The 144,179-nt window shown below is 44.5% G+C and overlaps 6 protein-coding genes across 22 annotated transcripts in view; 4 read left to right on the top strand and 2 right to left on the bottom strand.

The window, feature by feature from the left end:
* LOC110485331 (periplakin) overlaps positions 1–26,930 on the top strand; it is a 47,782-nt gene extending 20,852 nt beyond the window's left edge. For 2 of the 4 annotated variants that reach the window (XM_036939452.1, XM_036939453.1), the window contains 18 exons: positions 1–96; positions 1,204–1,245; positions 2,008–2,169; positions 3,848–3,955; positions 4,339–4,434; positions 5,149–5,271; positions 6,759–6,905; positions 9,091–9,242; positions 10,840–10,943; positions 13,314–13,471; positions 13,721–13,899; positions 14,271–14,409; positions 14,675–14,868; positions 21,160–21,310; positions 22,042–22,125; positions 22,257–22,373; positions 23,467–23,559; positions 23,713–26,930. The exon at positions 1–96 is cut by the window's left edge and continues 30 nt beyond it. In XM_036939452.1, coding sequence (XP_036795347.1) covers positions 1–96; positions 1,204–1,245; positions 2,008–2,169; positions 3,848–3,955; positions 4,339–4,434; positions 5,149–5,271; positions 6,759–6,905; positions 9,091–9,242; positions 10,840–10,943; positions 13,314–13,471; positions 13,721–13,899; positions 14,271–14,409; positions 14,675–14,868; positions 21,160–21,310; positions 22,042–22,125; positions 22,257–22,373; positions 23,467–23,559; positions 23,713–26,379 — 4,812 coding nt within the window. In that variant the 3' untranslated portion in view covers positions 26,380–26,930. Of the gene's footprint in view, positions 97–1,203; positions 1,246–2,007; positions 2,170–3,847; positions 3,956–4,338; positions 4,435–4,602; positions 4,805–4,851; positions 4,878–5,148; positions 5,272–6,758; positions 6,906–9,090; positions 9,243–10,839; positions 10,944–13,313; positions 13,472–13,720; positions 13,900–14,270; positions 14,410–14,674; positions 14,869–21,159; positions 21,311–22,041; positions 22,126–22,256; positions 22,374–23,466; positions 23,560–23,712 lie in introns of those variants that run through there. The other 2 variants (XM_036939456.1, XM_036939454.1) reach the window with 2 other exon arrangements.
* Positions 26,931–43,155: 16,225 nt separating this feature from the next.
* On the top strand, positions 43,156–76,599 carry LOC110517726 (putative oxidoreductase GLYR1). 7 transcript variants are annotated; one of them, XM_036939441.1, is made up of 16 exons: positions 43,156–43,288; positions 43,883–43,919; positions 44,051–44,130; positions 44,220–44,367; positions 46,972–47,082; positions 47,893–47,988; positions 55,819–55,872; positions 60,516–60,566; positions 68,375–68,448; positions 69,144–69,264; positions 69,485–69,595; positions 70,325–70,426; positions 70,846–71,008; positions 71,141–71,320; positions 73,552–73,676; positions 73,812–76,599. In XM_036939441.1, exons 1-16 carry the CDS (start codon positions 43,251–43,253, stop codon positions 73,884–73,886), a joined length of 1,566 nt encoding a protein of 521 aa, XP_036795336.1. In that variant the 5' UTR covers positions 43,156–43,250; the 3' UTR covers positions 73,887–76,599. The 7 variants fall into 7 exon arrangements, with proteins under 7 accessions (XP_036795336.1, XP_036795340.1, XP_036795338.1 ...); XM_036939442.1 differs by having other exon boundaries at positions 43,158–43,288; positions 69,144–69,243; XM_036939445.1 differs by lacking the exon at positions 47,893–47,988.
* A 308-nt stretch (positions 76,600–76,907) lies between these two features.
* On the top strand, positions 76,908–94,006 carry LOC110487128 (protein rogdi homolog). 6 transcript variants are annotated; one of them, XM_036939449.1, is made up of 12 exons: positions 76,908–77,114; positions 78,422–78,493; positions 82,013–82,095; positions 84,179–84,233; positions 84,561–84,641; positions 85,255–85,350; positions 89,460–89,558; positions 89,837–89,950; positions 90,101–90,150; positions 90,515–90,641; positions 91,211–91,245; positions 91,289–94,006. In XM_036939449.1, the coding sequence occupies exons 1-12, from the start codon at positions 77,040–77,042 to the stop codon at positions 91,293–91,295; spliced, it is 894 nt and encodes a 297-aa protein (XP_036795344.1). In that variant the 5' UTR covers positions 76,908–77,039; the 3' UTR covers positions 91,296–94,006. The 6 variants fall into 6 exon arrangements, 3 of the variants coding, with proteins under 3 accessions (XP_036795344.1, XP_036795343.1, XP_036795345.1); XR_005035257.1 differs by having other exon boundaries at positions 76,910–77,114; positions 91,211–91,373; positions 91,597–94,006; XR_005035256.1 differs by having other exon boundaries at positions 76,910–77,114; positions 91,211–91,983; positions 92,070–94,006.
* Positions 94,007–94,033: 27 nt separating this feature from the next.
* Positions 94,034–100,491, bottom strand: LOC118936514 (small integral membrane protein 22-like). The gene is made up of 5 exons (XM_036939451.1): positions 100,351–100,491; positions 99,835–100,091; positions 98,936–99,108; positions 98,802–98,869; positions 94,034–94,672 (listed from the first exon to the last, which is right to left on the bottom strand). Exons 3-5 carry the CDS (start codon positions 99,063–99,065, stop codon positions 94,625–94,627), a joined length of 246 nt encoding a protein of 81 aa, XP_036795346.1. The 5' UTR covers positions 99,066–99,108; positions 99,835–100,091; positions 100,351–100,491; the 3' UTR covers positions 94,034–94,624.
* Positions 100,417–129,698, top strand: LOC118936513 (conserved oligomeric Golgi complex subunit 1-like). Of its 2 annotated transcripts, XM_036939440.1 has the most exons (17): positions 100,417–100,756; positions 101,248–101,358; positions 101,678–101,811; positions 103,418–103,599; positions 107,065–107,241; positions 107,846–108,002; positions 111,758–111,968; positions 112,700–113,072; positions 116,208–116,692; positions 118,482–118,628; positions 118,806–118,967; positions 119,214–119,338; positions 120,629–120,737; positions 122,434–122,543; positions 125,636–125,717; positions 125,998–126,035; positions 128,965–129,698. In XM_036939440.1, the coding sequence occupies exons 1-16, from the start codon at positions 100,448–100,450 to the stop codon at positions 126,004–126,006; spliced, it is 2,883 nt and encodes a 960-aa protein (XP_036795335.1). In that variant the 5' UTR covers positions 100,417–100,447; the 3' UTR covers positions 126,007–126,035; positions 128,965–129,698. The 2 variants fall into 2 exon arrangements, with proteins under 2 accessions (XP_036795335.1, XP_036795334.1); XM_036939439.1 differs by lacking the exon at positions 125,998–126,035.
* Positions 129,699–141,775: 12,077 nt separating this feature from the next.
* Positions 141,776–144,179, bottom strand: part of LOC110516721 (regulator of G-protein signaling 9) — a 30,554-nt gene continuing 28,150 nt past the window's right edge. The window contains exons 15-16 of one of the 2 annotated variants that reach the window (XM_036939438.1): positions 143,916–143,998; positions 141,776–142,717 (exon numbers count right to left, since the gene is read on the bottom strand). In XM_036939438.1, the coding sequence (XP_036795333.1) occupies positions 142,558–142,717; positions 143,916–143,998 (243 nt within the window). In that variant the 3' untranslated portion in view covers positions 141,776–142,557. The remainder of the gene's footprint in view (positions 142,718–143,915; positions 143,999–144,179) is intronic. The other variant, XM_036939437.1, reaches the window with a different exon arrangement.

The raw sequence follows: 144,179 nt of genomic DNA, 5'->3' as shown, positions 1-144,179 counted from the left end.
GACCTGCCCACCATAGAGAACGAGGTGGAGGAACACAACATCTTTCACAGTGAGGTGGAGGCCCTGGCCCCTCACATCTCAGCCAGCGACGACAAGGTAGGACTAACAGCCAGCGTAGAAACTACCTGACACGTCGTGTTTTATACTCAGTCATTTACTAGTCTCCTATCCAGGAAGGTAACCGTGGCTTTATTTAAATAGCCCACATACCTGACGACAACAACAACAACAACAACAACCACTCTGAAAGTTCCAGTTATGAGAAAACAAACAGACATATATTGTACTGAATGATTGTCAACAATGACTCATTACTCAGAAAACAGACATATATTGTACTGAATGATTGTCAACAATGACTCATTACTCAGAAAACAGACATATATTGTACTGAATGATTGTCAACAATGACTCATTACTCACAAAACATCACATTCAAATGTAGTTATTTAGTTGAGTCTCTGCTCCAGAGGGACCTTCAATAACGTTGTTTATTAAATAAGCAGGCGTTTCAGACAGCGAAAACATGGTAGGACTAACAGCCACGCAGGTCAACTCCAAGCCCACTTCAGTTAGAAACTGTTGCATTTGAAAAAACGAAGACTGTTTTTACATTTTGAGGTTTTGCTAAAATACCCACGTGTACACAGAATTATTACAGTGTGTAAAGACAAGAATCTCCAATCGTAATTTCTGACTTCTCCACACCATCTCCTGTCGTTCAATGCCGCATAGACATGACGTATGTTAGTGAGGATTTGTTTCCCCGGACGAGCTCAATATAATTTCAAATGCCTGACAGGGAGGAGCTCACACAGAAAGGTCCATGCAGTAATATGCTCTTTACTTCTCTCTCCCTCTCTCCTCTCACTCTCTCTCCTTTCTGCTCTCTCCTCTCACGCTCTCTCCTTTCTGCTCTCTCTCACACACTCTCTCTGTCTCCTCTCATTCTCTCTCTCTCTCTCTCTCTCTCTCTCGCTCTCTCTCTCTCTGTCTCCTCTCGTTCTCTCTCTCTGTCTCCTCTCGTTCTCTCTCTTTGTCTCCTCTCGTTCTCTCTCTTTGTCTCCTCTCGTTCTCTCTGTCTCCTCTCGTTCTCTCTCTCTATCTTTGTCTCCTCTCTTTCTCTGTCTCCTCTCGTTCTCTCTCTCTTTCTCTCTCTCTCTCTTTCTCTCTCTCTCTCTTTCTCTCTCTTTCTCTCTCTAGGACTCTGCCAGTGCCCTCCAGCTGAAGTACAACAAGCTCCTGGTAAGATTGACTTTAATAATGACTTCATCTGAAGCATGGACTCAGGGAGAGCTTGAGGAGTGTGTATGCATGTACAGTAGCTCTATGTGAGTTCTACACCTGCAGTACCATGCTATGTGTACCTGTGTCTGTGTGTACAAAGTGTTTTATCCACGTACACCCTGGCTGTTCTTCCCTTCCTTTGTTCAGTGTGTACCTCAATAACATTCATCCCAGGATGGTGTGTGTGTGTGTGTGCGTGTGTGCGTGTGTGCGTGTGTGTGTGCGTGTGTGTGTGTGTGTGTGTGTGTGTGTGTGTGTGTGTGGTGTGTGTGTTTCATTCACCATCACACGTTCCCCTCTCCCAGAATATGTGTACCAGTGTGTAGGTCTATAGTAGCTATCTCTCCTCTCTCTCCCCAGGCCAGTTCCAGTCTATAGTAACTATCTCTCCCCAGGCCAGTTCCAGTCTATAGTAACTATCTCTCCCCAGACCAGTTCCAGTCTATAGTAACTATCTCTCCTCTCCCTCCCCAGGCCAGTTCCAGTCTATAGTAACTATCTCTCCTCTCCCTCCCCAGACCTGTTCCAGTCTATATTAACTATCTCTCCTCTCTCTCCCCAGACCTGTTCCAGTCTATAGTAGCTATCTCTCCTCTCTCTCCCCAGGCCAGTTCCAGTCTATAGTAACTATCTCTCCCCAGGCCAGTTCCAGTCTATAGTAACTATCTCTCCCCAGGCCAGTTCCAGTCTATAGTAACTATCTCTCCTCTCCCTCCCCAGGCCAGTTCCAGTGCTCGACAGCGCCACCTGTTGAGCCTGCGCGACTACATGCAGCGCTGCACTAATGAGCTGTACTGGATGGACCAGCAGGCAGGGGAGAGGATCAACTATGACTGGAGCGATACTAACCTGGACTACCCTGCACGTCACAGACAGTATGAGGTAGAGAGGGACACACACACACACACTCCTTCATCTGCACTGACAGAGTAATATATTCAGGGTGATATCTGACACCTGATCCTACATGTTATCTGACACCTGATCCTGCATGTTATCTGACACCTGATCCTACATGTTATCTGACACCTGATCCTACATGTTATCTGACACCTGATCCTACATGTTATCTGACACCTGATCCTGCATGTTATCTGACACCTGATCCTGTGTGTTATCTGACACCTGATCCTGCGTGTTATCTGACATCTGATCCTGCGTGTTATCTAACACCTGATCCTACATGTTATCTGACACCTGATCCTACATGTTATCTGACACCTGATCCTACATGTTACGTGACACCTGATCCTGCATGTTATCTGACACCTGATCCTACATGTTATCTGACACCTGATCCTGCATGTTATCTGACACCTGATCCTACATGTTATCTGACACCTGATCCTACATGTTACGTGACACCTGATCCTACATGTTACGTGACACCTGATCCTGCATGTTATCTGACACCTGATCCTACATGTTATCTGACACCTGATCTTACATGTTACGTGACACCTGATCCTGCATGTTATCTGACACCTGATCCTACGTGTTATCTGACACCTGATCCTACATGTTACGTGACACCTGATCCTGCATGTTATCTGACACCTGATCCTACATGTTATCTGACACCTGATCCTGCATGTTATCTGACACCTGATCCTGCATGTTATCTGACACCTGATCCTGCATGTTATCTGACACCTGATCCTACATGTTATCTGACACCTGATCCTACATGTTATCTGACACCAAATCCTTCATGTTATCTGACACCTGATCCTACATGTTATCTGACACCTGATCCTACATGTTACGTGACACCTGATCCTGCATGTTATCTGACACCTGATCCTGCATGTTATCTGACACCTGATCCTACATGTTATCTGACACCTGATCCTGCATGTTATCTGACACCTGATCCTACATGTTATCTGACACCTGATCCTACATGTTACGTGACACCTGATCCTGCATGTTATCTGACACCTGATCCTACATGTTATCTGACACCTGATCCTACATGTTACGTGACACCTGATCCTGCATGTTATCTGACACCTGATCCTACATGTTATCTGACACCTGATCCTACATGTTACGTGACACCTGATCCTGCATGTTATCTGACACCTGATCCTACATGTTATCTGACACCTGATCCTGCATGTTATCTGACACCTGATCCTGCATGTTATCTGACACCTGATCCTACATGTTATCTGACACCTGATCCTACATGTTATCTGACACCAGATCCTTCATATTATATGACACCTGATCCTGCATGTTATCTGACACCTGATCCTGCATGTTATCTGACACCTGATCCTGCATGTTATCTGACACCTGATCCTACATGTTATCTGACACCTGATCCTACATGTTATCTGACACCTGATCCTACATGTTACGTGACACCTGATCCTGCATGTTATCTGACACCTGATCCTACATGTTATCTGACACCTGATCCTGCATGTTATCTGACACCTGATCCTACATGTTACGTGACACCTGATCCTACATGTTACGTGACACCTGATCCTACATGTACGTGTGTTGGAACATAAAGAGAGACTTGTATCTCTTTTAAATCTCCCACCAGAACTTCATCAGTAAGTGTCTGGAGTCCAAGGAGGCCACTGTCACCAAGCTGAATGATGATGGAGATAAACTCATCGCTGCCAACCATCCTGGCAAGAATGTTATTGAGGTACACACATACACATACACACACACACACACACACATATATACACACACACACACACACACATCTCCACTGACCATCCTGGGATGAATGAGGTACACACACACACACACACACACATCTCTACTGACCATCCTGGGATGAATGTCATTGAGGTACACTTCATTTATCCTCTATCATTCTACTATTGGGGCGAATCCTAACTTCCACTTTAGTCAATGTTGACTTAAGTCATGCATTGATGTCAATGGGAGACTAAGGTCAAATCAGACTATTTTAGTGGAAGTTAGGATTCACCCCTACTGTGATTAAAATCCTCAAAAATGAATGTGAATGAAAAGCAGCAAACAGACAGTGATGTAACGGAACTCGACTCCACCTGTCAGGCTCATATGGAGGCTGTGCATGCAGACTGGAAGGAGTACCTGAACCTGCTCATCTGTGAGGAGAACCACCTGAAACACATGGACGAATACCACAAGGTGATTAGTATACTATAACCTGACCTGACCTTAACCCTGATACCACCTGAAACACATGGACGAATACCACAAGGTGATTAGTATACTATACCCTGACCTGACCTGACCTTAACCCTGATACCACCTGAAACACATGGACGAATACCACAAGGTGATTAGTATACTATACCCTGACCTTAACCCTGATACCACCTGAAACACATGGACGAATACCACAAGGTGATTAGTATACTATAACCTGACCTGACCTTAACCCTGATACCACCTGAAACACATGGACGAATACCACAAGGTGATTAGTATACTATACCCTGACCTGACCTGACCTTAACCCTGATACCACCTGAAACACATGGACGAATACCACAAGGTGATTAGTATACTATAACCTGACCTGACCTTAACCCTGATACCACCTGAAACACATGGACGAATACCACAAGGTGAGTCACAGCAACAAGTATTCAGAAAGCATCAGTTGAAGATATCCTGAATGTTTGAACAGGGTCATTAGATGTTGACAGGCTTGTGTACCAGCATGTGTTGTGCAAAGCAACAGCTTCTGAGTTACAGACTTGTCGTGGTACGTAAACAGAGTTGGTTCAGGCAGAGACCGACTGGCTGCCGGTCGAACTTCGTGTAAATAAACCGTAGCTGCTTTCGGTGATGTTGTTACCTCAGTGTTTTTCCTGCCGGTGTCTGTTTTCTCTCCAGTTCCACAAAGAGGCCCGGGACACCCAGGACCTTCTGAAGAGAATGGACAAAGAGGTGGACCAGAAGTACAAACCAGAGTTCAAGGACATGTACCAGATGGAGAGCCTCATCAGAGACCTGGACGTGAGTGGGCTTTACAACTACAGTGTTTTACTAGCAGTGGGCTTTACACTACCGTAGTTTACTGAGAGTGGGCTTTACACTACTGTAGTTTACTGAGAGTGGGCTTTACACTACCGTAGTTTACTGAGAGTGGGCTTTACACTACTGTAGTTTACTGAGAGTGGGCTTTACACTACCGTAGTTTACTGAGAGTGGGCTTTACACTACCGTAGTTTACTGAGAGTGGGCTTTACACTACCGTAGTTTACTGAGAGTGGTCTTTACACTACCGTAGTTTACTGAGAGTGGGCTTTACACTACCGTAGTTTACTGAGAGTGGGCTTTACACTACCGTAGTTTACTAGCAGTGGTCTTTACACTACCGTCGTTTACTGAGAGTGGGCTTTACACTACCGTAGTTTACTGAGAGTGGGCTTTACACTACCGTAGTTTACTGAGAGTGGTCTTTATACTACCGTCGTTTACTGAGAGTGGGCTTTACACTACCGTAGTTTACTGAGAGTGGGCTTTACACTACCGTAGTTTACTGAGAGTGGTCTTTACACTACCGTAGTTTACTGAGAGTGGGCTTTACACTACCGTAGTTTACTGAGAGTGGGCTTTACACTACCGTAGTTTACTAGCAGTGGTCTTTACACTACCGTCGTTTACTGAGAGTGGGCTTTACACTACCGTAGTTTACTGAGAGTGGGCTTTACACTACCGTAGTTTACTGAGAGTGGTCTTTATACTACCGTCGTTTACTGAGAGTGGGCTTTACACTACCATAGTTTACTGAGAGTGGGCTTTACACTACCGTAGTTTACTGAGAGTGGGCTTTACACTACCGTAGTTTACTAGCAGTGGGCTTTACACTACCGTAGTTTACTGAGAGTGGGCTTTACACTACCGTAGTTTACTGAGAGTGGGCTTTACACTACCGTAGTTTACTAGCAGTGGGCTTTACACTACCGTAGTTTACTAGCAGTGGGCTTTACACTACCGTAGTTTACTGAGAGTGGGCTTTACACTACCGTAGTTTACTGAGAGTGGGCTTTACACTACCATAGTTTACTGAGAGTGGGCTTTACACTACCGTAGTTTACTGAGAGTGGGCTTTACACTACCGTAGTTTACTGAGAGTGGGCTTTACACTACCGTAGTTTACTGAGAGTGGGCTTTACACTACCGTAGTTTACTGAGAGTGGGCTTTACACTACCGTAGTTTACTAGCAGTGGGCTTTACACTACCGTAGTTTACTAACAGTGGGTTCTACACTACCGTAGTTTACTACAGGTCTGGGGGACAGATCTGTGTCTGCTTCAGTCAAACAATGACAAGCTGTTGGATAAAGCAGAGACAATTCTTTGGTCTGTCAGTTGTCTGCTTATCAGGCTGGTTTCTAAACTCCTAACTCAATCAAGAACATTTACATTTTGCCAAATGATTTAGCCTTAGAACTATAAATCCAAAATGCTCTTTAAAAAAAATTGTGTGTGTGGTGCAGGACCAGGCGAAGGCCATGGACCACTTTGATGAGCGTGTGAAGGCTCTGGAGAAGCGCAGTCTACAGGTTCTCCCCCTCCAGTTCCGCAGGAACACCCCTCAGAAGCTGCTCCCCGTCGAGGCGCTGTGTGAGTTCGACACTGACGAGGTAAACCTTTACACCTGGACACCTCCACTACTTTACCTCACCCTGTGTGTGACACTGATGAGGTAAACCTTTACACCTGGACACCTCCACTACTTTACCTCACCCTGTGTGTGAGAGACACTGACGAGGTAAACCTGGATATGCCACCACCCTACTCTAGTTTCAGACTGATACCTTGTCCACCCTACTCTAGTTTCAGACTGATGCTCCTCCACACACACGCTTCTTCATGACAATCATTCTAGCTTTTCTCTCTTCTTTTGTCTCCTCCCCTTCTCTCCTCCTTTCCCCCTTCTCTCCTTCCTCACTATCTCTCCCTTCTACCCCTCTCTCTCCTTCTTCCCCTCTCTCTCCTACTACCCCTCTCTCTCCTTCCTCACGATCCCTCCCTTCTACCCCTCTCTCCTCCTTTCCCCCCTCTCTCCTTCCTCACTATCTCTCCCTTCTACCCCTCTCTCTCCTTCTTCCCCTCTCTCTCCTACTACCCCTCTCTCTCCTTCTACCCCCTCTCTCCTTCCTCACTATCTCTCCCTTCTACCCCTCTCTCTCCTTATTCCCCCTCTCTCCTTCTTCCCCGTCTCTCTTCATCTTTCCCCCCCCCTGTCTCTCTCTCCTTTTCTGTCTCCAGTGATTCTCTAATCTCTATGTGCGGTGTGTTTTTCTGTTATCATGACTAAGCACGATCTGACTGCACCACATCTTCTCCTCTCTCCCCTGGTTCCTCCTCCTCTCATCCTCCTTCACTCTCACTCCTTTCATTCTAGTCCCCTGAATGCTGTGTTGTGTTGTAATGTATTTAAATCCTTTAAGAGGCCTCTGCTCTCTGCATCTTATTTAAGCCTTCAGGGGATCAGCCACAGGCTGGGGGGGATTTAGGAGTGGATTTGGAGAGCTGGAGAGGAGGGGGTGTGTGTGGCGCAGTCGAGAGAGCTCTTAAGATTTAGGAACAGGATCAAACGGTGAGGGGAAACACAGTGTTGTGTTATGATGTTTCCCCCCATATGACTGGTGAAAACAGTGAACTCTAATTTACTAACTAGGGCCTAGTGGTTCCCTGGTCAGGTTATGTAGGTCATGTGGTCAGGTCATGTGGTCAGGTCATGTGGTCAGGTCATGTGGTCAGGTCATGTGGTCAGGTTGTGTGGTCAGGTTGTGTGGTCAGGTCATGTGGTCATGACATGTGGTTATGTGGTCAGGTCATGTGGTCAGGACGTGTGGTCAGGTTATGTGGTCAGGTTATGTAGGTCATGTGGTCAGGTTATGTAGGTCATGTGGTCAGGTCATGTGGTTAGGTCATGTGGTCAGGTTATGTGGTCAGGTCATGTGGTTATGTCATGTGGTCAGGTTATGTGGTCAGGTTATGTGGTTATGTGGTCAGGTTGTGTGGTCAGGTTGTGTGGTCAGGTCATGTGGTCAGGTTATGTGGTCAGGTTGTGTGGTCAGGTCATGTGGTCAGGTTATGTGGTCAGGTTGTGTGGTCAGGTCATGTGGTCAGGTTATGTGGTCAGGTTATGTGGTTATGTGGTCAGGTTGTGTGGTCAGGTCATGTGGTCAGGTCATGTGGTCAGGTTGTGTGGTCAGGTTATGTGGTCAGGTTGTGTGGTCAGGTTATGTGGTCAGGTTATGTGGTCAGGTTGTGTGGTCAGGTTATGTGGTCAGGTTATGTAGGTCATGTGGTCAGGTTGTGTAGGTCATGTGGTCAGGTTGTGTGGTCAGGTTGTGTGGTCAGGTCATGTGGTCAGGTCATGTGGTCAGGTCATGTGGTCAGGACATGTGGTCATGACATGTGGTCAGGACATGTGGTCAGGTCATGTGGTCAGGTCATGTGGTCAGGTCATGTGGTCAGGTTGTGTGGTCAGGTTGTGTGGTCAGGTTATGTAGGTCATGTGGTCAGGTCATGTGGTCAGGTCATGTGGTCAGGTCATGTGGTCATGACATGTGGTCAGGACATGTGGTCAGGTCATGTGGTCAGGTCACGTGGTCAGGTCATGTAGGTCATGTGGTCAGGTCATGTAGGTCATGTGGTCAGGTTATGTAGGTTATGTGGTCAGGTCATGTGGTCAGGTCATGTGGTCAGGTCATGTAGGTCATGTGGTCAGGTCATGTGGTCAGGAAGAGCTAAGGGCCTTATCCAAAGTGGTTCAGTGAGTGAAACTCTGTGTGATGTTGTGGTTGTCCATCCCAGGGTCAGATCCTGCGTGGAGAGAGGTACACCCTCCTGAGTAACAAGGGGCCCAAGTGGGAGGTGAAGGACGCGGCCGGGCATAAACTGACGGCTCCGGGGGCCTGCTTCATGGTCCCCCCCACAGACCCAGAGTCTGTCGCCGTCTCCAACAGGTAAGTGTGTTTGTTACGGGGGTAGGGTGGAGAGGTGTGTGTGTGTGTGTGTGTGTGTTTGTTACGGGGGTAGGGTGGAGAGGTGTGTGTGTGTGTTATGGGGTTAGGGTGGAGAGGTGTGTGTGTGTTATGGGGTGCATGTGTCTGTCTACTGTGTGCCTGTGATTGTGTAACGGTGTACTTGTACACTGTGTAACAGGGTCTGTTTCCCGAGACAATGTACTTGTACACTGTGTAACAGGGTCTGTTGTTTCCCGAGACGGTGTACTCGTACACTGTGTAACAGGGTCTGTTGTTTCCCGGGACGGTGTACACTGTGTAACAGGGTCTGTTGTTTCCCGGGACGGTGTACTTGTACACTGTGTAACAGGGTCTGTTGTTTCCCGAGACGGTGTACTTGTACACTGTGTAACAGGGTCTGTTGTTTCCTGAGACGGTGTACTTGTACACTGTGTAACAGGGTCTGTTGTTTCCCGGGACGGTGTACTTGTACACTGTGTAACAGGGTCTGTTGTTTCTTGAGACGGTATACTTGTACACTGTGTAACAGGGTCTGTTGTTTCCTGAGACGGTGTACTCGTACACTGTGTAACAGGGTCTGTTGTTTCCCGGGACGGTGTACACTGTAACAGGGTCTGTTGTTTCCCGGGACGGTGTACTTGTACACTGTGTAACAGGGTCTGTTGTTTCCCGAGACGGTGTACTTGTACACTGTGTAACAGGGTCTGTTGTTTCCTGAGACGGTGTACTTGTACACTGTGTAACAGGGTCTGTTGTTTCCCGGGACGGTGTACTTGTACACTGTGTAACAGGGTCTGTTGTTTCCCGAGACGGTGTACTTGTACACTGTGTAACAGGGTCTGTTGTTTCCTGAGACGGTGTACTTGTACACTGTGTAACAGGGTCTGTTGTTTCCCGGGACGGTGTACTTGTACACTGTGTAACAGGGTCTGTTGTTTCTTGAGACGGTATACTTGTACACTGTGTAACAGGGTCTGTTGTTTCCTGAGACGGTGTACTTGTACACTGTGTAACAGGGTCTGTTGTTTCTTGAGACGTTGTACTTGTACACTGTGTAACAGGGTCTGTTGTTTCTTGAGACGTTGTACTTGTACACTGTGTAACAGGGTCTGTTGTTTCTTGAGACGTTGTACTTGTACACTGTGTAACAGGGTCTGTTGTTTCCTGAGACGGTGTACTTGTACACTGTGTAACAGGGTCTGTTGTTTCCCGGGACGGTGTACTTGTACACTGTGTAACAGGGTCTGTTGTTTCTTGAGACGGTATACTTGTACACTGTGTAACAGGGTCTGTTGTTTCCCGGGACGGTGTACTTGTACACTGTGTAACAGGGTCTGTTGTTTCTTGAGACGGTATACTTGTACACTGTGTAACAGGGTCTGTTGTTTCCCGGGACGGTGTACTTGTACACTGTGTAACAGGGTCTGTTGTTTCCTGAGACGGTGTACTTGTACACTGTGTAACAGGGTCTGTTGTTTCTTGAGACGGTATACTTGTACACTGTGTAACAGGGTCTGTTGTTTCCCGAGACGGTGTACTTGTACATTGTGTAACGGGGTCTGTTGTGTGTTTCCAGTCTGGCCGGCCAGCAGAAGGGTATTAAGATGAAGGTTTCTGGCAGTAAGACCACCCTGGTCAAACGCCTGGAGGAACTGAAGAAAGACGGCTCCGCTGGCTCTGGTAGGTACTGTCATGTCATGGTATGTCATGTCATGTTATGTCCATGTCTCAATCTCTGAATGTTCGGCTATGGAAAGCCAACTGACATTTAACTTCTGAGGTGCTACCCTCTATAACAGGCGTCTCCAGACCTGTTGCTACCCTCTATAACAGGCGTCTCCAGACCTGTTGCTACCCTCTATAACAGGGGTCTCCAGACCTGTTGCTACCCTCTATAACAGGCGTCTCCAGACTTTTCTAGCATGAGCTCCTTTAAAAAAAATGAAACATGTCGCAAACAACTCTTTAAAAAAAAATATTTATAGCTTTTAAATAGGAACATTCTTCTCCTCTACCCGGCAACTCTTCCCCGGGTTCCTCGCTGTATAAAAGATATCAATATACCTGGTAAAATAATGGTTCATAAACGGTCATCAACACGACAGCCCCACAAAATTGTCCTTAGAATTTTCCAGATTTTTTTTCTTCTTCTCCTGGTTTTGACTCTGTTTTTAACTCTCAATAGTACAACTGTTCATAGAGAAACAGCAACTGAATGTTCTGAGTCCACGTCTGTGCTTAAATCGCATCAGAAGACCTTGTCCTTCAGACCTAAACATAACGCTTTTAGATTTTTGAGTTTCTGTCAGGACGACTGCAGCTCGCGTCATGGCAGAGTTTGTAAAACAATGACCATCCAATTGATGTAAATAATCATGATCGTTCTGTCAGGTAAGCCAACTTCACAGTTAACATTTAATTGACCAGGTTATTGGGGAAAGTCTTTCTGTCTCTGCCGCTCTGACATTTCAGAACCAGGGTCTGTAGTGAACGCCTCTTGCACTGAGATTCAGTGCCTTAGATCGCTGCGCCACTCAGGAGCCCAACTACATGGTGAGCTACTCATAGGTGGGCTGTGAGCTGCTGGTAGATGTCCATCCACCTATTGGAGAGCCCTGATCTATAAACACTGTGATTATTATCTCACCCTGTTGGTCATCTATGACCGTCTGAACATCTTGAAGAACCATCTGGCCTTAATGGCCGTATGCTCCTTATAATCACCACCCGGCACAACCAGAAAGAGGACTGGTCCACCCCTCAGAGCCTGGTTCCTCTCTACCCAGCACAACCAGAAAGAGGACTGGTCCACCCCTCAGAGCCTGGTTCCTCTCTACCCGGCACAACCAGAAAGAGGACTGGTCCACCCCTCAGAGCCTGGTTCCTCTCTACCCAGCACAACCAGAAAGAGGACTGGTCCACCCCTCAGAGCCTGGTTCCTCTCTACCCAGCACAACCAGAAAGAGGACTGGTCCACCCCTCAGAGCCTGGTTCCTCTCTACCCAGCACAACCAGAAAGAAGACTGGTCCACCCCTCAGAGCCTGGTTCCTCTCTACCCGGCACAACCTGAAAGAGGACTGGTCAACCCCTCAGAGCCTGGTTCCTCTCTACCCGGCACAACCAGAGAGGACTGGTCAACCCCTCAGAGCCTGGTTCCTCTCTACCCGGCACAACCAGAAAGAGGACTGGTCAATCCCTCAGAGCCTGGTTCCTCTCTACCCAGCACAACCAGAAAGAGGACTGGTCCACCCCTCAGAGCCTGGTTCCTCTCCAGGTTTCTTCCTAGGTTCCTACCCTTTCTAGGACGTTGTTCCTAGCCACGGTGCTTCTACAGCTACAGAGTTTCTGTATAAGGACTTTCTGACACCTGTTGTTGTAAAAAGCACTTTATAAATAAATGGGATTGGTTGGTTTCCATGTCATGTGACTACTGGAGTTAATCACTAGAGCTGCAGCTTGTAATGATTTGTAAGGCCAGTGTGATTGGTTGGTTTCCATGTCATGTGACTACTGGAGTTAATCACTAGAGCTGCAGCTTGTAATGATTTGTAGGCCCGTGTGATTGTCTGATTTGTGAATGTGATGTTATGTTATGAGTGTCTGATTCTATATTGTGTGTGTGTGTGTGTGTGTGTGTGTGTGTGTGTGTGTGTGTGTGTGTGTGTGTGTAGTCGTATCTGATTATGTGTATGTTATTTTGGTGTGTGTGTGATTTGATTGTGTATGGATGTTGTGATTGTTGAGTCTGGTTGTATATGATTTGTTGTGTGTGTTATTTTGGTGTGTGATTGATTGATTGTGTATGGATGTTGTGATTGTTGAGTCTGGTTGTATATGATTTGTTGTGTGTGTTATTTTGGTGTGTGATTGATTGATTGATTGTGTATGGATGTTGTGATTGTTGAGTCTGGTTGTATATGATTTGTTGTGTGTGTTATTTTGGTGTGTGATTGATTGATTGTGTATGGATGTTGTGATTGTTGAGTCTGGTTGTATATGATTTGTTGTGTGTGTTATTTTGGTGATTGATTGACTGATGAATATTATAGACAAGGAGGAGCAGCAGTGTCGCCAGCTGATGGCCGGTCTGGACAAGGTGACCAGTGATCTGGACAAACAGGAGAAGGCCATCTACTCTCGAGTACGCCCCCCTCTGGAGCAGACCAGGCCGCTGCAGGACAGCGCTGACCGTCTGCAGGACGTCAAGGTAGTTCCTCGTTTTTCTCCTTTCTCTGCACAGAGGGTGTAGAGCGGTAGAGATGCTTTTCCTCCTCCTACTCTTCTCCTGTCCTCCTATTTAGACTAGAATCCTTTCGATACAGTTTTCAAACCCATTTAATCCTACCAAAGAAAGTCTTGAGAGAGTTGTTTTATGCTTATCGAGGAAGTACTATTAGTTAGTTCCAGGAAGTGTACACTTTTTTTTTTTTATGCTTATCCCATATTCTTCCACCAGGACATTGCGGCCGTGGTTCGTAAGATCGAGCCGGAGAAGTCGTCCAAGGTGAGGGAGGCTGAGAAGTTCCTGACCTCTAACCCTAAATGTGCCAGCGCCCCTCAGCTGAACGGCAAGGTGAACGAGGCCAACAACAAATACGACAAGATCAACCTGCTGCTCAAGTGCTCCGAGGACAAGTGAGTAGCTTTTTGTACCTGTTAGTAGAGATGGTAGTAGTTACACAAAACTCAGGACCAGTGCGGCAGGGTAGCCTAGTGGTTAGCGTTGGACTAGTAACCGAAAGGTTGCAAGTTCAAACCCCTGAGCTGACAAGGTACAAATCTGTTGTTCTGCCCCTGAACAGGCAGTTAACCCACTGATCCTAGGCCGTCATTGAAAATAAGAATTTGTTCTTAACTGACTTGCCTAGTTAAATAAAGGTTATAAATAAAAAATGAGAGTTTTCCTGTTTTACTAGGATGACTAACCTGTATGACACTATTTAAACACATTTTAAATGTCATTTTAATCTAATGTAATTTAACCCATATCATGTGTTTGTTTACAGGCTTCAGAATTCCAACCGCCTGGAGAACTCACTTCAAAACGGGAAATCTTTATTGTCCAGCTACGAGAACAAGCTGGTCAGGGAGGAAGTCGCCCCAGCAGACATCTCATCTCTGGAGAAGACACAGCGTCAACTGGCTGTAAGATGCCTGCCCTCTGATCGCTCGTTTATTCTCATCAGGATTCATGTTTAGATCCAAATGGATCTTCTCCACAAAGGAAATGTTTTGTATCAGTACAGATACCAAAGACCGAAGCATATTTACTAATGACATACAGTATAAATGTATGATGAGCTGGAAGGTCTGAGCTACACACTCATATCTCAACTTTGTCCCGGTTGGGGCAGAACTCCCCCCCCCCCCCCCAAACACACAATTCAACCTCCACTTCCTCTCCCGACAGGATATTGCATCAGAGCTGAAGACCAAGAGGTCCGCGGTGACGGAGACGGAGGCTAACCTGCGTGCGGCCAAAGGCAGCTGTGACACCATGGCAACCAAGCTGCAGGAGCACTGCCCCGACATCGAGAGGCAGGAGGGCGAGGTCCGGAGGCTTAACAAACGCTACGACAACCTCAACAGGCAGATCGACGCCAGGTAAACGGGACTGACAGAACTGAGACTTCAAATGAATGATCAAATCAAATGTTATTGGTTGTTATTGGTTGTTATTGGTTGCTATTGGTTGTTATTGGTTGCTATTGGTTGTTATTGGTTGTTATTGGTTGCTATTGGTTGCTATTGGTTGTTATTGATTGCTATTGGTTGCTATTGGTTGTTATTGGTTGCTATTGGTTGTTATTGGTTGTTATTGGTTGTTATTGGTTGCTATTGGTTGCTATTGGTTGTTATTGGTTGCGGATGTTATCTTGGGTGTAGTGAAACGTCTGTGTTCGTCGCTCCAACAGTGCAGTGCTCCTACAGTGCAGCGCTCCAACAGTGCAGTTCTCCAACAGTGCAGCGTTCCTACAGTGCAGCGCTCCTACAGTGCAGTGCTCCTACAGTGCAGTTCTCCAACAGTGCAGCGCTCCAACAGTGCAGTTCTCCAACAGTGCAGTGTTCCTACAGTGCAGCGCTCCTACAGTGCAGCGCTCCTACAGTGCAGTGCTCCTACAGTGCAGCGCTCCAACAGTGCAGTTCTCCAACAGTGCAGTGTTCCTACAGTGCAGCGCTCCTACAGTGCAGTTGTAACAATACATGTAAATCTACAAAATACAAATTACAGGAATATAGAAATATTAGAACAAGACTGTCAGGCTCTGGAATAGAAACATCTGTGTATAGGACGGTGTGTATAGACAGTAGTTATAATAGGATGGTGTGTATAGACAGTAGTTATATAGGATGGTGTGTATAGACAGTAGTTATAAGAGGATGGTGTGTATAGACAGTAGTAATATAGGATGGTGTGTATAGACAGTAGTTATAATAGGATGGTGTGTATAGACAGTAGTTATATAGGATGGTGTGTATAGACAGTAGTTATAAGAGGACGGTGTGTATAGACAGTAGTTATATATAGGATGGTGTGTATAGACAGTAGTTATAATAGGATGGTGTGTATAGACAGTAGTTATATAGGATGGTGTGTATAGACTGTAGTTATAATAGGATGGTGTGTATAGACAGTAGTTATAATAGGATGGTGTGTATAGACAGTAGTTATATAGGATGGTGTGTATAGACAGTAGTTATAAGAGGACGGTGTGTATAGACAGTAGTTATATATAGGATGGTGTGTATAGACAGTAGTTATAATAGGATGGTGTGTATAGACAGTAGTTATATAGGATGGTGTGTATAGACAGTAGTTATAATAGGATGGTGTGTATAGACAGTAGTTAAATAGGATGGTGTGTATAGACAGTAGTTATAATAGGATGGTGTGTATAGACAGTAGTTATAAGAGGATGGTGTGTATAGACAGTAGTTATATAGGATGGTGTGTATAGACAGTAGTTATAAGAGGATGGTGTGTATAGACAGTAGTTATATATAGGATGGTGTGTATAGACAGTAGTTATAATAGGATGGTGTATATAGACAGTAGTTATAATAGGATGGTGTGTATAGACATTATAGACAGTAGTTATATAGGATGATGTGTATAGACAGTAGTTATAAGAGGATGGTGTGTATAGACATTATAGACAGTAGTTATATAGGATGATGTGTATAGACAGTAGTTATATAGGATGGTGGGTATAGACAGTAGTTATAATAGGATGGTGTGTATAGACATTAGTTATATAGGATGGTGTGTATAGACAGTAGTTATAAAGGATGGTGTGTATAGACAGTAGTTATATAGGATGGTGTGTATAGACAGTATGGACAGTGGTTATATAGGATGGTGTGTATAGACAGTAGTTATATATAGGATGGTGTGTAGATACAGTAGTTATATAGGATGGTGTGTATAGACAGTAGTTATATATGATGGTGTGTATAGACAGTAGTTATATAGGATGGTGTGTATAGGCAGTAGTTATATAGGATGGTGTGTATAGGCAGTAGTTATATAGGCTGGTGTGTATAGACAGTAGTTATATAGGCTGGTGTGTATAGACAGTAGTTATATAGGATGGTGTGTATAGACAGTAGTTATATAGGATGGTGTGTATAGACCGTAGTTATATAGGATGGTGTGTATAGACAGTAGTTATATAGGATGGTGTGTATAGACAGTAGTTATATAGGATGGTGTGTATAGACAGTAGTTATATAGGATGGTGTGTATAGACAGTAGTTATATAGGATGGTGTGTATAGACAGTATTTATATAGGATGGTGTGTATAGACAGTAGTTAAATAGGATGGTGTGTATAGACAGTAGTTATATAGGATGGTGTGTATAGACAGTAGTTATATAGGATGGTGTGTATAGACAGTAGTTATATAGGATGGTGTGTATAGACAGTAGTTATATAGGATGGTGTGTATAGACAGTAGTTATAAGAGGATGGTGTGTATAGACAGTAGTTATATATAGGATGGTGTGTATAGACAGTAGTTATAATAGGATGGTGTATATAGACATTAGTTATAATAGGATGGTGTGTATAGACAGTAGTTATAAGAGGATGGTGTGTATAGACATTATAGACAGTAGTTATATAGGATGATGTGTATAGACAGTAGTTATATAGGATGGTGTGTATAGACAGTAGTTATAATAGGATGGTGTGTATAGACAGTAGTTATATAGGATGGTGTGTATAGACAGTAGTTATAAAGGATGGTGTGTATAGACAGTAGTTATATAGGATGGTGTGTATAGACAGTAGTTATATAGGATGGTGTGTATAGACAGTAGTTATATAGGATGGTGTGTATAGACAGTAGTTATATAGGATGGTGTGTATAGACAGTAGTTATAAGAGGATGGTGTGTATAGACAGTAGTTATATATAGGATGGTGTGTAGATACAGTAGTTATATAGGATGGTGTATATAGACAGTAGTTATATATGATGGTGTGTATAGACAGTAGTTATAATAGGATGGTGTGTATAGACAGTAGTTATATAGGATGGTGTGTATAGGCAGTAGTTATATAGGCTGGTGTGTATAGGCAGTAGTTATATAGGCTGGTGTGTATAGACAGTAGTTATATAGGATGGTGTGTATAGACAGTAGTTATATAGGCTGGTGTGTATAGACAGTAGTTATATAGGATGGTGTGTATATACAGTAGTTATATAGGATGGTGTGTATAGACAGTAGTTATATAGGATTGTGTGTATAGACAGTAGTTATATAGGATGGTGTGTATAGACAGTAGTTATTTAGGATGGTGTGTATAGACAGTATTTATATAGGATGGTGTGTATAGACAGTAGTTATATAGGATGGTGTGTATAGACAGTAGTTATATAGGATGGTGTGTATAGACAGTAGTTATATAGGATGGTGTGTATAGACAGTAGTTATATAGGATGGTGTGTATAGACAGTAGTTATACAGGATGGTGTGTATAGACAGTAGTTATATAGGATGGTGTGTATATACAGTAGTTATATAGGATGGTGTGTATAGACAGTAGTCATATATAGGATGGTGTGTATATACAGTAGTTATATAGGATGGTGTGTATAGACAGTAGTTATATAGGATGGTGTGTATAGACAGTAGTTATATATAGGATGGTGTGTTTAGACAGTATAGACAGTAATTATATATAGGATGGTGCGTTTAGACAGTATAGACAGTAGTTATATATAGGATGGTGTGTTTAGACAGTATAGACAGTAGTTATATAGGATGGTGTGTATAGACAGTAGTTATATAGGATGGTGTGTATAGACAGTAGTTATGTAGGATGGTGTGTATAGACAGTAGTTATGTAGGATGGTGTGTATAGACAGTAGTTATATAGGATGGTGTGTATAGACAGTAGTTATATAGGATGGTGTGTTTAGACATTATAGACAGTATATGAATTAGAAACTTTGTGTAAGCAGTAGTTATATAGGATGGTGTGTATAGACAGTGGTTATAAAGGATGGTGTGTATAGACAGTAGTTATACAGGATGGTGTGTATAGACAGTAGTTATATATAGGATGGTGTGTATATACAGTAGTTATATAGGATGGTGTGTATAGACAGTAGTTATATAGGATGGTGTGTATAGACAGTAGTTATATATAGGATGGTGTGTATAGACAGTAGTTATATAGGATGGTGTGTATAGACAGTAGTTATATAGGATGGTGTGTATAGACAGTAGTTATATAGGATGGTGTGTATAGACAGTAGTTATATAGGATGGTGTGTATAGACAGTAGTTATATATAGGATGGTGTGTATATACAGTAGTTATATAGGATGGTGTGTATAGACAGTAGTTATATAGGATGGTGTGTATAGACAGTAGTTATATATAGGATGGTGTGTTTAGACAGTATAGACAGTAGTTATATATAGGATGGTGTGTTTAGACAGTATAGACAGTAGTTATATAGGATGGTGTGTATAGACAGTAGTTATATAGGATGGTGTGTATAGACAGTAGTTATGTAGGATGGTGTGTATAGACAGTAGTTATGTAGGATGGTGTGTATAGACAGTAGTTATATAGGATGGTGTGTATAGACAGTAGTTATATAGGATGGTGTGTATTGACAGTAGTTATATATAGGATGGTGTGTTTAGACATTATAGACAGTATATGAATTAGAAACTTTGTGTAAGCAGTAGTTATATAGGATGGTGTGTATAGACAGTGGTTATAAAGGATGGTGTGTATAGACAGTGGTTATACAGGATGGTGTGTATAGACAGTAGTTATATATAGGATGGTGTGTATAGACAGTAGTTATATATAGGATGGTGTGTTTAGACAGTATAGACAGTAGTTATATAGGATGGTGTGTATAGACAGTAGTTATATATAGGATGGTGTGTTTAGACAGTATAGACAGTAGTTATATAGGATGGTGTGTATAGACAGTAGTTATATAGGATGGTGTGTATAGACAGTAGTTATATAGGATGGTGTGTATAGACAGTAGTTATACAGGATGGTGTGTATAGACAGTAGTTATAAAGGATGGTGTGTATAGACAGTAGTTATATAGGATGGTGTGTATAGACCGTAGTTATATAGGATGGTGTGTATAGACAGTAGTTATAAAGGATGGTGTGTACAGCAGTAGTTATATAGGATGATGTGTATAGACAGTAGTTATATAGGATGGTGTGTACAGCAGTAGTTATATAGGATGGTGTGTATAGACAGTAGTTATATAGGATGGTGTGTATTGACAGTAGTTATATAGGATGGTGTGTATAGACAGTAGTTATATAGGATGGTGTGTATAGACAGCAGTTATATAGGATGGTGTGTATAGACAGTAGTTATATAGGATGGTGTGTATAGACAGTAGTTATATAGGATGGTGTGAATAGACAGTAGTTATATAGGATGGTGTGAATAGACAGTAGTTATATAGGATGGTGTGTATAGACAGTAGTTATATAGGATGGTGTGTATAGACAGTAGTTATATAGGATGGTGTGTATAGACAGTAGTTATATAGGATGGTGTGTATAGACAGTAGTTATATAGGATGGTGTGTATAGACAGTAGTTATATAGGATAGTGTGTATAGACAGTAGTTATATAGGATGGTGTGTATGGACAGTAGTTATATAGGATGGTGTGTATAGACAGTAGTTATAATAGGATGGTGTGTATAGACAGTAGTTATATAGGATGGTGTGTATAGACAGTAGTTATATATAGGATGGTGTAGTGTGGTGTGTTACGTTCACGTTGTGGTGTGGTGTGTTACGTTGTGGTGTGTTACGTTGTGGTGTGGTGTGTTACGTTGTGGTGTGGTGTGTTACGTTCACGTTGTGGTGTGTTACGTTCACGTTGTGGTGTGGTGTGTTACGTTGTGGTTTGTTACGTTGTGGTGTGGTGTGTTACGTTGTGGTGTGGTGTGTTACGTTCATTTTGTGGTGTGTTACGTTGTGGTGTGGTGTGTTACGTTCATGTTGTGTTGTGGTGTGATACGTTCATGTTGTGGTGTGGTGTGATACGTTCATGTTGTGTTGTGGTGTGATACGTTCATGTTGTGGTGTGGTGTGATACGTTCATGTTGTGTTGTGGTGTGTTACGTTCATGTTGTGTTGTGGTGTGTTACGTTCATGTTGTGTTGTGGTGTGATACGTTCATGTTGTGTTGTGGTGTGATACGTTCATGTTGTGGTGTGGTGTGATACGTTCATGTTGTGTTGTGGTGTGATACGTTCATGTTGTGTTGTGGTGTGTTACGTTCATGTTGTGTTGTGGTGTGTTACGTTCACCTTGTGTTGTGGTGTGTTGCGTTCACCTTGTGTTGTAGTGTGTTTCGTTCATGTTGTGTTGTGGTGTGTTACAGAACTCAGAGCCTGCAGAGGGCTAAGACGTCGTACAGTAACTACCGCAGTGACTACGACAACCTGAACAACTGGCTGTCCCGCGTGCCAAACTATGAGCCAACTGAGAAAGACAACCTCAGTCAGGTGGAAACCAAGCTGGAAAACCAGAAGGTAGGTGGTTGATTCCTGATTGTCCCACTATTGGTTAATGTTAGGATTGGGGGAGGGGAAGCTGATTTCTGATTGGTTAATGTTAGGATTGGGGGAGGGAAGCTGATTTCTGATTGGTTAATGTTAGGATTGGGGGGAGGGAAGCTGATTTCTGATTGTCCCACTAAGGGTTAATGTTAGGATTGGGGGAGGGGAAGCTGATTTTAGATCTGTACCTAGGGGAAACTTTACCCCGGCACGGTTGAGGATAGTCAGGTGTTCACAATTTTGCAACCCTGTCCTGAACTAAAACTAATGTTTCTATACCTCTAGTCAGTCCTCTACCTCTAATGGTCCTGTTATGTTTCTATAGTCAGTCCTCTACCTCTAATGATCCTGTTATGTTTCTATAGTCAGTCCTCTACCTCTAATGGTCCTGTTATGTTTCTATAGTCAGTCCTCTACCTCTAATGGTCCTGTTATGTTTCTATAGTCAGTCCTCTACCTCTAATGGTCCTGTTATGTTTCTATAGTCAGTCCTCTACCTCTAATGGTCCTGTTATGTTTCTATAGTCAGTCCTCTACCTCTAATGGTCCTGTTATGTTTCTATAGTCAGTCCTCTACCTCTAATGGTCCTGTTATGTTTCTATAGTCAGTCCTCTACCTCTAATGGTCCTGTTATGTTTCTATGCCTCTAGTCAAAGTCCTCTACCTCTAATGGTCTAAAATGTTGATTGCTGTGTTGTCACAGAACCTGCTCTCCGACATTAAAAAGAAGGAGTCTGAGTTGAACAACGTATCGAAAAATGCCCAACTTTACCAGCAAGCCGTCAAGGTAGGGGAATGAACACCGATCGACACATCCATTCTGATTACCTACGGCTAGGAGAAATTTGATGTAACACTTTCTCTCATTTTTCTTCCTCTTCAATGAATAATTGATTTGACTAATTTGTGTTTTTGCAGGACTATGAGAATGATACTGAGAAGTTCAAGTCTCTTCTGGACCTTGAAGACGGGCTGGTCCCGCAGACCTACAAGAGAAGCAGACTGGAGTCCCCTGCACTCAGGGTCAAGGAAGAGGTAAGGAAGACTGCAGCTGTGGCCCAAATGGAACCCATTTACCTATTTAGTGCACTACTTTTGGACTCTGGTCATAAGGCCCTGGTCAAAAGTTGTGTACTATGTAGGTAATAGGGTGCATGGGCCCTGGTCAAAAGTAGTGTACTATGTAGGTAATAGGGTACATGGGCCCTGGTCAAAAGTAGTGCACTATATAGGGAATAGGGTACATGGGCCCTGGTCAAAAGTAGTGCACTATATAGGGAATAGGGTGCATGGGCCCTGGTCAAAAGTAGTGCACTATATAGGGAATAGGGTGCATGGGTCCTGGTCAAAAGTAGTGCACTATGTAGGGAATAGGGTGCATGGGTCCTGGTCAAAAGTAGTGCACTATGTAGGGAATAGGGTACATGGGCCCTGGTCAAAAGTAGTGCACTATATAGGGAATAGGGTACATGGGCCCTGGTCAAAAGTAGTGCACTATATAGGGAATAGGGTGCATGGGCCCTGGTCAAAAGTAGTGCACTATATAGGGTACATGGGCCCTGGTCAAAAGTAGTGCACTATATAGGGTACATGGGCCCTGGTCAAAAGTAGTGCACTATATAGGGTACATGGGCCCTGGTCAAAAGTAGTGCACTATATAGGGTACATGGGCCCTGGTCAAAAGTAGTGCACTATATAGGGAATAGGGTACATGGGCCCTGGTCAAAAGTAGTGCACTATATAGGGAATAGGGTGCATGGGCAGTAGTCCACTGATATGGAATATTGTGTAATGTGAGAGTCGGCCCTTGACTGTAACCTCAATGCACAGTACACGTCGTAATGTGACACCTTTTGATACATTTTCAGGAAGTCTTTTGTACGACATCTTCTAATGAACATTCTGAAAATCAAATCTAATCACATGTTATGTCACATGTGCCAAATGCAACAGGTGTAGGTAGACCTTACAGTGAAATGCTTACTTTACAAGCCCTTAACCAACAATGCAGTTAAGAAAAATAAGTGTGAAGTAAAAAAATTAAGATATAATTAAAGAGCAGCAGTATAATAACAGTAGCAAATGATGCCTCTGGTTCCATACATTTTCATAATTTCCTTGTTGACAGGAATCTGCCATCGAAGCTAAATTCACCGAAGTGAATGCCGTGAACAAGCAAAGGATGGCGAATCTGCAGTTTGCACAAGGCCTTATGAATCAGGTGAGATACTCCTGAATGTTCAACAATCAATGTGGCACATCTTTATATAGATCCAAAAAAATTGAATTTAAATGTCACATCATTCTAAATAAACATCATTGCCATTAACTTCTAAAAAAACAATAACCTCAGCCTCCTCTCCCTCTCTCTCAGCAATCAGACGTGATCGTCAGCAACAATGTCCAACAAGTCAGATCTGCCGCTCCGGGAGAAGAAGCCTGGAGGATCGAGAGTCAACTGAAAGACGAGATTCAGAGGAGGGAGCAACTGGAGAAGGATCTAGAGAAAATCCAGACGGACATCTACATGTTGGAGGGCCAGAAGCCGGAGGACACCGTCGTCAAGAAGGAGATCATCAAGAAGGTTCCGGATCCGACTCTGGTCGACGAGGTCCACAATGTCCGTCAGAAACTGTCAGACGAAACCCGGGTCACCCGGGCCATGGACAACGAGCTGGAGGCGCTGAGGCTGAAGCTGCGTGGCATCGAAACAGAGATCAAAGAAGGAGCACAGCAGTACACCGTGAAGGAGGTGCTGCGTATCGAGAGGGACCGCGGCCAGGAGGAGGAGGTGAGGAGGCTCAGGGAGGAGCTGGAAGAACTGAGGAGGAGGAAGACCATCAAGGACAACGAGGTGATCCAGATCACCAAGCAGGTGACGCTCCTGGCACAGCAGAAGTCCAAGGAGCAGGAGGTGATCACAGAGGAGGAGGTGATTAAAGTGCAAAACGACCCGCAACTGGAGAACGAGTACCGCATCCTCTTGGACAGGAAGCAGAAGGAGCAGGAGGGCAGGAAGCAACTGGAGGACGAGCTGCGCTTCCTCCAGGACAAGCTCCGCAGGCTGGAGAAGGAGAAGTCCATGGCCGAGGAGAAGATCTCCATCAAGGAGGTGCTGAAGGTGGAGAAGGATATCGCCTTTGAGAGGGAGGTAGAGAATCTCAGGATGCAACATGAGGATGAGAAGGCCAAGCACCGGTCTTCCCAAAGGGAGCGCGCCGACCTCCAGAGGAAGATCTCCAGCCTAGAGGAGGAAAAGTCAAGGGTCATAGTTCAGGAGAAGGTGAGGGAGATCGTCAGGCCTGACCCCAAGGCTGAGGCTGAAGTGGCCAACCTACGCATGGAACTGGTGGAACACCAGAGGAGGTACAGAGACGCCGACCAGCAGCTGAAGTCCCACCAGGACGAGCTGAAAATGCTGAGAAACAGAGGTCCGCAGATCGAGATCAAGGAGATCATCAAGGAAGTCATCAAGTACAAGACGGACCCGCAGACCGAGAGGGAGCTGGAGAAACTCCGCAACGAGATTGTGGATAAGACGCACCAGACGGAGAAGTCAGAGATGGAGATCAGGCAGCTGAGGGACGAGATTCAGCGGTGGAAGGACACCAAGCCACAGGTGCAAATTAAAGAGGTGGTTAACGAGGTGCTGGAGTACAAAGAAAACCCCAAGACCAAGGAGGAGATTGAGATCCTGAAGAAGAAGCTGGCGGACGAGCAGAAGAAACGTCTGGACCTGGAGAGGGAGCGATCAGCTAATGAGGAGAAGATCCGGCTAAGGAAGATCGACCTGTCCCAGGTCAGGGAGAAGGTTGTCCAGCAGGAGGTGGTTAAGATGGAGGAGGACCCATTACTGAGGTCAGAGTGCAGCACCTTCACACAGAACATTAACAATGAACAGAGGCAGAGGGAGACCCTGAAAGAGGAGCTCTTCCAACTTCAGAAGCAGAAGGCCAACCTGGACGCACAGCTGGAGGAGCTGGAGCGAGAACGCCGAGCTCGGCGCGATGCAGAGCTGGAGATCCAGAGGCTGAGGGTCAGGCTGAACGAGATGGAGCTCAGGGACAAGGAGAACAGGGAGAGGGTCACAGTGAAACAGATGGTGGTTCTCCAGCAGGACCCCCAGCAAGAGAAAGAGCACTCCATCCTCAAGCTGCAGGTGGAGGAGGAGAGACACAAGCGCACCCTGCTGGAGAAGGAGCTGAACGTCCTGCTCCAGCAGCAGGTCACCCTGGAGAGGATGGTGGTGAAGGAGAAGGTGGTGCGCACCGAGACCATCCAGGTAGAGAAAGACCCGGAGGCTGAGCTGGAGATCGAGAAGATGACGAGGACGCTGGAACAGGAGAAGAGGAGGAGGCTCGAGCTGGACCAGGAGCTGGGCAGCCTCAAGTCCCGCCTGTCCGACATGGAGTTCACCAACACCAAGTCGTCCAAGGAGCTGGACTACATCCGCGACGAGAGCAGTCGCCTCCAGCAGGAGAACCAGAGGCTACAGAATGACATCCGCAGGCTGCAGTCCGAGATCCAGATCACCTCCACGGAGACCCGGAGCATCTCCAACTTGGCCCCCATGGAGAGCGGGAAGAACCTAGAGCTGAGGCTGGACTCACTGCAGAGGGAGCTGGCTGAACTGAGGGCCATCACCAGCCAGAAGGATGATGAGATCGAGAAGCTACAGAAGAGCCTGTCGGCCATCCAGATCAAGAGGGAGCAGAGGGAGAGCCACCTGAGGAGATCCATCGTGGTCATCGACCCCGACTCGGGTAAGGAGATGAGGCCAGAGGAGGCCTACAAACTGGGGCTGATCGACTGGAAGATGTTTGTGAACCTCCAGAGCCAGGAGTGCGACTGGGAGGAGATCAGTGTCAAGGGCCCCAAGGGGGAGTCCTCTGTTCTCCACGACAGGAAGTCTGGGAAGAAGTTCTCCATTGAAGACGCCCTGAGGGCTGGGAACATCACCAACCGCCAGCTGCAGCAGTACCATGACAAGGAGATCACCATCCAGGAGTTCGGAGTCATGGTGTCGGGGAAGACCAAGTGAAAAAGAAACATCTGAACAAAACTACTTTATTTTTTAACAGTCTATGTTTCTGACGACCATGAGTTTGACAATGGGTTTCTTGATTTTGGATTTCACTAGATTTGAATCTTCCAAAATGTTTCAATTCTGACGTACTTGATCTAACATTAAACAATATGTTAGTTTTATGTATACTTCCCCTCTCTCTCTCTCTACATTGCACTGTTATATTTATTTTCAAACACATAATACACTATAAATACACAAACTGGTGTTCTGGTTTTAAGTGAGGGTTGGTATGGCTGTGTTTTAAAGCCAGTCAAATGTTGTACAAGGGTTTTCTGTCTGTCCCTGGAATAAGCTTGTTAAACTACTTACACTGGGTACAGGGCTAGAGGTAGTACTTTAAATATATGTTTGTTTTGAACGTGGGGTTGAATTTACATACACAAGGATATGAACGGATATTGGTAATGTCGGTCTGTGGTGTGCTACTGTCAAACGGTCTCTCAGTTGTCCTGTTTTTACACGTCTTACATAAGAAATTAAAAAGTCAAACGATAAAGGGTAAACTTGTTGTGTGTTTCTTTAGAACATAGGCCAGTTCTAAACACTATAGATTTACAAAGATATATTGCTTATAGATAAGCAAGATAAATAATCCTTAGGCATTTGTTTCCGTACATGAAGCTCGTATTTATTGAAAGAAATATTACTGTACAGCTTCTCTTGAAAACCACCGTATTCCTGCTCATCTCAAGGACAGATCTGGTCATCGAGCCAATCAGTTACAAACAAATTGCTGAAGATAAGAGGATATGTTTGTAATGGTGAAAGAACAGTCCTCCCGCCAACAAAACCATCTTTAAACTTTATCACAGTAGGCTACAGTAGACTACAATAACATTAGGATACAGTAGGCTGCAATAACATTAGGATACAGTAGGCTACAATAACATTAGGATACAGTAGGCTACAATAACATTAGGATACAGTAGGCTGCAATAACATTAGGATACAGTAGGCTGCAATAACATTAGGATACAGTAGGCTACAATAACATTAGGCTACAATAACAGTAGGCTACAATAACATTAGGATACAGTAGGCTGCAATAACATTAGGCTACAATAACAGTAGGCTACAATAACATTAGGATACAGTAGGCTGCAATAACATTAGGATACAGTAGGCTACAATAACATTAGGCTACAATAACAGTAGGCTACAATAACATTAGGATACAGTAAGCTACAATAACATTAGGATACAGTAAGCTACAATAACATTAGGATACAGTAGGCTACAATAACATTAGGCTACAATAACAGTAGGCTACAGTAAGCTACAATAACATTAGGATACAGTAAGCTACAATAACATTAGGATACAGTAAGCTACAATAACATTAGGATACAGTCGGCTACAATAACATTAGGCTACATGAAGGTCATCGTTACCCATATAAAAACATACTATATTATACTATGGTCTAAATACTGCAGTGTTACTATATTTATATACTATAGTATTCACTGTAGTGTTTTTGCGGGCATTACTGTAGTATACTGTAGTATTCACTGTCGTGTTTTTGCGGGCATTACTGTAGTATACTGTAGTATTCACTGTCGTGTTTTTGCGGGCATTACTGTAGTCTTAACTCATGTGTTTTTGCAGACATGACTAGTATTTACTGTAGTGTTTTTGCAGACAGCACTGTAGTATATTGAAGTAACACCTGCCGACTAGGGCTGAAATGGTACAACTACCAGACTACACCAGTTACTGAGGAGAACACCTCAACCAGAACACAAGACTCTATACCAGTTACTGTTTAATGAGGAGAACACCTCAACTAGAACACAAGACTCTATACCAGTTACTGTTTAATGAGGGGAACACCTCAACCAGAACACAAGACTCTATACCAGTTACTGTTTAATGAGGAGAACACCTCAACCAGAACACAAGACTCTATACCAGTTACTGTTTAATGAGGAGAACACCTCAACCAGAACACAAGACTCTATACCAGTTACTGTTTAATGAGGAGAACACCTCAACTAGAACACAAGACTCTATACCAGTTACTGTTTAATGAGGAGAACACCTCAACCAGAACACAAGACTCTATACCAGTTACTGTTTAGTGAGGAGAACACCTCAACCAGAACACAAGACTCTATACCAGTTACTGTTTAATGAGGAGAACACCTCAACTAGAACACAATATACACCAGTTACTGTTTAATGAGGAGAACACCTCAACCAGAACACAAGACTCTATACCAGTTACTGTTTAATGAGGAGAACACCTCAACTAGAACACAATATACACCAGTTACTGTTTAATGAGGAGAACACCTCAACTAGAACACAAGACTCTACACCAGTTACTGTTTAATGAGGAGAACACCTCAACCAGAACACAAGACTCTATACCAGTTACTGTTTAATGAGGAGAACACCTCAACCAGAACACAAGACTCTATACCAGTTACTGTTTAATGAGGAGAACACCTCAACTAGAACACAAGACTCTATACCAGTTACTGTTTAATGAGGGGAACACCTCAACTAGAACACAAGACTCTACACCAGTTACTGTTTAATGAGGAGAACACCTCAACCAGAACACAAGACTCTATACCAGTTACTGTTTAATGAGGAGAACACCTCAACCAGAACACAAGACTCTACACCAGTTACTGTTTAATGAGGAGAACACCTCAACCAGAACACAAGACTCTATACCAGTTACTGTTTAATGAGGAGAACACCTCAACCAGAACACAAGACTCTATACCAGTTACTGTTTAATGAGGAGAACACCTCAACCAGAACACAAGACTCTATACCAGTTACTGTTTAATGAGGAGAACACCTCAACCAGAACACAAGACTCTATACCAGTTACTGTTTAATGAAGAGAACACCTCAACCAGAACACAAGACTCTATACCAGTTACTGTTTAATGAAGAGAACACCTCAACCAGAACACAAGACTCTACACCAGTTACTGTTTAATGAGGAGAACACCTCAACCAGAACACAAGACTCTATACCAGTTACTGTTTAATGAGGAGAACACCTCAACCAGAACACAAGACTCTATACCAGTTACTGTTTAATTAGGAGAACACCTCAACCAGAACACAAGACTCTATACCAGTTACTGTTTAATGAGGAGATCACCTCAACTAGAACACAAGACTCTATACCAGTTACTGTTTAATGAAGAGAACACCTCAACCAGAACACAAGACTCTATACCAGTTACTGTTTAATGAAGAGAACACCTCAACCAGAACACAAGACTCTACACCAGTTACTGTTTAATGAGGAGAACACCTCAACCAGAACACAAGACTCTACACCAGTTACTGTTTAATGAGGAGAACACCTCAACCAGAACACAAGACTCTACACCAGTTACTGTTTAATGAGGAGAACACCTCAACCAGAACACAAGACTCTACACCAGTTACTGTTTAATGAGAACACCTCAACCAGAACACAAGACTCTATACCAGTTACTGTTTAATGAGGAGAACACCTCAACCAGAACACAAGACTCTATACCAGTTACTGTTTAATGAGGAGAACACCTCAACCAGAACACAAGACTCTATACCAGTTACTGTTTAATGAAGAGAACACCTCAACCAGAACACAAGACTCTATACCAGTTACTGTTTAATGAAGAGAACACCTCAACCAGAACACAAGACTCTACACCAGTTACTGTTTAATGAGGAGAACACCTCAACCAGAACACAAGACTCTATACCAATTACTGTTTAATGAGGAGAACACCTCAACCAGAACACAAGACTCTATACCAGTTACTGTTTAATTAGGAGAACACCTCAACCAGAACACAAGACTCTATACCAGTTACTGTTTAATGAGGAGATCACCTCAACTAGAACACAAGACTCTATACCAGTTACTGTTTAATGAAGAGAACACCTCAACCAGAACACAAGACTCTATACCAGTTACTGTTTAATGAAGAGAACACCTCAACCAGAACACAAGACTCTACACCAGTTACTGTTTAATGAGGAGAACACCTCAACCAGAACACAAGACTCTACACCAGTTACTGTTTAATGAGGAGAACACCTCAACCAGAACACAAGACTCTACACCAGTTACTGTTTAATGAGGAGAACACCTCAACCAGAACACAAGACTCTACACCAGTTACTGTTTAATGAGAACACCTCAACCAGAACACAAGACTCTATACCAGTTACTGTTTAATGAGGAGAACACCTCAACCAGAACACAAGACTCTATACCAGTTACTGTTTAATGAGGAGATCACCTCAACTAGAACACAAGACTCTATACCAGTTACTGTTTAATGAGGAGAACACCTCAACTAGAACACAAGACTCTACACCAGTTACTGTTTAATGAGGAGAACACCTCAACTAGAACACAAGACTCTACACCAGTTACTGTTTAATGAGGAGAACACCTCAACTAGAACACAAGACTCTATACCAGTTACTGTTTAATGAAGAGAACACCTCAACCAGAACACAAGACTCTACACCAGTTACTGTTTAATGAGGAGAACACCTCAACCAGAACACAAGACTCTACACCAATTACTGTTTAATGAGGAGAACACCTCAACCAGAACATAAGACTCTATACCAGTTACTGTTTAATGAGGAGAACACCTCAACCAGAACACAAGACTCTATACCAGTTACTGTTTAATGAGGAGAACACCTCAACTAGAACACAAGACTCTATACCAGTTACTGTTTAATGAGGAGAACACCTCAACCAGAACACAAGACTCTATACCAGTTACTGTTTAATGAGGAGAACACCTCAACCAGAACACAAGACTCTATACCAGTTACTGTTTAATGAGGAGAACACCTCAACTAGAACACAAGACTCTATACCAGTTACTGTTTAATGAGGAGAACACCTCAACTAGAACACAAGACTCTATACCAGTTACTGTTTAATGAGGAGAACACCTCAACTAGAACACAAGACTCTATACCAGTTACTGTTTAATGAGGAGAACACCTCAACCAGAACATAAGACTCTACACCAGTTACTGTTTAATGAGGAGAACACCTCAACTAGAACACAAGACTCTATACCAGTTACTGTTTAATGAGGAGAACACCTCAACTAGAACACAAGACTCTATACCAGTTACTGTTTAATGAGAACACCTCAACCAGAACACAAGACTCTACACCAGTTACTGTTTAATGAGGAGAACACCTCAACCAGAACACAAGACTCTATACCAGTTACTGTTTAATGAGGAGAACACCTCAACTAGAACACAAGACTCTATACCAGTTACTGTTTAATGAGGAGAACACCTCAACCAGAACACAAGACTCTATACCAGTTACTGTTTAATGAGGAGAACACCTCAACTAGAACACAAGACTCTACACCAGTTACTGTTTAATGAGAACACCTCAACCAGAACACAAGACTCTACACCAGTTACTGTTTACTGAGGAGAACACCTCAACCAGAACACAAGACTCTACACCAGTTACTGTTTAATGAGGAGAACACCTCAACCAGAACACAAGACTCTACACCAGTTACTGTTTACTGAGGAGAACACCTCAACTAGAACACAAGACTCTACACCAGTTACTGTTTAATGAGGAGAACACCTCAACTAGAACACAAGACTCTATACCAGTTACTGTTTAATGAGGAGAACACCTCAACCAGAACACAAGACTCTACACCAGTTACTGTTTAATGAGGAGAACACCTCAACTAGAACACAAGACTCTACACCAGTTACTGTTTAATGAGGAGAACACCTCAACCAGAACACAAGACTCTATACCAGTTACTGTTTAATGAGGAGAACACCTCAACTAGAACACAAGACTCTATACCAGTTACTGTTTAATGAGGAGAACACCTCAACCAGAACACAAGACTCTACACCAGTTACTGTTTAATGAGGAGAACACCTCAACTAGAACACAAGACTCTACACCAGTTACTGTTTAATGAGGAGAACACCTCAACCAGAACACAAGACTCTATACCAGTTACTGTTTAATGAGGAGAACACCTCAACCAGAACACAAGACTCTATACCAGTTACTGTTTAATGAGGAGAACACCTAAACTAGAACACAAGACTCTACACCAGTTACTGTTTAATGAGGAGAACACCTCAACCAGAACACAAGACTCTATACCAGTTACTGTTTAATGAGGAGAACACCTCAACCAGAACACAAGACTCTATACCAGTTACTGTTTAATGAGGAGAACACCTCAACTAGAACACAAGACTCTATACCAGTTACTGTTTAATGGGGAGAACACCTCAACCAGAACACAAGACTCTACACCAGTTACTGTTTAATGAGGAGAACACCTCAACTAGAACACAAGACTCTATACCAGTTACTGTTTAATGAGGGGAACACCTCAACCAGAACACAAGACTCTATACCAGTTACTGTTTAATGAGGAGAACACCTCAACCAGAACACAAGACTCTATACCAGTTACTGTTTAATGAGGAGAACACCTCAACCAGAACACAAGACTCTACACCAGTTACTGTTTAATGAAGAGAACACCTCAACCAGAACACAAGACTCTATACCAGTTACTGTTTAATGAGGAGAACACCTCAACCAGAACACAAGACTCTATACCAGTTACTGTTTAATGAGGAGAACACCTCAACTAGAACACAATATACACCAGATACTGTTTAATGAGGAGAACACCTCAACTAGAACACAAGACTCTACACCAGTTACTGTTTAATGAGGAGAACACCTCAACCAGAATACAAGACTCTATACCAGTTACTGTTTAATGAGGAGAACACCTCAACTAGAACACAAGACTCTATACCAGTTACTGTTTAATGAGGAGAACACCTCAACCAGAACACAAGACTCTATACCAGTTACTGTTTAATGAGGAGAACACCTCAACTAGAACACAAGACTCTATACCAGTTACTGTTTAATGAGGAGAACACCTCAACTAGAACACAAGACTCTACACCAGTTACTGTTTAATGAGGAGAACACCTCAACTAGAACACAAGACTCTATACCAGTTACTGTTTAATGAGGAGAACACCTCAACCAGAACACAAGACTCTATACCAGTTACTGTTTAATGAGGGGAACACCTCAACCAGAACACAAGACTCTATACCAGTTACTGTTTAATGAGAACACCTCAACTAGAACACAAGACTCTATACCAGTTACTGTTTAATGAGAACACCTCAACCAGAACACAAGACTCTATACCAGTTACTGTTTAATGAGGGGAACACCTCAACCAGAACACAAGACTCTATACCAGTTACTGTTTAATGAGAACACCTCAACCAGAACACAAGACTCTATACCAGTTACTGTTTAATGAGGAGAACACCTCAACTAGAACACAAGACTCTACACCAATTACTGTTTAATGAGGAGAACACCTCAACTAGAACACAAGACTCTACACCAGTTACTGTTTAATGAGGGGAACACCTCAACTAGAACACAAGACTCTATACCAGTTACTGTTTAATGAGGAGAACACCTCAACTAGAACACAAGACTCTATACCAGTTACTGTTTAATGAGGAGAACACCTCAACCAGAACACAAGACTCTATACCAGTTACTGTTTAATGAGGAGAACACCTCAACTAGAACACAAGACTCTACACCAGTTACTGTTTAATGAGGGGAACACCTCAACCAGAACACAAGACTCTATACCAGTTACTGTTTAATGAGGAGAACACCTCAACCAGAACACAAGACTCTACACCAGTTACTGTTTAATGAGGGGAACACCTCAACCAGAACACAAGACTCTACACCAGTTACTGTTTAATGAGGAGAACACCTCAACTAGAACACAAGACTCTATACCAGTTACTGTTTAATGAGGGGAACACCTCAACCAGAACACAAGACTCTACACCAGTTACTGTTTAATGAGGAGAACACCTCAACCAGAACACAAGACTCTATACCAGTTACTGTTTAATGAGGGGAACACCTCAACTAGAACACAAGACTCTACACCAGTTACTGTTTAATGAGGAGAACACCTCAACCAGAACACAAGACTCTACACCAGTTACTGTTTAATGAGGAGAACACCTCAACTAGAACACAAGACTCTACACCAGTTACTGTTTAATGAGGAGAACACCTCAACTAGAACACAAGACTCTATACCAGTTACTGTTTAATGAGGAGAACACCTCAACTAGAACACAAGACTCTACACCAGTTACTGTTTAATGAGGGGAACACCTCAACTAGAACACAAGACTCTATACCAGTTACTGTTTAATGAGGAGAACACCTCAACCAGAACACAAGACTCTATACCAGTTACTGTTTAATGAGGAGAACACCTCAACTAGAACACAAGACTCTACACCAGTTACTGTTTAATGAGGAGAACACCTCAACCAGAACACAAGACTCTATACCAGTTACTGTTTAATGAGGAGAACACCTCAACCAGAACACAAGACTCTATACCAGTTACTGTTTAATGAGGAGAACACCTCAACTAGAACACAAGACTCTATACCAGTTACTGTTTAATGAGGAGAACACCTCAACCAGAACACAAGACTCTACACCAGTTACTGTTTAATGAGGGGAACACCTCAACTAGAACACAAGACTCTATACCAGTTACTGTTTAATGAGGAGAACACCTCAACCAGAACACAAGACTCTACACCAGTTACTGTTTAATGAGGAGAACACCTCAACCAGAACACAAGACTCTACACCAGTTACTGTTTAATGAGGAGAACACCTCAACCAGAACACAAGACTCTATACCAGTTACTGTTTAATGAGGGGAACACCTCAACCAGAACACAAGACTCTACACCAGTTACTGTTTAATGAGGAGAACACCTCAACTAGAACACAAGACTCTATACCAGTTACTGTTTAATGAGAACACCTCAACCAGAACACAAGACTCTATACCAGTTACTGTTTAATGAGGAGAACACCTCAACCAGAACACAAGACTCTACACCAGTTACTGTTTAATGAGGAGAACACCTCAACCAGAACACAAGACTCTATACCAGTTACTGTTTAATGAGAACACCTCAACCAGAACACAAGACTCTATACCAGTTACTGTTTAATGAGGAGAACACCTCAACCAGAACACAAGACTCTATACCAGTTACTGTTTAATGAGGGGAACACCTCAACCAGAACACAAGACTCTATACCAGATACTGTTTAATGAGGAGAACACCTCAACCAGAACACAAGACTCTACACCAGTTACTGTTTAATGAGGAGAACACCTCAACCAGAACACAAGACTCTATACCAGTTACTGTTTAATGAGGAGAACACCTCAACTAGAACACAAGACTCTATACCAGTTACTGTTTAATGAGGAGAACACCTCAACCAGAACACAAGACTCTATACCAGTTACTGTTTAATGAGGAGAACACCTCAACTAGAACACAAGACTCTACACCAGTTACTGTTTAATGAGGAGAACACCTCAACCAGAACACAAGACTCTATACCAGTTACTGTTTAATGAGGAGAACACCTCAACTAGAACACAAGACTCTATACCAGTTACTGTTTAATGAGGGGAACACCTCAACTAGAACACAAGACTCTACACCAGTTACTGTTTAATGAGGAGAACACCTCAACTAGAACACAAGACTCTATACCAGTTACTGTTTAATGAGGAGAACACCTCAACTAGAACACAAGACTCTACACCAGTTACTGTTTAATGAGGAGAACACCTCAACTAGAACATAAGACACAGGTTGGTGACAGGCCACCTATTGAGTTGGGTCAACAGTTCTGAGCAATGCAACGGCCCAGACAACACCAGAAATATTTTTTAAAAGTATTACAACTGTCACTTCTAAACGTTAGACCGGTTCTAGTCCCATTAAAGGGAAAAGGTACAGAATCAGATGTGAAAAACAAACCAAGTTGATTAAAGCTTCGAGGTGTTGCTTGTTTGACACAGATAATGGTTATTAACAAGAGGACTCTAAAATCACCTCTTAGATCTGTTACTTCCACTAGATCGCTTTCTGAAGACCCAAAGAGGACTCTAAAATCACCTCTTAGATCTGTTACTTCCACTAGATCGCTTCCTGAAGACCCAAAGAGGACTCTAAAATCACCTCTTAGATCTGTTACTTCCATTAGATCACTTTCTGAAATACAACAGCGCTTCACAGAGATTCAGCTGACCCAAGTTCACAAGAAGACCCAAAGAGGACTCTAAAATCACCTCTTAGATCTGTTACTTCCACTAGATCGCTTTCTGAAGACCCAAAGAGGACTCTAAAATCACCTCTTAGATCTGTTACTTCCACTAGATCGCTTTCTGAAATACAACAGCGCTTCACAGAGATTCAGCTGACCCAAGTTCACAAGAAGACCCAAAGAGGACTCTAAAATCACCTCTTAGATCTGTTACTTCCACTAGATCGCTTTCTGAAGACCCAAAGAGGACTCTAAAATCACCTCTTAGATCTGTTACTTCCATTAGATCGCTTTCTGAAATACAACAGCGCTTCACAGAGATTCAGCTGACCCAAGTTCACAAGAAGACCCAAAGAGGACTCTAAAAATCATCTCTTAGACCTGTTACTTACACTAGATCGCTTTCTGAAGACCCAAAGAGGACTCTAAAATCACCTCTTAGATCTGTTACTTCCACTAGATCGCTTTCTGAAATACAACAGCGCTTCACAGAGATTCTGCTGACCCAAGTTCACAAGAAGACCCAAAGAGGACTCTAAAATAACCTCTTAGATCTGTTACTTCCACTAGATCGCTTTCTGAAATACAACAGCGCTTCACAGAGATTCTGCTGACCCAAGTTCACAAGAAGACCAAAAAACTGTGACAGACAATACTGTACTTCTGATGGTAGGAAGGAAAGAACAGTGAACCCCTGCAGTTACATGCACACTAGTTATTTTAGAAATACACAATCATTTTACTTTAAAAGGGGGCACTGACAATAAACTGCCTGGATCTCAAACCAGCAAAAGCCTCTCCAAACAAACCAACTGAAAACAAACATGACATTATCACAGTGGCTTTACATAATGACCATCTTGAATATTGTCACACATGAATAGACTCACTAATGATCAAACTCAACACACACCATTCAGAACAACCGACCGGGACTCACTAATGATCAAACTCAACACACACCATTCAGAACAACCGACCCAGACCCACTAATGACCCACCTCAACACACACCATTCAGAACAACCGACCCAGACCCACTAATGACCCACCTCAACACACACCATTCAGAACAACCGACCCGTTGTAAGTGCTATAGCATTCTATTCTGCCCTACCAAGCAAAAAGGCAGTAACTGCTCGTTTGGGTTCGAAAAATGAGTTAATGTCATTTTTTGCTACATTAAATACATGCTTCATCATGTGGACAAGTATCCTTCCTCTATTGTATTGTGTTTTGTAGAAAATAAGGGGTCATGTTAACAGTAACAGCATAAAGGTACTGTGACACCTTCATTTAACCAGAGCCAATAAGGCTGTTCAAAAGGGGATAGGGTGCCATTTGGGATAACACCTCGGACACAGTGGACTGGACAGACCGTCCCGATGGGGCTTATGATAGGAAATACACACAAATATAATTAGAACAATTAATCCTGGGATTTTGATGAAATGACTAAATCCGGTCTAGACAGATAATGTAATCTTGTGTTATGTAAGAAACACAATTCACCAATTTGTTAAAAATGGGTGCCTCTCAAATGGCAACCCACCCCCCTACTTAACACACTACTTCAGACCAGCTCCTTATGGCCCCTTGTCTAAAGTAGTGCACTATATATATGGAATAGGGTGTCATTTGTGATGCAAACTCAGACCTAAGAGATGTCTTATCCAGAAATACCTTATGTCGTCTGATTTAAATTCAGAGTCTGTGTTTATTGCATTGTCAGGATAATGTTGTGAGGAAATGATTTCACCACTATGAGGATTTCTATTTTCAATCTGCTTTTATGAATTAAACCCCTTGAATGAGATATTCCTCTTGTTCCGGGCTTCTATTCCGGAACATGCCAAATGTTCCGTGGTCAGATGTCATTCGGGGGAATTAAAACCCTTGAATGAGATATTCCTCTTGTTCCGGGCTTCTATTCCGGAACATGCCAAATGTTCCGTGGTCAGATGTCATTCGGGGGAATTAAAACCCTTGAATGAGATATTCCTCTTGTTCCGGGCTTCTATTCCGGAACATGCCAAATGTTCCGTGGTCAGATGTCATTCGGGGGAATTAAAACCCTTGAATGAGATATTCCTCTTGTTCCGGGCTTCTATTCCGGAACATGCCAAATGTTCCGTGGTCAGATGTCATTCGGGGGAAACAAAGGAGTTTGGAAGGTGTCTGATTTTAATAAAACACTCATTAGGATAATGATGTAATGAGCATTGTTTTGGTTGAACTAGATTAGTAAAACGTGGGCTGTTTGTAACACAGGTGATTTACAGTCAAATGTGAACAACTGTGTCTGTCTTTATAACACCTTATTGTAGGCCCTATTGTGAGGTGAGGGTTTACGGTAAAGAGAGAAACTCACTGTATTGTAGGCCCTATTAGGAGGTGAGGGTTTACGGTGAAGAGAGAAACTCACTGTATTGTAGGCCCTATTGTGAGGTGAGGGTTTACAGTAAAAAGAGAAACTCACCTTATTGTAGGCCCTATTGTGAGGTGAGGGTTTACAGTAAAGAGAGAAACTCACTGTATTCTAGGCCCTATTGTGAGGTAAGGGTTTACGGTAAAGAGAGAAACTCACCTTATTGTATGCCCTATTGTGAGGTGAGGGTTTACAGTAAAGACAGAAACTCACTGTATTGTAGGCCCTATTGTGAGGTGAGGGTTTACAGTAAAGAGAGAAACTCACCTTATTGTAGGCCCTATTGTGAGGTGAGGGTTTACGGTAAAGAGAGAAACTCACTGTATTGTAGGCCCTATTGTGAGGTGAGGGTTTATGGTAAAGAGAGAAACTCACTGTATTGTAGGCCCTATTGTGAGGTGAGGGTTTACAGTAAAGAGAGAAACTCACCTTATTGTAGGCCCTATTGTGAGGTGAGGGTTTACAGTAAAGAGAGAAACTCACTGTATTCTAGGCCCTATTGTGAGGTGAGGGTTTACGGTAAAGAGAGAAACTCACCTTATTGTATGCCCTATTGTGAGGTGAGGGTTTACAGTAAAGAGAGAAACTCACTGTATTGTAGGCCCTATTGTGAGGTGAGGGTTTACAGTAAAGAGAGAAACTCACCTTATTGTAGGCCCTATTGTGAGGTGAGGGTTTACGGTAAAGAGAGAAACTCACCTTATTGTAGGCCCTATTGTGAGGTGAGGGTTTACGGTAAAGAGAGAAACTCACTGTATTCTAGGCCCTATTGTGAGGTGAGGGTTTACAGTAAAGAGAGAAACTCACCTTATTGTAGGCCCTATTGTGAGGTGAGGGTTTACAGTAAAGAGAGAAACTCACTGTATTCTAGGCCCTATTGTGAGGTGAGGGTTTACGGTAAAGAGAGAAACTCACTGTATTGTAGGCCCTATTGTGAGGTGAGGGTTTACAGTAAAGAGAGAAACTCACTGTATTCTAGGCCCTATTGTGAGGTGAGGGTTTACGGTAAAGAGAGAAACTCACCTTATTGTATGCCCTATTGTGAGGTGAGGGTTTACAGTAAAGAGAGAAACTCACTGTATTGTAGGCCCTATTGTGAGGTGAGGGTTTACAGTAAAGAGAGAAACTCACCTTATTGTAGGCCCTATTGTGAGGTGAGGGTTTACGGTAAAGAGAGAAACTCACTGTATTGTAGGCCCTATTGTGAGGTGAGGGTTTACAGTAAAGAGAGAAACTCACCTTATTGTAGGCCCTATTGTGAGGTGAGGGTTTACGGTAAAGAGAGAAACTCACTGTATTGTAGGCCCTATTGTGAGGTGAGGGTTTACAGTAAAGAGAGAAACTCACCTTATTGTAGGCCCTATTGTGAGGTGAGGGTTTACGGTAAAGAGAGAAACTCACTGTATTGTAGGCCCTATTGTGAGGTGAGGGTTTACGGTAAAGAGAGAAGCTCACTGTATGTTAGGCACTATTGTGAGGTGAGGGTTTACGGTAAAGAGAGAAACTCACCTTATTGTAGGCCCTATTGTGAGGTGAGGGTTTACGGTAAAGAGAGAAACTCACTGTATTCTAGGCCCTATTGTGAGGTGAGGGTTTACAGTAAAGAGAGAAACTCACCTTATTGTAGGCCCTATTGTGAGGTGAGGGTTTACAGTAAAGAGAGAAACTCACTGTATTCTAGGCCCTATTGTGAGGTGAGGGTTTACGGTAAAGAGAGAAACTCACTGTATTGTAGGCCCTATTGTGAGGTGAGGGTTTACAGTAAAGAGAGAAACTCACTGTATTGTAGGCCCTATTGTGAGGTGAGGGTTTACAGTAAAGAGAGAAACTCACCTTATTGTAGGCCCTATTGTGAGGTGAGGGTTTACGGTAAAGAGAGAAACTCACTGTATTCTAGGCCCTATTGTGAGGTGAGGGTTTACAGTAAAGAGAGAAACTCACCTTATTGTAGGCCCTATTGTGAGGTGAGGGTTTACAGTAAAGAGAGAAACTCACTGTATTCTAGGCCCTATTGTGAGGTGAGGGTTTACGGTAAAGAGAGAAGCTCACTGTATATTAGGCACTATTGTGAGGTGAGGGTTTACAGTAAAGAGAGAAACTCACCGTATTCTAGGCCCTATTGTGAGAGATCAAACAAATAAAAACATTTATTCGGTGGCCGTGGGTCAAAGGTTTAATAGGCACACTGTAAAAAAAGGTTAATTGGTGGCAACATGTTACACAGCAATCAGACACACCTATCCTTCATAAAGACTTCTAGAAACAGATGTATCGTTGTATAGGCCTACAGATAGAAGGGGTTGTCTGGGTCTGTGAATATGACCTTCATCTCACCTCCTATTTCTACTATTTATTGTCTTAAATGTTTTAATATAATCTTAACCACACTGCTCTACTAACCGTATGTCTAACCATGACCTTAAATGATGACCAAAAAGCACATTTTTGTTTTCATGAATTTGTATGATGTAGCCATACAACACTCCTTCCGTGGCCTCCAACTGCTTTTACTACATGCTAATAAAACTAAGTGAATGTTCTTCAACCGATTGCTGCCCGCACCCGCCCGCCCGCACGACTAGCATCACTACTCTGGACGGTTCTATGTGGACAATATGTGGACATCTACAAATACCTGGGTGTCTGGTTACACTGTAAACTCTCCTTCCAGACTCACATTAAGCATCTCCAATCCAAAATTAAATCTAGAGTCGGCTTCCTATTTCGCAAACAAAGCATCCTTCACTCATGCTGCCAAACATACCCTCATAAAACTGACCATCCTACCAATCCTCGACTTCGGCGATGTAATTTACAAAATAGCCTCCAACACTCTACTCAGCAAACTGGATGTAGTCTATCACAGTGTCATCCATTTGGTCACCAAAGCCCCATACACTACCCACCGCTGTGACCTGTATGCTCTCTAGTTGGCTGGCCCTCACTACATATTCGTCGCCAAACCCATAGGCTCCAGGTCATCTATAAGTCTTTGCTAGGTAAAGCCCCACCTTATCTCAGCTCACTGGTCACCATAACAACACCCACCCGTAGCACACGCTCCAGAAGGTATATTTCACTGGTCATCCCCAAAGCCAACACTTCCTTTGGCCGCCTTTCCTTCCAGTTCTCTGCTGCCAATGACTGGAACGAATTGCGAAAATCACTGAAGCTGGAGTCTTATATCTCCCTCTCTAACTTTAAGCATCAGCTGTCAGAGCAGCTTACCGATCACTGTACCCGTACACAGCCAATCTGTAAACAGCACACCCACACCTCATCCCCATATTGTTACTTACCCTCTTGCTCTTTTGCCCCCCAGTATCTCTACTTGCACATCATCATCTGCACATCTATCACTCCAGAGTTAGTGCTAAATTGTAATTATTTCGCCCCTTTGCCCTATTTATTGCCTCACCTCCCTACTCTTCTACATTTGCATACACTGTACATAGAATTTTCTGTTGTATTATTGACTGTATGTTTGTTTATGTGTAACTGTGTTGTTGTTTTTGTCACACTGCTTTGCTTTATCTTGGCCAGGTCGCAGTTGTAAATGAGAACTTGTTCTCAACCTGGTTAAATAAATGGGAAATAAAAAATAAAGATGATGTAGTTAATTTGGATTTTGTTTATGTGGTAACTACGGGATTTGGGCAGACAGTATGAAGATGGGCTAAAAGTGAAATCCCAGATCACGCGTTTAGGCGATGTCATGGCAACGTTGGCTAGCAAAGCTCATGCGTAGAAACACGTCATCGGGAATAGCGTTCGTCTTGCGCCGAACTGCGCATGTGCATGCAGTCAAAGGAACTCCTTCGATAAAAAGTCGTTTTTCAGAAAAATGAAAACGTGTCAGTTTGTCCCTTTCACGAGGTTGGAGTAATATCATGTTCAACTACTGAAGAAGTCGGCTCCAATCTAGGTTGTACCTTTAGATTTTGAGAACATTAACAACTAAGGACGAATTTTCCACTTCTCTCATTGACTTGTTATACCCCAAACCCACTCCTGGTATGTTTGTTCTTTTTCGTTCGCGTTCCCGGAAGTCTCGCGATGCTGTACCTCTGGACGTAGAAACTCTGTGGTTTGGGGTGACGCATGTGTTTTCTGGTGGGTGTGTTCTTTCGCGGTGTTCAGTGCGACGTTTCAGTAAAGTTCTAAGATGGCGACGGTGCATCTGAGAATCGGGGACCTAGTTTGGTGAGATATGCATTTCTAACTTACTTTAATCGTTTTATTCCATTCGAATTTCATCGTTTACATTGAATCCGTGTCGGGTCAACTCAAATCGCGCTTTTTAGTTACATTTGATCAGGTAGATGTGACAAAATATTCGTTTACTAACGGTAGTTGTCGATCGAACTCAAAACAAATACGTTACTGCCTGTTTAGCCCGAGTCAGCATAGCCATTAGCTAGCCAGTAAACTACTTAGCTTTGCCGCACCCAGAGAAGTGAAACCGGACGCAACTGTATGTAAATATTGCTCAATCCATATTCTAGCTATATTTATACACTGGTTAGTTTAGCTATCTCTACATGTTTACTGATGACATCTGAAAAGTGTGTACTGTGATGTTTGAGAGACAACATCATTCTTAAATTAGCCAGTTGAGCTAGCTAACTAGATATTAATCTGGGGACTGTGCCACCCGGGACATCTTGTTCGAAGCCAATGTTTACTGCGACGACGAATGCAAGGGGTCGTGGAATATTATTATATTCTGAAAATCTAAACGTTATCTTGATAATGCAACGTTTATTCATCAATCAAATGGCAATGTTTTTGTTTTAGGGGAAAGCTCGGGCGCTATCCTCCGTGGCCAGGCAAGGTAAGATCTGTCGAATTCAAGCTAGCGACATCTGAACATCATTGGTCGTTTTGACTAAAGAATGGTATTGTATGCTGAACTGACTAGCTACACGTAAGTGATATTGTGATTAACTTTCTTTGTCTTTCCAGGTCGTCAGTCCTCCAAAGGACCTGAAAAAGCCAAGAGGGAAAAAATGCCATTTTGTCAAATTCTTTGGAACTGAAGACCAGTAAGTAAACAAACCTACTACATCACTTATCGCTAATATCCATATCTAGCTTGCTTCCATCACTTATCCAGTTGTGTGTGTGTGTGCAGTGCCTGGATAAAGGTGGAGCAGCTGAAGCCATACCACCCCCACAAAGAGGAGATGATCAAGATCAACAAGGGCAAACGTTTCCAACAGGCCGTGGATGCAGTGGAAGACTTCCTGAAGAAGAAAGAGAAACAGGGGGGGAAAGAACAGGTGAGGTAGTTGTACCCCCCCCCCCCCCAGACAGGCAGAAAGGAGCCAGAAAAGTCATTTCTAGACCGTTTTCTTCCGTTTCATACCTAGTGAACATGACTGTTAGTCCAAAAGCCACGGGTAAAGAACAGGTGAGGAGGGTATAATGTTGTAGTCAACAGGTGATGTCACCTGGATAACCCAGACACACTTTAGTCATTTAGCAGACACTCTTATCCAGAGCAACTAGGGTTAAGTGCCTTGCTCAAGGGCACATTGACAGTTCTTTTTCACCTAGTAGGCTCTGGGATTCGAACCAGTGACCTTTTTGTTACTGGCCCAACGCTCTTAACCGCTAGGCTACCTGCCGCTTTCCGTAACCTCCCTCCCTCAGCGTGAAATGTCTCTAGGTGGTTACATGAGTTTTTGAGGCAGACCAGGGTTCTCGTCTCGGTGGAAGCTGGAGGAAGTGGTATGGGTTCTAGTCTCGGTGGAAGCTGGAGGAAGTGGTATGGGTTCACGTCTCGGTGGAAGCGGGAGGAAGTGGTATGGGTTCTAGTCTCGGTGGAAGCTGGAGGAAGTGGTATGGGTTCTAGTCTCGGTGGAAGCTGGAGGAAGTGGTATGGGTTCTAGTCTCGGTGTAAGCTGGAGGAAGTGGTATGGGTTCTAGTCTCGGTGGAAGCTGGAGGAAGTGGTATGGCTAAGCAAGCGATGTGATGTCTGTCACATTGCCACCAAACAGATGGGATTTGTCCAACCACCAAAAAATGTACCTCGGGTCAACACTCTTAACTGTTCATCTAAATGAGTTCAACAACAGTTGGACTATGTCACTGTAATACTGAAGTGGAGAAGTAGGGAGACCCACCTGCCTTGTCTATACATTCATAGATTAGTTAGACCAGGGCTTTCCAACCCTGTTCCTGGAGAGCTACCCTCCTGTAGGTTGTAACTCCAACCTTGTTCCTGGAGAGCCACCCTCCTGTAGGTTTACAATCCAACCCTGTTCCTGGAGAGCTACCCTCCTGTAGGTTGTAACTCCAACCTTGTTCCTGGAGAGCTACCCTCCTGTAGGTTTTAACTCAAACCTTGTTCCTGGAGAGCTACCCCCCTGTAGGCTTTCACTCCAATCCTAATCTAGCACATCTGATTCTAATAATTAGCTGGTTGATAAACTGAACCAGGTTTGTTACAACTGGGGTTGGAGTGAAAGGGTTAATGTATGGCTCTGTTATTCCCACATAGCTCTGAGGGGAAGGGGGTTAATGTATGGCTCTGTTATTCCCACAGAGCTCTGAGGGGAAAGGGGTTAATGTATGGCTCTGTTATTCCCACAGAGCTCTGAGGGGAAAGGGGTTAATGTATGGCTCTGTTATTCCCACAGAGCTCTGAGGGGAAAGGGGTTAATGTATGGCTCTGTTATTCCCACAGAGCTCTGAGGGGAAAGGGGTTAATGTATGGCTCTGTTATTCCCACAGAGCTCTGAGGGGAAAGGGGTTAATGTATGGCTCTGTTATTCCCACAGAGCTCTGAGGGGAAAGGGTTAATGTATGGCTCTGAGGGGAGAGGGTTAATGTATGGCTCTGTTATTCCCACAGAGCTCTGAGGGGAAAGGGTTCATGTATGGCTCTGTTATTCCCACAGAGCTCTGAGGGGAAAGGGTTAATGTATGGCTCTGAGGGGAGAAGGTTAATGTATGGCTCTGTTATTCCCACAGAGCTCTGAGGGGAGAGGGTTAATGTATGGCTCTGTTATTCCCACAGAGCTCTGAGGGGAAAGGGTTAATGAATGGCTCTGAGGGGAAAGGGTTAATGTATGGCTCTGAGGGGAAAGGGTTAATGTATGGCTCTGAGGGGAAAGGGTTAATGTATGGCTCTGAGGGGAGAGGGTTAATGTATGGCTCTGTTATTCCCACAGAGCTCTGAGGGGAAAGGGGTTAATGTATGGCTCTGTTATTCCCACAGAGCTCTGAGGGGAAAGGGTTAATGTATGGCTCTGAGGGGAGAGGGTTAATGTATGGCTCTGTTATTCCCACAGAGCTCTGAGGGGAAAGGGTTAATGTATGGCTCTGTTATTCCCACAGAGCTCTGAGGGGAAAGGGTTAATGTATGGCTCTGAGGGGAGAAGGTTAATGTATGGCTCTGTTATTCCCACAGAGCTCTGAGGGGAGAGGGTTAATGTATGGCTCTGTTATTCCCACAGAGCTCTGAGGGGAAAGGGTTAATGAATGGCTCTGAGGGGAAAGGGTTAATGTATGGCTCTGAGGGGAAAGGGTTAATGTATGGCTCTGAGGGGAAAGGGTTAATGTATGGCTCTGAGGGGAGAGGGTTAATGTATGGCTCTGTTATTCCCACAGAGCTCTGAGGGGAAAGGGTTAATGTATGGCTCTGAGGGGAAAGGGTTAATGTATGGCTCTGTTATTCCCACAGAGCTCTGAGGGGAAAGGGTTAATGTATGGCTCTGAGGGGAAATGGGGTTAATGTATGGCTCTGTTATTCCCACAGAGCTCTGAGGGGAAAGGGTTAATGTATGGCTCTGTTATTCCCACAGAGCTCTGAGGTGGAAAGGGTTAATGTATGGCTCTGAGGGGAAAGGGGTTAATGTATGGCTCTGTTATTCCCACAGAGCTCTGAGGGGAAAGGAGACTCTAAAGGAAAGAAGACACCAGCTAAACCTCTGAAGATCCTAGAGGAAGATGACGAAGACCTCAGTGCCCTGAAAGACCCCTCTGAGAAGGTTAGTAGTGGACACTCAGAAGTGCACCTAGTGTGGTGGACCCTCAGACATACAGAAGCTGATATAATTTAAAAAGGGCCAATTGTCCAACACCTGCTGTGGTATCAGGTTACAGCTAGGTGTTGGTCCCACTCCCCTTTCAGCATCCTCAGATTGGCATGAACTCACACAGAGACCACTGAAGATCTCACTGATATACATCCCTAGTAGGTTCTCCAGTCTATCTCTACAGGGTGACTGTGTACCCACAGCCAGGTAAATACATCAGACATCTCACTAGATATAGGCTCTCTGATCAGCCCTAGTGGGTTCTCCAGTCTGACTGTGAACCCACATTCTCTCTCATAGTGTATCTAGTCTTTAAAGTGACTCCAGGGGTCTCTACCTGACAGACCTGACACCCCACATTATCACAGTGTATCTACCTGACAGACCTGACACCCCACTCCACATTATCATAGTGTATCTAGTCTTTAAAGTGACTCCAGGGGTAATGGATCTCCCTGACAGACCTGACACTCCACATTATCATAGAGCAGTTCTAGTTTATCTAGAATCAACACAGTGACTGTAGTCAACGTCACACCTGTCTAGAGGTAAAGGTGATCTAGTCTACAGTGTGACTGAGTGAACTACCAGGGTAATGTCTCCCTGAAGACCAGCCTTACACTGCACATCTATCGTTGCTTCCATAGATGAACTACCAGGGAGTAGAGTCAATCTGATCCACCCCACTCCCCAGTATTAGGCATGTAGTGTCTGTCGTCTTTAAAGTGACTACCAGGGTAATGTGTGTCTCTCTCCCCGAAGGACCTAACTGACTCTGACCCAGAGCCGTCCAGTGTTGAGCGACTAGGGGGCCTGGGAACTACTGGACCCGTCTCAGGATTCAAATGGGAGAGCAGTGTAGGTGGAACCCGTCTCACAGCCCGCCTGCCTTAACTTCCCCCTTCTCTTCCACTCCCTTTGCCTTCGCACGCTACAGAACGCAGGGGTTACTGACCGACCACTGGACCTGGGGAGGTAGAGGATGCAGGGTTTTGTCCCAGCCCAGCACTAAGGTCTGATTAGCTTGGTTAGCTGAGATCTGTATGTGCTTTATCCTAATCCTAACTCAAGAGGAAATATTTTTAGTCCAGGACTAGACTTAGTCTGTGTTGGGGTAACCCCCCCCCCCCCAGTAAAGGGGTTTGACTTGATGTTTACCCGGATTTGCTTAAAAGCACATACAAATGGGACCTTTCTAATCCAGTTTTAGTGCTGAGCTGGAACAAAAGCCTGCACCCTCTGGTTACTCATCCAGGACCAGGGGTTGGTGACCACTGTGGTAGAGAGATGCTGAGTGGGAGTTCCTCTTCAACATGACTAGTCAGAAGGAAACAACGCGATGAGGCGTCATGCTTTGTAATCCCAGTCATTCTAACGTGGCAGAAGAAAAGCTAGAGTTTCATATTGGAGCTAAATACTTGATTTTTCAGATTTTTAAGTAAACATTTCTGCTTAAAAAAATATCAAGCATTTTAAAGAAAACGGGAACAAGTCATTTTTTTTTTTGTAGCTTTTGCTGTACAGAAACATTTGCTCCATCCAGAAACAAAAATTCCACATATGATTATAATAGATTCTTACACCATATTAGAGCAGGGAGTCAGTCAGTGACGAAGTTAACAGTATCAGATGGACTTCAGCAACGACTGACTATGAATCGTGACGCTAAACTTCTCTGATATTCTCGTCTGTAAGACCTGCGGTTCATCCTGCTGCTCGTGGCAACGTCACATCGCCGAGGCTCAGTGTAGTCTGGTCCCTGTCATGTTGAAACACGTTACCAGGCATCCAACAATATCTGATCCTCTGTGCAGCGTAGAACTGTGTAGAATGTATTCCTGGAGCAGTACCTCTATGGATGTCCCAAATGCCAGCCTAATTCCTGTATAGGGTATTACTATTGACCAGGGCCCATAGGACTCATGTTAAAAGAAGTGCACTATATAGCCTAGGGAATATGATGCAACCTCAATCAGGCCAGGGAGTCTCTTGAGAGAATACTACTAGTTTAGCAAATACTGCTACTACTACTACAACTACTACTACTAATGCTGCTACTACTACTACTACTACTGCTGCTACTACTACTAATACTGCTAATACTACTACTACTACTGCTGCTACTACTACTAATACTACTACTACTGCTGCTGCTACTACTATTGCTACTACAACTACTACTACTACAACTGCTACTACAACTACTGCTACTACTACTACAACTGCTACTACAACTACTGCTACTACAACTACTACAACTACTGCTACTACTACTGCTACTACAACTACTACTACTACAACTGCTACTACTACAACTGCTACTACAACTACTACTACTACAACTGCTACTACAACTACTGCTGCTACTACAACTACTACTACTACAACTACTACTACTACTATAGCTACTATTACTATAGCTACTGCTACTACTACTATAGCTACTACTACTACTACTGCTACTACTACTATTTCTATAGCTACTACTACTATAGCTACTACTACTACTACTGCTACTACTACTGCTACTACTACTGCTACTACAACTACTACTACTACAACTACTACTACTACTACTGCTACTACAACTACTACTACTACTGCTGCTACTGCTGCTACTACAACTACTACTACTACTGCTGCTACTGCTGCTACTACAACTACTACTACTACTACTACTGCTACTACAACTACTACTACTACTGCTGCTACTGCTGCTACTACAACTACTACAACTACTACTACTACTGCTGCTACTGCTGCTACTACAACTACTACTACTGCTACTACAACTACTACTACTACTACAACTACTACTACTACTACTGCTACTACAACTACTACTACTACTACTGCTACTACTACTATTACTATAGCTACTACTACTATAGCTACTATTACTACTACTACTACTATAGCTACTACTACTATTACTATAGCTACTGCTACTACTACTATAGCTACTACTACTACTACTACTATAGCTACTACTACTACTACTGCTACTACTACTATTACTATAGCTACTACTACTATAGCTACTATTACTACTACTACTACTACTACTACTACTACTATAGCTACTACTACTATTACTATAGCTACTGCTACTACTACTATAGCTACTACTACTACTACTACTACTACTATAGCTACTACTACTATAGCTACTTCTGCTACTACTATAGCTACTACTACTATAGCTACTACTACTATAGCTACTACTACTATAGCTACTACTACTACTACTACTACTATAGCTACTACTACTATAGCTACTTCTACTATAGCTACTACTACTATAGCTACTACTACTACTATAGCTACTACTACTACTACTATAGCTACTACTACTACTACTATAGCTACTACTACTACTACTATAGCTACTACTACTGCTACTACTACTAAAGCTACTACTACTACTACTGCTGCTACTACTACTGCTGCTGCTACTACTGCTGCTGCTACTACTACTATAGCTACTACTACTACTACTACTGCTGCTATTACTACTGCGGCTATTACTACTGCTGCTATTACTACTGCTGCTACTACTACTACTACTATAGCTACTACTGCTACTACTACTATAGCTACTACTACTACTACAGCTACTACTACTACTGCTGCTATTACTACTGCTGCTACTACATGGAGTAAAAATATAAACTCAACATGTAAAGTGTTGGTCCCATGTTTCATTAGCTGAAATAAAAGATCCCAGAAATGTTCCATATGCACAAAAAGCTTATTTCTCAGCGCTCGGCAGCCCCCCTCTGTGAGCTTGTGTGGCCTACCAGTTCGCAGCTGAGCCTTTGATGCTCCTAGACATTTCCACTTCACAATAACAGCATTTACAGTTGTCCAGGGCAACTCTAGCAGGTCAGAAATATGACAAATTGGCTTGTTGGAAAGGTGGCATCCTATGACGGTGCCACATTGAAAGTGACTGAGCTCTTCAGTAAGGCCATTCTACTGCCAATGTTATCCTATGGAGATTGCATGGCTGTGTGCTCTATTTTTAGACACCTGCTAGCCGACTCCACTCATTTGAAGGGGTGTCCACATACTTTTGTGTGTATTTATCAAGAAGCTGATTACACAGCATGATTATTACACAGGTGCACCTTGTGCTGGGGACAATAAAAGGCCACTCTAAAATGTGCAGTTTTGTCACATAACACAATGCCACAGATGTCTCCACGTTTTGAAGGAGCGTGCAAATGGCATGCTGACTGCAGGAATGTCCACCAGAGCTGTTGCCAGATAATTAAATGTTAATTTCTCGACCATAGAGAATTTGGCTGTACGTCCAACCCGCCTCACAACTGCAGACCCACGTGTATGGCGTCGTGTGGGCGAGTGGTTTGCTGATGTCAGCGTTGTGCACGGTGCCCCATGGTGGGATGGGCAGCCATAGGCTATGGACAACGGACGCAATTTTATCGATGGCAATTCGAATGCACAGACATACCGTGACGTTGTCCTGCCATTCATCTGCCGCCATCACCTCGTGTTTCAGGAAAATGTTGGTCAGACCAGATACTGACTGGTTTTCTGATCCACACCCCTGCTTTTTTTTAATTATTAAGGTATCTGTGACCAATAGATGTATATCTGTATTCCCAGTCATGTGGAATCCATAGATTAGGGCCTAATTAATTAATTTATTTAAATTGACTGATTTCCTTATGAACTATAACTCAGTAAAATCTTTGAAATTGTTGCATGTTAGAGAATACGGGTAGTGGTGGGAGGTTAGAGGATACGGGTAGTGGTGGGAGGTTAGAGGATACGGGTAGTGGTGGGAGGTTAGAGGATACGGGTAGTGGTGGGAGGTTAGAGGATACGGGTAGTGGTGGGAGGTTAGAGGATACGGGTAGTGGTGGGAGGTTAGAGAATACGGGTAGTGGTGGGAGGTTAGAGAATACGGGTAGTGGTGGGAGGTTAGAGAATACCGGTTACTGGTGGGAGGTTAGAGGATACCGGTTACTGGTGGGAGGTTAGAGGATACCGGTTACTGGTGGGAGGTTAGAGGATACCGGTTACTGGTGGGAGGTTAGAGGATACCGGTTACTGGTGGGAGGTTAGAGGATACCGGTTACTGGTGGGAGGTTAGAGGATACCGGTTATTGGTGGGAGGTTAGAGGATACCGGTTACTGGTGGGAGGTTAGAGGATACCGGTTACTGGTGGGAGGTTAGAGGATACCGGTTACTGGTGGGAGGTTAGAGGATACCGGTTACTGGTGGGAGGTTAGAGGATACCGGTTACTGGTGGGAGGTTAGAGGATACCGGTTACTGGTGGGAGGTTAGAGGATACCGGTTACTGGTGGGAGGTTAGAGGATACCGGTTACTGGTGGGAGGTTAGAGGATACCGGTTACTGGTGGGAGGTTAGAGGATACCGGTTACTGGTGGGAGGTTAGAGGATACCGGTTACTGGTGGGAGGTTAGAGGATACGGGTAGTGGTGGGAGGTTAGAGGATACGGGTAGTGGTGGGAGGTTAGAGGATACGGGGTAGTGGTGGGAGGTTAGAGGATACCGGTTACTGGTGGGAGGTTAGAGGATACCGGTTACTGGTGGGAGGTTAGAGGATACCGGTTACTGGTGGGAGGTTAGAGGATACCGGTTACTGGTGGGAGGTTAGAGGATACCGGTTACTGGTGGGAGGTTAGAGGATACCGGTTACTGGTGGGAGGTTAGAGGATACCGGTTACTGGTGGGAGGTTAGAGGATACCGGTTACTGGTGGGAGGTTAGAGGATACCGGTTACTGGTGGGAGGTTAGAGGATACCGGTTACTGGTGGGAGGTTAGAGGATACCGGTTACTGGTGGGAGGTTAGAGGATACCGGTTACTGGTGGGAGGTTAGAGGATACCGGTTACTGGTGGGAGGTTAGAGGATACCGGTTACTGGTGGGAGGTTAGAGGATACCGGTTACTGGTGGGAGGTTAGAGGATACCGGTTACTGGTGGGAGGTTAGAGGATACCGGTTACTGGTGGGAGGTTAGAGGATACCGGTTACTGGTGGGAGGTTAGAGGATACCGGTTACTGGTGGGAGGTTAGAGGATACCGGTTACTGGTGGGAGGTTAGAGAGTACGGGTAGTGGTGGGAGGTTAGAGAGTACGGGTAGTGGTGGGAGGTTAGAGGATACGGGTAGTGGTGGGAGGTTAGAGGATACGGGTAGTGGTGGGAGGTTAGAGGATACGGGTAGTGGTGGGAGGTTAGAGGATACGGGTAGTGGTGGGAGGTTAGAGGATACGGGTAGTGGTGGGAGGTTAGAGGATACGGGTAGTGGTGGGAGGTTAGAGGATACGGGTAGTGGTGGGAGGTTAGAGGATACTGGTTACTGGTGGGAGGTTAGAGGATACGGGTAGTGGTGGGAGGTTAGTTGAATACGGGTAGTGGGGGAGGTTAGAGGATACCGGGTAGTGGTGGGAGGTTAGAGGATACCGGGTAGTGGTGGGAGGTTAGAGGATACCGGGTAGTGGTGGGAGGTTAGAGGATACCGGGTAGTGGTGGGAGGTTAGAGGATACCGGGTAGTGGTGGGAGGTTAGAGGATACCGGGTAGTGGTGGGAGGTTAGAGGATACGGGTAGTGGTGGGAGGTTAGTTGAATAGGGGTAGTGGGGGAGGTTAGAGGATACCGGGTAGTGGTGGGAGGTTAGAGGATACGGGTAGTGGTGGGAGGTTAGTTGAATATGGGTTACTGGTGGGAGGTTAGAGGATACCGGTTACTGGTGGGAGGTTAGAGGATACCGGTAGTGGTGGGAGGTTAGTTGAATATGGGTTACTGGTGGGAGGTTAGAGGATACCGGTTACTGGTGGGAGGTTAGAGAGTACGGGTTACTGGTGGGAGGTTAGAGAGTACGGGTTACTGGTGGGAGGTTAGAGAGTACGGGTTACTGGTGGGAGGTTAGAGGATACCGGTTACTGGTGGGAGGTTAGAGGATACCGGTTACTGGTGGGAGGTTAGAGGATACCGGTTACTGGTGGGAGGTTAGAGGATACCGGTTACTGGTGGGAGGTTAGAGGATACCGGTTACTGGTGGGAGGTTAGAGGATACCGGTTACTGGTGGGAGGTTAGAGGATACCGGTTACTGGTGGGAGGTTAGAGGATACCGGTTACTGGTGGGAGGTTAGAGGATACCGGTTACTGGTGGGAGGTTAGAGGATACCGGTTACTGGTGGGAGGTTAGAGGATACCGGTTACTGGTGGGAGGTTAGAGGATACCGGTTACTGGTGGGAGGTTAGAGGATACCGGTTACTGGTGGGAGGTTAGAGGATACCGGTTACTGGTGGGAGGTTAGAGGATACCGGTTACTGGTGGGAGGTTAGAGGATACCGGTTACTGGTGGGAGGTTAGAGGATACCGGTTACTGGTGGGAGGTTAGAGGATACCGGTTACTGGTGGGAGGTTAGAGGATACCGGTTACTGGTGGGAGGTTAGAGGATACCGGTTACTGGTGGGAGGTTAGAGGATACCGGTTACTGGTGGGAGGTTAGAGGATACCGGTTACTGGTGGGAGGTTAGAGGATACCGGTTACTGGTGGGAGGTTAGAGGATACCGGTTACTGGTGGGAGGTTAGAGGATACCGGTTACTGGTGGGAGGTTAGAGGATACCGGTTACTGGTGGGAGGTTAGAGGATACCGGTTACTGGTGGGAGGTTAGAGGATACGGGTAGTGGTGGGAGGTTAGAGGATACGGGTAGTGGTGGGAGGTTAGAGGATACGGGTAGTGGTGTGAGGTTAGAGGATACGGGTAGTGGTGGGAGGTTAGAGGATACGGGTAGTGGTGGGAGGTTAGAGGATACGGGTAGTGGTGGGAGGTTAGAGGATACGGGTAGTGGTGGGAGGTTAGAGAGTACGGGTAGTGGTGGGAGGTTAGAGGATACGGGTTACTGGTGGGAGGTTAGAGAATACGGGTAGTGGTGGGAGGTTAGAGAATATGGGTTACTGGTGGGAGGTTAGAGCTGTCTTTTCCAACCCTGGTCCTCCAGTACCGCAACAGTACAGTTTAGTTGTATCCCTGGACAAACACACCTCATTCAACTTATTGAAGACTTGATGTTTAGTTGACCAGTTGAGTCAGGTGTGCATGTCCAGGGTTACAATAACAATGTGTTCTGTTGGGGTACTGGAGGACCAGGGTTGGGCTGTTGGTGGTACTGGAGGACCAGTGTTGGTGGTACTGGAGGACCAGGGTTGATGGTACTGGAGGACCAGGGTTGGTGGTACTGAGGGACCAGGGTTGGTGGTACTGGGGGACCAGGGTTGGTGGTACTGGGGGACCAGGGTTGGGGGTACTGGGGGACCAGGGTTGGGGGTACTGGGGGACCAGGGTTGGGGGTACTGGGGGACCAGAGGTTTAGAGAATACCGCTAGAGGTTTAGAGAATACCGCTAGAGGTTTAGAGAATACCGCTAGAGGTTTAGAGAATACCGCTAGAGGTTTAGAGAATACCGCTAGAGGTTTAGAGAATACCGCTAGAGGTTTAGAGAATACCGCTAGAGGTTTAGAGAATACCGCTAGAGGTTTAGAGAAATCCACTAGTAGTACTACCAGTTTAGAGAATACCACTAGTAGTACTACCAGTTTAGAGAATACTGAAGTCTCTTCCATTGTAGCCAGTACAGGATAATTCCCATTTCAACAGTTGAACTCTCTTCCATTGTAGCCAGTACGGGATGATCCCCATTTCCACCACTTTCTGCTCAGCCAGACTGAGAAGGTAAGAGGGAAAGTTTGCTGAATGTTTGTTCAACGTTTTTGCTTGGTTTTGGGGGGGGGGGGGGGGGGGCTGGTTGGTTTTGCAGCTGTTGCCCTGTAACTGCACACTGTTGGGGTTTTAAGGGCTCAGGGGGTGAGGTTCCCCTTAGGTACAGATCTAGAGTCAGCTTTCCCTCCGCCATGCTAATCTGACCCAAGATCAGCGTCTACGGGCAACTTCACCCTACTCTGTTAGGTGGGAGAATAACATAGGAGTGTGTATGAGCTTCACAGGAATAAAGTCTGCGTTCCAATTGTGTATCCTTCTCTTGAAGACTCTTACGCTCCCCATCATGGATTTCAGAATGGTGGAAACTGACTTCGTCCAGCCGGCGCTGGTCTGCTGCTTAGCCGGCGCTGGTCCGGTGCTTAGCCGGCGCTGGTCCGGTGCTTAGCCGGCGCTGGTCCGGTGCTTAGCCGGCGCTGGTCCGGTGCTTAGCCGGCGCTGGTCCTGTGCTTAGCCGGCGCTGGTCCGGTGCTTAGCCGGCGCTGGTCCTGGGCCGGTGCTTAGCCGGCGCTGGGCCGGTGCTTTTTAAACCCACCATGGGGAGTGTGCTTGTGCACCCTTCAGGAGAAGGGTATAGAATCAGGAAGCAGACAGTTTGGAGACCTTTTTTTGTTTTTTGTTGCTTGTTAACTGTTTTCTCAATTGATCATTAATTAACCCTTTCTTCCCCTACCTATTTCTGTGTGGTGTAGTTCAGTTTTATTAGGTAGTTTAATTCAATGTAAATGTTTATCTGTACACTACCGTGGCGATTCCTTTTACATTTCACTGGTACTTCTATGGGGCACCGTGTTTAATGAAAGAAATCAATTAGATGGTTTATTTAGTCTGGAAGCACGTGAAATGTATTGTTTGTAGAGCTCCCTTCCCTCCCTTCTCTCTATCCTGCTGCTCTTGCATGGATTTCCCTCTGAATCCTTCCTGCATCCCAGGTGGCACCCTATTCCCTATATAGTGCACTACTTTTGACCAGAATCGAAAACCCTATTCCCTGTATAGTTCACTACTTTTGACCAGAGTCCAAAACCCTATTCCCTATATCGTTCACTACTTTTGACCAGAGTCCAAAACCCTATTCCCTATATCGTTCACTACTTTTGACCAGAGTCCAAAACCCTATTCCCTATATAGTTCACTACTTCCTCAGGCAACACTATGCACTCTGAATCTCCCCCTCCTCAGGCAACACTATGCACTCTGAATCTCCCCCTCCTCAGGCAACACTATGCACTCTGAATCTCCCCCTCCTCAGGCAACACTATGCACTCTGAATCTCCCCCTCCTCAGGCAACACTATGGACTCTGAATCTCCCCCTCCTCAGGCAACACTATGCACTCTGAATCTCCCCCTCCTCAGGCAATACTACGCACTCTGAATCTTCCCCTCAGGCAATACTACGCACTCTGAATCTTCCCCTCAGGCAATACTACGCACTCTGAATCTCCCCCTCCTCAGGCAATACTACGCACTCTGAATCTTCCCCTCAGGCAATACTACGCACTCTGAATCTCCCCCTCCTCAGGCAACACTATGCACTCTGAATCTCCCCCTCCTCGGGCAATACTACGCACTCTGAATCTCCCCCTCCTCAGGCATCACTATGCACTCTGAATCTCCCCCTCCTCAGGCAACACTATGCACTCTGAATCTCCCCCTCCTCAGGCAACACTACGCACTCTGAATCTTCCCCTCCTCAGGCAACACTATGCACTCTGAATCTCCCCCTCAGGCAACACTACGCACTCTGAATCTCCCCCTCCTCAGGCATCACTATGCACTCTGAATCTCCCCCTCCTCAGGCAATACTACGTACTCTGAATCTCCCCCTCCTCAGGCAATACTACGCACTCTGAATCTCCCCCTCCTCAGGCAATACTACGCACTCTGAATCTTCCCCTCAGGCAATACTACGCACTCTGAATCTCCCCCTCCTCAGGCAACACTATGGACTCTGAATCTCCCCCTCCTCAGACAACACTATGGACTCTGAATCTCCCCCTCCTCAGGCAACACTATGCGCTCTGAATCTCCCCCTCCTCAGGCAACACTATGCACTCTGAGTTCCATAATTCCTTGCCTTCTTATTTTGGACACACGGCAGTGGCCACAGCCCTGAAAGTGTAACTGTTAAACTGTAGCACCGCGTGGTCAGTCTGATAACTCTAGTAGTTACAGTTGTAACGGGTGTTCCCTGCATGTTAGACAGTTATCTAATCACACACCAGAAACTACTAGTACAGCACAAACCTCCAACGTCTAGCCACACACCAGAAACTACTAGTACAGCACAAACCTCCGTCTAGTCACACACCAGAAACTACTAGTACAGCACAAACCTCTAACGTCTAGTCACACACCAGAAACTACACTAGTACAGCACAAACCTCTAACGTCTAGTCACACACCAGAAACTACACTAGTACAGCACAAACCTCTAACGTCTAGTCACACACCAGAAACTACTAGTACAGCACAAACCTCTAACGTCTAGTCACACACCAGAAACTACACTAGTACAGCACAAACCTCTAACGTCTAGTCACACACCAGAAACTACACTAGTACAGCACAAACCTCCGTCTAGTCACACACCAGAAACTACACTAGTACAGCACAAACCTCTAACGTCTAGTCACACACCAGAAACTACACTAGTACAGCACAAACCTCCGTCTAGTCACACACCAGAAACTACACTAGTACAGCACAAACCTCCAACGTCTAGTCACACACCAGAAACTACACTAGTACAGCACAAACCTCTAACGTCTAGTCACACACCAGAAACTACACTAGTACAGCACAAACCTCTGTCTAGTCACACACCAGAAACTACACTAGTACAGCACAAACCTCCGTCTAGCCACACACCAGAAACTACACTAGTACAGCACAAACCTCCGTCTAGCCACACACCAGAAACTACACTAGTACAGCACAAACCTCCGTCTAGCCACACACCAGAAACTACTAGTACAGCACAAACCTCCGTCTAGTCACACACCAGAAACTACTAGTACAGCACAAACCTCCGTCTAGCCACACACCAGAAACTACACTAGTACAGCACAAACCTCCGTCTAGTCACACACCAGAAACTACACTAGTACAGCACAAACCTCCGTCTAGTCACACACCAGAAACTACTAGTACAGCACAAACCTCCAACGTCTAGTCACACACCAGAAACTACTAGTACAGCACAAACCTCCGTCTAGTCACACACCAGAAACTACACTAGTACAGCACAAACCTCCGTCTAGTCACACACCAGAAACTACACTAGTACAGCACAAACCTCCGTCTAGTCACACACCAGAAACTACTAGTACAGCACAAACCTCCAACGTCTAGTCACACACCAGAAACTACTAGTACAGCACAAACCTCTAACGTCTAGTCACACACCAGAAACTACTAGTACAGCACAAACCTCTAACGTCTAGTCACACACCAGAAACTACACTAGTACAGCACAAACCTCCGTCTAGCCACACACCAGAAACTACACTAGTACAGCACAAACCTCCGTCTAGTCACACACCAGAAACTACACTAGTACAGCACAAACCTCCGTCTAGCCACACACCAGAAACTACACTAGTACAGCACAAACCTCCGTCTAGTCACACACCAGAAACTACACTAGTACAGCACAAACCTCCAACGTCTAGTCACACACCAGAAACTACTAGTACAGCACAAACCTCCGTCTAGTCACACACCAGAAACTACACTAGTACAGCACAAACCTCCGTCTAGTCAGGGGTGTCAAAACATACGGAACAAACTGAATATACTTTCCAATGACTGAAACCAAACAGAAACGTGATAATGGACCTACATTCATACAGTTTATTGACTGGGTCCTTGTTGCTAATAATCATTTGAAATAAAAGCTAGACTGTCAGGAAGCATCAAATTCCCCCAAAAATGATGGATAGAGGACTATTTTGACAGAGGATAATTTATACATTTTCATTGCGGCCCTCCGGAACTGGTGGGAGATTGAATGCGGCCCCTGGGAAAGTGGGTTTGACACCTCCGCTCTAGTCACACACACACACACAGACAGACTATGTGTATTGTCTGAGGGAGATTCAGAGTGAATATACACAAACTCAAGAAGATGCTCCATAACACAGCTTCAGTGGAAAGTTAGCAACTCTGTATGTGTATAAAACAATTTAAAAATACATATATTTTTAAAATATAAATCCCCCTCTCGTTTTCTACTTCCTCGTTGAATTGGATGAATCGACGCGAAAACTGAATTTGTGAAATCACACCGTCCTCGTCTGTGTTACCAAAGCAGGCCTAGCAGCCTGCTACAAACCCTAGCTAGCATTAGCTTAGCCGTTCAACGACCCCACCAGAACTAGGAATAAAAAGTGTCTCTGTTCAGTCAGTGAGTGAATGGCTACGTTTGGCCAAAGCCCCATCTGGGCCCTGGTCACCAGTAGTGCACTATAAAGGGAACACAGTGCTGTTTTGGGATGCAGCCGGTGTGGTGGTTTTAGGAGGATGTTAGCATTAGCACCACTGTTTGTGTGTAAACTAATGTCTGTCCGTTGAACCTTTTCTCTCCCCTCCTCAGCCTGCCTCGTCTATGGAGCCGATCAGTAAACGCCTGAAGATCGTTGAGGAGGTGAGCAAGCAGTCTGTCTCACACGGCTCCTGTAATTAGGGCACTGGGTTCTTTTCCACCCCCGATTTGAGGCACTGCTTTAACCCTCTGGTCATTCTGGTCAAAAGTAGTTCACTATATAGGGAATAGGGTGCCGTTTGGGACCGTCTATATAGGGAATAGGGTGCCATTTGTGGCCGTCTATATAGGGAATAGGGTGCCGTTTGGGACCGTCTATATAGGGAATAGGGTGCCGTTTGTGACCGTCTATATAGGGAATAGGGTGCCGTTTGTGACCGTCTATATAGGGAATAGGGTGCCATTTGGGACCGTCTATATAGGGAATAGGGTGCCATTTGGGACCGTCTATATAGGGAATAGGGTGCCATTTGTGACCGTCTATATAGGGAATAGGGTGCCGTTTGTGGCCGTCTATATAGGGAATAGGGTGCCATTTGTGACCGTCTATATAGGGAATAGGGTGCCGTTTGTGGCCGTCTATATAGGGAATAGGGTGCCATTTGGGACCGTCTATATAGGGAATAGGGTGCCGTTTGTGACCGTCTATATAGGGAATAGGGTTTCATTTGTGACGGTCTTAATGCTTGACCTCTCCACTCACTCACTCACCCTCAGTACCATTCTCTATTTGCTGTCTGAGTCTACTTTGGCTCGCCTTAGGAGGTACAGCTGGAGGTGTATGTTATGTAGAGGTACAGCTGGAGGTGTATGTTATGTAGAGGTACAGCTGGAGGTGTATGTTATGTAGGGGGGTACAGCTGGAGGTGTATGTTATGTAGGGGGGTACAGCTGGAGGTGTATGTTATGTAGGGGGGTACAGCTGGAGGTGTATGTTATGTAGGGGGGTACAGCTGGAGGTGTATGTTATGTAGGGGGGTACAGCTGGAGGTGTATGTTATGTAGAGGGGTACAGCTGGAGGTGTATGTTATGTAGGGGGGTACAGCTGGAGGTGTATGTTATGTAGGGGGGTACAGCTGGAGGTGTATGTTATGTAGGGGGGTACAGCTGGAGGTGTATGTTATGTAGGGGGGTACAGCTGGAGGTGTATGTTATGTAGGGGGGTACAGCTGGAGGTGTATGTTATGTAGGGGGGTACAGCTGGAGGTGTATGTTATGTAGAGGTACAGCTGGAGGTGTATGTTATGTAGAGGTACAGCTGGAGGTGTATGTTATGTAGGGGGGTACAGCTGGAGGTGTATGTTATGTAGGGGGGTACAGCTGGAGGTGTATGTTATGTAGGGGGGTACAGCTGGAGGTGTATGTTATGTAGGGGGGTACAGCTGGAGGTGTATGTTATGTAGAGGTACATCTGGAGGTGTATGTTATGTAGGGGTACAGCTGGAGGTGTATGTTATGTAGAGGGGTACAGCTGGAGGTGTATGTTATGTAGGGGGGTACAGCTGGAGGTGTATGTTATGTAGAGGGGTACAGCTGGAGGTGTATGTTATGTAGGGGTGGAGGTGTATGTTATGTAGGGGGGATACAGCTGGAGGTGTATGTTATGTAGAGGGGTACAGCTGGAGGTGTATGTTATGTAGAGGGGTACAGCTGGAGGTGTATGTTATGTAGGGGGGTACAGCTGGAGGTGTATGTTATGTAGGGGGGTACAGCTGGAGGTGTATGTTATGTAGAGGTACAGCTGGAGGTGTATGTTATGTAGAGGTACAGCTGGAGGTGTATGTTATGTAGAGGTACAGCTGGAGGTGTATGTTATGTAGGGAGGTACAGCTGGAGGTGTATGTTATGTAGAGGGGTACAGCTGGAGGTGTATGTTATGTAGAGGTACAGCTGGAGGTGTATGTTATGTAGAGGTACAGCTGGAGGTGTATGTTATGTAGAGGTACAGCTGGAGGTGTATGTTATGTAGAGGTACAGCTGGAGGTGTATGTTATGTAGAGGTACAGCTGGAGGTGTATGTTATGTAGGGGGGTACAGCTGGAGGTGTATGTTATGTAGAGGGGTACAGCTGGAGGTGTATGTTATGTAGAGGGGTACAGCTGGAGGTGTATGTTATGTAGAGGTACAGCTGGAGGTGTATGTTATGTAGAGGTACAGCTGGAGGTGTATGTTATGTAGGGGGGTACAGCTGGAGGTGTATGTTATGTAGAGGGGTACAGCTGGAGGTGTATGTTATGTAGGGGTACAGCTGGAGGTGTATGTTATGTAGGGGGGGTACAGCTGGAGGTGTATGTTATGTAGGGGGGGTACAGCTGGAGGTGTATGTTATGTAGGGGGGGTACAGCTGGAGGTGTATGTTATGTAGGGGGGGTACAGCTGGAGGTGTATGTTATGTAGGGGTGGAGGTGTATGTTATGTAGGGGTGGAGGTGTATGTTATGTAGAGGTACAGCTGGAGGTGTATGTTATGTAGGGGGGGTGCAGCTGGAGGTGTATGTTATGTAGAGGTGTATGTTATGTAGAGGTGTATGTTATGTAGGGGGGTACAGCTGGAGGTGTATGTTATGTAGGGGGGGTACAGCTGGAGGTATATGTTATGTAGAGGTGGAGGTGTATGTTATGTAGAGGTACAGCTGGAGGTGTATGTTATGTAGAGGTGTATGTTATGTAGAGGTACAGCTGGAGGTGTATGTTATGTAGGGGGGTACAGCTGGAGGTGTATGTTATGTAGGGGGGTACAGCTGGAGGTGTATGTTATGTAGGGGGGTACAGCTGGAGGTGTATGTTATGTAGGGGTACAGCTGGAGGTGTATGTTATGTAGGGGTACAGCTGGAGGTGTATGTTCTGTAGGGGTACAGCTGGAGGTCTATGTTATGTAGGGGTACAGCTGGAGGTGTATGTTGAGGTACAGCTGGAGGTGTATGTTATGTAAGGGGGTACAGCTGGAGGTGTATGTTATGTAGGGGGGTACAGCTGGAGGTGTATGTTATGTAGGGGGGTACAGCTGGAGGTGTATGTTATGTAGAGGTACAGCTGGAGGTGTATGTAATGTAGAGGTACAGCTGGAGGTGTATGTTATGTAGGGGGGGTACAGCTGGAGGTGTATGTTATGTAGGGGGGTACAGCTGGAGGTGTATGTAATGTAGAGGTACAGCTGGAGGTGTATGTTATGTAGGGGGGTACAGCTGGAGGTGTATGTTATGTAGGGGGGTACAGCTGGAGGTGTATGTTATGTAGGGGTACAGCTGGAGGTGTATGCTATGTAGGGGGGTACAGCTGGAGGTGTATGTTATGTAGGGAGGTACAGCTGGAGGTGTATGTTATGTAGAGGTACAGCTGGAGGTGTATGTTATGTAGGGGTGGAGGTTTATGTTACGTAGGGGTACTGCTGGAGGTGTATGTTATGTAGGGTTGGAGGTGTATGTTACGTAGGGGTACTGCTGGAGGTGTATGTTATGTAGGGTTGGAGGTGTATGTTACGTAGGGGTACAGCTGGAGGTGTATGTTATGTAGAGGTACAGCTGGAGGTGTATGTTATGTAGAGGTACAGCTGGAGGTGTATGTTATGTAGAGGTACAGCTGGAGGTGTATGTTATGTAGAGGTACAGCTGGAGGTGTATGTTATGTAGAGGTACAGCTGGAGGTGTATGTTATGTAGAGGTACAGCTGGAGGTGTATGTTATGTAGGGGGGTACAGCTGGAGGTGTATGTTATGTAGAGGTACAGCTGGAGGTGTATGTTATGTAGGGGTGGAGGTTTATGTTACGTAGGGGTACTGCTGGAGGTGTATGTTATGTAGGGTTGGAGGTGTATGTTACGTAGGGGTACAGCTGGAGGTGTATGTTATGTAGAGGTACAGCTGGAGGTGTATGTTATGTAGAGGTACAGCTGGAGGTGTATGTTATGTAGAGGTACAGCTGGAGGTGTATGTTATGTAGAGGTACAGCTGGAGGTGTATGTTATGTAGAGGTACAGCTGGAGGTGTATGTTATGTAGAGGTACAGCTGGAGGTGTATGTTATGTAGGGGGGTACAGCTGGAGGTGTATGTTATGTAGGGAGGTACAGCTGGAGGTGTATGTTATGTAGAGGTACAGCTGGAGGTGTATGTTATGTAGGGGTGGAGGTGTATGTTATGTAGGGGGGTACAGCTGGAGGTGTATGTTATGTAGGGGTACAGCTGGAGGTGTATGTTATGTAGAGGTACAGCTGGAGGTGTATGTTATGTAGGGGTACAGCTGGAGGTGTATGTTATGTAGAGGTACAGCTGGAGGTGTATGTTATGTAGAGGGGTACAGCTGGAGGTGTATGTTTTGTAGGGGTACAGCTGGAGGTGTATGTTATGTAGGGGGGTACAGCTGGAGGTGTATGTTATGTAGGGGGGTACAGCTGGAGGTGTATGTTATGTAGGGGTACAGCTGGAGGTGTATGTTATGTAGAGGTACAGCTGGAGGTGTATGTTATGTAGAGTTACAGCTGGAGGTGTATGTTATGTAGAGGTACAGCTGGAGGTGTATGTTATGTAGAGGTACAGCTGGAGGTGTATGTTATGTAGGGGTACAGCTGGAGGTGTATGTTATGTAGGGGTACAGCTGGAGGTGTATGTTATGTAGAGTTACAGCTGGAGGTGTATGTTATGTAGAGGTACAGCTGGAGGTGTATGTTATGTAGAGGTACAGCTGGAGGTGTATGTTATGTAGGGGTACAGCTGGAGGTGTATGTTATGTAGGGGGGTACAGCTGGAGGTGTATGTTATGTTTAGGGGTTACAGCTGGAGGTGTATGTTATGTAGGGGTACAGCTGGAGGTGTATGTTATGTAGGGGGGTACAGCTGGAGGTGTATGTTATGTAGGGGGGTACAGCTGGAGGTGTATGTTATGTAGGGGTACAGCTGGAGGTGTATGTTATGTAGGGGTACAGCTGGAGGTGTATGTTATGTAGGGGGGTACAGCTGGAGGTGTATGTTATGTAGAGGTACAGCTGGAGGTGTATGTTATGTAGGGGTACAGCTGGAGGTGTATGTTATGTAGGGGGGTACAGCTGGAGGTGTATGTTATGTAGGGGGGTACAGCTGGAGGTGTATGTTATGTAGGGGGGTACAGCTGGAGGTGTATGTTATGTAGAGGGGTACAGCTGGAGGTGTATGTTATGTAGGGGTACAGCTGGAGGTCTATGTTATGTAGGGGTACAGCTGGAGGTCTATGTTATGGAGGGGTACAGCTGGAGGTGTATGTTATGTAGGGGTACAGCTGGAGGTGAATGTTATGTAGAGGTACAGCTGGAGGTGTATGTTATGTAGAGGGGTACAGCTGGAGGTGTATGTTATGTAGGGTTGGAGGTGTATGTTACGTAGGGGTACAGCTGGAGGTGTATGTTACGTAGGGGTACATCTGGAGGTGTATGTTATGTAGGGTTGGAGGTGTATGTTATGTAGGGGGGTACAGCTGGAGGTGTATGTTACGTAGGGGTACAGCTGGAGGTGTATGTTACGTAGTGGTACAGCTGGAGGTGTATGTTATGTAGGGGTACAGCTGGAGGTGTATGTTATGTAGGGGTGGAGGTGTATGTTATGTAGAGGTACAGCTGGAGGTGTATGTTATGTAGGGGTACAGCTGGAGGTGTATGTTATGTAGGGTTGGAGGTGTATGTTATGTAGGGGGGGTACAGCTGGAGGTGTATGTTATGTAGGGAGGTACAGCTGGAGGTGTATGTTATGTAGGGGTACAGCTGGAGGTGTATGTTACGTAGGGGTACAGCTGGAGGTGTATGTTACGTAGGGGTACAGCTGGAGGTGTATGTTACGTAGGGGTACAGCTGGAGGTGTATGTTATGTAGGGTTGGAGGTGTATGTTATGTAAGGGGGGGTACAGCTGGAGGTGTATGTTATGTAGGGAGGTACAGCTGGAGGTGTATGTTATGTAGAGGTACAGCTGGAGGTGTATGTTATGTAGAGGTACAGCTGGAGGTGTATGTTATGTAGGGGGGTACAGCTGGAGGTGTATGTTATGTAGGGGTACAGCTGGAGGTGTATGTTATGTAGGGGTACAGCTGGAGGTGAATGTTATGTAGAGGTACAGCTGGAGGTGTATGTTATGTAGAGGGGTACAGCTGGAGGTGTATGTTATGTAGGGTTGGAGGTGTATGTTACGTAGGGGTACAGCTGGAGGTGTATGTTACGTAGGGGTACAGCTGGAGGTGTATGTTATGTAGGGTTGGAGGTGTATGTTACGTAGGGGTACAGCTGGAGGTGTATGTTATGTAGAGGTACAGCTGGAGGTGTATGTTATGTAGGGGTGGAGGTTTATGTTACGTAGGGGTACTGCTGGAGGTGTATGTTATGTAGGGTTGGAGGTGTATGTTACGTAGGGGTACAGCTGGAGGTGTATGTTATGTAGAGGTACAGCTGGAGGTGTATGTTATGTAGAGGTACAGCTGGAGGTGTATGTTATGTAGAGGTACAGCTGGAGGTGTATGTTATGTAGAGGTACAGCTGGAGGTGTATGTTATGTAGAGGTACAGCTGGAGGTGTATGTTATGTAGAGGTACAGCTGGAGGTGTATGTTATGTAGGGGGGTACAGCTGGAGGTGTATGTTATGTAGGGAGGTACAGCTGGAGGTGTATGTTATGTAGAGGTACAGCTGGAGGTGTATGTTATGTAGGGGTGGAGGTGTATGTTATGTAGGGGGGTACAGCTGGAGGTGTATGTTATGTAGGGGTACAGCTGGAGGTGTATGTTATGTAGAGGTACAGCTGGAGGTGTATGTTATGTAGGGGTACAGCTGGAGGTGTATGTTATGTAGAGGTACAGCTGGAGGTGTATGTTATGTAGAGGTACAGCTGGAGGTGTATGTTATGTAGAGGTACAGCTGGAGGTGTATGTTATGTAGAGGTACAGCTGGAGGTGTATGTTATGTAGGGGTACAGCTGGAGGTGTATGTTATGTAGAGGTACAGCTGGAGGTGTATGTTATGTAGAGGTACAGCTGGAGGTGTATGTTATGTAGAGTTACAGCTGGAGGTGTATGTTATGTAGAGGTACAGCTGGAGGTGTATGTTATGTAGAGGTACAGCTGGAGGTGTATGTTATGTAGGGGTACAGCTGGAGGTGTATGTTATGTAGGGGGGTACAGCTGGAGGTGTATGTTATGTAGGGGTACAGCTGGAGGTGTATGTTATGTAGGGGGGTACAGCTGGAGGTGTATGTTATGTAGGGGGGTACAGCTGGAGGTGTATGTTATGTAGGGGGGTACAGCTGGAGGTGTATGTTATGTAGGGGGGTACAGCTGGAGGTGTATGTTATGTAGGGGGGTACAGCTGGAGGTGTATGTTATGTAGGGGGGTACAGCTGGAGGTGTATGTTATGTAGAGGGGTACAGCTGGAGGTGTATGTTATGTAGGGGTACAGCTGGAGGTGTATGTTATGTAGAGGTACAGCTGGAGGTGTATGTTATGTAGAGGTACAGCTGGAGGTGTATGTTATGTAGAGGTACAGCTGGAGGTGTATGTTATGTAGGGGTACAGCTGGAGGTGTATGTTATGTAGGGGGGTACAGCTGGAGGTGTATGTTATGTAGGGGTGGAGGTCTATGTTATGTAGGGGTACAGCTGGCCACTGCAAGTGTTGGTTTTGCATGTGGGTTTCAGACGTGTGTATATTTATCACATGAATGTATGTCCTTGGTTTCAGTCTTCACTCCGAGGGAGACTATTTATACCACAGAGCCCCGTGGTGCTTCCTACATGGCACACATTTACTGAATGGCATTTATTTTCATACAAACAGCAAGTACTAGATCAGATATTAAGTAAGACCCAGTAGATACAGCATGTTTGTACTCGTCTGTGGTCGGGAACTCTCGATGCGCCTGTTAAAATGACGGTGGTGTTTGTTGTTTTTGTTTGGTCTGTACAGGACACGAGGTCAACGTCTATCCAAGCTGCAGACAGCACTGCCATCAATGGCAGTATTACTCCCACAGACAAACGGTAGGAGATACTGTAATAATATAAATATGTAGCAGTATTACTCCCACAGACAAACGGTAGGAGATACTGTAGTAATATATATATGTAGCAGTATTACTCCCACAGACAAACGGTAGGAGATACTGTAGTAATATATATATGTAGCAGTATTACTCCTACAGACAAACGGTAGGAGATACTGTAGTAATATATATATGTAGCAGTATTACTCCCACAGACCAACGGTAGGAGATAGTGTAGTAATATATATATGTAGCAGTATTACTCCCACAGACAAACGGTAGGAGATACTGTAATAATATATATATGTAGCAGTATTACTCCCACAGACAAACGGTAGGAGATACTGTAATAATATATATATGTAGCAGTATTACTCCCACAGACAAACGGTAGGAGATAGTGTAGTAATATATATATGTAGCAGTATTACTCCCACAGACCAACGGTAGGAGATAGTGTAGTAATATATATATGTAGCAGTATTACTCCCACAGACCAACGGTAGGAGATACTGTAATAATATATATATGTAGCAGTATTACTCCTACAGGCAAACAGTAGCCATATAGTGGACCAGGATCTGTATTTACACACTGTGCTGATATGTCCTCAGATTTCCCTTTTACATTACATGGACAGGGGGGACCTGATCCTAGATCAGCTCTATGTAAACTTGTGTCTTTCCTTTACAGGATAGGGTTCCTGGGGCTGGGGCTTATGGGTAGCGGAATCGTGTCCAACCTGTTAAAGATGGGTCACGTCGTCACGGTGTGGAATCGCACAGTAGAAAAGGTACCACAAGACAACCAACATGTGAGAAAATACGATACAGAATTTACTCCTGTGATTCCGTCAAAACTATTATTATTTAAACCAGTTATATGGTACAGTATTTTATGCAAAAAAAAATCATTTATTTATAATGTACAGTAACAACGTTTGGGTTTGGTGCTGATTTTGACCTACGTCCTGTTGTGACATCCCTTCCTGTGAGCTCACTTCCTGTCTTGTTCCTGTTGTCTTCCCGCTGCAGTGTGACCTGTTCATCCAGGAGGGGGCCAGGTTAGGGCGGACCCCAGCAGAGGTGGTCTCCATGTGTGACATCACCTTCTCCTGCGTCTCAGACCCCAAGGCTGCCAGGGATGTAAGTAACTAAGGAAACGGGGACATATCTCAGCAGACGATGTGTGTAGTCAGGCCAGATTTCCAGGCAGGTGAGAGAGTGAGATGTGTGTAGTCAGGCCAGATGTCCAGGCAGGTGAGAGAGTGAGATGTTTGTATGTGTGTAGTCAGGCCAGATTTCCAGGCAGGTGAAGGAGTGAGATGTTTGTAGTCAGGCCAGATGTCCAGGCAGGTGAGAGAGTGAGATGTGTGTAGTCAGGCCAGATGTCCAGGCAGGTGAGAGAGTGAGATGTGTGTAGTCAGGCCAGATGTCCAGGCAGGTGAGAGAGTGAGATGTTTGTATGTGTGTAGTCAGGCCAGATTTCCAGGCAGGTGAAGGAGTGAGATGTTTGTAGTCAGGCCAGATGTCCAGGCAGGTGAGAGAGTGAGATGTGTGTAGTCAGGCCAGATGTCCAGGCAGGTGAGAGAGTGAGATGTGTGTAGTCAGGCCAGATGTCCAGGCAGGTGAGAGAGTGAGATGTTCCAAACAGACTGGCTGCCATGTTGCTGGTGGTAGTGAGCTTGGTGTGATAAGTATTGTATTTAGTATTTAGTTCTGACTGCAGTGACTAATTTATCTCACAACGTATGACTGTTAATACCTCTCTCTCTCTCCCCCCTCTCCTCTCTCTCTCCCCCCCCCACTCTCCTCTCTCTCTCTCTCTCTCCCCCCACTCTCCTCTCTCTCTTCTCTCTCCTCTCTCTCTGCCAGTTGGTGCTGGGTCCCAGTGGAGTGCTCCAGGGCATCAGGCCAGGGAAATGTTACGTAGAGATGTCTACCGTGGATCCAGAGACCATCACAGAGCTCTCACAGGTATACACACACACAGAGCTCTCACAGGTATACACACACAGAGAGCTCTCACAGGTATACACACACAGAGAGCTCTCACAGGTATACACACACACAGAGCTCTCGCAGGTATACACACACACAGAGCTCTCGCAGGTATACACACACACAGAGCTCTCGCAGGTACACACACACACACACACACACACACACACACACAGAGAGCTCTCGCAGGTATACACACACACACAGAGCTCTCACAGGTATACACACACACAGCTTGTGATTCCAGGTGTATGCTACTCCCACTGTCGCTAGGTCATCATCACTCTCCCATTGGGTACTGTCATTACATCATCGATCGTCTTATCCTATGCTCTCTCATTGGCTCCTCTACTGCCACACCACTGTCTGATTGGCTCCTGTCTGACTGTCATTAGGTGATATCGTCGCGGGGCGGCCGCTTCCTGGAGGCTCCTGTGGCTGGGAGCCAGCAGGTATCTAACGAGGGCATGCTGGTCATCCTAGCGGCCGGAGACAGGACGGTCTATGAAGACTGCAGCTCCTGTTTCCAGGCCATGGGCAAGACCTCATTCTTCCTAGGTAGATGGTTTGAATTTTACGAGTGTCTTATCCCAGGGCTATCCAATTTCCTGTGTGTTATCAGGTGAAGCAGGCTAACGTGTGTGTTATCAGGTGAAGCAGGCTAACGTGTGTGTGTGTGTGTGTTATCAGGTGAGGTGGGTAACGCAGCGAGGATGATGCTGATCCTCAACATGGTACAGGGAAGCTTCATGGCAACCATCGCCGAGGGGCTGACCCTAGCCCAGGCCACAGGCCAATCACAGCATACCTTCCTGGACATCCTGTCTCAGGGTCAGATGGCCAGCACCTTCGTGGACCAAAAATGCCAGAGTGAGTCAGAAACGAAAGCGCTGCCGAGTCAGAGACCGAAAGCACCCTATTCCCTATATAGCGCACTGCTTTAGACCAGGGGCAAATTGGAAACTCGGAGCATAGTGAATTCAACACTTGCACAAGCAACGTGCTAGAGGCTTCACTACAGACCCTGGTTCAATCCCGGGCTGTATCACAACCGGCCGTGATCGGGAGTCCCATAGGGTGGCGCACAATTGGCCCAGCGTCGTTCGGGGAGGGTTTGGCCGGGTTAGGCCGTCCATTGAAATTAAGACTTTGTTCTTAACTGACTTGCCTAGTTAAAAACGTGTCCTGTTTGGGGCCAGTGGTACCCCTAAAACATTCACTCGTTTCGTAAAAGATGTCCCAGTGTATTGACTATTACAGAAGTTCCCCTGATCGTTACATGTTGTAATACCTTCCTGGTCTATGATTTTAAACTACTCAACATGGTTCATTTGTTTCATTACATCCCCCCTGGTAATGATGAGGTCTCCCCCCTCTCCCCTGGTAATGATGAGGTCTCCCCCCTCTCCCCTGGTAATGATGAGGTCTCCCCCCTCTCCCCTGGTAATGATGAGGTCTCCCCCCTCTCCCCTGGTAATGATGAGGTCTCCCCCCTCTCCCCTGGTAATGATGAGGTCTCCCCCCTCTCCCCTGGTAATGATGAGGTCTCCCCCCTCTCCCCTGGTAATGATGAGGTCTCCCCCCTCTCCCCTGGTAATGATGAGGTCTCCCCCCTCTCACCTGGTAATGATGAGGTCTCCCCCCTCCCCCCTGGTAATGATGAGGTCTCCCCCCTCTCCCCTGGTAATGATGAGGTCTCCCCCCTCTCCCCTGGTAATGATGAGGTCTCCCCCCTCTCCCCTGGTAATGATGAGGTCTCCCCCCTCTCCCCTGGTAATGATGAGGTCTCCCCCCTCTCCCCTGGTAATGATGAGGTCTCCCCCCTCCCCCCTGGTAATGATGAGGTCTCCCCCCTCTCCCCTGGTAATGATGAGGTCTCCCCCCTCCCCCCTGGTAATGATGAGGTCTCCCCCCTCCCCCTGGTAATGATGAGGTCTCCCCCCTCTCCCCTGGTAATGATGAGGTCTCCCCCCTCCCCCCTGGTAATGATGAGGTCTCCCCCCTCTCCCCTGGTAATGATGAGGTCTCTCCCCTGGTAATGATGAGGTCTCCCCCCTCTCCCCTGGTAATGATGAGGTCTCCCCCCTCCCCCCTGGTAATGATGAGGTCTCCCCCCCTCTCCCCTGGTAATGATGAGGTCTCCCCCCTCTCCCCTGGTAATGATGAGGTCTCCCCCCTCTCCCCTGGTAATGATGAGGTCTCCCCCCTCTCCCCTGGTAATGATGAGGTCCCCCCCCTCTCCCCTGGTAATGATGAGGTCTCCCCCCCCTCCCCTGGTAATGATGAGGTCTCCCCCCTCTCCCCTGGTAATGATGAGGTCTCCCCCCTCTCCCCTGGTAATGATGAGGCCTCCCCCCTCTCCCCTGGTAATGATGAGGTCTCCCCCCCATCCCCCCTGGTAATGATGAGGTCTCCCCCCTCTCCCCTGGTAATGATGAGGTCTCCCCCCTCCCCCCTGGTAATGATGAGGTCTCCCCCCTCCCCCCTGGTAATGATGAGGTCCCCCCCCTCTCCCCTGGTAATGATGAGGTCCCCCCCCCCCCCCCTCTCTCTCCAGATATCCTACATCGTTACATGTTGTAATACCTTCCTGGTCTATGATTTTAAACTACTCAACATGGTTCATTTGTTTCATTCCATCTCCCCTGGTAATGATGAGGTCTCCCCCCTCCCCCCTGGTAATGATGAGGTCTCCCCCTCTCTCTCTCCAGATATCCTACATCGTTACATGTTGTAATACCTTCCTGGTCTATGATTTTAAACTACTCAACATGGTTCATTTGTTTCATTACATCTCCCCTGGTAATGATGAGGTCTCCCCCCTCCCCCCTGGTAATGATGAGGTCTCCCCCCTCCCCCCTGGTAATGATGAGGTCTCCCCCCTCCCCCCTGGTAATGATGAGGTCTCCCCCCTCCCCCCTGGTAATGATGAGGTCTCCCCCCTCCCCCCTGGTAATGATGAGGTCTCCCCCCTCCCCCCTGGTAATGATGAGGTCCCCTCCCCCTCTCCCCTGGTAATGATGAGGTCTCCCCCCTCCCCCCTGGTAATGATGAGGTCCCTCCCCCTGGTAATGATGAGGTCTCCCCCCCTCTCTCTCCAGATATCCTACAGGGCAACTTCAAACCAGACTACTATTTGAAACACATTCAGAAGGATCTGAGGCTAGCCATCTCCATGGGTGACACAGCCAATCACCCGACTCCTATGGCTGCAGCAGCCAATGAGGTAAGACGTTGTTGGATTGACACAATACACACAAAATGGCCGTTTCCGTGAACAATAAAGTTGTATGTTTTGTTTCACTTTATGACAACGTTACTTCTTTATACATATTGACCATGTCTCTGTCTCTGTCTGTAGGTCTACAAGAGGGCTAAAGCGCTGGACCAGTCAGACAACGACATGTCAGCTGTCTACAGAGCCTACATTCACTAAACCTCCTGAAGAGCCTCTCCCCCCGACCCATCCCCTCCCCCCGACCCGTCCTCTCCCCCACCCCTCCCCCCGACCCGTCCTCTCCCCCACCCCTCCCCCCGACCCGTCCCCGACCCCCGACCCGTCCCCTCCCCCCGACCCGTCCTCTCCCCCCGACCCTCCCCCCGACCCGTCCTCCTCTCCTCTGGACCACACTTATCTTTTTATAAATTTTTATTCCCGTTTTAATTAATTATTTTTGCCTGGCACCAGAGATATTGGTGTACTTCCCAAATGCCATCCTATTTCCTACATAGCACACTACTTTTGACCAGGGTCCACGATTTCCTCCGTGAATGAAGCTGAATACCCAACTCTGCAGAATCAGGGCCCAAAGGGGCTCGGGTCAGAAGTAGTGCACTACACGGGGAAATAGTATGTCATCTGGGAGGCAGCTATTCCTTCCCGGTAACGTGATGGGAACCTCTAACTAGTCCACCTGGAACATTGCACTGACTGAGGGTTGTAATAATGCTAGAAGAATGGTCCACAGAAGGTAGCTTCCCCCCCCCCCCACATCTTTGCGTTTTGTTGTCGATGGTGTTGGTCACGTTTCTGATGGTGAAGCACTGCAGGGTGTTCGGGAACAGATTTTGGGATGCGGCTCCATTGCTGACCCACCGGTAAGATGTTCACTAGTGATTTGGAACGCGACACATTGCCTGTTTGCTGTCGGGTGGGTTTTGAAGCTGCACGGGCCACGGATTAATTTATCACATCTTTCTTTTTCATTTTATTTAATTCTGTGTGTGAAAATGTCGTCTTTAATTAGAATGTCCAGAATTTCATCTAAACGTATAAAGCTGTTGATATTATCTTTTAAAAAGAGGGTAGAGGCTTGATGAGCACCAAGAGGAATAATGCCACTGCATTGCCTTAATATTGGAACCATTCGAAATCTTCTGACATGTATTTATTTATTTTTAGACGCATCTAGAGCTCCTCTATTCTACTTCTCTTTTGGTGCAGTTTGGCCTGGAGTTGTTTCCGTAGTTGTCTGAATCGGAACAGTGTTTTTGTTGTTGTTGTGTTCTAGCCTGTTAGAGAACCTGGCCCCTTGAGGTTATATTAATTTAAGGTTATTCTGATGCCTTGTAATACAGTAATGACTTCATCCTTCTTCTAACCGGGATTCATCCCAAATGGCACCCTACTCCCTTTATAGTGAACTACTTTAGACCAGAACTCTGGTCTAAAGTAGTGCTCTAGATAGGGAATAGGGTTCCGTTTGGGATGAATCCCGGGACATTAAAGGTGATGGTGTTTAAACCCATGCAGTGGTCTTAACATTATTAACGACAGGCAAGTTGATCCCTTTTTATTGTTCATTTATGTTTAGGAACCACGTTGCTTAGCGACCTGTTTGTATTTTAACACGACTATAGATCGCTTGGCTTGATGACTTTGGGTGATTGCTCCACAACAGTTCCCCTTTGCAGTGGGGGGGGGGGGGGGGGGGGGGGGGGGGGTAGATTTAGCCTGGGTCCCAGTCTGTTTGTGCCCTTCATGCCAACTCCTTGTCACTCACTGTCGTATCAAACATGTTGGGCTTGACAAGTACAGCAAGGAAAGTTGGCTCAAGACCACAAACAGATCTGGGATCAGACTAAGGAGGAAAGATGTATTTATTACCAGCTCAATCACCATATAGGAAACCGTCTAACTACAGAATGTGAATTTCAGTTGAATCATAACCACTCCCAGGCCCAAACTATAACCTTTTACGTTCTCCTTTAAAGGAATACCTGACAGGGCCGTGAGAAGACTGCCGATTGTTACCTGAATGGCAGTGGGGGGGAATTTAGGCCACGTAAAACAAAATCATTTACTTTAAAGAGAATTAGTCACCATCGAAAGACCTCGTACCCTGCTTGAGGTGGGTTATTGTCCTGGCAAAATAAAATATTGCCCACTTTCAATAATGATTTTTTTTATCCCTTTTCTGTTTTAAGTTCATTTTGATTTGAAAAAAATGTGAAACTATTCGACTCATCGTAAACACAATTGAACATGTTTAACATTTTGATTTTGGTTAAATATCATTTACACTTCGCAACGTCTTGATCATCCCATTTTGTAGATTTTTCCTTTTTGCCAAACAAGATGTAAATTAAGTTTTTAGGTTTTAATTTGTTTAAAACACGGAAATAGTTTATAAAGATTTAAGAATTATGTTTTTAGTAGGAAACATTCTAACAAGTGACTTGTAAATAGCCCATCTTGGTTGAGTGGAGGCTTTATAACTAAAGGGTCATATAAACTACTTCTGGTTAGACTCCTCTACTGACTGTCAATCATCTGATGTGTCCCAAATGGCATCATATTCCCTATGTAGGGACCCTGGAATAAAGTAGTGCACTACCCTATGGTCCGCGGTCTAATGTAGTGCACTACCTTATGGACCCTGGTCTAAAGTAGTGCACTACATAGGGAATAGGGTACCATATGAAACACTGTCTTATTAATACTGTAGATTGTTCTGTTCAGTGTTTGCTGTTTTAAATTAATCTCTTGTAAACATTGTCTTTGTGTGGCTTATACAGGTGATGTTGAAATGACTGTTGGGCCCCTTTTTTTTGTGCAGGCAGGGACGGTGAAACTGTATGGATTTGGGATATTTATGTGAAACATCAAGGCTTTTTGTGCAGTTTATTAAATCCTCTCCTGATTTAAATTGTGTGTTTATCATGAAACTCGCACGCACACACACACACACAGTAGTGAACATATATTTTTTTCACAAGAGAACACAGATCTAATTCAGTTGATAAAGATTGCAATCGGTACTTGATTTAACAGTACTGTTGTGTTTTGAGGTCGAGCGAGGGAGAAAAGCTTAGGGGCCTGCTGCCTTTCACTGAGGTGTGTGTGTATATATAGTAAGAACTGCCTGCTCCAACCACTCTCTTTTCCGCTTTTCTTGGCCGCTGCGGAAAATGTTTTAATGTGACGCAAACCGGAAGTGCATTCCCAAAGAAGGGATTAGGGGGCGGGGCCAAGATTAATTGTTAATGTGTGACTAAACTATCTTGCTGAACGTAAACACAACCCGAGAAGAAGACGGGTTGAAGATCTTCTGGTTTACATACTTGGTGGACCAGTCTGCCTGCGGGAATGCTCAATCCTCAAAGATCTTTATCTGAACTGCCAAAGATGTCGGGTCCAAGTCAAGCCGAGAGGGCTGTTTTGGTAAGCAAAACTGGAAGGGTCGGGATCATGACAAGCTAGCTAGCAGCATAAATGGGTTAACCTTGGCTCGCTAGTTATTCACCGACGTCTAGCTAGCTATTTTTCTAGACAACTATTGATTGATATTATGAGTGTATATTTTCTCATGCGATCTTCTTGCGTGATTAAAAGGGACATTAAGGACACCTGCTCTGTCATTGACACAGACTGACCAGGTGAAAGCTATGATATGATCTCTTGTCACTTGTTAAATCCTCTTCAACCAGTGTAGACGAAGGGGAGGGACTGAGACCGGTTAATAAGGACTTTTTAGACTTGAGAGATGGATTGTCTATGTGTGCCATTCAGATGGTGAACGGGCAAGACATAATATTGAAGTGCCTTTTGAACGGAGTATGATAGTAGGTGCCTGGTGCACCGATTTGTATCAATAACTGCAGATCTGCTAGGTTTTTCCACGCTCAACAGTTTCCTGTGTATCAAGAATGGTCCACCACCCAAAGGACATCCAGCCAACTTGACACAACTGTGGGAGTCACTGGAGTCCACATGGGAGTCAGCATCCCTGTACGACTCAATATTAGGATGGCGTCCTTAATGTTTTGAACACTCAATGCCGTAGCGCCTGACAGTGCCAAGAATATAACTGCTCTGCTGCCTTGCGTTGGCAAGCTCTGTTCTGCTGGTTGTCAATGACAACGTGATGTACAGTATGATCCAAGTCCTCATAATAGTCACATTGAATGATTGTCACATTTACAGCCTTCGATGGGTGAGTTCATTGCTGTACACAGCTCGATCTATAGATCCATAGGTGTCAAGCGTCACATTCAGTCCTCAAGGGTGGGCTTCATCCAAGAACTCCCCAGTGAGAGAAGATATATGCAGGGCTTTCTATATAGCTAGCTAGTATGCAGGGCTTTCTCTATAGCTAGCTAGTATACAGAAGCAGGTATCTTAAAGGTACTGGTATGTATGTATGTAGATACACAGGCACAAGAGCAACATGTCTGTGTTGCTTCCTGTCAGATTACATTTCTCCTATAGCGTTAGAATGATTCACTCTAATTCTATGATTCCTGCATTCAGGGAAGTAGAACCACAGCATTCTCAGAACACCAGTGGAATTCTAATTGGAACCATGATAATGTGATCATTCTAGAACAGAATAAGCCTATCTATCTATCCTTATCTCTGCTGACCACCACAATAACTATCTTGTTTGTCTCCTCTCTCTCTCTCTTTCACCCCTCTCTTTCACCCCACCCCTCTCTTGTTCTCTCCCTCCCTCCCTTCCTTCCCCTCAGGAGGAGGAGTTTAACTGGTTGCTGAAAGAGGAGGTCCATGCTGTTTTGAAGCAGCTCCAGGATATACTGAAGGTAAATATTAGCTCTGGGGTGAAGTTTCTCTTTTTTACAGATCTAAGATCAGCTTCCTCTCTCCCTATCCTAACCTTACCATTAGTGGGGGAAAATCCAAACTGATCCAAGATCAGCGTCTACAGTCGTGGCCAAAAGTTTTGAGAATGACACAAATATTAATTTTCACAAAGTCTGCTGCCTCAGTTTGTATGATGGCAATTTGCATATACTCCAGAATGTTATGAAGAGTGATCAGATGAATTGCAATTCATTGCAAAGTCCCTCTTTGCCATGCAAATGAACTGAATCCCCCAAAAAACATTCCACTGCATTTCAGCCCTGCCACAAAAGGACCAGCTGACATCATGTCAGTGATTCTCTCGTTAACACAGGTGTGAGTGTTGACGAGGACAAGGCTGGAGATCACTCTGTCATGCAGATTGAGTTCGAATAACAGACTGGAAGCTTCAAAAGGAGGGTGGTGCTTGGAATCATTGTTTTTCCTCTGTCAACCATGACTACCTGCAAGGAAACACGTACCATCATCATTGCTTTGCACAAAATGGGCTTCACAGGCAAGGATATTGCTGCCAGTAAAATTGCACTTAAATCAACCATTTATCGGATCATCAAGAACTTCAAGGAGAGCGGTTCAATTGTTGTGAAGAAGGCTTCAGGGTGCCCAAGAAAGTCCAGCAAGCGCCAGGACCATCTCCTAAAGTCGATTCAGCAGCGAGATCGGGGCACCACCAGTACAGAGCTTGCTCAGGAATGGCAGCAGGCAGGTGTGAGTGCATCTGCACGCACAGTGAGGCGAAGACTTTTGGAGGATGGCCTGGTGTCAAGAAGGGCAGCAAAGAAGCCATTTCTCTCCAGGAAAAACATCAGGGACAGACTGATATTCTGCAAAAGGTACAGGGATTGGACTGCTGAGGACTGGGGTAAAGTCATTTTCTCTGATGAATCCCCTTTCCGATTGTTTGGGACATCTGGAAAAAAGCTTGTCTGGAGAAAACAAGGTGAGCGCTACCATCAGTCCTGTGTCATGCCAACAGTAAAGCATCCTGAGACCATTCATGTGTGGGGTTGCTTCTCAGCCAAGGGAGTGGGCTCACTCACAATTTTGCCTAAGAACACAGCCATGAATAAAGAATGGTACCAACACATCCTCCCGAGAGCAACTTCTCCCAACCAAACAGGAACAGTTTGGTGACGAACAGTGCCTTTTCCAGCATGAGGCCAAAAGAGATAACTAAGTGGCTCGGGGAACAAAACATCGATATTTTGGGTCCATGGCCAGGAAACTCCCCAGACCTTAATCCCATTGAGAACTTGTGGTCAATCCTCAAGAGGCGGGTGGACAAACAAAAACCCACAAATTCTGACAAACTCCAAGCATTGATTATGCAAGAATGGGCTGCCATCAGTCAGGATGTGGCCCAGAAGTTAATTGACAGCATGCCAGGGTGGTTTGCAGAGGTCAACACTGCAAATATTGACTCTCTGCATCAACTTCATGTAATTGTCAATAAAAGCCTTTGGCACTTATGAAATGCTTGTAATTATACTTCAGTATCCATAGTAACGTCTGACAAAAATATCTAAAGACACTGAAGCAGCAAACTTTGGAAATTAATATTTGTGTCATTCTCAAAACTTTTGGCCACAACTGTAGGATCAACCTCACCCAACAACTAAGTATTGGCTCCAGAGGTTCAAAGAGCTGGATCAATGATCACCACACAAGACTGTCACTGAGGTGTCTTAACACTGCTGAGTTGTCAATATTGGGTTGGACCTAGCTGTGGTACACTGACCCCATAGCCATCGAGGAGGATCCTGTAAGAGGAGATTATCATGACTAAGGATAAACCATGTAGAACAAGTGCATTCCAAGACATTTTAACTTTGGCTAGGTTGTGGTGTAACAAAATTCTTCAAATGTTGTTTGATTTCGGCGTACTGTTGTCAGAGTTGATTGCTATTTGTACTCGCGCTTCTCAAGACATTTTATTGAGTTATTGATGGAGATATTTACAGTGCTGTAACTAGATTGTGTACAGGTTTACTATACGGAACCAAAATATAAACACAACATACAGCAATTTCATTGATTTTACAGAGTTACAGTTCATACGATGAAATCAGTCAAATGAAATCAATTCATTAGGCCCTAATCTATGGCTTTCACATGACTGGGAATACAGGTATGCATATGTTGGTCACAGATACCTTGCAAAAAAAATTGGGTCTCACAATGGGCCTCAGGATCTCGTCACGGTATTTTTGTGCATAGTACCATAGATTAAAATGCAGTTGTGTTTGTTGTCTGTAGCTTATGCCTGCCCATACCATAACCCCACTGTCACCATGGGGCACTCTGTTCACAACGTTGATATCAGCAAATCGCTCGCCTACACAACGCCATACACGTGGTCTGCGGTTGTGAGGCCGGTTGGACGCACTGCCAAATGCTCTAAAACGAGGTTGGAGGTGGCTTATAGTAGAGAAATGAACATTCACTTTCCTGGCAACATCCGGTGGACATTCCTGCAGTCAGCATGCCAATTGCACACTCCCTCAACTGGAGACATCTGTGGCATTGTGTTGTGTGACAAAACTGCACATTTTAGAATGGCCTTTTATTGTCCCAAGCACAAGGTGCACCTGTGTAATGGTTATGCTGTTTAATCAGCTTCTTGATATGCCACACCTGGTCCTGTGGATGGATTATCTTGGCAAAAGAGAAATGCTCACTAACAGGGATGTAAACACATTTTAGAGAAATAATATTTTTGTGCGTGTAGAACATTTCTGGGATCTTTTATTTCAGCTCATGAAACATGGGACCAACACTTCACATGTTGAGTTTAGATTTTTGTTCAGTGTAGATTGTGTCCTATATAACTAGATTGTGTCCTGTATAACTAGATTGTGTCCTATATAACTAGATTGTGTCCTATATAACTAGATTGTGTCCTATATAACTAGATTGTGTCCTGTATAACTAGATTGTGTCCTGTATAACTAGATTGTGTCCTGTATAACTAGATTGTGTCCTATATAACTAGATTGTGTCCTGTATAACTAGATTGTGTCCTGTATAACTAGATTGTGTCCTGTATAACTAGATTGTGTCCTATATAACTAGATTGTGTCCTATATAACTAGATTGTGTCCTATATAACTAGATTGTGTCCTATATAACTAGATTGTGTCCTGTATAACTAGATTGTGTCCTGTATAACTAGATTGTGTCCTGTATAACTAGATTGTGTCCTGTATAACTAGATTGTGTCCTGTATAACTAGATTGTGTCCTGTATAACTAGATTGTGTCCTATATAACTAGATTGTGTCCTGTATAACTAGATTGTGTCCTGTATAACTAGATTGTGTTCTGTATAACTAGATTGTGTTCTGTATAACTAGATTGTGTTCTATATAACTAGATTGTGTTCTGTATAACTAGATTGTGTCCTGTATAACTAGATTGTGTCCTGTATAACTAGATTGTGTTCTATGTTTATGTCACCAGGAGGCATCCAGGAGATTCTCCATTCCTACCCCAGGACTGGAGAACCAATTGAAACAGGAGAACTTCATCCTGGGCAGCTCAACGTAAGTCTTGGAGGGATTCATTCGTTGATTTGATTGGTTAATTGATCAGTTGGGTGATTTGATTGGTTAATTGATCAGTTGGGTGATTTGATTGGTTAATTGATCAGTTGGGTGATTTGATTGGTTAATTGATCAGTTGGGTGATTTGATTGGTTAATTGATCAGTTGGGTGATTTGATTGGTTGAGTTAGTGACTTTTGATTATTTTATTAGCCATTTTAAAAACATTAAAATGTGTCTCCTTGATTCATAGCAATACAATAGACAATGTAACCCTCTTGTTCCTAGACCGTCAATGTAAATAAGAATTTGTTATTAACTGCCTTGCCGAGTTAAATAAAGGTCAAATAAATAAAAAATATTAAAATTCTCACACAACATGCATAACCAAATCAAGTTATTTTCTAATGGTCTGTTTTTGCGGGGTGATGTGATTCAATCTATAGAGCACGAAAATAGGCTTGTTATTGATGCCTTGTTGCACCTATTTAAAATTCAGAAGCCAGTCCCAACATGTCACCTGTGTGTGTGTGTGTGTGTGTGTGTGTGCGCGCTTCAGGTCCATGGCTGTACTTCCTGTATGTGTCTTGGTGGAGGGAAAACTCCCGTCTGTTAACATCTTGTTATAGTGGAGGGCTTGTTTATACATTACACAACCTTCTGTTTACAGACACCATCAACAACACCTTTCTAATCTGCCGGGACTTGAGTCTATGACAAGGTGACATTATGACATAGGACTCAGGTCAACAGTAGTGTAGTGTGTAGGGGACAGGGTTCTGTCTGGGACTTCCACAGTGTCGTTATGACATAGGACTCAGGTCAACAGTAGTGTGTAGGGGACAGGGTTCTGTCTGGGACTTCCACAGTGTCGTTATGACATAGGACTCAGGTCAACAGTAGTGTGTAGGGGACAGGGTTCTGTCTGGGACTTCCACAGTGTCGTTATGACATAGGACTCAGGTCAACAGTAGTGTGTAGGGGACAGGGTTCTGTCTGGGACTTCCACAGTGTCGTTATGACATAGGACTCAGGTCAACAGTAGTGTGTAGGGGACAGGGTTCTGTCTGGGACTTCCACAGTGTCGTTATGACATAGGACTCAGGTCAACAGTAGTGTGTAGGGGACAGGGTTCTGTCTGGGACTTCCACAGTGTCGTTATGACATAGGACTCAGGTCAACAGTAGTGTGTAGGGGACAGGGTTCTGTCTGGGACTTCCACAGTGTCGTTATGACATAGGACTCAGGTCAACAGTAGTGTGTAGGGGACAGGGTTCTGTCTGGGACTTCCACAGTGTCGTTATGACATAGGACTCAGGTCAACAGTAGTGTAGGGGACAGGGTTCTGTCTGGGACTTCCACAGTCTCGTTATGACATAGGACTCAGGTCAACAGTAGTGTAGTGTGTAGGGGACAGGGTTCTGTCTGGGACTTCCACAGTCTCGTTATGACATAGGACTCAGGTCAACAGTAGTGTAGTGTGTAGGGGACAGGGTTCTGTCTGGGACTTCCACAGTGTCGTTATGACATAGGACTCAGGTCAACAGTAGTGTAGTGTGTAGGGGACAGGGTTCTGTCTGGGACTTCCACAGTGTCGTTATGACATAGGACTCAGGTCAACAGTAGTGTAGTGTGTAGGGGATAGGGTTCTGTCTGGGACTTCCACAGTGTCGTTATGACATAGGACTCAGGTCAACAGTAGTGTGTAGGGGACAGGGTTCTGTCTGGGACTTCCACAGTGTTGTTATGACATAGGACTCAGGTCAACAGTAGTGTGTAGGGGACAGGGTTCTGTCTGGGACTTCCACAGTGTCGTTATGACATAGGACTCAGGTCAACAGTTGTGTAGTGTGTAGGGGACAGGGTTCTGTCTGGGACTTCCACAGTGTCGTTATGACATAGGACTCAGGTCAACAGTAGTGTAGTGTGTAGGGGACAGGGTTCTGTCTGGGACTTCCACAGTGTCGTTATGACATAGGACTCAGGTCAACAGTAGTGTAGTGTGTAGGGGACAGGGTTCTGTCTGGGACTTCCACAGTGTTGTTATGACAGTCTTGTGAGTCCTGCTGTCTTGTCTTCACAGCATGGACCAGGTGAAAGGAGTACTGACTCTACAGGGAGAAGCCCTGACTCAAGCTGTGAGTGTCTCTCCTTCCTCTGGTTCTAGACTGTTCTCTGTAAACATTCTCACCAGCAGTGTTTGACTGTGTTTTAGTAGAGAGAACATGTTACAATGTCAGGTTCTGTCTGTAATGTGTTTTAGTAGAGAACATGTTACAATGTCAGGTTCTGTCTGTAATGTGTTTTAGTAGAGAACATGTTACAATGTCAGGTTCTGTCTGTAATGTGTTTTAGTACAGAGAACATGTTACAATGTCAGGTTCTGTCTGTAATGTGTTTTAGTACAGAGAACATGTTACAATGTCAGGTTCTGTCTAATGTGTTTGATTGCTTTGTCTTCACAGGACATCAATCTGAAAACTGCTAAAAGCAACCAAGTGATGCATTTCACATTCAGGGATGATAAGCACTGGAAACTACAACAGGTACTGTGTGTGATTTCAAGTTGTAATGTCATGTGCACAAGTACAGTGAAATGCCTTTGTTGCAACCTCTAAACCAAGAATCATCAACTAGATTCAGTCACAACGTTTTCTTGAGACGATGGTCGGGAGTCAGAACAAAATAAAACCAATATTTATAATTGACCTCAAGAAGCCTAAACAGATATAATATTACACTAAAACCATAATCATTTCAAATCTTGATTACATTTGGGGACATGGCCCTGCGTAGGGTGCCGTCTTTCAGATGGGACGTTTAAAATGGGTGTCCTGACTCTCTGTGGTCATTCAAAATCCCGTAGCATTTCATGTCAGAGTAGGGGTGTACACACTGGTGTCATGGTGAAATACCCAACCTGGCCACATTCCTAAATTCCCATCTCTCCCTCAGCTCTACTAATACTGTCTCTGTCCCCATCTCTCCCTCAGATCTAATAATACTGACTCTGTCCCCGTCTCAGATCTAATAATACTGACTCTGTCCCCGTCTCAGATCTAATAATACTGACTCTGTCCCCGTCTCAGATCTAATAATACTGACTCTGTCCCCGTCTCAGATCTAATAATACTGACTCTGTACCCGCTTCTCCCTCAGATCCAGGATGCTAGGAACCATGTGAATCAGGCTCTGCAGCTGCTGAGTGGTAGAGATGAGAGCTACCACTTTAAGACTGGGGCTGAGGTCAACAAGGTAGGAACACACACACAGCTACCACTTTAAGACTGGGGCTGAGGGTAATGAGGTTAGTTTCCACCAGGGAAAACACTGATAATTACTGTCAGAAATAAACTGCTTTCTGTGTCATAGCGGAGCTAACAGGGAAGTGGTTTTCCTCTCTTTTCTATGTCTACACTACACATCATTAGACTACACTACACATCATTAGACTACACTACACATCATTAGACTACACTACACATCATTAGACTACACTACACATCATTAGACTACACTACACATCATTAGACTACACTACACATCATTAGACTACACTACACATCATTAGACTACACTACACATCATTAGTCTACACTACACATCATTAGTCTACACTACACATCATTAGACTACACTACACATCATTAGACTACACTACACATCATTAGACTACACTACACACCATTAGACTACACTACACTACACACCATTAGACTACACTACACATCATTAGACTACACTACACATCATTAGTCTACACTACACATCATTAGACTACACTACACATCATTAGACTACACTACACATCATTAGACTACACTACACATCATTAGACTACACTACACATCATTAGACTACACTACACATCATTAGACTACACTACACATCATTAGACTACACTACACATCATTAGACTACACTACACTACACACCATTAGACTACACTACACTACACACCATTAGACTATACTACACATCATTAGACTACACTAGACATCATTAGTCTACACTACACATCATTAGACTACACTACACATCATTAGACTACACTACACATCATTAGACTACACTACACATCATTAGACTACACTACACATCATTAGACTACACTACACATCATTAGACTACACTACACATCATTAGTCTACACTACACATCATTAGACTACACTACACATCATTAGACTACACTACACTACACATCATTAGACTACACTACACATCATTAGACTACACTACACTACACATCATTAGACTACACTACACATCATTAGACTACACTACACATCATTAGTCTACACTACACATCATTAGTCTACACTACACATCATTAGTCTACACTACACATCATTAGACTACACTACACATCATTAGACTACACTACACATCATTAGACTACACTACACTACACATCATTAGACTACACTACACTACACATCATTAGACTACACTACACATCATTAGACTACACTACACACCATTAGACTACACTACACACCATTAGACTACACTACACATCATTAGACTACACTACACATCATTAGACTACACTACACATCATTAGTCTACACTACACATCATTAGTCTACACTACACATCATTAGTCTACACTACACATCATTAGACTACACTACACATCATTAGACTACACTACACATCGTTAGACTACACTACACTACACATCATTAGACTACACTACACTACACACCATTAGACTACACTACACATCATTAGACTACACTACACATCATTAGACTACACTACAGATCATTAGTCTACACTACACATCATTAGTCTACACTACACATCATTAGACTACCCTACACATCATTAGACTACACTACACATCATTAGTCTACACTACACATCATTAGTCTACACATCATTAGTCAACACTACACATCATTAGTCTACACTACACATCATTAGACTACACTACACATCATTAGTCTACACTACACATCATTAGACTACACTACACATCATTAGACTACACTACACATCATTAGACTACACTACACATCATTAGTCTACACTACACACCATTAGACTACACTACACACCATTAGTCTACACTACACATCACTACACACCATTAGTCTACACTACACATCACTACACACCATTAGTCTACATTACACATCATTAGTCTACACTACACACCATTAGACTACACACCATTAGTCTACACTACACACCATTAGTCTACACTACACACCATTAGTCTACACTACACTACACACCATTAGTCTACACTACACACCATTAGTCTACACTACACACCATTAGTCTACACTACACACCATTAGACTACACTACACACCATTAGACTACACATCATTACACTACACACAATTAGTCTACACTACACACAATTAGTCTACACTACACACCATTAGTCTACACTACACACCATTAGACTACACTACACATCATTAGTCTACACATCATTAGACTACACTACACATCATTAGTCTACACATCATTAGTCTACACTACACATCACTAGACTACACTACACATCACTAGTCTACACTACACATCACTAGACTACACTACACATCACTACACATCATTAGTCTACACATCCTTAGACTACACTACACATCATTAGACTACACTACACACCATTAGACTACACTACACACCATTAGACTACACTACACATCATTAGACTACACTACACATCATTAGACTACACTACACATCATTAGACTACACTACACATCATTAGACTACACTACACATCATTAGTCTACACTACACATCATTAGACTACACTACACACCATTAGACTGCACTACACATCATTAGACTGCACTACACATCATTAGACTGCGCTACACATCATTAGACTGCACTACACATCATTAGACTACACACCATTAGACTACACTACACATCATTAGACTGCGCTACACATCATTAGACTGCACTACACATCATTAGACTGCACTACACACCATTAGACTACACACCATTAGTCTACACTACACATCATTAGTCTACACATCATTAGTCTACACTACACATCACTAGACTACACTACACATCACTAGACTACACTACACATCACTACACATCATTAGACTACACTACACACCATTAGACTGCACTACACATCATTAGACTGCACTACACATCATTAGACTGCGCTACACATCATTAGACTGCACTACACATCATTAGACTACACACCATTAGACTACACTACACATCATTAGACTGCGCTACACATCATTAGACTGCACTACACATCATTAGACTGCACTACACACCATTAGACTACACACCATTAGTCTACACTACACACCATTAGACTACACACCATTAGTCTACACTACACACCATTAGTCTACACTACACACCATTAGTCTACACTACACATCATTAGTCTACACTACACATCATTAGACTACACACCATTAGACTACACACCATTAGTCTACACTACACACCATTAGACTACACTACACACCATTAGTCTACACTACACACCATTAGACTACACACCATTAGACTACACTACACATCATTAGACTACACACCATTAGACTACACTACACACCATTAGTCTACACCACACATCATTAGACTGCACTACACATCATTAGACTGCACTACACACCATTAGACTACACACCATTAGACTACACACCATTAGTCTACACTACACACCATTAGTCTACACTACACATCATTAGACTACACTACACACCATTAGACTACACACCATTAGTCTACACTACACACCATTAGACTACACTACACACCATTAGACTACACACCAGTAGTCTACACTACACACCATTAGACTACACTACACACCATTAGTCTACACTACACACCATTAGACTGCACTACACACCATTAGTCTACACACCATTAGTCTACACTACACACCATTAGACTACACTACACACCATTAGACTACACACCATTAGTCTACACTACACACCATTAGACTGCACTACACACCATTAGTCTACACTACACACCATTAGACTATACTACACACCATTAGACTACACACCATTAGTCTACACTACACACCATTAGACTACACACCATTAGTCTACACTACACACCATTAGACTACACACCATTAGTCTACACTACACACCATTAGACTACACACCATTAGACTACACTACACATCATTAGACTACACTACACTACACTACACATCATTAGACTACACATCATTAGACTTCAACTTTGCTCCACCATGTACCCGTTCATTACCTAGAACAACATTTCCATCCCAGAGTGCATCTCTTCATTTCCTCTATATATCTCAGGTTGTGTTTGTTCCCAGTTGATTACTGTAGTTGATGATGTCTGATGATGTCGTTGTTGTAGCTGATGGACGCGGTGATGCTCCAGCTGACCAGGGCTCGTAACCGCCTCACCACTCCGGCAGCCATGACCCTGCCGGAGCTGGCCACCAGCGGCCTCATGGTGAGTCTGTCATAGGTTATAGGTCATAGCAGAGAAACTGGTCTCGCCGTCTACTGTATGCAATTTACATCACAATGACGCTCTCTCTCGCTCTCTCTCGCTCTCTCTCTCTCTCGCTCTCTCTCTCTCGCTCTCTCTCTCTCTCTCTCTCGCTCTCTCTCGCTCTCTCTCGCTCTCTCTCGCTCTCTCTCGCTCTCTCTCGCTCTCTCTCTCTCTCTCTCTCTCGCTCTCTCTCTCTCTCTCTCTCTCTCGCTCTCTCTCGCTCTCACTCTCTCCAGAAAATGTTCACTCCTCCAATGCCAGGCGATGTGATGGTGAACTTCTATATCAACCTGAGTAAGCTGTGTCTGACTGTCTACCAGCTGCACGCAATGCAGCCCAACACCACCAAGGTACACACTCACACTCTCATGCAGATAGTCTGCGGATCGAATCGAATCCCTGAGACAACTTTCGCAACAAGATCACAGCTGTTAGTTTCTGTAATCACATGTGGTATTTGTGAAGATGCATCAGTTTGTCTACCTGTGGTGTTTCAACAGAACTTCAAGCCATCTGGAAGCTCCGTGTTACACAACCCCGGAGCCATGTTGTAAGTTCTGCTTAATATAACGACTCACATCATGTCGGTCACTAACACCTCAGACGGGCTGTCTGTGGTCAGTACAGGACCTTTTCATGTCCGTTTCATATCTGGTTGATGTGAAGATATTCGTGTGTCTCTAACAATAGTAACTACCGTTTTTTAAAAATATATATATCTTTTTTTGTCACTAGTCAGCTGCATAGTAAATTATGCTTGTTGGGTCTAACCCTGGGTCCTCTCATTTCTGAACACTTTCACACACACACACTTCCCAACTTGTTTAAACACACACAGTGCCCTTTCCAATACATCCAACTGCTTTCTTGTTGTCGTTTTTATTGTTGACCTCTTTCCCCGCTGTCTCCCCCAGCGAGCTGAACAATGCTAAGTTTGAGGTGAGCCAGGTTCACAAGGTGGAGTGTGTTGTCCCCTGGCTCAACAACACCCTGATCTTCTTCACCATCTCACTGCAGCTCTGTCAGCAGCTCAAGGACAAGGTGGGTGACGTCTGTGGGCAGCAGGACACTTTTTTCCTCCCCCCAACACTCCCCATTGGTCCACAGAATACACTGAAGTGAATGAGTAGCTGGCGGTATTGGCGTAGATTCAGGCTGTGGGTCAGTTGGTATGAAGTAGATTGATTCACCAGGTTCAAGTGCGTCCGTAAACTAAAGAAATGTCAGACTCAGAAAAGGAGAAGACGGGGAGAGCTGTTTTGCTTCTGTGAAAAAAAAGTTCTAAATGGTATGAAAAGTTGCTCATTGGAAACAAGAGTCTAAATCGTGCTTCTACACCTGCATTGCTTGCTGTTTGGGGTTTTAGGCTGGGTTTCTGTACAGCACTTTGAGATATCAGCTGATGTAAGAAGGGCTATATAAATACATTTGATTTGAGTTGAAATCGACTGAGAAGCATAGAAGTTGTGGCGTATATCCCAGAAAACCATCAAACTGAAAGCTTATGTGCAACACAAAGCCAAGGCACTTATTTTGTGATCTATATTATAAAACCTGTATTATATTGGCTCACATTAACTGGATTTTCCTCTTCCTCCTCCTCCTTCTAGATTTCTGTCTTCTCTAGTTTCTGGAACTACCGACCGTTCTAACCTCCTGCAGCTAGCCGACCGTCAGAATGCCTAGGGGTTCTAACCTCCTGCAGCTAGCTGACCGTCAGAATGCCTAGGAGTTCTAAACATCCTGCAGCTAGCTGACCGTCAGAATGCCTAGGTGTTCTAACCTCCTGCAGCTAGCTGACCGTCAGAATGCCTAGGGGTTCTAACCTCCTGCAGCTAGCTGATCGTCAGAATGCCTAGGGGTTCTAACCTCCTGCAGCTAGCTGACCGTCAGAATGCCTAGGAGTTCTAACCTCCTGCTAGCTGACCGTCAGAATGCCTAGGCGTTAGCTGACCGTCAGAATGCCTAGGCGTTAGCTGACCGTCAGAATGCCTAGGTGTTCTAACCCCCTGCAGCTAGCTGACCGTCAGAATGCCTAGGTGTTCTAACCTCCTGCAGCTAGCTGACCGTCAGAATGCCTAGGTGTTCTAACCTCCTGCAGCTAGCTGACCGTCAGAATGCCTAGGTGTTCTAACCTCCTGCAGCTAGCTGACCGTCAGAATACCTAGGTGTTCTAACCTCCTGCAGCTAGCTGACCGTCAGAATACCTAGGTGTTCTAACCTCCTGCAGCTAGCTGACCGTCAGAATGCCTAGGTGTTCTAACCTCCTGCAGCTAGCTGACTGTCAGAATGCCTAGGTGTTCTAACCTCCTGCAGCTAGCTGACCGTCAGAATACCTAGGTGTTCTAACCTCCTGCAGCTAGCTGACCGTCAGAATGCCTAGGTGTTCTAACCTCCTGCAGCTAGCTGACCGTCAGAATGCCTAGGTGTACTAACCTCCTGCAGTTAGCTGACCGTCAGAATGCCTAGGGGTTCTGTCCAAATCCTTCACACCAACCAACCCAGATAAAAGGGATGTCTTGAAAATATTGTCTGAATTGAAGTGGGTTTTGTTTGTATAATTTACAGGAGAACAGCCGGATCAAAGTCCAAATACATTACCAGTGTTTAGTATTCCAGGGTTTTAGGGCCCATCCATGTGTTACAGCTGCTTTAATTCAGTCCCAAATCAAACCCTAACCCCTAGACTACACTCCCTACTTGTGAAGAAAGTATAGGGCTAAGCAATATGGTGGGGCTACTACCATGTTGCTATATCTATCCAATACATTGTGTTTCCCCTAGATGGGGGTCGTTAGCGCAATGACTAGAAGTCTATGGGAATGAATATAGGGGAAACACTGCATGACTAGAAGTCTATGGGAATGAATATAGGGGAAACACTGCATGACTAGAAGTCTATGGGAATGAATATAGGGGGAAATACTGCATGACTAGAAGTCTATGGGAATGAATATAGGGGGAAATACTGCATGACTAGAAGTCTATGGGAATGAATATAGGGGAAACACTGCATGACTAGAAGTCTATGGGAATGAATATAGGGGGAAACACTGCATGACTAGAAGTCTATGGGAATGAATATAGGGGAAACACTGCATGACTAGAAGTCTATGGGAATGAATATAGGGGAAACACTGCATGACTAGAAGTCTATGGGAATGAATATAGGGGGAAACACTGCATGACTAGAAGTCTATGGGAATGAATATAGGGGGAATACTGCATTCTGATCTAGACAAGTAGGGACTAGGGGTTGATTTAGGATTGGGTGCATGTATCTCTCTGTGCGTCATCTGTTGTATAGTACTAACTAACTAGGACCTCCCTGTTGTATAGTACTAACTAACTAGGACCTCCCTGTTGTATAGTACTAACTAACTAGGACCTCCCTGTTGTATAGTACTAACTAACTAGGACCTCCCTGTTGTATAGTACTAACTAACTAGGACCTCCCTGTTGTATAGTACTAACTAACTAGGACCTCCCTGTTGTATAGTACTAACTAACTAGGACCTCCCTGTTGTATAGTACTAACTAACTTGAACCTCCCTGTTGTATAGTACTAACTAACTTGGTTGGACTTGTATAGTACTAACTAACTTGGTTGGACCTCCCTGTTGTATAGTACTAACTTGGTTGGACTTGTATAGTACTAACTAGGACCTCGTTATGAATCAATGGATCAGCTTGTGTTGTTTTAGTCTGAAACACTTCTCTTGTTACTGAATACTAACGTTCCTCCTTTCCACACACCCTTTTCACACTATAATAGCGACCAAAAGATATTTTAAATTTTAATTTATGGTTTATTTGGGTAGGGACCGATACAAACGCATCGTCTTCTCCTACACGGTTCCAGCATCTACGGTTAATGAGTAACCAGGCCAGCTTGGTTTGCTCAGCAGTGTGAAAAAGGTATTGGAAACTAAATTTGTCAAGCAGATTGGTTTACCACAGTAGGACATACTGTTATTTTGTGTAGACTACACTACTCAGCAGTAGTATGAGACATGAAACACAGTGACTCTTCAGTGAAATTAACTTGTAAGGTTTCTGACTCTATATTCCTTGGAATGCCGCTTTTATGTCAAGTGTAAAGGAAAACGGACATTCCCAGCTTTTGAAAAGTAAACGTTCTCCTCAACAATAAGCTGTTATTCGTCATTGTATCAGTTCATTTTAATGTGTTGTTTTGCTAATGATTTTATTTATTCAATTGTTTAATTTTTGCACTTGTTACTTTGCCTTTTGTTGATTCCCTGTGAAGTGAAGATCCCATTCCAATGTCGAACAAAAATCATTATTACTGCAAGTGTTTTAAAAACTGTTTAGAGATGCGTACAATGTATATGTTGTGGACCATATGATCTATTATCTGTGCAATAAAGAGGTGTTATACTGGAGTGTTCGGTCAGTCAATCGGGGACAGATTCAATACAAAATATTATTTAATCATTTGAATGATACAATGTACCTGTTTCAACATTGAATTATGTTGTTAATATAATTAACTACATTAAAGTCATTGAATCAATACTACTACATTATCTATCGTTCCTCATTACATACACTTAAGAAGTTAAGTTTAAAGTACACAGCGTTGATTCCACTACATAAAGAGTTGGTGCCTAGTTTTTTTCATGAACCGTTAGTGAAAGCCCTTTAATCTTCTGGTTGTGACACTCGGTGACTGTTTTCACCTTGCCTCTCCTTTCTGGCGTCCTAGCAACAACCGCTAGCCGTGCAGGGAACAAGTAAACAAACTGATTCATATGACCTCCAATGACATTCCACCATTAGACGGCGGCTAAACCGGGTTACCTCAGGGAGTGCAACATTTTCCAACAGTCAAAAGTAAATAGATGGAACCAGAATGAAAACAAGTTATACAACTCTTGGTTTGGCACACAGATTAAAAGTGCAAATTTTAAAGTGCATCGAATAAAATGTATTATAAAAAGGACTAATCAATTTTCTAAGTGTCGTCATTGTGGAATCTTCTACTCTGTTCCGAGTTCCTTTCAGGTCTCCATTCCAAAGTTTTCATGACCCACTTTGTGTCTTCTCGGCTGTTGGGAAACACAGAGAGAGAGGAGGGGAAATCATGCATCTTTCAACACATCTTTATTCAGAGGACATGCAGTGAACGCTTGTCTGACACAGACTCCTTGATACAGCCATGCTAAATCTGGTCACACTAAAACAGACCCTCTATTGTAGGATGTGACTGACTCAAACGGATGGGTCTTCACCATGATACAAGACAGGATAGAGTCTGAATGACCATGATACAAGACAGGATAGAGTCTGAATGACCATGATACATGACAGTATAGAGTCTGAATGACCATGATACAAGACAGGATAGAGTCCGAATGACCATGATACATGACAGGATAGAGTCTGAATGACCATGACAGGATAGAGTCTGAATGACAGGATAGAGTCTGAATGACCATGATACATGACAGGATAGAGTCTGAATGACCATGATACATGACAGGATAGAGTCTGACTGACCATGATACAAGACAGGATAGAGTCTGAATGACCATGACAGGATAGAGTCTGAATGACCATGATACATGACAGGATAGTGTCTGAATGACCATGATACATGACAGGATAGAGTCTGAATGACCATGATACAAGACAGGATAGAGTCTGAATGACCATGATACATGACAGGATAGAGTCTGAATGACCATGACAGGATAGAGTCTGAATGACCATGATACATGACAGGATAGAGTCTGAATGACCATGATACAAGACAGGATAGAGTCTGAATGACCATGACAGGATAGAGTCTGAATGACCATGATACATGACAGGATAGAGTCTGAATGACCATGATACAAGACAGGATAGAGTCTGAATGACCATGACAGGATAGAGTCTGAATGACCATGATACAAGACAGGATAGAGTCTGAATGACCATGATACATGACAGGATAGTCTGAATGACCATGATACAAGACAGGATAGAGTCTGAATGACCATGACAGGATAGAGTCTGAATGACCATGATACAAGACAGGATAGAGTCTGAATGACCATGATACATGACAGGATAGTCTGAATGACCATGATACAAGACAGGATAGAGTCTGAATGACCATGACAGGATAGAGTCTGAATGACCATGATACATGACAGGATAGAGTCTGAATGACCATGACAGGATAGAGTCTGAATGACCATGACAGGATAGAGTCTGAATGACCATGACAGGATAGAGTCTGAATGACCATGATACATGACAGGATAGAGTCTGAATGACCATGACAGGATAAAGTCTGAATGACCATGATACAAGACAGGATAGAGTCTGAATGACCATGATACAAGACAGGATAGAGTAAATGACACGGCTTCATTTTGAAGTGATTTGAAATGTACAACAAATAAATACAACTCCCTCATTAACACTATGGGTGGCTGACATATCAGAAATGTGGTCCTGTATACCACAGCCTGAGTGCCAGTCTGTGTGCTATCATGCCAACTCACACCAAACATTGTTGACAAGAGCACCAGATCTGAGACCAGGGGCCTGTTGCACAAAACTAGGATAAGGGATTAAGCCAGGATATCTTGGTGATCCTGGCTCAATTGATCCGTAATCCGGTTGCACTAAAGATGGATAGGGGGCAGGAGGATATGTTATGGTATAAATTACCATGGAGATTTATTCTGTGGAGCTAGCCTGCTCCAGACCAGGCTAAATTCCAGGATCTATTTAATCTCATCCCTAATGTCAGTCAGCAGTCACCACAAATGGAAACCAATAGTTATTTCACTGCTCACTATACATTGTTATCACATATAACTAGACCCACTGTTATTATTTAAACGTTTGTGATCATTCATTTCAATGATTTTGGATAAAAAATGATTTTTAGATGTTGCTATCATTAGATAATTTACAGTTTCCCATAGACTATAAGGCTATATATAAAATGATAGAATATTAGGGCCACAGAGGGGAAAAAAACACAAGTCATAATATTGTAACCAGTTGTTTTAAAGGAGGACAGTTGTTAAAATGACAGGTGTGGGGCATTTCGTGAAATTGTACTTCAGTATGGTTTCATAAACAAAGACATGCTGATGTGCCAGAATATTAAGTATCACATTGTCATAAGTATCAAAACTGTAAGAACAATATGTAGCTTTTCTGCAGAAAGAACCAGCCTCATAAATTTATGACTTTATCCTTTTTCTTCAGTGTGGCCCTAGTACTCTGTCATATAAACAAATACACATTCCATATGAATATAAAAACACAATGTGTAACATTATGTTCCTTTATTGAATAAGGACAAAACAAAGCAGGTAAACCATCAGCTCCTTTCGAAACTGAAGTCACAGTGACTCTACAAGATGGAAAGCACAGAATCCAAGCATATTATACAAAATGATACATACACATTCAAAGGTCTGTATATAACACACCCTGCATGTCTGCACACTAAAATAAATGCAGGACAAATCCATACACATCAACTGAACAGACAAATGAATGGATGCAGTAGCCTCCCTGCAGCCTTGTATTACACACAGTATACCGCACAAACATCATAAGAGGCCAAATTCGTCAAAAAACGAACCCAAAAAAACCCAAATTCCTCTGCCACCGCAGGACATATTTAACCAAAATTGAAAGCACACATACTAACTAAAATAATTCAACACATATTGGTCCCTCAGCAGCCGACCACTGTCGTCATCAGGGAAGATTGCCGGATTGTCCCAGTCCATGGCTGGTGAAGGCCCCACAATATATGCTTGTGCTTTGTTAAATATTAGTCAGGGACCATACCATTCTGCAGAATGTTCTTGTATTTGATTTTGACCTGCTGCCATGTCCGTTTTGGCCCGTTCATGTTTAATACACACACACACACACACACACACACACACACACACACACACACACACACACACACACACACACACACACACACACACACACACACACACACACACACACACACACACACACACACACACACACACACACACACACACACACACACACACACACACACACACACACACACACACACACATTTAATGGAGTCACACTGCAAAAAAATTACTTGGTATTTTTGTCTTGTTTTCAGTAAAAATATCCAAAAAATGTATCATAGCTTTATACAGTGTGATGGAGTTACTTTACACAATTTCACTCATATCTGCAGTGCATTTCAATAAAAAAAATTAACCGTTTCATAATTACAGTACAACTGCATTTTTGGAGATGTGAATTAAATATTTGAATTGTAATTGTGATGTTTCAGCGGAGCGGTGAGTGTGTAATTGTGCACTACTTACGCATTCAGGCGGTCTGCAATACTTTGCCACGCTTTTTCTCTTTGCTTTATCACATTGGCGGTGTTGCCTTTCTTCTTAATTATATATTTTACCTCCTCGTATGCCTCCATGAGGATTTGTGCTTCCGACGGGGAAAAGTACGCGGCTCTAGTTGCCATGGTAAATCAGTTAATCTGTGATCTGTGGCGGGGTCTATTTGAGTGAGCCGTGAGCGCGCACCTATCCAGGATTGGTTTCACCTGGCTTAATGAATCCGTGTCTGCTCATCCTGGCTTGGTCTTTGTGCAACCAATTAAGCCTGGACGCACATGTTTTGACTTCATTGAGCTCAGCTGAGTCATTTATCCCGGATGTCTTAATTCTACTTTTGTGCAACAGGCCCCAGGCTATAGATGCCAACAGATCTGAGACTGGGCTATAGATACCAACAGATCTGAGACCAGGCTATAGGTACCAACAGATCTGGGACCAGGCTATAGATACCAACAGATCTGAGACCGGGCTATAGATACCAACAGATCTGGGACCAGGCTATAGATAAACAGATCTGAGACCTGGCTATAGATACCAACAGATCTGGGACCAGGCTATATATATATAAACAGATCTGGGACCAGGCTATATATCAACAGATCTGGGACCAGTCTATAGATACCAACAGATCTGGGACCGGGCTATAGATACCAACAGATCTGGGACCAGGCTATAGATACCAACAGATCTGGGACCAGGCTATAGATACCAACAGATCTGGGACCAGGCTATAGATACCAACAGATCTGGGACCAGGCTATAGACACCACACATTTCTCACAGAAACAGGCCATTAGATTTTATTGATTGATTGCTACATTACCTGTTCATCACAGCAGCAGCAGCAACAGCAGCGGATCAGAACCAGGACAACAAGCAGCAGAACCATGCCTGAAAGGATCAAGGTGGACAGTCAATTGTGTGTGTGTGTGTGTGTGTGCGCGTGTGTATTCCTACCGATGAAGATGAAGAAGACAGCGAAGGAGGCGATGTCCCAGTCAGACTGGAACAGCTGTTTAGACTGCAGTCTGGACACCACGTCTGTAAACTGATCCTTAAACTCTTCCTGTAGGCTCCTCTGGTCCATGGCTATAGCTGGGCTAGAATTCGTCTCAGTAAGGGTTCACACACTGGAGAAGAACAGTAGAGGGTTTATTATGATTATAAAATACAGGACACACTGGGAGAAGAGATTGGTTCTGATATAGACCACAAGGTTTCTCTGGTCCATAACTGTACCAGTCAGGGTTAATACAGGACACACTGGGAGAAGAGACGTGGTTCTGTTATAGACTACAAGGTTTCTCTGGTCCATAACTGTACCAGTCAGGGTTAATACAGGACACACTGGGAGAAGACACGTGTGGTAATTCTCTATAGACAAGTACAATGCACCTGGCTGGCTGACTATGTCGGTCTATAAAGTAGGCCTAAAATATACAAACTGATATGTTATTTCATTGTAAGGGAGATCATGCTGCATTTTGAATGTACCTCATAAACTGGATCAGAGTTCAGCGTACCTGCTCTGACCTAGACACAGTACTTTTCTCCTGATCACTTTCACATAGACTACCATGATGAGATATAGATCAACTAGCCAAATACAGACTCTATTTTACATCTAAAAATGACACTATTTGCGTTTAACTTCTTTAACACAAGACCAACATCATTATCGTTGTTTGACTGACTGTAACATCTTGATGAATTACAGCCTCAGACTTTCACTTTTAAAGAAAATTCCAAGATTACCTATATATCTGACTTTACTTGAACATAAACAATTACAATAAACTCATATTTTCGGTAGTAATCAAACACGTTTCTATATATTTTTCCGAAGTTCATTGTACCTGTAACTCGAACAAGCTCCAGTTTATTTTCTCTCTTCTTCCGGGTACCTGCCGGACTGACGCACCTGTCGCCGTGTGAGTCACTGTACACTGATTTGCATGGGGCAAGGGTAGGTCGTTTGAATCCTGCTTCATTTCCTCCGAGTAGATCTAAAGGTGTCTCGTGATCATGGACTTACCGAATGTGAGAGATATTGCCAGTCATTTCCACCATTGCTCTTGGCCATGTCTTTTCAAAGGAAACTTTTATGATGTGACTGGAGGAAATAAAGTCAGAACAATTCATATGTGTGACGCACGTATATAAAACTAGCATTTGTCATAGCTACATTTCTGTTTTCATTGCAGTAAATTAAAAATGTATTTTTTTTCTATCGTAAACCAGCTGATTTACATAATTCAAGGAATAGCAATATTGTGTCAGGTTGAGTTTCGGCCATATGATGTATTGTAGTAACATATTAGTTCCGTATGAGGCGCTGTTACTTTCCCGGCTCCTCATTTTCCGTTTTTCACCTCTGATGCATTGTTTACGTGGAAGTGAGTTTCGCTCCGTCTTCCGGGTTGTAGATCCTTCAGGTTGGCATTTCGCTTACAGCGAAGCTCAGCTGCGATGGCCGTGGTTCCTGCTCAATCTCTCCGGGTTTCGGATATCCGAGACCCGACGGTTCTGTTCGAGCGGTACAACACCGAGGAGATACGCGGCATCGAGCGGAATGTCCGCGGAGAGATCGAGCACAAGAAGGAGGAACTTCGTCAGATGGTGGGCGAGCGGTACCGCGATTTGATCGACGCCGCCGACACCATCGGAGAGATGCGTCAGTGTTCGGAGAGCGTGGTTACGTCCATCCAGGACATGCACCGCTATTGCCACAAGCTGAAACAGGGGAAAAGCGTTCCCCAAAGCAACAGCAAAGAAGAGGTATGTGGCTCCACTGTGAAGCTAACGAGCGGTGGTGATGGCTAACTAGTTCTGTTGATTTAGATAGCAAACTGTTCTGCAGAATACCATTCCCGGATCCCTTCTGGACAGGTTGTGATGTGTGATTAGACTCCGACAGGTTCCACCCGTTGTGAGATGATTGGTATATGTCAATGATGGGTATATCTGTGTGGGTTTCAATATCTACTACACCCTATATCTCTGTGTGATTGTCTCTCTGTCTGTCCCTTTATTTATGTATGTAATGTAGCCTGTCTTAGCTTTCCCATCAAGTCCCAGGAGAGGTTCTACACCTTGGCCTCTCAGATCAATCACTGTGTATCCCTGTGATTCTCTCTCTCTGTCTGTATGTGTTTATAAACTCTCTCTTTTCACACCAGGTCCAGAGGCAGTCCCAGGAGAGGTTCTACACCTTGGCCTCTCAGATCAATCACTGTGTATCCCTGTGATTCTCTCTCTTTTCACACCAGGTCCAGAGGCAGTCCCAGGAGAAGTTCTACACCATGGCCTCTCAGATCAAGCTGCTGCTGGAGATCCCAGAGAGGATCTGGAGTTCCATGGAGGCCTCTCAGTACCTGCAGGCAAAGACACTTATTACTAAGACAGTGGACTGTTAGCATTTCCCATAGGAAGACACGGCATACTTAGCCATCATTGCTAATACTAGCTGGGCATGGCCAATGATGTATGTAAATCCACATCATAGGCCACTGCTAATGCTAACGAGCTAACTCTTGGTTTAATGGACACTCCTGACCAGCCAACCGATATTTAATTTCAGAATTGGTTAAAATTAGGTTACGGTCAGTTTTAGAGTTTGGGTAGTCGGGCTGTCAATGGGATGCTGGTCAGAAAAGCCCTTATAGCCTCTCCCTGGTTTTACCACCCTCTTTGCTGCAGGCCACACAGCTCTACCTGCTCTGCTGCCACCTGCACAGACAGCTCCACCTGGAGGCTGGAGGACCACAGTACAGCCCTGTCCTCGCCCGCTTCCCCATCCTGGTCAGGCAGGTGGCTGCTGCTGGACACTTCAGGTGAATGTCACCGTGATGTCATTTTGGATGAGGGAGACGATTATCAAATCTGGATTTTCTGTGAAATTGAAGAGCCTACCTCAGCAGGGCTAGAAGCACCACATTCAATATAGGAGCACCACATTCAATATAGGAGCACCACATTCAATATAGGAGCACCACCTTCAATATAGGAGCACCACATTCAATATAGGAGCACCACATTCAATATAGGAGCACCACATTCAGTATAGGAGCACCACATTCAGTATAGGAGCACCACATTCAGTATAGGAGCACCACATTCAATATAGGAGCACCACATTCAATATAGGAGCACCACATTCAATATAGGAGCACCACCAGTATAGGAGCACCACATTCAATATAGGAGCACCACATTCAGTATAGGAGCATCACATTCAGTATAGGAGCACCACATTCAATATAGGAGCACCACATTCAGTATAGGAGCACCACATTCAATATAGGAGCACCACCAGCATAGGAGCACCACATTCAATATAGGAGCACCACCAGTATAGGAGCACCACATTCAATATAGGAGCACCACATTCAATACAGGAGCACCACATTCAATATAGGAGCACATCATTCAATATAGGAGCACCACATTCAATATAGGAGCATCACATTCAGTATAGGAGCACCACCAGCATAGGAGCACCACATTCAATATAGGAGCACCACATTCAATATAGGAGCACCACCAGTATAGGAGCACCACATTCAAAATAGGAGCACCACATTCAATATAGGAGCACCACATTCAGTATAGGAGCACCACATTCAATATAGGAGCACCACCAACATAGGAGCACCACATTCAATATAGGAGCATCACATTCAGTATAGGAGCACCACCAGCATAGGAACACCACATTCAATATAGGAGCACCACATTCAATATAGGAGCACCACCAGTATAGGAGCACCACATTCAAAATAGGAGCACCACATTCAATATAGGAGCACCACATTCAATATAGGAGCACCACATTCAATATAGGAGCACCACATTCAGTATAGGAGCACCACATTCAATATAGGAGCACCACCAGCATAGGAGCACCACCTTCAAAATAGGAGCACCACATTCAATATAGGAGCACCACATTCAGTATAGGAGCACCACATTCAATATAGGAGCACCACATTCAGTATAGGAGCACCACATTCAATATAGGAGCACCACCAGTATAGGAGCACCACATTCAAAATAGGAGCACCACATTCAATATAGGAGCATCACATTCAGTATAGGAGCACCACATTCAATATAGGAGCACCACCAGTATAGGAGCACCACATTCAAAATAGGAGCACCACATTCAATATAGGAGCATCACATTCAGTATAGGAGCACCACATTCAATATAGGAGCACCACATTCAATATAGGAGCACCACATTCAATATAGGAGCACCACATTCAATATAGGAGCACCACGTTCAATATAGGAGCAACACATTCAATATAGGAGCATCACATTCAGTATAGGAGCACCACATTCAATATAGGAGCACCACATTCAATATAGGAGCACCACCAGTATAGGAGCACCACATTCAATATTGGAGCACTCTCTCTTCTACCCCCCTCCCAGGTCCACCATTTTGCTGGACAGTAAGTCAGTCCTGCGTGGTCGGGCGGTGTCTGACCAAGCCATCGCTGAGGCCCTAGTGTCCACCATGCTCCTCGAGGACAGCTCTCCACGTCAGGCTCTGGCTGACTTCCTCCTGGCTAGGAAGGCGTCTATCCAACAGCTACTCAACCAGCCACAGCATGGTACTAGTATATACCACTGTACCACAATACAATACCACACATACTTCCTACACAATACAACCAGCCACAACATGGTACTAGTTTATACCACTGTACCACATACTTCCTACACAATACAACCAGCCACAACATGGTACTAGTATATACCACTGTACCACAATACAATACCACACATACTTCCTACACAATACAACCAGCCACAACATGGTACTAGTATATACCACTGTACCACAATACAACCAGCCACAACATGGTACTAGTATATACCACTGTACCACAATACAACCAGCCACAACATGGTACTAGTTTATACCACTGTACCACATACTTCCTACACAATACTACCAGCCACAACATGGTACTAGTATATACCACTGTACCACAATACAACCAGCCACAACATGGTACTAGTATATACCACTGTACCACAATACAACCAGCCACAACATGGTACTAGTATCACACTTCCTCTCCAAGTCAACATGTCCTGTTATCACACTTCCTCTCCAAGTCAACATGTCCTGTTATCACACTTCCTCTCCAAGTCAACATGTCCTGTTATCACACTTCCTCTCCAAGTCAACATGTCCTGTTATCACACTTCCTCTCCCCTGTTATCACACTTCCTCTCCAAGTCAACATGTCCTGTTATCACACTTCCTCTCCCCTGTTATCACACTTCCTCTCCAAGTCAACATGTCCTGTTATCACACTTCCTCTCCAAGTCAACATGTCCTGTTATCACACTTCCTCTCCCCTGTTATCACACTTCCTCTCCAAGTCAACATGTCCTGTTATCACACTTCCTCTCCAAGTCAACATGTCCTGTTATCACACTTCCTCTCCAAGTCAACATGTCCTGTTATCACACTTCCTCTCCAAGTCAACATGTCCTGTTATCACACTTCCTCTCCCCTGTTATCACACTTCCTCTCCAAGTCAACATGTCCTGTTATCACACTTCCTCTCCCCTGTTATCACACTTCCTCTCCAAGTCAACATGTCCTGTTATCACACTTCCTCTCCAAGTCAACATGTCCTGTTATCACACTTCCTCTCCCCTGTTATCACACTTCCTCTCCAAGTCAACATGTCCTGTTATCACACTTCCTCTCCAAGTCAACATGTCCTGTTATCACACTTCCTCTCCAAGTCAACATGTCCTGTTATCACACTTCCACTCCCCTGTTATCACACTTCCACTCCAAGTCAACATGTCCTGTTATCACACTTCCACTCCAAGTCAACATGTCCTGTTATCACACTTCCTCTCCAAGTCAACATGTCCTGTTATCACACTTCCACTCCAAGTCAACATGTCCTGTTATCACACTTCCTCTCCAAGTCAACATGTCCTGTTATCACACTTCCTCTCCCTTGTTATCACACTTCCTCTCCAAGTCAACATGTCCTGTTATCACACTTCCTCTCCAAGTCAACATGTCCTGTTATCACACTTCCACTCCAAGTCAACATGTCCTGTTATCACACTTCCTCTCCCCTGTTATCACACTTCCTCTCCAAGTCAACATGTCCTTTTATCACACTTCCTCTCCAAGTCAACATGTCCTGTTATCACACTTCCTCTCCCCTGTTATCACACTTCCTCTCCAAGTCAACATGTCCTGTTATCACACTTCCTCTCCAAGTCAACATGTCCTGTTATCACACTTCCTCTCCCCTGTTATCACACTTCCACTCCCCTGTTATCACACTTCCTCTCCAAGTCAACATGTCCTGTTATCACACTTCCTCTCCAAGTCAACATGTCCTGTTATCACACTTCCTCTCCCCTGTTATCACACTTCCTCTCCAAGTCAACATGTCCTGTTATCACACTTCCTCTCCAAGTCAACATGTCCTGTTATCACACTTCCTCTCCCCTGTTATCACACTTCCTCTCCAAGTCAACATGTCCTGTTATCACACTTCCTCTCCAAGTCAACATGTCCTGTTATCACACTTCCTCTCCAAGTCAACATGTCCTGTTATCACACTTCCTCTCCAAGTCAACATGTCCTGTTATCACACTTCCTCTCCCCTGTTATCACACTTCCTCTCCAAGTCAACATGTCCTGTTATCACACTTCCTCTCCCCTGTTATCACACTTCCTCTCCAAGTCAACATGTCCTGTTATCACACTTCCTCTCCAAGTCAACATGTCCTGTTATCACACTTCCTCTCCCCTGTTATCACACTTCCTCTCCAAGTCAACATGTCCTGTTATCACACTTCCTCTCCAAGTCAACATGTCCTGTTATCACACTTCCTCTCCAAGTCAACATGTCCTGTTATCACACTTCCACTCCCCTGTTATCACACTTCCACTCCAAGTCAACATGTCCTGTTATCACACTTCCACTCCAAGTCAACATGTCCTGTTATCACACTTCCTCTCCAAGTCAACATGTCCTGTTATCACACTTCCACTCCAAGTCAACATGTCCTGTTATCACACTTCCTCTCCAAGTCAACATGTCCTGTTATCACACTTCCTCTCCCTTGTTATCACACTTCCTCTCCAAGTCAACATGTCCTGTTATCACACTTCCTCTCCAAGTCAACATGTCCTGTTATCACACTTCCACTCCAAGTCAACATGTCCTGTTATCACACTTCCTCTCCCCTGTTATCACACTTCCTCTCCAAGTCAACATGTCCTGTTATCACACTTCCTCTCCAAGTCAACATGTCCTGTTATCACACTTCCTCTCCCCTGTTATCACACTTCCTCTCCAAGTCAACATGTCCTGTTATCACACTTCCTCTCCAAGTCAACATGTCCTGTTATCACACTTCCTCTCCCCTGTTATCACACTTCCACTCCCCTGTTATCACACTTCCTCTCCAAGTCAACATGTCCTGTTATCACACTTCCTCTCCAAGTCAACATGTCCTGTTATCACACTTCCTCTCCCCTGTTATCACACTTCCTCTCCAAGTCAACATGCCCTGTTATCACACTTCCTCTCCCCTGTTATCACACTTCCACCCCAAGTCAACATGTCCTGTTATCACACTTCCTCTCCAAGTCAACATGTCCTGTTATCACACTTCCTCTCCAAGTCAACATGTCCTGTTATCACACTTCCTCTCCAAGTCAACATGTCCTGTTATCACACTTCCTCTCCCCTGTTATCACACTTCCTCTCCAAGTCAACAGGCCCTGTTATCACACTTCCTCTCCAAGTCAACATGTCCTGTTGTCACACTTCCTCTCCCCTGTTGTCACACTTCCTCTCCCCTGTTATCACACTTCCTCTCCCCTGTTATCACACTTCCTCTCCCCTGTTATCACACTTCCTCTCCCCTGTTATCACACTTCCTCTCCCCTGTTATCACACTTCCATCATGCTTGGATTGTTTGGGAAAACCATTTCACCTCCTCATCTCTGTTCAGTGGACCGGTGTGGTGTTTTGATGTGTGGTTCAGGTTGACAGTCATGTCTGTGTGTGTGTCCCAGGTGCTGGTATTAAGGCCCAGGTGTGTAGCCTGGTAGAGCTGCTGGTGACCACTCTGTACCAGGCCTACGCTGTCTTCTACGTAGCCCCAGAAGGGAGTCCCCGGCTGGGGGACGGAGGGCTGAGCTCCGGCCTCCTCTTCACCACTCTGGAGAACGTCACCTCCACCACACCTACAGGTACATTACCTATGATACCTTGCAATAAATTTTATTTAATTTAATTAACCTTTATTTAACTAGGCATGTCAGTTAAGATAATTCTTATTTACAGTGACGGCCTAACCTACTTTCATCTCATTTTAGGCCCAAACTGATCTGGAGCCCCTAACTTTGATAAGACTATATAAGCGTTAGATTATATATATATATTAGATTGTATAAGCAACATGGTAACAGCTCTACCTTCACCTTTTGATTGGCCGGGTAGAATTTTCACCATGTTGCATACACCTGTCCAATCCTCTCTGAGGGATATTGACTTGGAGAATTTCAATACCAATTATAAACCGAGGAGTTTGGGTCTTGGATGCTGATGATCTGAAACAGTGTTTCAGCTGTGTGTGTATATCCAACGATATACCACGGGTATGTTGTAAAGACACAAAAATACTTGTTTACCGTTAGATGTTTGTTGGTAACCAGTTTATAACAGCATTAAGGCACCTTAGGGGGTTTGTGGTATATGGCCAATACACAACACCCCTGTGGGCCTTATTGTTGAATTATAGAACAGTAGACATCTCTGTGGTAATCTGTCCATCCGGTCTCACCTGTTGTCCAGGTAAAGGGAGGCGTGTCCTTCAGGAGGAGGTGAGTACAGGAAGCTGGTTCAAGTACCTCCCCTCTTCCATCGCTGAGTTCCAGCCCGCGCTCAGAACCCTGGCTCAGCCAATCCAGAGAGAGCAGCTCAGAGACACCCTACAGCAGTGGATCAACACGTAAGACCTCATCCAATCAATACCCTTTACTTTTGCATATAGAAACAGCTGCCATATTTCAGCCAATCAATGCCCTTTTAATTTCAACAACTGATATTCAATATCGATCATAGTCGGCTGTAGAACTATAAAAAGATGATTAAGGAGAGTCTGATCTGGGACCAGAAAATGACCAGCTTCTTCAGGAACTATATCTGCTCTGGGAACCAAATCAACCAAAATGGAACTCTCACATGCTGACTAGAAGGGGGGGGGCACACGCGTGTATGGGTCCCCCGCATGTTGATTTTTGTCCATCCACACCAGACGCGATCAGGGCCCACGGGTTGAAATATGTGACTTCCAGACAGTGGCGAGGGAGTTGAAAAAAACCTTCAACTTGGGGACACACTCTTGACTTGAATGATGTCATTCATGTTCCACTAATAAATCATTTAAACAAGCCTGAAGTCAAATGAACAATTCCCCTGTCATTGTAAACCTCGGTAACAGGTAGCCCTTTACACCCCTACTCGTATAGGGGGTTGAACATGGCAGATTTGAACACTGAAAAAACCCTCAATTGGAGCTCAGTGTCTGTACAGTAACATGCTATACATGACGTCAGAGCTCAGTGTCTGTTCAGTAACATGCTATACATGACGTCAGAGCTCAGTGTCTGTACAGTAACATGATGTCAGAGCTCAGTGTCTGTACAGTAACATGCTATACATGACGTCAGAGCTCAGTGTCTGTACAGTAACATGCTATACATGACATCAGAGCTCAGTGTCTGTACAGTAACATGCTATACATGACGTCAGAGCTCAGTGTCTGTACAGTAACATGCTATACATGATGTCAGAGCTCAGTGTCTGTACAGTAACATGACGTCAGAGCTCAGTGTCTGTACAGTAACATGCTATACATGATGTCAGAGCTCAGTGTCTGTTCAGTAACATGCTATACATGACGTCAGAGCTCAGTGTCTGTACAGTAACATGCTATACATGATGTCAGAGCTCAGTGTCTGTACAGTAACATGCTATACATGACGTCAGAGCTCAGTGTCTGTACAGTAACATGCTATACATGACATCAGAGCTCAGTGTCTGTTCAGTAACATGCATTACATGACATCAGAGCTCAGTGTCTGTACAGTAACATGCTATACATGACATCAGAGCTCAGTGTCTGTACAGTAACATGCTATACATGACATCAGAGCTCAGTGTCTGTTCAGTAACATGCATTACATGATGTCAGAGCTCAGTGTCTGTACAGTAACATGCTATACATGACATCAGAGCTCAGTGTCTGTACAGTAACATGCTATACATGACGTCAGAGCTCAGTGTCTGTACAGTAACATGCTATACATGATGTCAGAGCTCAGTGTCTGTACAGTAACATGACGTCAGAGCTCAGTGTCTGTACAGTAACATGCTATACATGATGTCAGAGCTCAGTGTCTGTACAGTAACATGCTATACATGACGTCAGAGCTCAGTGTCTGTACAGTAACATGACGTCAGAGCTCAGTGTCTGTACAGTAACATGCTATACATGATGTCAGAGCTCAGTGTCTGTTCAGTAACATGACGTCAGAGCTCAGTGTCTGTACAGTAACATGCTATACATGATGTCAGAGCTCAGTGTCTGTACAGTAACATGCTATACATGATGTCAGAGCTCAGTGTCTGTACAATAACATGACGTCAGAGCTCAGTGTCTGTACAGTAACATGCTATACATGACATCAGAGCTCAGTGTCTGTACAGTAACATGTTATACATGATGTCAGAGCTCAGTGTCTGTACAGTAACATGCTATACATGACGTCAGACCTCAAGCTCTGTGCTTCACAGCTCTGTATGGGTTTTGACTGACAGCCGTTATGAACTAGAGCCCTGTACGTGACCAGAAGTTGTCCCCATCCCTGCCCCTAATTGGGCAACTTTTGTAAATGTTTTGTTGACCGAGGGAAGGAAATGCTGTGAATGAAGAGGACTCAAATGTATTTAAAAGATGAGTAGTTGAGGACTATAATAAATACTGCTTTGATGTGATACAAGCCAAATACCTGTGAGTCCAAATGTGCACTTCACATTTCCACATCATCAAACTCATGTTGATGATCACTAGGTTTGATACCCTGGGTTGTCCTGAACACAATGAGACTGATACCCTGGGTTGTCCTGAACACAATGAGACTGATACCCTGGGTCGTCCTGAACACAATGAGACTGATACCCTGGGACGTCCTGAACACAATGAGACTGATACCCTGGGACGTCCTGAACACAATGAGACTGATACCCTGGGACGTCCTGAACACAATGAGACTGATACCTTGGGTCGTCCTGAACACAATGAGACTGATACCCTGGGTCGTCCCGAACACAATGAGACTGATACCCTGGGTTGTCCTGAACACAATGAGCCTCATACCCTGGGTTGTCCTGAACACAATGAGACTGATACCCTGGGTTGTCCTGAACACGTGTAGATGGAGGGAAAGCAGGTGAATTGGCATTCAGCCAGACTCTATAACTCGTCTTTTCATTCTCATCCCAGCTGGAAGGAAGACGTCTGTAACAGAGATGGCAGTCTGGTTAGGGTTGTTATCATGTTGTATTGTTTCTCCCAGCTGTAACAGAGTCAGCAGTCTGGTTAGGGTTGTTATCATGTTGTATTGTTTCTCCCAGCTGTAACAGAGTCGGCAGTCTGGTTAGGGTTGTTATCATGTTGTATTGTTTCTCCCAGCTGTAACAGAGTCAGCAGTCTGGTTAGGGTTGTTATCATGTTGTATTGTTTCTCCCAGCTGTAACAGAGTCAGCAGTCTGGTTAGGGTTGTTATCATGTTGTATTGTTTCTCCCAGCTGTAACAGAGTCGGCAGTCTGGTTAGGGTTGTTATCATGTTGTATTGTTTCTCCCAGCTGTAACAGAGTCAGCAGTCTGGTTAGGGTTGTTATCATGTTGTATTGTTGTATTGTTTCTCCCAGCTGTAACAGAGTCAGCAGTCTGGTTAGGGTTGTTATCATGTTGTATTGTTTCTCCCAGCTGTAACAGAGTCAGCAGTCTGGTTAGGGTTGTTATCATGTTGTATTGTTTCTCCCAGCTGTAACAGAGTCGGCAGTCTGGTTAGGGTTGTTATCATGTTGTATTGTTTCTCCCAGCTGTAACAGAGTCAGCAGTCTGGTTAGGGTTGTTATCATGTTGTATTGTTGTATTGTTTCTCCCAGCTGTAACAGAGTCAGCAGTCTGGTTAGGGTTGTTATCATGTTGTATTGTTTCTCCCAGCTGTAACAGAGTCAGCAGTCTGGTTAGGGTTGTTATCATGTTGTATTGTTGTATTGTTTCTCCCAGCTGTAACAGAGTCGGCAGTCTGGTTAGGGTTGTTATCATGTTGTATTGTTTCTCCCAGCTGTAACAGAGTCAGCAGTCTGGTTAGGGTTGTTATCATGTTGTATTGTTTCTCCCAGCTGTAACAGAGTCAGCAGTCTGGTTAGGGTTGTTATCATGTTGTATTGTTTCTCCCAGCTGTAACAGAGACAGCAGTCTGGTTAGGGTTGTTATCATGTTGTATTGTTTCTCCCAGCTGTAACAGAGATGGAAGTCTGGTTAGGGTTGTTATCATGTTGTATTGTTTCTCCCAGCTGTAACAGAGTCGGCAGTCTGGTTAGGGTTGTTATCATGTTGTATTGTTTCTCCCAGCTGTAACAGAGTCAGCAGTCTGGTTAGGGTTGTTATCATGTTGTTTTATTTCTCCCAGCTGTAAGGAGGACATCTGTAATGGTGTCAGCAGTCTGCTGGTCTATGTGAACAGTCTGAAGGGCCTAGCCTCCATCAGAGATGCTGTGTGGGACCTCCTCTCCACCGACTCCATCAGTCAACACTGGAGCTTCATCTGCCAGCGGCTGTTAGAGCGCCCCCTAGCGCTGTGGGAGGACTTCCTACAGCAGCTCTTCCTCCAACGCCTGCAGGTAACTAGCTACACTCAGGTCTGGTTTCCAGGACACAGATTAAAGCTAGTCTTAATCTAGGTTTAGATTAACGAGACCCAGGCCTCGTCCCCCCGGGCTTTGATTGTGGACACTTGGAAGGAAGTGTGTGGTGCACCACATTAGTCCTGGAGGAAGTAGCACCTTCTATGGAGAATCTCTGTTGACCAGGCTTTTCAGACTAGGACTAATCTGTGTCCATGTTATACAATAGAATGGAGCACTGACAGTTTTAGCTGTTGTTGTTAATATTATTCTCTAGTCGTGTGTATTCTATACACCCCTGCTCCTCTCATTACATTGAGCTGTTCCCATTCAGACAGTGGGGAACCTTTTAGAAACAGGACAACAGATTTAACCTGCCGATTTAATGGGCTAGTAGCGACAGCTGACTTCTGCCTTCTAGCTATCTAGTGAACTAGTTCTCCTCTCCAGAATAGTTCTAATCTGCTCACTGTCTCTCTCTCTCTCTCTCTCTCTCTCTCTCTCTCTCTCTCTCCCTCTCTCTCCTCTCTCTCCTCTCTCTCTCTCTCTCTCTCTCTCTCTCTCTCTCTCCTTTCCTGTCACTCTCTCATCTCCTTTTCTACCCCCCCTCTTCCATCTTCCTCCCTCCTTTCTATCTCTCCCCTTCTCCCCCTTCCCCTCTCTCTATCTTCTGCTCCCTTAATTCTCCCGTTCTCCATCTCCCCCTCTTCTTCCATTCTCTCCCCCAGGCGATCACCCAGGAGGGTACAGAGACTATCTCCACCAGCTGCAGACAGCTCCTCTCCTCTGCCCTTCGAGATCTAGAGGGCCAGCCCACCCCTCCGGGCCCCGGTCCACCAGGCTCCAGCCCTCCCCTCCCCAGCCGAGGTGCTCTCTACGAGGCAGACGTGGCCTCTTTCCTGTGGTCCGAGGCCCAGGGGGACCTACTGAGCGACGCGGCCTGGGTCAGTGTATCCCAACGGGGGCCACAGCATCGGAGCGGCCTGGCCATGAAGACTCAGGCCCTGACACCCTGTGTCCAGATCTTCTGTTCATCACTGGATGCTGCTCTCAGAGACAGACTGGATGACCTGCAGCACTACCTGCCCTCTGATAACACAGGTAGGTAGACAGATGCATTACCTGTCCTCTGATAACACAGGTAGGTAGACAGATGGATTACCTGTCCTCTGATAACACAGGTAGGTAGACAGATGGATTACCTGCCCTCTGATAACACAGGTAGGGAGACAGATGGATTACCTGTCTTCTGATAACACAGGTAGGGAGACAGATGGATTACCTGCAGCACTACCTGTCCTCTGATAACACAGGTAGGGAGACAGATGGATTACCTGCCCTCTGATAACACAGGTAGGGAGACAGATGGATTACCTGTCCTCTGATAACACATGTAGGGAGACAGATGGATTACCTGTCCTCTGATAACACAGGTAGGTAGACAGATGGATTACCTGTCCTCTGATAACACAGGTAGGGAAACAGATGGATTACCTGTCCTCTGATAACACAGGTAGGGAGACAGATGGATTGCCTGTCCTCTGATAACACAGGTAGGGAGGCAGATGGATTACCTGTCCTCTGATAACACAGGTAGGGAGACAGATGGATTACCTGTCCTCTGATAACACAGGTAGGTAGACAGATGGATTACCTGTCCTCTGATAACATAGGTAGGTAGACAGATGGATTACCTGTCCTCTGATAACACAGGTAGGGAGACAGATGGATTACCTGTCCTCTGATAACACAGGTAGGGAGACAGATGGATTACCTGTCCTCTGATAACACAGGTAGGTAGACAGATGGATTACCTGTCCTCTGATAACACAGGTAGGTAGACAGATGGATTACCTGTCCTCTGATAACACAGGTAGGGAGACAGATGGATTACCTGTCCTCTGATAACACAGGTAGGTAGACAGATGGATTACCTGTCCTCTGATAACACAGGTAGGGAGACAGATGGATTACCTGCCCTCTGATAACACAGGTAGGTGGACAGATGGATTATTGGACTTTATTTCTACAGGAGGTCCCATTAAGACATTGTCCCAGGGAGACCTGGCCTAATGATAATGTAATGTGAACTAAGGTGAAATACTTAACATGAAGTCATCAATATCGACAGCATCTCAAACTCTCTTCTCATTATAGTGGACTCCTTTTGACCAGAGGTTCTCCTCTGTCTCCTTCCTCCACTCTACCTCCTCCCCCTCTACTTCCTCCTCCATCTCCTCCACCCCCCCTATACCATCTTCTCCATCTCTACCTCCTCCTCCCCCTCTACTTCCTTCTCTACCTCCTCCTTCTCCACCTCAACCTCCCCCCCTCTACTACCTCCTCCACCTCAACCTCCCCCTCTACTTCCTCCTTCATCTCCTCCTCCACCCCCCTATACCATCTTCTCTACCCCTACCTCCTCCTCCCCCTCTACTTCCTTCTCTACCTCCTCCATCTCCACCTCAACCTCCCCCTCTACTTCCTCCTTCATCTCCTCCTCCACCCCCCCTATACCATCTTCTCTACCTCTACCTCCTCCTCCCCCTCTACTTCCTCCTCTACCTCCTCCATCTCCACCTCAACCTCCCCCTCTACTTCCTCCTATACCTCCTCCTCCACCTCTACTACTTCCTCCCCCTCTACTACCTCCATCTCCTCTTCCTCCTTCTCTCCCTCTACCTCCTATTCCTTCTCCCCCTCCCCGACCTCCTCCTTCTCTCCCTCTACCTCCTTTTCCTCCTCCTCTACCATCTCCTCCTCCACCTCCCCCTATACCACCACCTCCATCTCTTCCTCCACCTCCCTCTCTACCACCTCCTCTATCTCCTCCTCCACCTCCCACCTCTACTACTACCTCCCCCTCTACCACCTCCTCCACCTCCCCCTCTACCACCTCCTCCACCTCCCCCTCTACCACCTCCTCTATCTCCTCCTCCACCTCCCACCTCTACTACTACCTCCCCCTCTACCACCTCCTCCACCTCCCTCTCTACCACCTCCTCTATCTCCTCCTCAACCTCCCACCTCTACTACTACCTCCCCCTCTACTACCACCTCCACCTCCCCCTCTACCACCTCCTCCACCTCCCCCTCTACCACCTCCTCCATCTCCTCCTCCCCCTCTACCTCCCCCTCTACCATCTCCTCCACCTCAACCTCCCCCTCTACTTCCTCCTATACCTCCTCCTCCACCTCTACTACTTCCTCCCCCTCTACTACCTCCATCTCCTCTTCCTCCTTCTCTCCCTCTACCTCCTATTCCTTCTCCCCCTCCCCGACCTCCTCCTTCTCTCCCTCTACCTCCTTTTCCTCCTCCTCTACCATCTCCTCCTCCACCTCCCCCTATACCACCACCTCCATCTCTTCCTCCACCTCCCTCTCTACCACCTCCTCTATCTCCTCCTCCACCTCCCACCTCTACTACTACCTCCCCCTCTACCACCTCCTCCACCTCCCCCTCTACCACCTCCTCCACCTCCCCCTCTACCACCTCCTCTATCTCCTCCTCCACCTCCCACCTCTACTACTACCTCCCCCTCTACCACCTCCTCCACCTCCCTCTCTACCACCTCCTCTATCTCCTCCTCAACCTCCCACCTCTACTACTACCTCCCCCTCTACCACCACCTCCACCTCCCCCTCTACCACCTCCTCCACCTCCCCCTCTACCACCTCCTCCATCTCCTCCTCCCCCTCTACCTCCCCCTCTACCATCTCCTCCATCTCCTCCTCCCCCTCTACCACCTCCATCTCCTCCTCCGCCTCTACCACCTCCTCCATCTCCTCTTCCTCCTCCCCCTCTACCACCTCCTCCATCTCCACTTCCTCCCCCTCTACCACTTCCTCCATCTCCACTTCCTCCGCCTCTACCACCTCCTCCATCTCCTCCTCCACCCCCCCTCTACCACCTCCTCCATCTCCTCCTCCACCACTCCTCTATCTCCTCCTCCACCCCCCCCTCTACCACCTCCTCCTCTACCACCTCCTCCTCTACCAATTCCTCCACCTCTCTCTCTACCTCCTCTTCTACCATCTCCTCCATCTCCTCCTCCACCTCCTCTACCACCTCCTCCATCTCCTCTTCCTCACCCTCTACCTCCCCCTCTACCACCTCCTCCATCTCCTCTTCCTCCCCCTCTACCTCCCCCTCTACCACCTCCTCCATCTCCTCTTCCTCCCCCTCTACCTCCTCCATCTCCTCTACTTCTTCCTTCTCCTCCTCTTCATCCACAGATCCCCAGGTCCCCTCCGTCTCCTTCACTATAGGCCTTGGCTCTGGGTCCAGTTCTGGTTCCGGTACCGTCTCATCATTCGACCGGTTCACAGACGCCATGGCGGTTGAGGAAACCCTACGTGAACGCTGTCTGGCATGCGTACGTGACATCATCACCTGCGTGCGCTCTAAACTGGGGGCGGCCTCACCTGTTGGCTCCTCCCCCGGCCCAGCCCGTCTCAGCTCGGTGCTCTTCATGGCCCGCCTCTGTCAGTCCCTCAGCAAGCTCTGCCCCAACCTCAGGCAGTGCATCCTGGGTAAACAGGGCTGTGCTGCAGCTGACCCTGTTACCAAGGGAACACCCCGCCAAAGCAGGAAGTTGGGGAAGGCGGCTGCCAAGGCGACAGAGGTTAGCCCCGCCCAGGCCAAGTGGGCGTGTCTGAAAGAGGAGCTTCTGGTTGTCAGTATGGAAGCATATCGGATGTGGAGCTCCGCCCTCTCTAAGGTGAGGGGGTTACTTGGAGGGATAGTTCACCACTAAATCAAAGTGTGGCAGACATTTTCTGGGGCTGTTTAAACATCTCAGAGTTGGAGTGGGGCTCTAGGATCAGTTTAGCCTTTTAGATTCAAATGAAATACATGGACAGGGGGGGCCTGATCCTAGACCAGTTCTATGACTGAATACTGGTCCTATTAGATTACATGGACAGGGGGGGCCTGATCCTAGACCAGTTCTATGACTGAATACTGGTCCTATTAGATTACATGGACAGGGGGGGCCTGATCCTAGACCAGCTCTATGACTGAATACTGGTCCTATTAGATTACATGGACAGGGGGGGCCTGATCCTAGACCAGTTCTATGATTGAATACTGGTCCTATTAGATTACATGGACAGGGGGGACCTGATCCTAGACCAGTTCTATGACTCTGAATACTGGTCCTATTAGATTACATGGACAGGGGGGACCTGATCCTAGACCAGTTCTATGACTGAATACTGGTCCTATTAGATTACATGGACAGGGGGGACCTGATCCTAGACCAGCTCTATGACTGAATACTGGTCCTATTAGATTACATGGACAGGGGGGACCTGATCCTAGATCAGCTCTATGACTGAATACTGGTCCTATTAGATTACATGGACAGGGGGGACCTGATCCTAGACCAGCTCTATGACTCTGAATACTGGTCCTATTAGATTACATGGACAGGGGGGACCTGATCCTAGACCAGTTCTATGACTGAATACTGGTCCTATTAGATTACATGGACAGGGGGACCTGATCCTAGACCAGCTCTATGACTGAATACTGGTCCTATTAGATTACATGGACAGGAGGGGCCTGATCCTAGACCAGCTCTATGGCTCTGAATACTGGTCCTATTAGATTACATGGACAGGGGGGACCTGATCCTAGATCAGCTCTATGACTGAATACTGGTCCTATTAGATTACATGGACAGGGGGGGGCCTGATCCTAGACCAGCTCTATGACTCTGAATACTGGTCCTATTAGATTACATGGACAGGGGGGACCTGATCCTAGACCAGTTCTATGACTGAATACTGGTCCTATTAGATTACATGGACAGGAGGGGCCTGATCCTAGACCAGCTCTATGGCTCTGAATACTGGTCCTATTAGATTACATGGACAGGGGGACCTGATCCTAGACCAGTTCTATGACTGAATACTGGTCCTATTAGATTACATGGACAGGGGGACCTGATCCTAGACCAGCTCTATGACTGAATACTGGTCCTATTAGATTACATGGACAGGAGGGGCCTGATCCTAGACCAGCTCTATGGCTCTGAATACTGGTCCTATTAGATTACATGGACAGGGGGGGCCTGATCCTAGACCAGCTCTATGGCTCTGAATACTGGTCCTATTAGATTACATGGACAGGGGGGACCTGATCCTAGACCAGTTCTATGACTGAATACTGGTCCTATTAGATTACATGGACAGGGGGACCTGATCCTAGACCAGCTCTATGACTGAATACTGGTCCTATTAGATTACATGGACAGGAGGGGCCTGATCCTAGACCAGCTCTATGGCTCTGAATACTGGTCCTATTAGATTACATGGACAGGGGGGACCTGATCCTAGAGTTTTGTGGTCTAAGAATGTCAGGCAAACTTCCAACAATCAGTTTGAAATGAAATGACAACCCAGTCTATTTAGGCCGAGCCATCCTTCCTTTGTTGTCATGTCTTTTATCACCTTACCCCCTGGTCTCCCCCTCTCTCTCTTTCTACCCCCCCCCCCCCCCCCAAGGCGCTGGTGGGTCAGTTTGCGACCTCGCTGCACGCAGAGTCTGCCGGGGCTATCCTAGCAAACGCCACCAACTGGGAGGAGCTAGAGATCCAGGAAGAGGCGGAGTCAGGGAGCAGCGTCACCTCCAAGATCAGACTTCCTGTCCAGGTAAGAGTGATGCTATGACATCATCGCTCAGCTCAGCAGGACCTGACCAGTAGTGTCTCACAGACAGGAGAAAGGATTTTCAAATAGAAAATTAACACTGAGATGCTGCAATATTATCTCTCTGTCTCTGTCTCTCTTTCTCTCTTCTCTCCCCCCCCCCCCCCCCCCCCTCCATAGCCGTCGTGGTTTGTCCAGTCTCTGCTGTTCCACCTGTGTCTGGAGGTGAATGGTGTAGGGGGTCATGCTGTGCCCCGCCCCACCCTACAGGAGTTACTACAAGGCTGCATGGACCTGGTGCTGCACCAATACCAGAACCTCATACACACAGCGCAGGACAAGGTAACCCACACACACACACAGCGCAGGACAAGGTAACACACACACACAGCGCAGGACAAGGTAACACACACACAGCGCAGGACAAGGTAACACACAGGGCTGGCACTGTAATCATAGAGCACACCTGGACAACGAAATGAGTTATCATCCTAAAGAGATGAACATCCCCCCCACCCCCCTCCTATCTTCCCCCCCTCTCTTTCTCCCCCTCTCTCTCTCTCTCCCTCTCCCCCCCTCTCTCTCCAGGACTGTCTGTTCCCTATGACTCAGAACAGGTCTCTACAGCTGTTATTTGACCTGAGATATCTCACTGCTACCCTGGGTACCAAACTAGAGGATGGCAGGGGCTTCCGCTCTCAACAAGACCCCAGGTACACACACACACACACACACACCTGGTCTCTCTGTATGTTACAGGGTTCAGTAACATCCTGGTCTCTGTGTGTTACAGGGTTCAGTAACATCCTGGTCTCTGTGTGTTACAGGGTTCAGTAACATCCTGGTCTCTCTGTATGTTACAGGGTTCAGTAACATCCTGGTCTCTGTGTGTTACAGGGTTCAGTAACATCCTGGTCTCTGTGTGTTACAGGGTTCAGTAACATCCTGGTCTCTGTATGTTACAGGGTTCAGTAACATCCTGGTCTCTGTATGTTACAGGGTTCAGTAACATCCTGGTCTCTCTGTATGTTACAGGGTTCAGTAACATCCTGGTCTCTGTGTGTTACAGGGTTCAGTAACATCCTGGTCTCTGTGTGTTACAGGGTTCAGTAACATCCTGGTCTCTGTGTGTTACAGGATTCAGTAACATCCTGGTCTCTGTGTGTTACAGGGTTCAGTAACATCCTGGTCTCTGTATGTTACAGGGTTCAGTAACATCCTGGTCTCTGTATGTTACAGGGTTCAGTAACATCCTGGTCTCTGTGTGTTACAGGGTTCAGTAACATCCTGGTCTCTGTGTGTTACAGGGTTCAGTAACATCCTGGTCTCTGTATGTTACAGGGTTCAGTAACATCCTGGTCTCTGTGTGTTACAGGGTTCAGTAACATCCTGGTCTCTGTGTGTTACAGGGTTCAGTAACATCCTGGTCTCTGTGTGTTACAGGGTTCAGTAACATCCTGGTCTCCCTGTGTGTTACAGGGTTCAGTAACATCCTGGTCTCTCTGTGTGTTACAGGGTGCAGTAACATCCTGGTCTCTGTATGTTACAGGGTTCAGTAACATCCTGGTCTCTGTATGTTACAGGGTTCAGTAACAACCTGGTCTCTCTGTATGTTACAGGGTGCAGTAACATCCTGGTCTCTCTGTATGTTACAGGGTTCAGTAACATCCTGGTCTCTGTATGTTACAGGGTTCAGTAACATCCTGGTCTCTGTATGTTACAGGGTTCAGTAACATCCTGGTCTCTGTATGTTACAGGGTTCAGTAACATCCTGATCTCTCTGTATGTTACAGGGTTCAGTAACATCCCGGTCTCTCTGCATGTTACAGGGTTCAGTAACATCCTGGTCTCTGTGTGTTACAGGGTTCAGTAACATCCTGGTCTCTGTGTGTTACAGGGTTCAGTAACATCCTGGTCTCTCTGTATGTTACAGGGTTCAGTAACATCCTGGTCTCTCTGTGTGTTACAGGGTTCAGTAACATCCTGGTCTCTGTATGTTACAGGGTCCAGCAGGTGTGTGATTCGCTGGAGAGCTACATTGATCCCTTTGACCTGGATGTGTTCATGCCGCCATTCAACAGCAACCTCAACCGCCTATCACAGAGGAGTTCGGTACGAATAGCGATTGGACTAGCGACTAACGCGATTGGAGACTAAAATAAATCATGATAGTCAGTGTAGAGTAGGGTTATCCTGGGTTATCCCGGGTTATCCTGGGTTATCCCGGGTTATTCTGGGTTATCATGGGTTATCCCGTGTTATTCTGGGTTATCCTGGATTATCCTGGGTTATCCTGGGTTATCCTGGATTATTCTGGGTTATCCTGGGTTATTCTGGGTTATCCACTGTGTATTGATCGTTCAGTAACTTTGGTCACAATTTGTATTTCTCTCAGAGGTGCTGTTGGGGATTCAGATGTTGTATTGACGTTGTGTGTTTATATTGTACGATTGTGGTGTTTTGGTTGCGTTAAGGTTGTTGTGCTAACATTGTGATAATGTTGTAATAACATTTAAAAGGGAATTTCCAGGTCAACAAAACAAAAAAAGAAGAGAGAAATGGTTGATAGTAACGGAGAAAATGTCCAACTTCGGCCTCTTCTCTGAGAAGGCTGTTATATCATAATGACACAGCACCAAATGTTCTGTAAACACCGGCTGAGAGGCTCGTAAGGATTTCACAGCCGCTACAGATCACAGTGTTACAGGATACAATAACAATCCTCCAGTCTGACGGCAAGTCCCTATCATCAGATATGAGAACAATCCATAACATACAGCATGGAGTCTAGTGACCATCAACTCACATCCTGTACAACCACAACACTGGGAATCATGGAGTCTAGTGACCATCAACTCACATCCTGTACAACCACAACACAGGAAATCATGGAGTCTAGTGACCATCAACTCACATCCTGTACAACCACAACACAGGAAATCATGGAGTCTAGTGACCATCAACTCACATCCTGTACAACCACAACACAGGAAATCATGGAGTCTAGTGACCATCAACTCACATCCTGTACAACCACAACACAGGAAATCATGGAGTCTAGTGACCATCAACTCACATCCTGTACAACCACAACACCGGAAATCATGGAGTCTAGTGACCATCAACTCACATCCTCTACAACCACAACACCGGAAATCATGGAGTCTATAGTGACCATCAACTCACATCCTCTACAACCACAACACTGGAAATCATGGAGTCTAGTGACCATCAACTCACATCCTGTACAACCACAACACTGGAAATCATGGAGTCTATAGTGACCATCAACTCACATCCTGTACAACCACAACACAGGAAATCATGGAGTCTAGTGACCATCAACTCACATCCTCTACAACCACAACACGGGAAATCATGGAGTCTAGTGACCATCAACTCACATCCTGTACAACCACAACACGGGAAGTCATGGAGTCTATAGTGACCATCAACTCACATCCTCTACAACCACAACACAGGAAATCATGGAGTCTAGTGACCATCAACTCACATCCTGTACAACCACAACACCGGAAATCATGGAGTCTATAGTGACCATCAACTCACATCCTCTACAACCACAACACAGGAAATCATGGAGTCTAGTGACCATCAACTCACATCCTGTACAACCACAACACCGGAAGTCATGTGATTTACACACAGGGGAAATGTAGCAATATGCTAAAGCCCTGTGTTAATGACTTAATTCTCTTTAAATGTCCCCATTCCAAACACTGTTAATGACTTAATTCTCTTTAAATGTCCCTATTCCAAACTCTGTGTTAATGTTGTGTGGTTCCAGGTGTTGTTGGGGTTGTTGACGGGGACAGAGAAGCAGTTTGTTTCCCGTGGTAACAGCGCGGCCTCTCAGGAACCATACAACATCCTGCCGCTGGCCAGCACCCAGATCAGGTGACTACACACACCAGCACCCAGATCAGGTGACAACACACACCAGCACCCAGATCAGGTGACAACACACACCAGCACCCAGATCAGGTGACAACACACACCAGCACCCAGATCAGGTGACTACACACACCAGCACCCAGATCAGGTGACACCACATCAGGACACACACCAGCACCCAGATCAGGTGACTACACACACCAGCACCCAGATCAGGTGACACCACATCAGGACACACACCAGCACCCAGATCAGGTGACTACACACACCAGCACCCAGATCAGGTGACTACACACACCAGGACACACACCAGGACACATATTCATTAATAAAAAGTATCTCTGAATAGGAGTTCTGATATTGGATCACTGGACAGGTAGAACCTGATCCTAGACCAGCTCTATGACTGAATACTGGTCCTATTAGATTACATGGACAGGGGGACCTGATCCTAGACCAGCTCTATGACTGAATACTGGTCCTATTAGATTACATGGACAGGGGACCTGATCCTAGACCAGCTCTATGACTGAATACTGGTCCTATTAGATTACATGGACAGGGGGACCTGATCCTAGACCAACTCTATGACTGAATACTGGTCCTATTAGATTACATGGACAGGGGGGACCTGATCCCAGACCAGCTCTATGACTGAATACTGGTCCTATTAGATTACATGGACAGGGGGACCTGATCCTAGACCAGCTCTATGACTGAATACTGGTCATTTTAGATTACATGGACAGGGGGACCTGATCCTAGACCAGCACTATGACTGAATACTAGTCCTATTAGATTACATGGACAGGGGGACCTGATCCTAGACCAGCTCTATGACTGAATACTGGTCCTATTAGATTACATGGACAGGGGGGACCTGATCCTAGACCAGCTCTATGACTGAATACTGGTCCTATTAGATTACATGGACAGGAGGGACCTGATCCTAGACCAGTTCTATGACTGAATACTAGTCCTATTAGATTACATGGACAAGGGGACCTGATCCTAGACCAGCTCTATGACTGAATACTGGTCATTTTAGATTACATGGACAGGGGGACCTGATCCTAGACCAGCACTATGACTGAATACTAGTCCTATTAGATTACATGGACAGGGGGACCTGATCCTAGACCAGCTCTATGACTGAATACTGGTCCTATTAGATTACATGGACAGGGGGGACCTGATCCCAGACCAGCTCTATGACTGAATACTGGTCCTATTAGATTACATGGACAGGGGACCTGATCCCAGACCAGCTCTATGACTGAATACTGGTCCTATTAGATTACATGGACAGGGGGACCTGATCCTAGACCAGCTCTATGACTGAATACTGGTCCTATTAGATTACATGGACAGGGGGACCTGATCCTAGACCAGCACTATGACTGAATACTAGTCCTATTAGATTACATGGACAGGGGGACCTGATCCTAGACCAGCTCTATGACTGAATACTGGTCCTATTAGATTACATGGACAGGGGGGACCTGATCCCAGACCAGCTCTATGACTGAATACTGGTCCTATTAGATTACATGGACAGGGGACCTGATCCCAGACCAGCTCTATGACTGAATACTGGTCCTATTAGATTACATGGACAGGGGACCTGATCCTAGACCAGCACTTTTACCTTGAGATGCCTTATGAGTAGGCTTCAGGTCCATTAGTATTATAGCCCAGTACCCTGTCTATAGGCTACAGGTCCATTAGTATTATAGCCCAGTACCCTGTCTATAGGCTACAGGTCCATTAGTATTATAGCCCAGTACCCTGTCTATAGGCTACAGGTCCATTAGTATTATAGCCCAGTACCCTGTCTATAGGCTACAGGTCCATTAGTATTATAGCCCAGTACCCTGTCTATAGGCTACAGGTCCATTAGTATTATAGCCCAGTACCCTGTCTATAGGCTACAGGTCCATTAGTATTATAGCCCAGTACCCTGTCTATAGGCTACAGGTCCATTAGTATTATAGCCCAGTACCCTGTCTATAGGCTACAGGTCCATTAGTATTATAGCCCAGTACCCTGTCTATAGGCTACAGGTCCATTAGTATTATAGCCCAGTACCCTGTCTATAGGCTACAGGTCCATTAGTATTATAGCCCAGTACCCTGTCTATAGGCTACAGGTCCATTAGTATTATAGCCCAGTACCCTGTCTATAGGCTACAGGTCCATTAGTATTATAGCCCAGTACCCAGTCTATAGGCTACAGGTCCATTAGTATTATAGCCCAGTACCCTGTCTATAGGCTACAGGTCCATTAGTATTATAGCCCAGTACCCTGTCTATAGGCTACAGGTCCATTAGTATTATAGCCCAGTACCCTGTCTATAGGCTACAGGTCCATTAGTATTATAGCCCAGTACCCTGTCTATAGGCTACAGGTCCATTAGTATTATAGCCCAGTACCCAGTCTATAGGCTACAGGTCCATTAGTATTATAGCCCAGTACCCAGTCTATAGGCTACAGGTCCATTAGTATTATAGCCCAGTACCCTGTCTATAGGCTACAGGTCCATTAGTATTATAGCCCAGTACCCTGTCTATAGGCTACAGGTCCATTAGTATTATAGCCCAGTACCCTGTCTATAGGCTACAGGTCCAGTAGTATTATAGCCCAGTACCCTGTCTATAGGCTACAGGTCCAGACGTATTATAGCCCAGTACCCTGTCTATAGGCTACAGGTCCATTAGTATTATAGCCCAGTACCCAGTCTATAGGCTACAGGTCCATTAGTATTATAGCCCAGTACCCAGTCTATAGGCTACAGGTCCATTAGTATTATAGCCCAGTACCCTGTCTATAGGCTACAGGTCCATTAGTATTATAGCCCAGTACCCTGTCTATAGGCTACAGGTCCATTAGTATTATAGCCCAGTACCCTGTCTATAGGCTACAGGTCCAGTAGTATTATAGCCCAGTACCCTGTCTATAGGCTACAGGTCCATTAGTATTATAGCCCAGTACCCTGTCTATAGGCTACAGGTCCATTAGTATTATAGCCCAGTACCCTGTCTATAGGCTACAGGTCCAGTAGTATTTTAACCCAGTACCCTGTCTCTGTTCTCCAGGTTTGGGCTGTTACCTCTGAGCATGACCAACTCCCGTAAAACCAAGTCCTCCACACAGGGAACTGACATCACACGCCCACTGGTGAGTCACACGGACGGACGAGCGGGGGGGTGTTGGGGGAGGGGGAGGACGGGCGGGGGGGAAGTGTTGGGGGAGGGCGGACCGGCGGGGAGGACGGATGGGCGGGGGGGGGTGTTGGGGGAGGACGGGGTCTGAGGTTGAACGTATAGCTGAGGTTTTCATATAAACCTGCCTGTATGAATGTCAACCTCACCTCAAGTTTCAGTCTGTTTTTTAACCTTGGCCATGTCTGTTGATTTCCTACAATGTGTATCATTATGTTTTATGTCTGCATTTCCAGCTGTTTTGAGGGCAACAGACCCAGGACAGCAGCAACAGGTCATTGTGTGTGTGGGGTATCTTTAGTGTGTGGGTGGTATCTTTAGTGTGTGTGTGGGGTATCTTTAGTGTGTGGGGTATCTTTAGTGTGTGGGTGGTATCTTTAGTGTGTGTGTGGGGTATCTTTAGTGTGTGGGTGGTATCTTTAGTGTGTGTGTGGGGTATCTTTAGTGTGTGGGTGGTATCTTTAGTGTGTGTGTGGGGTATCTTTAGTGTGTGGGTGGTATCTTTAGTGTGTGTGTGTGTGTGTGGTGTCTTTAGTGTGTGTGTGTGTGTGTGGTGTCTTTAGTGTGTGTAGTGTCTTTAGTGTAAGTGTGTGTGGTGGTATCTTTAGTGTGTGGGTGGTATCTTTAGTGTGTAGTGTCTTTAGTTATCTATCTTTAATGTGTAATATTCTATGTGCCATGAAGTGTTTTTGCAGTGGGGAGGTTTGCAGTGGGGAGGTTTGCAGTGTGGAGGTTTGCAGTGGGGAGGTTTGCAGTGGGGAGGTTTGCAGTGGGGAGGTTTGCAGTGGGGAGGTTTGCAGTGGGGAGGTTTGCAGTGTGGAGGTTTGCAGTGGGGAGGTTTGCAGTGGGGAGGTTTGCAGTGGGGAGGTTTGCAGTGTGGAGGTTTGCAGTGTGGAGGTTTGCAGTGTGGAGGTTTGCAGTGGGGAGGTTTGCAGTGTGGAGGTTTGCAGTGTGGAGGTTTGCAGTGTGGAGGTTTGCAGTGTGGAGGTTTGCAGTGTGGAGGTTTGCAGTGTGGAGGTTTGCAGTGTGGAGGTTTGCAGTGTGGAGGTTTGCAGTGGGGAGGTTTGCAGTGGGGAGGTTTGCAGTGGGGAGGTTTGCAGTGGGGAGGTTTGCAGTGGGGAGGTTTGCAGTGGGGAGGTTTGCAGTGTGGAGGTTTGCAGTGTGGAGGTTTGCAGTGGGGAGGTTTGCAGTGTGGAGGTTTGCAGTGTGGAGGTTTGCAGTGGGGAGGTTTGCAGTGTGGAGGTTTGCAGTGGGGAGGTTTGCAGTGGGGAGGTTTGCAGTGTGGAGGTTTGCAGTGTGGAGGTTTGCAGTGGGGAGGTTTGCAGTGGGGAGGTTTGCAGTGGGGAGGTTTGCAGTGGGGAGGTTTGCAGTGGGGAGGTTTGCAGTGGGGAGGTTTGGTTGTTAACGTGGCTTCTGGTTTGGTTTGATGTTGCCTCAGATCGCTAACTAACAAGGACATGTGACCTGCTTCCTCACTGCCATCCCATTCCCTGTATAGTACACTGTTTTTGAGCCCTGTGGGTTTTTGCTGACGGCGAACCTGGTTTCACGCTGTCTGCCGGGATCTGCAGTCAATTCATGAATCGGCATTGTTCCTATTTTTTATCTTAAGAGGATTTTTCAATTCTCCTCAACTGATTTTTGTAGTGACGTGGATTTGACCTCCACCCTGCCTCACACCATTCCAAACCGTATCTGTGACCAGACAAACAGCGAGTGTTTTCACATCCATTTTCCATGGGGGTGCATCTCAATACTCTGACGTGGCTTCCTCTCATTGTCTCCTCGCCTTCATCTGCACTGATCTGAACGAACAAAACAAAGGAAGCCGACCCGCTTCCTTGCTTATTAGGGAGGAGACAAGGACATGAGGCCAGGGTCGAGTTCATGTCACGCACAGAATGGAAAACATTAGTTCAGGTAGTCTCTCTTTATTTCTCTCAGTTCAGGTAGTCTCTCCCTATTTCTCTCAGTTCAGGAAGTCTCTCTCTCTCAGTTCATGTAGTCTCTCAGTTCAGGAAGTCTCTCAGTTCAGGTAGTCTCTCCCTATTTCTCTCAGTTCAGGAAGTCTCTCTCTCTCAGTTCAGGTAGTCTCTCAGTTCAGGTAGTCTCTCCCTATTTCTCTCAGTTCAGGAAGTCTCTCTCTCAGTTCAGGTAATCTCTCAGGTCAGGTAGTCTCTCCCTATTTCTCTCAGGTCAGGAAGTCTCTCAGTTCAGGTAGTCTCTCCCTATTTCTCTCAGTTCAGGTAGTCTCTCTCTCTCAGGTCAGGTAGTCTCTTGCTATTTCTCCCAGTTCAGGAAGTCTCTCAGTTCAGGAAGTCTCTCAGTTCAGGAAGTCTCTCAGTTCAGGTAGTCTCTCAGTTCAGGTAGTCTCTCCCAATTTCTCTCAGTTCAGGAAGTCTCTCAGTTCAGGAAGTCTCTCAGTTCAGGTAGTCTCTCAGTTCAGGTAGTCTCTCCCTATTTCTCTCAGTTCAGGAAGTCTCTCAGTTCAGGTAGTCTCTCTCTATTTCTCTCAGTTCAGATAGGGAGAGACTATCTGAACTGAGAGAAATAGAGAGAGACTACCTGAACTGAGAGACTTCCTGACCTGAGAGAAATAGGGAGAGACTATTTCTCTCAGGTCAGGAAGTCTCTCAGTTCAGGTAGTCTCTCTCTCTCAGTTCAGGTAGTCTCTCCCTATTTCTCTCAGGTCAGGAAGTCTCTCAGTTCAGGTAGTCTCTCTCTCTCAGTTCAGGTAGTCTCTCCCTATTTCTCTCAGGTCAGGAAGTCTCTCAGTTCAGGTAGTCTCTATTTCTCTCAGTTCAGGTAGTCTCTCCCTATTTCTCTCAGGTCAGGAAGTCTCTCAGTTCAGGTAGTCTCTCTCTATTTCTCTCAGTTCAGGTAGTCTCTCTCTATTTCTCTCAGTTCAGGTAGTCTCTCTCTATTTCTCTCAGTTCAGGTAGTCTCTCTCTATTTCTCTCAGTTCAGGTAGTCTCTCTCTATTTCTCTCAGTTCAGGTAGTCTCTATTTCTCTCAGTTCAGGTAGTCTCTATTTATCACAGTTCAGGTAGTCTCTCAGTTCAGGTAGTCTCTCTCTATTTCATTTTCAAAACGTTATCTTCTGCATAGTGCCTAATGAACATCACCAAGTTCTGACTGTTAAGTAATTCACCCCATATCTGTTGTTTTAAATCCTCTCCTCCATGTCTCTCTCCCTCCTATAGGCCTCACCCACCTGTAAACCCGCCCATGACGACACCTTCCGCCCTGGCAACCTGTTCAGACAGCTAGCCAATCAGGAGGAGGAGCCCGTGGCGCCGCCGTCGCTATTCAAGCTGGGCTGGCTCTCTGGCATGTCCAAATAAGGGGCTAATGTCCCTAATGACACTCTCTATTCCCACTATGTAGTGCACTACTTTTGACAAGGACCTATGGGAACTATTCCCACTATATAGGGAATAGGGTGCCATTTAACACTGAACCCAAATAAGGAGTGTGACTGTTTTGTATTCGTTAAACACCTTGTACTGTACAGAGACTTTTAGAAGATATTAATCAATATTACAGTTTGAACAAGTCATTAATGAGATTGTGTTGATGTGTGATTCATTTCATTAACATAGTGGAGATAGATAATGAGATTGTGTTGATGTGTGATTCATTTCATTAACATAGTGGAGATGGATAATGAGATTGTGTTGATGATGTGTGATTCATTTCATTAACATAGTGGAGATAGATAATGAGATTGTGTTGATGTGTGATTCATTTCATTAATATAGTGGAGATAGATAATGAGATTGTGTTGATGATGTGTGATTCATTTCATTAACATAGTGGAGATAGATAATGAGATTGTGTTGATGATGTGTGATTCATTTCATTAATATAGTGGAGATAGATAATGAGATTGTGTTGATGTGTGATTCATTTCATTAATATAGTGGAGATAGATAATGAGATTGTGTTGATGATGTGTGATTCATTTCATTAACATAGTGGAGATAGATAATGAGATTGTGATGATGTGTGATTCATTTCATTAACATAGTGGAGATAGATAATGAGATTGTGTTGATGTGGGATTCATTTCATTAATATAGTGGAGATAGATAATGAGATTGTGTTGATGATGTGTGATTCATTTCATTAACATAGTGGAGATAGATAATGAGATTGTGATGATGTGGGATTAATTTCATTAATATAGTGGAGATAATGTTTTAGCATATACCTGACCACTGTCTGGGTCCTGCTGCTAAGACTGGAGACAGGTGAGGATAGCGAGCGAGCCAGCAGGCCAGCCAGCCAGCCAGCCAGACAGAGTGAGTGATGGAACCAGACAGACAGAGTGAGTGATGGAACCAGACAGACAGAGTGAGTGATGGAACCAGACAGACAGAGTGAGTGATGGAACCAGACAGACAGAGTGAGTGAGTGTTGGAACCAGACAAACAGAGTGAGTGAGTGTTGGAACCAGACAAACAGAGTGAGTGAGTGTTGGAACCAGACAGACAGAGTGAGTGAGTGAGTGTTGGAACCAGACAGACTGAGTGAGTGTTGGAACCAGACAGACAGAGTGAGTGAGTGTTGGAACCAGACAAACAGAGTGAGTGAGTGTTGGAACCAGACAGACAGAGCGAGTGAGTGTTGGAACCAGACAAACAGAGTGAGTGAGTGTTGGAACCAGACAGACAGAGTGAGTGAGTGAGTGTTGGAACCAGACAGACAGAGTGAGTGAGTGAGTGTTGGAACCAGACAGACAGAGTGAGTGAGTGTTGGAACCAGACAAACAGAGTGAGTGAGTGTTGGAACCAGACAGTCTGTCTGGTTCCAACACTCACTCACTCTGTTTGTCTGGTTCCAACACTCACTCACTCTGTCTGTCTGGTTCCAACACTCACTCACTCACTCTGTCTGTCTGGTTCCAACACTCACTCACTCACTCTGTCTGTCTGGTGAGTGTTGGAACCAGACAGACAGACAAACAGAGTGAGTGAGTGTTGGAACCAGACAGACAGAGTGAGTGAGTGTTGGAACCAGACAGGCAGGCAGACAGACAGACAGACAGACAGAGTGAGTGTTGGAACCAGACAGGCAGGCAGACAGACAGACAGAGTGAGTGAGTGAGTGTTGGAACCAGACAGACAGACAAACAGAGTGAGTGAGTGTTGGAACCAGACAGACAGACAGACAGGCAGACAGACAGGCAGACAGACAGACAGGCAGACAGACAGGCAGACAGGCAGACAGACAGACAGACAGACAGACAGACAGAGAGACAGACAGACAGAGAAATGATGTAAAAGACATATGAACAATACACCACCTACAGAGGGACATGTGAGACTTACACACACAAATATAAAATACATTTTGCAGACTGGTAACGATAACTGTTATCTATCTAGTTGCAGACTGGTAACGATAACTGTTATCTCTCTAGTTGAAGACTGGTAATAATAACTGTTATCTATCTAGTTGCAGACTGGTAATGATAACTGTTATCTATCTAGTTGCAGACTGGTAACGATAACTGTTATCTATCTAGTTGAAGACTGGTAACGATAACTGTTATCTCTCTAGTTGCAGACTGGTAACGATAACTGTTATATATCTAGTTGCAGACTGGTAACGATAACTGTTATCTATCTAGTTGCAGACTGGTAATGATAACTGTTATCTCTCTAGTTGAAGACTGGTAACGATAACTGTTATCTATCTAGTTGCAGACTGGTAATGATAACTGTTATCTCTCTAGTTGAAGACTGGTAACGATAACTGTTATCTATCTAGTTGAAGACTGGTAATGATAACTGTTATCTCTCTAGTTGCAGACTGGTAACGATAACTGTTATCTATCTAGTTACAGACTGGTAACGATAACTGTTATCTATCTAGTTGCAGACTGGTAACGATAACTGTTATCTATCTAGTTGCAGACTGGTAACGATAACTGTTATCTATCTAGTTGCAGACTGGTAACGATAACTGTTATCTATCTAGTTACAGACTGGTAATGATAACTGTTATCTCTCTAGTTGAAGACTGGTAACGATAACTGTTATCTATCTAGTTGAAGACTGGTAATGATAACTGTTATCTCTCTAGTTGCAGACTGGTAACGATAACTGTTATCTATCTAGTTACAGACTGGTAACGATAACTGTTATCTATCTAGTTGCAGACTGGTAACGATAACTGTTATCTATCTAGTTGCAGACTGGTAACGATAACTGTTATCTATCTAGTTGCAGACTGGTAACGATAACTGTTATCTATCTAGTTGCAGACTGGTAACGATAACTGTTATCTATCTAGTTGCAGACTGGTAACGATAACTGTTATCTATCTAGTTACAGACTGGTAATGATAACTGTTATCTCTCTAGTTGAAGACTGGTAACGATAACTGTTATCTATCTAGTTGAAGACTGGTAATGATAACTGTTATCTCTCTAGTTGCAGACTGGTAACGATAACTGTTATCTATCTAGTTACAGACTGGTAACGATAACTGTTATCTATCTAGTTGCAGACTGGTAACGATAACTGTTATCTATCTAGTTGCAGACTGGTAACGATAACTGTTATCTATCTAGTTACAGACTGGTAATGATAACTGTTATCTCTCTAGTTGAAGACTGGTAACGATAACTGTTATCTATCTAGTTGCAGACTGGTAATGATAACTGTTATCTATCTAGTTACAGACTGGTAACGATAACTGTTATCTATCTAGTTGAAGACTGGTAATGATAACTGTTATCTCTCTAGTTGCAGACTGGTAACGATAACTGTTATATATCTAGTTGAAGACTGGTAACTATAACTGTTATCTATCTAGTTGAAGACTGGTAACGATAACTGTTATCTATCTAGTTGAAGACTGGTAACGATAACTGTTATATATCTAGTTGCAGACTGGTAACGATAACTGTTATCTATCTAGTTGAAGACTGGTAACGATAACTGTTATCTATCTAGTTGAAGACTGGTAACGATAACTGTTATCTATCTAGTTGCAGACTGGTAACGATAACTGTTATATATCTAGTTGAAGACTGGTAACTATAACTGTTATCTATCTAGTTGAAGACTGGTAACGATAACTGTTATATATCTAGTTGCAGACTGGTAACGATAACTGTTATCTATCTAGTTGAAGACTGGTAACTATAACTGTTATCTATCTAGTTGAAGACTGGTAACGATAACTGTTATATATCTAGTTGCAGACTGGTAACGATAACTGTTATCTATCTAGTTGCAGACTGGTAACGATAACTGTTATCTATCTAGTTGCAGACTGGTAACGATAACTGTTATCTATCTAGTTGCAGACTGGTAACGATAACTGTTATCTATCTAGTTGCAGACTGGTAACGATAACTGTTATCTATCTAGTTGAAGACTGGTAACGATAACTGTTATATATCTAGTTGCAGACTGGTAACGATAACTGTTATCTATCTAGTTGAAGACTGGTAACGATAACTGTTATCTATCTAGTTGCAGACTGGTAACGATAACTGTTATCTATCTAGTTGAAGACTGGTAACGATACCTGTTATCTATCTAGTTGCAGACTGGTAATGATAACTGTTATCTATCTAGTTGCAGACTGGTAACGATAACTGTTATCTATCTAGTTGCAGACTGGTAATAATAACTGTTATCTATCTAGTTGCAGACTGGTAATAATAACTGTTATATATCTAGTTGCAGACTGGTAATAATAACTGTTATCTATCTAGTTGAAGACTGGTAACGATAACTGTTATATATCTAGTTGCAGACTGGTAATAATAACTGTTATCTATCTAGTTGCAGACTGGTAACGATAACTGTTATATATCTAGTTGCAGACTGGTAACGATAACTGTTATCTATCTAGTTGCAGACTGGTAATGATAACTGTTATCTCTCTAGTTGAAGACTGGTAACGATAACTGTTATCTATCTAGTTGCAGACTGGTAATGATAACTGTTATCTCTCTAGTTGCAGACTGGTAACGATAACTGTTATCTATCTAGTTACAGACTGGTAACGATAACTGTTATCTATCTAGTTGCAGACTGGTAACGATAACTGTTATCTATCTAGTTGCAGACTGGTAACGATAACTGTTATCTATCTAGTTGCAGACTGGTAACGATAACTGTTATCTATCTAGTTACAGACTGGTAATGATAACTGTTATCTCTCTAGTTGAAGACTGGTAACGATAACTGTTATCTATCTAGTTGAAGACTGGTAATGATAACTGTTATCTCTCTAGTTGCAGACTGGTAACGATAACTGTTATCTATCTAGTTACAGACTGGTAACGATAACTGTTATCTATCTAGTTGCAGACTGGTAACGATAACTGTTATCTATCTAGTTGCAGACTGGTAACGATAACTGTTATCTATCTAGTTGCAGACTGGTAACGATAACTGTTATCTATCTAGTTGCAGACTGGTAACGATAACTGTTATCTATCTAGTTGCAGACTGGTAACGATAACTGTTATCTATCTAGTTACAGACTGGTAATGATAACTGTTATCTCTCTAGTTGAAGACTGGTAACGATAACTGTTATCTATCTAGTTGAAGACTGGTAACGATAACTGTTATCTCTCTAGTTGCAGACTGGTAACGATAACTGTTATCTATCTAGTTACAGACTGGTAACGATAACTGTTATCTATCTAGTTGCAGACTGGTAACGATAACTGTTATCTATCTAGTTGCAGACTGGTAACGATAACTGTTATCTATCTAGTTACAGACTGGTAATGATAACTGTTATCTCTCTAGTTGAAGACTGGTAACGATAACTGTTATCTATCTAGTTGCAGACTGGTAATGATAACTGTTATCTATCTAGTTACAGACTGGTAACGATAACTGTTATCTATCTAGTTGAAGACTGGTAATGATAACTGTTATCTCTCTAGTTGCAGACTGGTAACGATAACTGTTATATATCTAGTTGAAGACTGGTAACTATAACTGTTATCTATCTAGTTGAAGACTGGTAACGATAACTGTTATCTATCTAGTTGAAGACTGGTAACGATAACTGTTATATATCTAGTTGCAGACTGGTAACGATAACTGTTATCTATCTAGTTGAAGACTGGTAACGATAACTGTTATCTATCTAGTTGAAGACTGGTAACGATAACTGTTATCTATCTAGTTGCAGACTGGTAACGATAACTGTTATATATCTAGTTGAAGACTGGTAACTATAACTGTTATCTATCTAGTTGAAGACTGGTAACGATAACTGTTATATATCTAGTTGCAGACTGGTAACGATAACTGTTATCTATCTAGTTGAAGACTGGTAACTATAACTGTTATCTATCTAGTTGAAGACTGGTAACGATAACTGTTATATATCTAGTTGCAGACTGGTAACGATAACTGTTATCTATCTAGTTGCAGACTGGTAACGATAACTGTTATCTATCTAGTTGCAGACTGGTAACGATAACTGTTATCTATCTAGTTGCAGACTGGTAACGATAACTGTTATCTATCTAGTTGCAGACTGGTAACGATAACTGTTATCTATCTAGTTGAAGACTGGTAACGATAACTGTTATATATCTAGTTGCAGACTGGTAACGATAACTGTTATCTATCTAGTTGAAGACTGGTAACGATAACTGTTATCTATCTAGTTGCAGACTGGTAACGATAACTGTTATCTATCTAGTTGAAGACTGGTAACGATACCTGTTATCTATCTAGTTGCAGACTGGTAATGATAACTGTTATCTATCTAGTTGCAGACTGGTAACGATAACTGTTATCTATCTAGTTGCAGACTGGTAATAATAACTGTTATCTATCTAGTTGCAGACTGGTAATAATAACTGTTATATATCTAGTTGCAGACTGGTAATAATAACTGTTATCTATCTAGTTGAAGACTGGTAACGATAACTGTTATATATCTAGTTGCAGACTGGTAATAATAACTGTTATCTATCTAGTTGCAGACTGGTAACGATAACTGTTATCTATCTAGTTGCAGACTGGTAACGATAACTGTTATCTATCTAGTTGCAGACTGGTAACAATAACTGTTATCTATCTAGTTGCAGACTGGTAATGATAACTGTTATCTATCTAGTTGCAGACTGGTAACGATAACTGTTATCTATCTAGTTGCAGACTGGTAACAACTGTTATCTATCTAGTTGCAGACTGGTAACGATAACTGTTATCTATCTAGTTGCAGACTGGTAACGATAACTGTTATATATCTAGTTGCAGACTGGTAACGATAACTGTTATCTATCTAGTTACAGACTGGTAACGATAACTGTTATCTATCTAGTTGCAGACTGGTAACGATAACTGTTATCTATCTAGTTGCAGACTGGTAACGATAACTGTTATCTATCTAATGCAGACTGGTAACGATAACTGTTATATATCTAGTTGCAGACTGGTAATAATAACTGTTATCTATCTAGTTGCAGACTGGTAACGATAACTGTTATCTATCTAGTTGCAGACTGGTAACAACTGTTATCTATCTAGTTGCAGACTGGTAACGATAACTGTTATCTATCTAATGCAGACTGGTAACGATAACTGTTATATATCTAGTTGCAGACTGGTAATAATAACTGTTATATATCTAGTTGCAGACTGGTAATAATAACTGTTATCTATCTAGTTGCAGACTGGTAACGATAACTGTTATCTATCTAATGCAGACTGGTAACGATAACTGTTATATATCTAGTTGCAGACTGGTAATAATAACTGTTATCTATCTAGTTGCAGACTGGTAACGATAACTGTTATCTATCTAGTTGCAGACTGGTAACAACTGTTATCTATCTAGTTGCAGACTGGTAACGATAACTGTTATCTATCTAATGCAGACTGGTAACGATAACTGTTATATATCTAGTTGCAGACTGGTAATAATAACTGTTATCTATCTAGTTGCAGACTGGTAATAATAACTGTTATCTATCTAGTTGCAGACTGGTAACGATAACTGTTATCTATCTAGTTGCAGACTGGTAACGATAACTGTTATCTATCTAGTTGAAGACTGGTAACGATAACTGTTATCTCTCTAGTTGCAGACTGGTAACGATAACTGTTATATATCTAGTTGCAGACTGGTAACGATAACTGTTATCTATCTAGTTGCAGACTGGTAATGATAACTGTTATCTCTCTAGTTGAAGACTGGTAACGATAACTGTTATCTATCTAGTTGCAGACTGGTAATGATAACTGTTATCTCTCTAGTTGAAGACTGGTAACGATAACTGTTATCTATCTAGTTGAAGACTGGTAATGATAACTGTTATCTCTCTAGTTGCAGACTGGTAACGATAACTGTTATCTATCTAGTTACAGACTGGTAACGATAACTGTTATCTATCTAGTTGCAGACTGGTAACGATAACTGTTATCTATCTAGTTGCAGACTGGTAACGATAACTGTTATCTATCTAGTTGCAGACTGGTAACGATAACTGTTATCTATCTAGTTACAGACTGGTAATGATAACTGTTATCTCTCTAGTTGAAGACTGGTAACGATAACTGTTATCTATCTAGTTGAAGACTGGTAATGATAACTGTTATCTCTCTAGTTGCAGACTGGTAACGATAACTGTTATATATCTAGTTGAAGACTGGTAACTATAACTGTTATCTATCTAGTTGAAGACTGGTAACGATAACTGTTATCTATCTAGTTGAAGACTGGTAACGATAACTGTTATATATCTAGTTGCAGACTGGTAACGATAACTGTTATCTATCTAGTTGCAGACTGGTAACAACTGTTATCTATCTAGTTGCAGACTGGTAACGATAACTGTTATCTATCTAGTTGCAGACTGGTAATGATAACTGTTATCTATCTAGTTGCAGACTGGTAACGATAACTGTTATCTATCTAGTTGCAGACTGGTAACAACTGTTATCTATCTAGTTGCAGACTGGTAACGATAACTGTTATCTATCTAGTTGCAGACTGGTAACGATAACTGTTATATATCTAGTTGCAGACTGGTAACGATAACTGTTATCTATCTAGTTACAGACTGGTAACGATAACTGTTATCTATCTAGTTGCAGACTGGTAACGATAACTGTTATCTATCTAGTTGCAGACTGGTAACGATAACTGTTATCTATCTAATGCAGACTGGTAACGATAACTGTTATATATCTAGTTGCAGACTGGTAATAATAACTGTTATCTATCTAGTTGCAGACTGGTAACGATAACTGTTATCTATCTAGTTGCAGACTGGTAACAACTGTTATCTATCTAGTTGCAGACTGGTAACGATAACTGTTATCTATCTAATGCAGACTGGTAACGATAACTGTTATATATCTAGTTGCAGACTGGTAATAATAACTGTTATATATCTAGTTGCAGACTGGTAATAATAACTGTTATCTATCTAGTTGCAGACTGGTAACGATAACTGTTATCTATCTAATGCAGACTGGTAACGATAACTGTTATATATCTAGTTGCAGACTGGTAATAATAACTGTTATCTATCTAGTTGCAGACTGGTAACGATAACTGTTATCTATCTAGTTGCAGACTGGTAACAACTGTTATCTATCTAGTTGCAGACTGGTAACGATAACTGTTATCTATCTAATGCAGACTGGTAACGATAACTGTTATATATCTAGTTGCAGACTGGTAATAATAACTGTTATCTATCTAGTTGCAGACTGGTAATAATAACTGTTATCTATCTAGTTGCAGACTGGTAACGATAACTGTTATCTATCTAGTTGCAGACTGGTAACGATAACTGTTATCTATCTAGTTGAAGACTGGTAACGATAACTGTTATCTCTCTAGTTGCAGACTGGTAACGATAACTGTTATATATCTAGTTGCAGACTGGTAACGATAACTGTTATCTATCTAGTTGCAGACTGGTAATGATAACTGTTATCTCTCTAGTTGAAGACTGGTAACGATAACTGTTATCTATCTAGTTGCAGACTGGTAATGATAACTGTTATCTCTCTAGTTGAAGACTGGTAACGATAACTGTTATCTATCTAGTTGAAGACTGGTAATGATAACTGTTATCTCTCTAGTTGCAGACTGGTAACGATAACTGTTATCTATCTAGTTACAGACTGGTAACGATAACTGTTATCTATCTAGTTGCAGACTGGTAACGATAACTGTTATCTATCTAGTTGCAGACTGGTAACGATAACTGTTATCTATCTAGTTGCAGACTGGTAACGATAACTGTTATCTATCTAGTTACAGACTGGTAATGATAACTGTTATCTCTCTAGTTGAAGACTGGTAACGATAACTGTTATCTATCTAGTTGAAGACTGGTAATGATAACTGTTATCTCTCTAGTTGCAGACTGGTAACGATAACTGTTATATATCTAGTTGAAGACTGGTAACTATAACTGTTATCTATCTAGTTGAAGACTGGTAACGATAACTGTTATCTATCTAGTTGAAGACTGGTAACGATAACTGTTATATATCTAGTTGCAGACTGGTAACGATAACTGTTATCTATCTAGTTGAAGACTGGTAACGATAACTGTTATCTATCTAGTTGAAGACTGGTAACGATAACTGTTATCTATCTAGTTGCAGACTGGTAACGATAACTGTTATATATCTAGTTGAAGACTGGTAACGATAACTGTTATATATCTAGTTGCAGACTGGTAACGATAACTGTTATCTATCTAGTTGAAGACTGGTAACTATAACTGTTATCTATCTAGTTGAAGACTGGTAACGATAACTGTTATATATCTAGTTGCAGACTGGTAACGATAACTGTTATCTATCTAGTTGCAGACTGGTAACGATAACTGTTATCTATCTAGTTGCAGACTGGTAACGATAACTGTTATCTATCTAGTTGCAGACTGGTAACGATAACTGTTATCTATCTAGTTGCAGACTGGTAACGATAACTGTTATCTATCTAGTTGAAGACTGGTAACGATAACTGTTATATATCTAGTTGCAGACTGGTAACGATAACTGTTATCTATCTAGTTGCAGACTGGTAACAATAACTGTTATCTATCTAGTTGCAGACTGGTAATGATAACTGTTATCTATCTAGTTGCAGACTGGTAACGATAACTGTTATCTATCTAGTTGCAGACTGGTAACAACTGTTATCTATCTAGTTGCAGACTGGTAACGATAACTGTTATCTATCTAGTTGCAGACTGGTAACGATAACTGTTATATATCTAGTTGCAGACTGGTAACGATAACTGTTATCTATCTAGTTACAGACTGGTAACGATAACTGTTATCTATCTAGTTGCAGACTGGTAACGATAACTGTTATCTATCTAGTTGCAGACTGGTAACGATAACTGTTATCTATCTAATGCAGACTGGTAACGATAACTGTTATATATCTAGTTGCAGACTGGTAATAATAACTGTTATCTATCTAGTTGCAGACTGGTAACGATAACTGTTATCTATCTAGTTGCAGACTGGTAACAACTGTTATCTATCTAGTTGCAGACTGGTAACGATAACTGTTATCTATCTAATGCAGACTGGTAACGATAACTGTTATATATCTAGTTGCAGACTGGTAATAATAACTGTTATATATCTAGTTGCAGACTGGTAATAATAACTGTTATCTATCTAGTTGCAGACTGGTAACGATAACTGTTATCTATCTAATGCAGACTGGTAACGATAACTGTTATATATCTAGTTGCAGACTGGTAATAATAACTGTTATCTATCTAGTTGCAGACTGGTAACGATAACTGTTATCTATCTAGTTGCAGACTGGTAACAACTGTTATCTATCTAGTTGCAGACTGGTAACGATAACTGTTATCTATCTAATGCAGACTGGTAACGATAACTGTTATATATCTAGTTGCAGACTGGTAATAATAACTGTTATCTATCTAGTTGCAGACTGGTAATAATAACTGTTATCTATCTAGTTGCAGACTGGTAACGATAACTGTTATCTATCTAGTTGCAGACTGGTAACAACTGTTCTATCTAGTTACAGACTGGTAATGATAACTGTTATCTCTCTAGTTACAGACTGGTAATGATAACTGTTATCTCTCTAGTTACAGACTGGTAATGATAACTGTTATCTCTCTGGCTTTCCATTTCCTTCTAACAGTCATATTCCTCTTCACGTTCCATTTGTGGCTCTTCCAGATGTATATATTTCTCCACTGTATCAGTTGATGTAGTAATGTGTTGTGTAGTAGTGTGTTGTGTAGTAGTGTGTTGTGTATCAGTTGATGTAGTAATGTGTTGTGTAGTAGTGTGTTGTGTATCAGTTGATGTAGTAGTATGTTGTGTAGTAATGTGTTGTGTAGTAGTGTGTTGTGTATCAGTTGATGTAGTAATGTGTTGTGTAGTAGTGTGTTGTGTATCAGTTGATGTAGTAGTATGTTGTGTAGTAATGTGTTGTGTAGTAGTGTGTTGTGTATCAGTTGATGTAGTAGTGTGTTGTGTAGTAGTGTGTTGTGTATCAGTTGATGTAGTAGTGTGTTGTGTAGTAGTGTGTTGTGTAGTAGTGTGTTGTGTATCAGTTGATGTAGTAGTGTGTTGTGTAGTAGTGTGTTGTGTATCAGTTGATGTAGTAATGTGTTGTGTAGTAGTGTGTTGTGTAGTAGTGTGTTGTGTATCAGTTGATGTAGTAGTGTGTTGTGTAGCAGTGTGTTGTGTATCAGTTGATGTAGTAGTATGTTGTGTAGTAATGTGTTGTGTAGTAGTGTGTTGTGTATCAGTTGATGTAGTAGTATGTTGTGTAGTAATGTGTTGTGTAGTAGTGTGTTGTGTATCAGTTGATGTAGTAGTATGTTGTGTAGTAATGTGTTGTGTAGTAGTGTGTTGTGTATCAGTTGATGTAGTAGTATGTTGTGTATCAGTTGATGTAGTAGTATGTTGTGTATCAGTTGATGTAGTAGTATGTTGTGTATCAGTTGATGTAGTAGTGTGTTGTGTATCAGTGTTGTGTATCAGTTGATATAGTAGTGTGTTGTGTAGCAGTATGTTGTGTAGCAGAGGGCCCCTACAGACAGTCCCTGTTCTCTGTGTGTTGTGTAGCAGAGGGCTCCTACAGACAGTCCCTGTTCTCTGTGTGTTGTGTAGCAGAGGGCCCCTACAGACAGTCCCTGTTCTCTGTGTGTTGTGTAGCAGAGGGCCCCTACAGACAGTCCCTGTTCTCTGTGTGTTGTGTAGTAGTGTGTTGTGTAGCAGAGGGCCCCTACAGACAGTCCCTGTTCTCTGTGTGTTGTGTAGCAGAGGGCCCCTACAGACAGTCCCTGTTCTCTGTGTGTTGTGTAGCAGAGGGCCCCTACAGACAGTCCCTGTTCTCTGTGTGTTGTGTAGTAGTGTGTTGTGTAGCAGAGGGCCCCTACAGACAGTCCCTGTTCTCTGTGTGTTGTGTAGCAGAGGGCCCCTACAGACAGTCCCTGTTCTCTGTCCATCTGAACTAAAGTAGATTTTATCATCAGCAGATTCGTTCTCAGTTCAGTAAATGTCCTTAACGCAACACAGGTACTCAACAGACAATAGTTTATTTCCCTCAATCATCCAATCCGTACTGGCTTGACATCAGTTGTCGAGGACATAAATGATTCTATACAATACCAATATCTCCATTAAAACAATAGCTAATAAATCCAATATTTAGGACATAAAGTAGTCCTATGTAACACCATCTCCATGGAAACCAAATATATATTAGATGAACAACTGCATGTATATTAAACTCCATTTCCCATGATGCCCTGGGCCCTCTCTACTTCCTGTCCAGCTTGTTGGTGGCCACCATGGCTTTGACGTCAATGGGCCTGGCAGCAACAGCTGCTGCTGCCTTCTCCTCCTCCTCCTGCTGCCACTGCAGGATGGGGCTGACGCCTGGGTTACGATTCCTCACATTGGCCTCCAACTGGGCATCACTGGAGAGGAGGGAGAGGGAAGAGAGAGAGAAGGGGCGGTGAGAGACACAGGGGGAAGAGAGAGAGAAGGGGCGGTGAGAGAGACAGAAGGGGAAGGGGTGGTGAGAGAGACAGAGAGGGGGAGAGAGAGACAGGGGGAAGAGAGAGACAGAAGGGGAAGGGGTGGTGAGAGAGACAGAGAGGGGGGAGAGAGAGACAGGGGGAAGAGAGAGACAGAAGGGGAAGGGGTGGTGAGAGAGACAGAGAGGGGGGAGAGAGAGACAGGGGGAAGAGAGACAGAAGGGGAAGGGGTGGTGAGAGAGACAGAGGGGGGAGAGAGAGACACGGGGAAGAGAGACAGAAGGGGAAGGGGTGGTGAGAGAGACAGAGGGGGGGGGAGAGAGAGAGAGAAGGGGCGGTGAGAGAGACAGAGGGGGGAGAGAGAGACAGAAGGGGAAGGGGTGGTGAGAGAGACAGAGAGGGGGAGAGAGAGACAGGGGGAAGAGAGAGACAGAGAAGGGGAAGTGGCGGTGAGAGAGACAGAGAGGGGGAAGAGAGAGACAGAGGGGGGGGGGGGGGGGGGGGGGGGGGGGGGGGGGGAGACAGAGGGGGGGGGGGGGGGGGGAGACAGAGGGGGGGGGGGGGGGGGGGGGGGGGGGGGGGGGGGGGACAGAGGGGGGGGGGGGGGGGGGGGGGGACAGAGGGGGGGGGGGGGGGAGAGGGGGGGGGGGGGGGGGGGAGACAGGGGGGGGGGGGGGAGACAGAGGGGGGAAGAGAGAGACAGAGAGGGGGAAGAGAGAGACAGAGAGGGGGAAGAGAGACAGAGAGGGGGAAGAGAGCGACAGAGAGGGGGAAGAGAGCGACAGAGAGGGGGAAGAGAGCGACAGAGAGGGGGAAGAGAGCGACAGAAGGGGAAGAGAGAGACAGAGAGGGGAAGAGAGAGACAGAAGGAGCGGTGAGAGAGGCAGAAGGGGCGGTGAGAGAGAGGAGGAAGGAGAGGGGGAGAAAAGAGGTGAGTGTAGATGATCAGACTCATATTGCACATTAAGACCTCTGCTGTTGTTGAATTTCCATGATCCCCCCCCAAGACCAGCTGACTGTCTCTAGTAAAAGGAGAGCGATGCAACAACACATGACACCAGCTCTATAAACTGGAGACGGCTTGGTAGAGACAGGTGAATGTTTCAGTCCAATAAACAATGATATGGTGGAGTCTTACGTGAAGACGTGGGGCGCCGGGACCAGAGCCCTCTTCTGCATGTCTTTATGGACTGGAGACTTCAGGTACCGGTAGAAGGTATCCTGGGACAGAGACAGAGGAGGGGACATTATAAAACATGTCTTTATGGACTGGTAGAAGGTATCCTGGGACAGAGACAGAGGAGGGGACATTATAAAACATGTCTTTATGGACTGGTAGAAGGTATCCTGGGACAGAGACAGAGGAGGGGACATTATAAAACATGTCTTTATGGACTGGTAG

The sequence above is a fragment of the Oncorhynchus mykiss genome, chromosome 12, assembly GCF_013265735.2.
Source record: "Oncorhynchus mykiss isolate Arlee chromosome 12, USDA_OmykA_1.1, whole genome shotgun sequence".
Lineage (NCBI taxonomy): Eukaryota > Metazoa > Chordata > Actinopteri > Salmoniformes > Salmonidae > Oncorhynchus > Oncorhynchus mykiss.
Note: the sequence above shows the minus strand (reverse complement) of the source record. Positions and strands in the feature narration are given on the sequence as shown.

What these genes read in the sequence shown, in the direction of transcription:
- LOC110517726 (XM_036939441.1), top strand. Translation starts at nt 43,251, where the DNA reads ATGGCGACGGTGCATCTGAGAATCGGGGACCTAGTTTG. An exon ending in AGAATCGGGGACCTAGTTTG is followed by an intron (nt 43,289 to 43,882) that starts GTGAGATATGCA and finishes TTTTTGTTTTAG; the next exon opens with GGGAAAGCTCGGGCGCTATC. An exon ending in ATCCTCCGTGGCCAGGCAAG is followed by an intron (nt 43,920 to 44,050) that starts GTAAGATCTGTC and finishes TTGTCTTTCCAG; the next exon opens with GTCGTCAGTCCTCCAAAGGA.
- LOC110487128 (XM_036939449.1), top strand. Translation starts at nt 77,040, where the DNA reads ATGCTCAATCCTCAAAGATCTTTATCTGAACTGCCAAAGATGTCGGGT. An exon ending in AGCACTGGAAACTACAACAG is followed by an intron (nt 84,642 to 85,254) that starts GTACTGTGTGTG and finishes CTTCTCCCTCAG; the next exon opens with ATCCAGGATGCTAGGAACCA. An exon ending in CACAACCCCGGAGCCATGTT is followed by an intron (nt 90,151 to 90,514) that starts GTAAGTTCTGCT and finishes TGTCTCCCCCAG; the next exon opens with CGAGCTGAACAATGCTAAGT.
- LOC118936514 (XM_036939451.1), bottom strand. Translation starts at nt 99,065, where the DNA reads ATGGACCAGAGGAGCCTACAGGAAGAGTTTAAGGATCAGTTTACAGAC. An exon ending in TGTCTTCTTCATCTTCATCG is followed by an intron (nt 98,870 to 98,935) that starts GTAGGAATACAC and finishes TGATCCTTTCAG; the next exon opens with GCATGGTTCTGCTGCTTGTT. An exon ending in GCTGCTGCTGTGATGAACAG is followed by an intron (nt 94,673 to 98,801) that starts GTAATGTAGCAA and finishes GTTTCCCAACAG; the next exon opens with CCGAGAAGACACAAAGTGGG.
- LOC118936513 (XM_036939439.1), top strand. Translation starts at nt 100,448, where the DNA reads ATGGCCGTGGTTCCTGCTCAATCTCTCCGGGTTTCGGATATCCGAGAC. An exon ending in GCTGCTGCTGGACACTTCAG is followed by an intron (nt 101,812 to 103,417) that starts GTGAATGTCACC and finishes CCCCCCTCCCAG; the next exon opens with GTCCACCATTTTGCTGGACA. An exon ending in CGCTCTCAACAAGACCCCAG is followed by an intron (nt 119,339 to 120,628) that starts GTACACACACAC and finishes TGTATGTTACAG; the next exon opens with GGTCCAGCAGGTGTGTGATT.